At 43.4% G+C, this 121,896-nt stretch overlaps 1 protein-coding gene and 1 long non-coding RNA gene across 2 annotated transcripts; both read left to right on the forward strand.

The window, feature by feature from the left end:
- The first annotated feature begins 19,340 nt into the window (after positions 1 to 19,340).
- On the forward strand, positions 19,341 to 41,114 carry LOC144586257 (uncharacterized). The gene is made up of 2 exons (XR_013540979.1): positions 19,341 to 20,522; positions 24,724 to 41,114. It is a non-coding gene; the product is annotated as an uncharacterized LOC144586257 (long non-coding RNA).
- Positions 41,115 to 47,111: 5,997 nt separating this feature from the next.
- SMAD7 (SMAD family member 7) lies at positions 47,112 to 105,171 on the forward strand. The gene is made up of 4 exons (XM_020804870.3): positions 47,112 to 47,914; positions 49,661 to 49,714; positions 58,348 to 58,422; positions 102,647 to 105,171. Exons 1-4 carry the CDS (start codon positions 47,119 to 47,121, stop codon positions 103,183 to 103,185), a joined length of 1,464 nt encoding a protein of 487 aa, XP_020660529.3. The 5' UTR covers positions 47,112 to 47,118; the 3' UTR covers positions 103,186 to 105,171.
- Positions 105,172 to 121,896: the final 16,725 nt, after the last annotated feature.

Below are 121,896 nucleotides of genomic sequence, written 5' to 3' on the forward strand. Positions count from 1 at the left end.
AGAGCTTTGGATCTGGTCTGAGGTAATTCAGCTCCTGTCCACCCCCTCTCTCTTTTTTGAAATTCTTCCGCCAACTGATCTCAACCAGCAAAGCGGGTTTTGTGAGAAATATAATATATTCAGAACTCACAAATGATAAAAAAACAAGTACTAAGTATGTGTAAGTTATGTATACTCATGGGCATGCACATATTTATGTATATTCCAGCAGATCTTGTGTGGTACATCCGAGATCAGCTAAGAAACGGGGTTGCCCCAGCGTAAGGGCAGAGATGCTGGCACAAGAAACCTTTTGGCACAAAAGGCAGGGAAAAAACCATACAGAAAACTGAGGGGAGATATGATAGCACTTTTAAAACATTTTAAAGGTTGTTATACATAGGAGAGGCAGAATCTGTTCTCAAGAGTGCAGGACACTCAAGCTACAGGAATCCAGATTTAGGCTGAATATCAGGAAAAACTTAACCGTTGGAGCAGTACGACAACCGAACCCATGACCTCAGGAGGTGGTGAGCTTTCGAACGTTGGAGGCATTCAAGAGAAAATTGGACAACCCTCTGTCAGATCTGCTTTGATTTGGATTCTTGCCTTGAGCAGGGGGGTCAGACTCAATGGCTTTAATGATTCAACTCAATGATTCCATTATCTTTTCCTGTCTGTAACATTACAAACATAAAAATAACAGAGCAAATCACTGGGAATGTGCTGCCCTTTCACAACATCCCCCAAATACCCTGAAGAAAGTAACTTTCTCACTGTGCCTGATGGTAGGGCCAGGCCTATGTATTTTTTTCCCCTCTTGCAGGCTGTTATAATCCCAAGAGAATAAGATGCTTGAAATGCCACAAAATCCATTCAGGAATTAGTTTCTTAAGCCAGGCCTAGTGGAAATTGCTGGGTTTCTGTATTTTTATCTTGAAATGATAGGAGGAGACATTGATGTATGTCCTTCTGAATGCCATTTCCCACAAGGACTTTCGAAAAAGAAAAAAGAAAAAAAAGCAACATACTTTATTTTATGATCAAGGGGTCATTCAGCCAGATCTGCTTTAAGGCCACAGTAGACATTTTGCCAATCACTAATAGAAACTAAATAAACACAGCCAAAACAGTGTCATCTATCTGTGGGTGAGTAATTATGAAGGATTCCTCTTTAAATAGATGTTTAAGTAAATATAGAAATATCATTTTACAAATGCTGGCTCAAGAGGAGAGGCTTGCTACACTGCAAGAACAAGCTCACCGAGATGTGTGTGTGTGTGTAGTAATGGACAGGAGGACTAATGAAACCCATCTCTCTCACACATACACACTGACACTCACTCACTCATACACACACACACATACACAGAGAGAGAGAGAGAGAGAGAGAGAGAGAGAGAGAGAGAGAGAGAGAGCAAAATCCTTATAGTCAGATTCTGCATCATGTCGGTAATGTTTACAGCCTCTGCTCTTAAGTCTAGTTTCATGGGGTCTTTAGGCAAGCTGGGGGCAGGAGAAAGTAACTTTTTTGGATCAGAACTTCAGCCTGGCCAAAGGGAATTTTAGGAACCGTAATCCAAAGGTGTTGCATTTCCAAGATCTGCTCAGAAAGAGTGCCTGACCATCATCCCCAGATGAAGTGACAGCAAAACCTAAGGAGCCCATTGCTCTTCTTTCAAAGTCAAATCATAAGCATAAACACCTTTGGTAAAACTATGAATCGGCTGCATATCAAGAACTGGTTGACAACGAAGATGAAGGTTTTTTTGATTACTTGGACTACAAATCCCATAATTTCCAGTTCTGGGAGTTCCACCTGACTTGTCCACACCTTGTAGACAGCTGAATATAGCTCGCCTGGGAGAAAAGACCTAAACTGGAAGGCTTGGAGGCTTAGCTAGGCCTCGCTCTGCGTAGCTTCCTCTCCATAAAGAAAAGTCCCAGCTAGTCCTGGGGCAGGAACAGGAAACTTGAGTGGAGCTAGGCCTAGCCCAGCCTCCACCTTCCAGTTTAGGCCTTTTCTCCCAGGTGAGCCACATTTCAATGTCTTGTCTGTCACGATTAACTCCCAGAATGGAGAAGTATTTGCTGCAGGAAGTGAAGATACCACCTTGTTGTTTTAAATGTGGCAACAGATTACTGCCCTGATTTAACCTTCTTCTTCTTCTTCTTCTTCTTCTTCTTCTTCTTCTTCTTCTTCTTCTTCTTCTTCTTCTTCTTCTTTTAATTAATCTGTTTGTATTCATTGCCTCAGTTGTACTGTATACTGTTGTCTTTTTCTTTTCTTTTTTTCCGAGGGTTCGCTTTTGGAATTCCCATCAAAAGACAAGACAAAAGCACTAGAGTATGTAAATCCACCACTCCAGGTATTTCAATATTGCAGAGAGAATTTATGGACTCAACAGGTAACATGACGTTCCTTCCATTGGCTTCAGGCCAGAAACGATGACTTGGTTAACACCCTTACGCTTGCAAAAAGAAGTTATTGGATCATTAAGCATAAGCAGACAGGATGTAAGCACACCAAAGGCACATTATGCCCTTCCTTCACATTGCACAAGGTCCCAAAGAGTTTCCCTTCACATTCCAACCTTACCTGAAAAATAAGAACTTCCATACAATGAGAAAACCTCCATTAAAAAAAAAAATCATATAAATAAAAAGCATCCATTGTATCAGTCATTGATGGTGCAGGTATAAAACAAGAGTGCAAAATAAGAGGAATGTTAAAATGCACCTCTGCTGTGTGCTAATTCTTTCAGATGATTAAGACCCACTTTGATGGTTGTTTCGACAGAATGGATTTCATACAGGATGACTCTCCTGACACACACCTGCCGTTACAAGAAACAGGTAGTCATTGAAAAGCCTCCCACTATCAAAACTGTTCCACTTGCGTTTCCAGCGATGGAAATGGAAGCATAAAGCTCTAGTACAGCTGACCACTACCATGATTTGCCCCATTATTGTTTTATAATTTTCCAGACTACTCCTTTACCGGAGTACTCCTTTACCAGACTACTCCTTTATGTGGTCTCCGGGCTCAAACATTTAAAAAAAAAGATACTGTAATGCCACAACATAAAAATTAAGGAAGATGCTACATGATGTTACTCTCGCATTTGTCGTTATTGCTACGTGCCATCAATTTGTTTCTGACTTACAGGGGCCCTGTGAATTAGTGACCTGTCAAAAGATTCTTCATTAATAGCCCTATTCAGGCCTTGCAAAATCAAAGCAGTGTCTTCCTTCACTAAATCAATCCATCTCGTCCCCGGTGTTCCTCTTCTCCTGCTGCATTCCATCTTCCCCAGCATTATTGTCTTTTCCAGTGAGTTGTGGCTTCTCCTTATGATGTGCTCAAAGTAGGTCATCCACAGTTTAGTCATGTTTTGCTTCTAGAGTTTATGATTGATTTGATCTTCCGCACACTTGTTTGTTCTGGTGGCCCATGGTATCTATAAGGTTTTCCTCCAATCTAGTATTTTAGATTAGTTTTTTTTTAACCTGTCAGCTTTCCCTGTTGTACAGCTTTCACATCCATAAATAACAACTAGGAACACCACAGTGTAGACTTCCAGTAACCCATCCTTACGCCTAAGAATCTTTCCCAGTTCCTTCACAACCTTCCAAGTCTCTATCATCTTCACATTTCTTGGCTACGGCCTCCTGATGCTTGAATGAAGGCACAGAAAATCTTCAACAATTTCTTAGTTCTTTAGCATTAAAGTTGTATCACAGATTTGACCTTCTTAATATTCAACTGTAATCATGCTTCTGCACTTATTTCACACTTCTTGGTAGTCATTTCAAGTCATTGCTATTTTGTGCCAGTAATACGGAATCCTCTGCATATCTTAAATCTAGGTAAACTCAAGGCAAACCATCACATTCTCTCTTTATTCATGTTCAAGCATTTTAAAAATGCTCTTAGAAACACAGCAGTTTTCTTTTTCAGTTCTGAAATGGACATACCCCAGAGCTCATTTGCTACGGGACTATAAAGACAGGATAAGAAAGCGTGCAGTGTTGTTATGTACCTAACAGACACCTGAACTATTATTGATCTGCTGAGGTCACCTGATTCTAGGGATATATAGAATCTGGGGGGGGGGGGATATGCTCGCTGTTCTTGAAGTGATGCTGGAAAAATTAATCCAGAAATAAACATTTTAAAGCGCTGCTCCTGATGAAGCCCTCTGATCCGTGTCAAATATCTTCACGCAATTTCCAGTACTGTCACACATCTCTGCCTGAAAAAAAAGAAGCTTCCAGGATCCTGTCTTGCAGCCATTCTGTGGAACTATAGTGAGATCTTATCTCAGTAGCTAGACTCCTAAACATGCATAATGCATTTTTATCCTGCTGTTCTCCTAAGCTCAGGGCAGTGTACGGTACCCTCCAACCAACTTAAGACCCACACAACCCTGTGAGAATATATAGGTTTTCCATTACCTAGAGCTTTACCCAATGACCCTAAATATACTTGTGCACAAGAGTTCAGGAAAAGAGGGATTCCAGCAGGACTTTCTAGGGTTTAAATATCAGGTCTTGTGGCTGGCTCTATGGCCCACTGGGAAGGTGTGATTTTTCTCTTAAGTGTCCACGTTCTTCCCCCCAGCGTAAACGTCTACATTGGCTTGGGCATGTTGTCAGAATGGCTGATGGTCTGATTCCAAAAGATCTCCTGTATGGAGAATTAGTGCAGGGAAATCGACCCAGAGGGACACCACAGCTGCGATACAAGGACATCTGCAAGCGGAATTTGAAGGCCTTAGGAATGGACCTCAACAGATGGGAAACCGTGACCTCTGAGCGTTCAGCCTGGAGGCACACGGTTCATCATGGCCTCTCCCAATTTGAAGAGACTCTTGTCCAGCAGGCAGAGGCCAAGAGGCAGTCCTGAAAAGCAGCAAAACCAGGGAGCTGGACAGGGGACAGATTGTATTTGTCTTCAGTGTGGAAGGGATTATCACTCTCGAATTGGCCTTCTCAGCCACACTAGACTCTGTTCCAAGTCCTCCACACAGAGCACGTTACCATAATCCCTTGAGACTGAAGGATGCCTAATCTAAAATCTTCCCCACAGATTCAAAAGTCTCTTAACAAGGTAACTGAAAGAAATGGGCAAAAGTCTTTCTCATATATCTCAAGGGTAAATATATTTTATTTTCTTTAAGCGAGAAGAACTCAAAGCACTGTGTTAGCCCTGCCCTTACCTGACTAATCATGTTGCATTATACCAAACCTTCCTATTTACATAGCCTTACTAAGTATGCAAAGCACAGTCTCGCATTACACTAGACAAGGCTTACAACATCCCTATGAAGTAGATGGGTCAATACGATGATCAATTCATTTAGTTGGTTCTCATTTTACTAATCTGGCACTGAAACCAAGTTGGTGATACGAGACAGGGGTGGCGCAACCGAGGTGATGAAGGCTGCCACAGCTTCAAGCTCTTGCCCCATCTGCTTTTTAACCGACTATGGGACCATTTCTTCATTAATGGAAAAGAACAGAATTATTTATTCCTCCCTCCTTTTGCAATGTCTGGTTTCGGATTTTGTTTTATTCATCCGTCTTACCCCAGCCATAAAAGGTCTCACATGCTGTCAGATCTGCTTTGACTTGGATTCCTGCACTGGGGTGGGTGGGGTGGACTCAATTGCCTTAGAGGCCCCTTCCAACTCAAAGATTCTGATTCATGATGCAGAATAAGCATACCGTGAAAACAGAAGTACAGTATATAGAGGAGTATGAAATAGCAGCAAGTTTAAAACAAAAGGAAGTAATAGATGGAAGTTTTTTAGATTTTTCAAAAGCTGCTTCATTCATCAAAAGCCTTGGGGAATCCAAACAACTTAACTTTCTATTGTGCTTAACACCAGGCTACCTTTTCTGGACCAAGAAATTCAGAGCTGGTCAGCACTCACTGATTCTGTAAATTTGTAGTTCCCTACAAAGTTTTGTAGGGAAGGGGACGACAGAGGACGAGATGGTTGGACAGTGTCACTGAAACTACCAACATGAATTTGACTAAACTCCGGGAGGCAGTGGAAGACAGGAGGGCCTGGCGTTCTCTGGTCCATGGGGCCACGAAGAGTCGGACACGACTTAACGACTAAACAACAACATCAAAGTTTTTAACTGGCTGGATAGCTCAGTGGTTTAGGTATCTGGCTACAGAGCCAGAGTCTGGGTTTTCGATTCCTCGCTCCGCCTCTTATGAGAATAGCCAGCCTGTGTGGCCTTGGGCAAGCTGCACCCCAAAAGGGGGGAATAGTTAAACCAAATTTCTGTGGAGAAAAAAAAACTGACAAGGGTCACTATAAATCAGAATTGACTTGACAGCACACACACATTTTTAAATAACCCTAAAATCTCACTCTAATGGGATGAGACTCCCAAGAACCTCTGTTGAGAATACCTGTTGAGTCTGGACAGGTCAAGAAAGAAGATTATGCCAATAAATGCAGTTTGGCGATCCCTTTAAGGTCAAAACCAGCACCTTGAACTGGTTTTGGAAATCATCAGGAACCAGCACCACTTTTTAAAGCATGGCTGAGAGGTAATCCGTAGAAAGGTCTCCAGACTACCATAGAATGCTGTTTTCTGGGCAGTTCTTGAGGACAACCTAACCATGTCTTACATCTTCATTCCTAAACCATCTTCAGGTACAACCCCACGAAAGGCATATCATGATAATCTAACCTTAACCGATTAGGTTAGTATTAATTATCTTTGTTTTGGGTTTCCAGAGCAAAACTGCTCAAGGGAGAGGTGGAATCGTGATATTCCGCTCCAGCCAGACACAACCAACATTTCTTCCAACCCACATAACTAATTTTCTCTTTGATCATTCTAATAAATACCGTAGGTGTCCCTGTCTCATCTGCAGAGAGGACAGAGTCCCATGTGATGGTTATGTCTGTCTAGGCCACTGCGTAGATGCACATGACAATCAACGTGTACCTAACAATGTCATGGATTTTTTGTTTTGAAAATGCATTTTTTAAAAGCAACTGTGAGAAAGAACTTTGGAGCCTGTCTAAACTCAACAATGCCCATTTTCTTTGAACTTTAAGTATGAACATTCACTATGACAAATGCAAAAGAGGAATTTTCCTATTTTCAAGGCTTAATTTGAGCCAGGCCTAGTCTCAACAGCTCCTTTTTATTGATGCAGTTCAGTTCTTGCACACAGGTGATGTAAAAAAAAAAAAAAAGGACTAAATCCCATTTTAGCCTCAACCAGAGGAGACACACTGATATGAATTAGGTTCATTGGTCAACACTAACATGAGACCCCCTGATGTTAATGGGTCTCCTTGAGCTAAGACTAACATTGGATTCAAAATCACAAATGTATGTTTTGGCACAATACAGACCCAGAAATCAAAGCAAAATGTGCTGCTTCTCTAATGGCCCATAGTGCTTACAGCACTCTCTGAGCAGTTTACAATTTAATAATGCAGGCTAAACATTGCTCCCCTCAGCCTTCTCTCCTTCCAAGGTCTGTAAATTGGGTACTCAATTGGAAGGATAGAAGGCTGAGTCGACCTCAAGCCGGCTGCCTGAGCCCATCCTGATCCAACAGGTTGTGAGCAGAGTCTTGACTGCAGTACTGCAGTTTAACCATTGCGCCACGAGGCTCTTCTCTCCAGTTTGAAAGTGTGAGTTCTAGGAGGTATATGTAGAGTAACTACTTCTGTACTCTGATCTCCTTTAACATCTTTTAACCACTTCAGTGCTGCCTCGCATAGCAATCACTCCGTATAGCGATGAGATCGCTTTGCGATGGACTTTTTGCCATCGCAAGAGCCATCGCTTTGCGATGGTCCCTATGGGGAAATTTTGCTTTGAGATGATCACAGGGAAGTGATCAGCGCAAAGCCCCCATTTTCGGCCAGCTGATCGGCAGTTTCAAAATGGCCGCTGGGTAAACAAAATGGCCACCCGCTGTTTTGCCTCGCTTTAGAGGCACCGAAAATGGCCACCCCTATGGAGGATCTTTGCTTTAAGGTTAGTTTTTAGCCCATAGGAACGCATTAATCAGGTTTTAAGGCGTTTCTATGGGCTTTTTAATATCGCTTAGCGATGAAATCGCTTAGCAGTGATTTTTGCTGCACGGATTAACATCACTAAGCGAGGCACCACTGTATATGGAACGAGGATGTTGGAAGGGTTCAGAGAGGTGATCTATTCCAACCTCACAGTTCTGTGCAAGATCTCTAATGAAATGCATGATTATAGCATCCCTGGCAGAAAGCTATCCAGCCTTTGCTTAAATACTTCCAGCAAAGTCATTTCCAAGAAAAACTGATTTCCAGTCAAACAGCTTGTACTATAATAGACCTCCCCATAATATTGAACCAAAATCTGGTTACCTCTGGTTTTTTTCCCCTACTCACTGTAAGAAACCTTATCCTCTGAAGCAACAGAAAAAAAACCCTGCTCTATCTTCCCTGTGGCAATCCTTCAGATATGTGAAGACTGCTATCATGCCAACCCTTCCTTTTTTCCTCCTCAGGCAAATGCACCTAACTTTTTCAGTCTTCCCTCATAGGACTTGGGTTCCCAGACCCTTCATCATCCTGCCTTTCCTTTCCTTTCCTTCCTATTGCCAAACATGGTTAGTTCATCCATTTTCACAAAATGTGGCCCCTAGAACTGAATCCGTTCTGCATATACTTGCTAAGGTTTTGTAACCATGCTTTTGTCGACAGAGACAGGGCAAGAACCCCAACCAGCCGTTGTACACACGTAACAAGAGACTATCCTGGCACTTCTTATAATTGTACAACTATGGAGCTGGGAGGGACTCAACGAATCACCAAATCTGGCCTCCGTCAAGAAGGCACAGCAATCCAGGAGTTCACAAATCAGTGAGAGGTGTCTGACGTGTCCATTCTGCAGGGCACCAAATGGACTGAAGTCTCTGGATACTAAGTTAAGGCTTAGTTAGACCAAGGGTCATTTGTCCAAAACCTTGCTAATGCAGGAATCCACAATTAAAGCATGCCCCAGCCAGACAGCCATCCCATGTCTGTTCAAATTCTCCGTCCATCACTCAGTGCAAGTGATCCATTATTATAACGCATATATCTGCGGTCTAATTCCCATTTTGCTCTCAAGTAAAGTAGGCTGATGAGTCTTTTCTTCTTCCTCCGCTGAAAATCTGGCCCCTGTTTATTATTATTATTATGTTTGGCTTGTGGGCCAAAAAACGGCTCCTCCCCTGTCCTCAGGTGGGAAAGGCTGACCAAAGAAGGCCAAGCTCACCCGCCTGTTTCGTGGTTCCAGGTGAGATCTGAACCTGGGGCCTCTTCAAACCTTTCCTGAAAGGCCTGAAGGCGCCGCGCTTTTGCGCACCACGCTGAGTCTCTCGCGTTTGGGAAGCTGGCGGAGCGCCACCCTTTCCTCTCCCCCGAAGAAGCAGAGGGCCAGGCCGAGCCGTCCTCCTGCGCTTCCCCCGGCCTGCCATTTCAGGGCCCGCCCGCCCGTTCGCCCTCCCGCTCGCCGTCCTAGCCAGGCTCAGAAGGGCTCCCTGCTCCCGGTGCCCGCTGACTCGCGACTAGCCGCCGTCTCCCGCTGGGCCGGAGGGCCCGTCCCGGCGCCAAGGCAGCCCCAGCTGCCAACCATCCGGGAAGGAGGCGGCCCGAGCGGGCAGGGGGCGCCTGCCGGCTTCATCATCATCATCCTCATCCCTCCCTCCCCCCGGAGGGCCCGCCGGCGCGCACCGTTCCTGCGCTCTCCCGTGCGCCCTTGGCCTGGCGTGGCCCCCGCGGGGAAGGCGGGCTTGCCAGCCGGCGGCGTCAACAGCCGGCCTGGCAGAGACGAGCCGCCGCCTGAGTCATCATCATCACCACCATCATCATCATCACAGGGGCCGGCGATAGAGCAACGAGGGGCGGGGGGGGGGGGAGAGAGAGGGCGACCCAAGGACAGGGCGAGGGCGTCGGGGCGGGTGCCTCTCCGCTGGGGTTGCCGCCGCCTCTTCTCGTTGTTGGTGCCGCTGCTGCCAAGGCGGCCGGGCCCGGCCCTCCCCCGCCCGGCTGGGGAAATCCTTCCCCCGGCACCCTTGCCAGCCGGGTCACCGAGGGCGCCCAGCGCCGGAGTGCCCGCCCAAGGCGAGGCCGCCGCCGCCAAGCAGGCGGGCGGTTGGCGCAAGAGCGCGCACGCGGGGCCCGGGCGAGCCGGCGGGGCGCTTCGCAGCGCGTCCCAAGGACTCCCCGATCGCACCCGCGCGGAGCCCGGGCCAGGCGATTTAGCTGTGTGTATGTGGGGGGGGGGGAAGGATGTTGGGGGACGTGGTTGGCGGTAGCCGGGAGGGCGCTGCTCCCGTTAGAGATGAAGGGGTGCCGGGGTCCCCGAAAACAGTGTGGCTCCCAAGCGCCCTTTCCAAAGCAGGCCTCTTCCTTCCTCGTCTGGCAGTTGCAGTCGCGGGCAGGACAGGGCTATTTCTGGCCACTTGCAGGGCCCAGCATCCCTAGGCTGCGAGGGGATTGTGGGGATTGTAGTCCCAGAAGGGACTGTTGGCCAAGTCTTTGTCAAGGTGGCTGCTCGCTCAGCTTCTTGAAGCGGAGGTGGTTCCTTGGTGGTGGTGGTGGTGGTGGAAGTTCCCGGAGGTTTCCTGGGTCATCCCCACTTTTCTTTGTGCCTATTTGGGAGTGTCCAGTTGGACACCGACTATGATCTTACTATGGTTTATACTTCACACTTGGAATTCCTGGGTTTTTTTTCTGCCCACGCCCATTTTCATATTTGCAACAACAGGGTATGCAGATTCTGAGAGATGACAGGGTATCTGGAACCACCCCACAAGCTTCAGGCTGAGGGCAGGATTTGAACGCAGGTCTAGCCAGGAGTAATCCAAAGGGCACAGCGGAGCAATACCTTCAATAAGACCAACCTAAAAGGGCAAACGCTGGAGAAACCTGCAAATAGCATCTCACGAACTAGTTTAGAAATACATATTTTTAGGAAGGGTGTTGCTAAGGAAAAATGTGGTCCTGGCTGCTGGGAATTGCCATCCAAAAAAGCACAAGAGCCAAGCTCTGGAAAGAAGAGTGTGCATCTTAGAAATAAGGTAATATTTTTCAGATGGTGCCACACACTCTTGAGGTGCAGAAATGATGAGGAAAGTAGATGATGTTTCTCAAGACACCATCCTGATGATGAAAGAGCATGAGGGAATGCTATCATAGGTGTGCCTTTCCTCAGCCACCTGTCCTGCTTACAGGGGGCCGATGGATGTCAAGGGTGCGTGAATGGATGGGCTTCTCGGTTTTAAGTCTCCAGGGAGATAACCCTAAGAGGTTCACACTTGATTGGCAGAGATGCATATGTGTACTTCAAGCCTGGATCCGTAAACCCATGCAGTAAAGGAGGTGGACGTGCTTTCTCACATATGTTGCATTCCATTCACAATAAACCCAATGTGTACATTGGATAAAAGGAAGTTAATGTGCCTCCCACCTCCCTCCCCACCCCGAGAAAGAGTCCCATTAGGTAGCTTGCTATACTGTATTCCCAAACCACAGCCAGACACCCAAGTTAGTAATACTGTACTTGAGCAACAGAAAGAAGGGTTCAGTATCACCAGTCTATGGGTGGCGCTGAACTCTGTGCTTCTCATGCGCCTGCCAGACAAGCATCAGTCCCTGCACATGCATCTTCGTAATCAGAAGTTCAGATAAGCAGTAATGTGCATTCGATCAGGGAGAAAGGCGGGGGGGGGGAGCCATATGCACTTCATAGACTTTCAGTGAGAACCGAGTGCTCTTGGGCAACCGGCTTGAAGAAATGCACTGACTTCCACACAGAGACATGGATGCACGCCAAGGAAAAAGCAACCCCATGTGTAAATCTGTGAGAAAATATGTTCTCGCTCCCTGTTCTTCCAGGGAGCCATCATGAACACTGCAAAAGAAAGTCACTCCCCTGTCTAGATACACAAGCGATTCATTTGAGCCACTGAGGTAATTTGAGAGACAGTGTGTAGAGAGTGTCCCACCCCTCCTCGGAAACTCTGCGCTCCCCCATTTTTCTCAGGGAGAAAAAAAGTGAATTGCTGCTTCTGGAAGCCTTGTTTTCATTGTGGTCTTGTTGGCATTTGGGGTGGTTTCAGCCCCTCCCCCCGTGGTTCCCAGGGACAGAGAAGTGGTCCCTGGACCCCAAAAAGTTGATCACCCCTAATTTAGGGAGTGGAATGTGCACGTCCCTGACACAGGATGGAGGCTGCAGATTCGCAAAAATGATAGCTAATAGGATATGACTGCATAACAGCTCTGCAGGGGTGGGGACGAGAACACCAGAATGACCTGCACCTAGGTTCCCTTAGCTAGCTGGAGAGTTCAGTGGGTTAGGTTTTGGCTGCAGAGCCAGGGTTGGGAGTTCGATTCCCCACTGTGCCTTCCAAGAGAAGAGCCAGCCTGTGTGGCCTTGGGCAAGCTGCACAGTCCCAGGGCACCCCCCCACCCCAGAAGAAGGGAATGATAAACCACCTCTGAGTACTCTCTACCTAGAAAACCCTGAAAAGGGTCAACATAAATCAGAATGGACTGGACTGATGATGATGATGATCCCTCAGTGCTCCTAAGAGATAAAGTGGAATTTTGTTTTCCTGCCGCACAATGTTGTCTGTCCATGTGGGGTGGGTTTAAGGCTGAGCATTGTTCCCCGGCAATGGTTTCCTACAGAGTGGCAAGATTTTAAGCCAGACACATGGTGGCCTCTCACTCAGCCTTTCGGGCACCGTGTTATTGTGGTTTAGTTGTTAAGTCATGTCCAACTCTTCGTGCCCCTATGGACCAGAGCACGCCAGGCCCTCCTGTCTTCCACGGCCTCTCGGAGTTGGGTCAAATTCATGTTGGTCATTTCGGTGACACTGTCCAACCACCTTGTCCTCTGTTGTTTTGGGCACAGTACTGCTGGTTTTCCACAAGATCTGTGTGTGCGCGCGCACACACACCCAGCTGTGGACTGAATTCAGAGGTGTTCTCACACAGGTCACACACCCGTCCATTCACAGCGCCAAACTCTATCCTTATGAAGTAACACAGTTCAGTCAAGAGGGGTGTACAGGAAGGTTCACCGCAGCACAGTAGCAGCTGCCGCCGAGAAGTATTTAGTCATGCACACCCACACATCAGCTTGGAAGTGGAGCCACATCTTGTCCCGTAAACACAGATATAAATACTACCACTGTCCGTATGTGTTCTTAGAAATAGTTCTCTTCTAGTTTCCTTTCTAAACGGGCCAAACAATGAGAGAGGTTTCTCAGAAAAATCTGAATTCAGTGCTGGATTTAGCTGAAATTGCAGCCTATGTAGTGCCCTTCTGCATTCAGTGGTTCCCTATTCGGATGACACCCTGGTTAAATCAATCCTCAGGCCAACCCGTTAAAAAAACAAAGAGTTTGGGAAATACCTTTTTCTTTCTTTCTTTCTTTCTTTCTTTCTTTCTTTCTTTCTTTCTTTCTTTCTTTCTTTCTTTCTTTCTTTCTTTCTTTCTTTCTTTCTTTCTTTCTTTCTTTCTTTCTTTCTTTCTTTCTTTCTTTCTTTCTTTCTTTCTTTCTTTCTTTCTTTCTTTCTTTCTTTCTTTCTGAACTACAATTCCCAAGAATTGGGAGCAGCATGTGAGCAGCATGCTGGGGGATTTAAGGTTGTAATCTAAATGAATATATTTCCCCAGCTCTGTTGAAAACATTTTAATAGGTGGAAGAGACACCACAGGTCATCGGCAACTCTTTTGGTTTAAAGCAAATGTGAACTGATGTAATACAGGTCTGTACAGAAACTGAAGCTATCCTCGTTTTTAGGAGGCAGCCTCTACTTTACGTTTCCAAAGGAACATGCTTTTTTTTGCTGCAGTAATACAGATGTTTATGCAGGTTAAACCACAGTTGATTGTTTGTTTAGAATTTCTTTAACTGGGTGGGAGGCTTTTGTTGTTGTTGTTTAGTTGTGTCCGACTCTTTGTGACCCCATGGACCAGAGCACACCAGGCCCTCCTGTCTCCCACTGCCTCCCAGAGTTGGGTCAAATTCATGTTGGTCGCTTCAATGACACTGTCCAACCATCTCGTCCTCTGTCATCCCCTTCTCTTTCCTTGACACTTTCCTAACATAAGGGGCTTTTCCAGGAAGTCTTCTCATAAGATGGCCAAAGTATTGGAGCCTCAGCTTCAGGATCTGTCCTTCCTGTGAACACTCAGGGTTGATTTCCTTCAGAATGGAAAGGTTGGTTCTCTTTGCAGTCCAGGGGACTCTCAAGAGCCTCCTCCAGCACCACAATTCAAAAGCATCAATTCTTCGACGGTCAGCCTTCGACATCCAGCTCTCACTTCCATACATCGCTACTTGAAAAACCATAGCTTTGACTATGCGGACCTTTGTTGGCAAGGTGATGTCTCTGCTTTTTAAGATGCTGTCGAGGTTTGTCATCACTTACCTCTCAAGAAGTGAAGGTGTTCCTCTCTAGAACAGCGGTCTCCAACCTTGGGCCTCCAGATGTTCTTGAACTTCGACTTCCAAAGTTGTAGTCCAAGAACATTTGGAGGCCCAAGTTTGGGGACGACTGCTCTAGAGCATGATTTTTATTGCCGAGTGTGACCCTTCCTCTGATGTTATAAGCATCAGTTTGCCTGCATGCCAGTTAGCGCATCGTGGAAGCCATTGATGCATGTCTCCACCAAAAGTGTTATGCCCAAATTGTTGCTTTGCTGATAAAGTTCTGTCAATGGTGATGGTGATTAATGACTCATTCACACACTGGCACATGCTGACTACGGGATTGAGGGTACCCCGTATCTTAACTGCAAAGGCCAACATTTGACCAGCTAACATCTAATGTTTCTGAACTTCTCTGAATAATTCCCATGTGCAGCATGGCACGGAAGACCAGTAATATTGCCTTGAGATTTATCCAGCTATTTATCCATGGAAACCTAAGCCAGTCTCAGCAAAATCCTTGTGGGAAGTTGCTAGCAGGATTCTGTGCTCACAGCTACTACTTATACTTAAAATAGGCTTGATGTATGGAAAACACTACTGTCCATACCAGTTTGCAAGGCTCCAACATGGGCGTTCTACCAGGCTAGTCTAGACTGACAGTCAAAAACATTTGCAGACATACTTATTAAGGATAAAGCTGCTGCTTTGTTTCTTATAATGCTAGTTTGCTGAAGGCTTTTAAAATAATTTCCCCCCTCCTGTTATTTAAAAACAATTCTTAAAATGACTGTCACTTAAAACAAAAAAATCAACATTGATTTTCAAACATAAGCCGTTTAAAATAAAAAATATATTAAATTTGTGTTCTTTGATTTGGCTGGTCCATTTGACAACTAAGCCATGGTGTAGGCTTTGAAATTTCCCCCCCTACCTATCCCATAAAAATATATTTGACATAAATGTCCAGTATTTATAGCTGTAGGTATACATTCATTTGGTGTGTGTGTGTTTTTTTTAAAAAAACTTTCATCTGGGAAGAAAATTTACACAGGGTCAGTTTTTTTTAAGTGGTGTCCAAAGGCTTGCTAGGTGTTCCCCATTACCTGGCTTGTAAATGCTGAAATTCTGCACAAATCTGTTTTAAGAAGGCAAATAAAAAGGACGTCTTGCCAACGGCTCTGTAAGAAATGCCAGTGAAATCTTGCAGACAAATGTTTGTGAAGAAGCGCTGCTCATCATCATTCATGGGTGAGCATTTCTCCAAATGGAACCACTCCTCTGTCTGGCCTCTTTGTCTTCATTCCCAGAGGAAATCTTGACAGCACCTTTAATGCAGCGAACCTGGGAATCAGGATTCATAACCTGCTTGGCTCACGAAACAATGGACTCACTTATTCACGTCTGCTCAGGCCTGAATATTTAGGGATGTGCTGTCTGCAGGACGAGTGATAAAACTTAAATTTAAATGCCCATTCTTTTGGGAGTGGACGCATCTTCATGAAACGTGGCATGTAGATTACTTCATGGAACACTATTTCCTAAATAGTGTGTGTTTAACTTTCCTTGTAAAAACATGTTTCCTTTACTTCATTGGGATTCTGCATTATAGCGTCTCATATATATATATATTCTGAAATTCTGCACAAATCTGTTTTAAGAAGGCAAATAAAAATTTTATGTATATATATTTTATATTTTTGAATTTTATATATACAAACTCATTAACTCTTTATATATAATTATAATTATATATATATATAACTACAAATATACCCAGTGTACTGTATGTAGTACTGAGACCGACAGATTTGGAATCAAGAGACCTGAGACATGAATCCTGCCCAGACACAGAAACTCACTGTGAGGTGGAGGTAGCCCTGGTAAAAATACACCATAAATATCTTTGAAAACCCCTGTTAGATTTGCTGTAAGATGGACCCGACTTCAAAGTATATAATGCACACACACACACATAACCACATCATGAGATAAAATATAATCTTCAGTAATCCGTACTAAATTTAATCCCCATTTTTTCAGATATAGGGGTTGTTAACTATGTGTTGCTACTCTCAGTCAAAAGCAGGAGCTGTGTATGTTGAGAAGGAGCGAGCCTCCACCAGAAAGAAGGAGAATGAGCTGTCCCTTCAAATTCTCACCATGGAGGGTTACAAAACTATTTATAGTCTATTACCAGTGGTGGCTCAATTGGGGATACAAGAGAAAAAGCGTGGGAAAGGAGAGGAGTAAAAAAGGCGGGATAACAATGGTTAGGGATGAAACACCAATAAGAGAGGGGTATCTGCTGATGGAGGTGGAGGAAGAGATAAAAAGGGAGGTAGACTGGGAAACGAGGGTAGAACAGGAGGAAGAGAGGAAAAGGAAGAGAGGAAAGAAGATGATATACCTTTAAGATGGGGTTGGTTAGACATGGAAGATCCATGGACCAAAGAGAGAGTCTGGATGCAATTACCCCTTGAGGAGATAGAGAGAAGGCAGCAGTATTATACCTCAACCCCGACCCCAACCGAGGCTAAGAGAGGGGTGAGAGAGAGGATATTCAGAAGAAGGGAAGAGAGGGAATAGCAATCGGGAGAAATAGAGCCGGTAGAATGGACGGTATATTTGTACCCGAAAGGGGACAATCCTTGGGAGAGGAGAGACAAACCAGTGCTGAATTCCCAACCCAAGACGCCAACTGAAGGAGAATGGAACCGTTGTTGTGGAACTATTTGCCCCAGCCTAAGGAACCCGACCCAGAAACCGACAGATCGGGAATGCTTTGGGGTGAACCCCCGTTGGTGAAGTCATTCTTTATGCCCAAGTTTAAGGACAGTTGGACAGAAAGAAACATGTTAAACGGACTCATTGGTCCTACCGAAGTGGTTATTCATGGTTCTCCATTAATAGTTAATATAAAGTTTCTGCACCTTGAAGAGCCATCGCCACTTTTAGGGGGAAAGAAAGGGAAGATGGAAGGAACACAAGGTTGAACCTGCTCACAGTGTATGCTTCAATATAGGGCTGTGATAAATTTGCTGAGCGCTGGACATTCTTTTATCTGTAACAAGGGAGAAAGACAGTTAACTTCCCCTGACATGAAATCTGGTATAACTAGCGCAACTCAAATTGATCATTCAAATTTGAAAGCTATTTCTGGGGACTTGAGAATAACTGCATGTTGAAGCTTCAGGATGATTTGGGAATTTTGTCTATTTCTTCCCCCATAAACTCCAAGCTCATGAACCCTGACAAACCTACGCTCAGAGTGGGCATGACACCCCTTGCTGGGGGGGGGGGGACATTTTAGAAGGAATACACCTTGGGAGCTAAGCAAAAGCAAATCAAAGTGGAAATTCACTTCGGAGATTTTGAAACCTGGGTGGCTCCTATAGGGAGATACGAACCAAAGCCCTATAGGGCTTTTATAGGGCAAGGGGCCTGCCGGAGGGGGGGGCCTTCCTGTGTTTTCTACAAACTCATTAAGGAAACCTGTCACACGAAGAATCCTTCGAAGGCCTCACAGTCCCATTCTCTTGAGCAATCCAAGCTGCGGAGGCTTGCAACAGAGCAGAAGACAAATCGTAGCGGTCAACTTCATAATAACATTTAATCAGAACTTGGGAATGTTACTCTTTGGACTAAACTCTTGGCCTGCATATCCAGACCGAAAGAGTAATGTTTCAGATCTTTGCACTTAATGATGGTGGTGGTGAGTCATTCCTTCTTTGATGATGGGCTGCAGAGATTACTAACATTTGTTATTGTCCCTCTGACTTCTTAGTATCTTTAGGAAGTAGTGGCCAGAATCCTATCTATGTTTGCATAAAATTTGCTTAACTTGTGGCTGCTAATTGCAGATAATTAAGGAAACGTCAGGGCAAATCTCATTTGTACCCAACTGCACAACCTAGATGTGCACAATACCTCATAAATTAGCTGCAATTAGCCACAACAACTTACACAAACCTTACATGGACACTCATAGGATTCTCACTAGTGCTTCTAGCTTTCCCTTTAAAAATGTTACTAAGTGCTTTTAAATGTGTTTTTAGTATTGATTTTATTAACAGCTTTAATATAATACTTGTTTTCTTTTTAAATATTATGTACTTACTGTTTTTAGTGTTTAAATATTGTCTTTTTATGGTTACAGTGGGGTCTCTACTTAAGAACGTCTCTACTTAAGAACAATCCAACTTAAGAACAGCTCCATTTGCTAAATTTTGCTTCTACTTGAGAACAGAAATCCAAGATAAGAACAGGAAAAAAAAAACCTTTCCTGCTCTTTTTTTAACCTTAGGTCATTTTAGGTTAAAAAAAATTCTCCCCCTAGTGGTAGAGTACGTATTAACCAGCTTTGCATTAGTTCCTATGGGAACTAATGCTTCAATGTACGAACGCACCTCTACATAACAAAAAAAACAAAACAGCCAGAACGGATTAATTGGTTTTCAGTCCATTCCTATGGGAAATTTTGCTTCAACTTAAGAACGTTTCAACTTAAGAACACCATTCCAAAACGGATTAAGTTCTTAAGTAGAGGTTCCACTGTAGTTTCTATGGACGGAAAAGAGCAGATACAGATTAAATGGTTTTCAATGCATTCCTATGGCAAATGCAGATTCAACATAAGAACTTTTCAACTTGAGAACCACCTTCTAATACGGATTAAGTTCTTAAGTAGAGACCCCACTGTATAAGCTGCCCTAGGTCCTTTTAGGAGAACGGCGGGATGTTGATGATGATGATGGTGGTGGTGGTGGTGACGACGACGACGACGACGACGACGACGATAATAATAATAATAATAATAATAATAATAATAATAATAATAATAATAATAATAATAATAATAATAATAATAATAATAATAATAATAATAATAGATCTAAGGAATTAGTGCTAACAGCCAATGTCAACTCTGCCAAGAAAAAGATGAAATAGTGCCACACTTCATCTGTGAATGTTCAAAGATTGCACAAACAGATCACAAAGTTAGACATGATAGAGTGGCAAAGTTAGTGCACTGGTCATTATACAAAAAATAGAACTTGCTGGCTTCCAAGAACCCGTGGGAACATCTGGTAGAGAAGATGTCGGAAAATAAGGAAGTCAAGATCTTGTGGGGTTTCTGGATCCAAACGGATAGACACCTTGAACATAACACACCAGACATGGTAGTAATAGAATGAAGAAATGTCTGGATCATTGACATGGCAATTCCAGGGGATGCCAGAGTTGAAAATAAAGAATTGGAGAAACTAACGAAGTACAGAGGTCTGGTAAATGAAACATCTCTCCTCTGGAAGAAACACACTTCAGTGGTCCCCGTAAGTCATTGGGGCTTTGGGAACAATATCAAGAAATTTCACGCAGTAGTATAAGCAGATGCAGATCTCCAAAATCACACCATCAGAGTTACAAAAATGGCAATATTAGGAACAGCATACATACTGTGCCAATATTTAACAGATATTTAGGTTTTTGGTTGAAACCTGTATCTGTTATGTTTTTATAATTTTGACTATGCCTGGTGTATTTGAATAATGATGATGATGATTTCCTTTCTTTCCCCCATTCTGCATTTTTTAATTTTAATTGTTTTGTCTTTAATGTTTTAATATTCTCTTTTGTGTTCATAGCTAAAGAATCTTTTTAGAATATTTGAAGTAATTTTCTTTCTCTTTTTTGCCACTTGTTCAGTTTTTAATAACTACAACATCACCACAGTTACCATTCCGTTTCCTTTTAACCTTTCCTTTGAATTTCATTTATTCCTTTCCTTTAAACAAGAGCCTGGAGGGTATTCAGAATAAATGTATCTCTCGTTTAATTAAGCATGCCTCTAGAAAACTAGCAAGAAGAACGCAAGAATTGGTGGTACCCGACAGAAAGGAAAAATATTAATGTTGACAAGGGAGGGTTTCTGTTTATCTCTCCATACAGACAAAAGAAAAGGGATAATGTGTTGGACTATAACTTCCAGAGCATCGTAGCCAGCATTGATGGTGGCCATTCTAGTTGCCTCAAACATAATTTTGGCAAACTCAGCTATCACAGGTCTTTCAATTTTTCACAGGTATATGCTATTCTTCCATCTCTTTCACAACTTGGCATAGCATATTTGTGGTTTCTTCCCATTTTTGTCTCTTTTAACACAATCCCGGGAGGACGGTTAGGCTTAGACAGACTGACTTGCCACAGACCACCCAGAGAGGTTTTCTCCCCAAGGGGTGACTTGAATTCAAGACTTGATGTAAGAATAAAATGAGGTGACCCCATAGTCTCCTGTTCAACCGCCCTGTAAACTCCCCAGAGGAGGAACAGATTTTTTTAAAAAGCAGTGATAAAGTATAATTAAAGTTCACTGAGGAGTTCAGCTTTGTGGTATGAATTTCCCACTCAAAAAGCCTCACACTTTTTCAACCCAATATAGGGATTTCTTTGGAGACAAAGCAGCTTCTGCAATGGCTCGTATAGCCCTTGCGGTGGAACCAGATTCTTCCAGCAGATGCTGATATTTGAGCTTCTCTTGTACTTCATTCCAGGTCAATTAATCTAAAATGTCCCCAATGACTGGACTCTATGGGTGGAGCATCCTAGGGACCAAATCCAGCCTTCCTCTGGTCTGAATCCGGGTTTCTGCCAAATAAGAATTTAGCCTTCTCGGGCTTTCCCAAACGGGTATGTGGCTTTTCCTTGTGACATCACTGTTTGGTAGTGTCTTTGCTCTCATAGCCTCTGCCCTCTCTCGTTCTAAAATGTTGTCTTAGTGGCAGCAAGAGTTTAAAGATAAAATATACTGTTTTGGGGGGTTCCAGACAGTTGATTCTGGCCTCTGTCACCACTAACTTTCCAGAGCCTCTCTGAAATAGAATGCAACCCTCCCTCTCCTCTTGCGTGGGTCAGATTAGAAACTTCACAAATAAAGATGGGAACTTCATATTTGTATCTGCGAGATGGCGGTACCACGGGTGTTGTGAAGGCTCAGTTCCGTCCCTCACAACTAGCCGGCCCATTCTCCATGCGGCACTGTGGTCATCCTCCTTTGGCGGTGGTACACCAATCCTGACAGGAGCCCGGCCGGCCCTTCCCCTTCCCCCCGGCACAGCCAACCGCTCATCAGCTGAAGAAGGAAAAAGTGGTCGGCTGCATGAGGGGGCAGGGAAGGGTGGACCAGGCTACCAGGATTGGTGGGTTGTTGCTGGAGGAGGACTGTAGAGCTGCATGGAGCCTGGTGAGTGGGCCGGATGGTTCTGGGGGAAGGAATCGGCCCCTGTAGCAATAGTGGTTCCATGGTTCATATTTGTGTCCCCCAGATACAAATACGAAGTGCCCATCTCTATTTACAAACCTGTACTTGCCATGGCTGGTAGTCCTGTTTGCATACAGGTACTGTGTATGTATATGTTTAGAGGATTCCCAGTGTGGCATCGTGGACAGAGTGATGGACTAGGAACTCTAGAGAATAGAGTTCGAATCCTCACTTGGCCATGGAAGCTCACTGGGGGTATGGAAATAGTAAAACCACCCTTTAAATATCTCGCTTACCTTGAAAGTTTTATTAGGGTTGCTCCAAGTTGGTGGAGACACTGAACTGGGGAAGAGGCACTTATACTTGTCACCCACTGCTCATGGTAGTGGCATTTCAGGACTTGAGCCTGGAATGGAACCTACAAGAGCCTCTTACCATGGTCAGTGCTCAGAGGCAATGGAAGTTGTGCAAAACAGCTGAAGAAAAGTTCATGCTTATTCATCAGCAGAGACCTCCAGATTTTGGTCTAAAATTATGTGCCCTGGGCCAAAGCGCCAGTTGCTCTACCTTAGTTATGGCTCTGCTGGGAGGTGCCCCAGTTAGGGAAGACAATGGCAATAAGGCTGGTCATAATGAGACATCTTATACCAAAAGCCCAAAGTGTACATGATGATGTAAAAAGAGCCTCTGCAGGCTGAGCTCCTGTTTTCCAGAATAGCTAACTGGATGCCTCAGGGAAATAGATAAACAGAACATGATTGCAATAGCACTGTGTTTTTATTGATAGCATTGAGCCATTGTATGTTGATGTTTTTACAACCTCACATGCTGCCTTTAGTTGGTTCAGCTGGAAGGAACCTTTCTGTACTGTCAATCTATCCAGCACGAACCAATTGTTTCCTCGCGCCACTGAACTCAAAGAGAGCCCTGCCTCTCTGCTCTGTGTCTCTTTCCCTTTCTTGAGTCTTTTGATGATTGTTGTTAAAATGAGTCATGTCTGTCAGTTTCATGTTTAATCTGTTCATAATTGTAAGTAAAGACAATGGTTTTTATTCCTTCTCCTACTAATGTCTCAGAGTGAGTTATTGAGAGCCAGTTGATGCATTTCTGCTGCATAGCTAGAGGAATCTCACCAAAAATTAAAATATCTGCAACACTGTCCACTTCTTAGCATGTGGTATTTTAAACCTAGAGGTTCCACAGAGTGATCGTGGTTTGAAGCTACTGATGCTCCCTGACTACCCACCACAGAAGCATGTGGATTAGTTTGTTTTACAACTAGGAGACTGAACTTTTACCTACAATTTGCCTTCTACCTCCCTTTTGTGTTTTCCTGTGTTTGATGAACATTGGCCCAATATTCAACATTTTTGCTTTTTTTGGGACTGCAACTTGTAAAACTGCATTCCCAGTCAAGACCTTAATTTCTCTTCAACCATGATTTATGCCCTGGAGAATCTCAGAGGAAAATAATCTTTTTCTATAACCTATCTAACTGTGCCCTTCTCGTAAACAGGTTGTGTTTTTTTAAAGCACAATGTAAAAAAAGGTTGTGACCTACAGTGTTAAAAGGAAGGAACTCTGAAGTTATAAGCCTATACCTGCCAACAACAAGTATAGTAAAAGGGAAATGAAAAAAGAATAAAAAGCATGATGTTTCCTATTTGATGTGCAGCTGCTTGACTTTTCTGCTGGTCCTCTGCCACATGCCACCCTCCACCCAGAAAAGACAGAGATACCAAAAGCTCAAAGCACAGCGCCACTAAACCTATGCGAATGACCTTGAATCAAACAACTTCAGCAGAAAAAAACTCTGTGTAACGAAAAGCATTTCATTATTATTAATTTTCCCCCATATCTGTTCAAAGCTGGACTCTATGCATATGAGTTTCAAAGTAAATCCCTTTGTATTGAAGGGCTTTTACTGACAAATAATGATACATAGGAGTGCAGGGTTACTACAGTGTGCTTCCGAGTCTTGCCCTTTTTTCTCACAAATTAATTCACTAATCAGAGATTGTTAACCCAGGTTTTTTTATCCTGTGATATCTGGCAGTCATTTACATTACTGGTCTTCAAGGTACCTTCCCAAGGCCCTGGAGATTCTGTTAAAGGTTATAAGGAATCTCTTAATGAGAATAAAAAGCAAAAGCAGCTGTACCGATGCATGAGGGGAAAAAATCCAACATCTAAAACAGCAACCAACCAGAATTTCACAAAATAATTAAGTAAGCTTAAGGGACGTGGTGGTGCTGCTGGTTAAACCGCAGAAGCCTGTGTGCTGCAAGGTCAGAAGACCTGCAGTCGTAAGATTGAATCCAAGCAACGGAGCGGGCTCCCGTTGCTTGTCCCAGCTCCCGCCAACCTAGCGGTTCGAAAGCATGTAAAATTGCGAGTAGATAAATAGGTACCACCTTGGTGGTCACGGCGTTCCGTGTCTAGTCGTGCTGGCCACGTGACCACGGAAACTGTCTTTGGACAAACGCTGGTTCTATGGCTTGGAGACAGGGATGAGCTCTAGAGTTGGACACGACTGGACTAAGTGTCAAGGGGAAACTTTTCCTTTACCTAAGCTTGCAAATTCTCCAAAATTCTTCATCAGGGTGGATGGAACGAAAAAAAAGTCTGTTAGGAAAAGCACAGATGTTTGTTAAATAAATCATGACACATATTCAGAGGGTGTACCTTTTTTCCCCAAATGACTGTAAATAACGCTTGTAGAAATTAGACAAGCTGATGTTTCCTGAAATTATTGCAGCAGTGAGAAGACTTATACTTTGATAAAAGCTTTTGATATGATTGTCTGTGATTGGTTTCATTCTGGAATTCAACCTTTTTGGGGGATAAATTCCAGCTATGATGAGCACAGGTTTCTGATTTTTTTTTTCCCCTGGAGGACTATTACAATTTGTGGGGCTCTGGAGGGGTGGTGGTTCAGGCAACAGCTGAGCTAACCTGACAACAAGAGGGGGTAAGGAGGGCAAAACATTTTTGAAACATATATTTTCTCTGACTTTTCTTACAGGTCAGGTCAAGAATCTGCCCACAGCCAAATCTACCACCAAGTACTGGCCACTTCATGGAGCAGAGGGAAGAAGCAAAAATACTGTTTTAACTATTTTAATGTTGTCTTCAAACATGCTTAAATAATTCCAAAATGCAAGCAATAAAATTCAAAGGGAAAGTTTGATAGGATAATTTTAGACCATTTGTTATTCAGTTTCCTTATTTATGGATTTGTTTATTTAGACAACAAAAGACACAGAATAGCTGACATCTTTCTTGTTCTTTTCTGGGCAGTCCGTCCAAACTCTTCCCTTTCACACCTTCCTTATTTTATTTTTAAAATTTATACCTCACCCATCTAGATCGAAGTCTACTCTGGGCGGTTAACAATAATAGATAAAATAATAACAATACAATACAATAAAAAAACAACAGTAATAATATAGTTCAAGATGGGAAAAATAATCAGTTGATGACAGGAGGGAAAGCCTGCCTAAAGAGCCAGGTCTTGAGTTGGCTCTTAAAAACACCCAGCGAGGGAGCCAGGCAGATCTCTGGGGGCAGACTGTTCCAAAGGCGAGGGGCCACTGCCGAGAAGGCCCGCTTTCTTGTTCGTTCTCTCCAGGCATCCCTCGGTGTTAGGCCCCTCAGCCGCCCTTCCTGGCTAGAACGAGTGATTCGAGTAGATCCAGGTGGGAGGAGGCATTCCACTAGATATCGAGGTCCTAAACCGTTTTGGGCTTTATATGTCATCATTAACACTTCGAAATCAGTGCAGAAACAAATGGGCAGCCAATGCAAGGCAGCCAGAGTGGGGGAAATATGCTGATATTTTCTCACCCCAATGAGAAGTCTTCCGCATCAATCTCAAAGGTAGCCCCACATAGAGTGTGTTACAGTAGCGTTACCTTGTTCTTTACACCATAGTTGCTGGAGAATTATGGAAGCCATGTCAATGGTGCCATTTGGAAGCTCCTGTGATTGTGGAGTCACTCCTGGAGAATGGAAGGGATCCCCTCCTGTTGGCAAGACCTGAGATTAATGCTGCCGAGAAAGCCTGAGATTAACCCAGATATTATTCTGATCTGTGTGCTCTTCTTAACTCAAGAGCTGCCCTGCCTTTCCTTTATTCCTTCGGGCATAGGCGTTCCAGCGGGTGCCTCTCTCACCTTGGTTCTGGTTATTCCACCAGAGAGCGTTAAATACTGGGGCTTGGCTCTCTACCACCACCACCACCTAGATTAAACTGTGTTCCCAAGTCATGTTTGAAGGATAAAGGCGTTCCATTCAGACAAAGTTACTTGGAAGTGAAAAACGTTGCATGCATCCTTTTTTCTTTGGCAGGCATCAAAAGACTGGTGAGAAATCTGTCACATGATTCACCTAATAGCCATGGCTTTTCAGATATACAGTACATCTAAGATACATCCAGGGACTGGGCCAACGTTCTCCTAGATCAGCGGTCCCCAATCTTGGGCCTCCAGATGTTCTTGAACTACAACTCCCAGAAGCCTTCACCACCACCTCTGCTGGCCAGGATTTCTGGGAGTTGAAGTCCAAGAACATCTGGAGGCCCAAGGTTGAAGACCACTGTCCTAGATGACTAGCTTGAAAATGTTCTCTATTAGGAAGTAGAAGGCATGGCACGACAAATGGTTTTGAGCTCAATTGCTCTATGTACAACCCCCAAAATGGGAGGCTTCTGTTGTCCCATAGAGCGTAATAAATCTGCCACTAAATTCTTTGAGTTTATACCTAAAGGGGAAATATAATTATAATTTGGATGAAGCAGAATTTAATAAATGCATTTTACACAACTAGCATCTGAAAAATAAATGAGAATTCTGTTCAGGACAGAAATTCGGCGTACCTGGTAAGGGTTGTAGACCCGCATATTTAATATTGTGTTCTTTAAACAAAACAGCAGCAACAACAAACCTTAAAACCTTGTGAGGTGGGTGCTAGAAGTAAGGGATGACTGTGATAAAAGAGCAGGTTTAAGATGGACGTTTAAAACGTCATAATGGTAACAACTGGTCAACAGCAGAGGTGATAGACCTGGTGCCAAGCTTCCTCAACTAAACACGGGGGGGGGGGGGAATGACCTCCAAAAATCATTCCAGTTCTATGGATTAAATCCGAAATTAGTTCTTCCTAGAGTCTACTCTAGGTGTGACTAATCTTGGATTTTAATTCTACAGTTCTGTGTAAGAGTTTGGTACCTGAAATTGCAAGTCATTTGCTGATCTGCAGAAAAACACTCTTGATTCTAAAAGCAGGGAAGGGTTAACTCCAGAACTGCACAGCTGATGATAAAGCCACAAGACACCCCTAACCCATTTATGTGCAAGAGCTCCCCTAAGCCTTCTGCTTTTTGCTTGTTACCTTGCTTTGAAAAAGACACGCAGGCAGGTAGGGACAAGCACCTATCATTTAGAAGTAACTAATTACAAGTAATTACCTTTTGCAATTTATTATTTTCTGTGTTTAAAAAGTTCCAATTATGGCTATCACTGGAGATTAAGACTCCCAAAGTATAACTTGTAAAGTTACATTTATACTTACAAGTAACTACATGGTAGAAGAGGAACATAGCATGGTTCAAGGGTTGATTCTTAATATGCCTCATGCTGATGTCAGGAAGAGGACATGATTTGTATTGTTGATCAACGGGTTGTAAAGTTCAGATGATTTAAGTAACTAATCTAACTAGACTAAATTTATGAAACAAATACCTATTTTTACTTTTTTTGAGAAATGGAAAAAATAGGCTGTAACTAGAACAGCAACTAGCTACTTGCGGTGTGTAAATGTAACAAATTATTTTTTAAATAATCCAAATCTGGATTTGTGGCTCATATATTGAGCAGCCCTGAACTATACACAGGTGCTACACAAATGGCATTCACAGAAACCAAGATTAAGAACCGAAGGCAGAACCAGTTCATGGCTGGCTCAATCAAAAGCTTCCCAAAAGGGTATTGTGAGTCCATGGAGCTGCTGAGGTAGCTGCTTACCTCTGTAGATAATGTGACTGGTAAGAGGATGAAAGCAGAGTGAATAAAAAGCAATGATTATTTTTTTTTAAAAAAATCAAATTGATTTAAATCACAACTTAATTTTTCTTAAAAATTTAAAATCAAATGGTTTTTTAGAAAATCCTTTTTTTAAACCTGGAAATCATGTCTTAAATCGCAATATAAAATTTTAAAATATTTTCTTTAAAAAATTGAAAATCCTTTTTTAAACATTTAAATCATGACTTAAAATTTAAATCAATTTGATTCAAATCCAAACCACCCTGTAAGGGAGGTCCTAAAAACAAGTGGAGGCTATAATATGAGCGGCTGTATAACCTGCCATTTCTTGAGGCCCAGCGTTAGCACTTGGAATATTTAGGACGCTGCCCGAGCGCCGGGGCCTGTCGTAGCTTGCTAGCTAGATTTCTGAGCCCCTCTTTCAGTTGCCACAAGACCTCAGAGCAACATTCTCCTGTGACATGGGAGTTAGCTGGCCGGATAGCTCCATGAGTTAGGGATCTCCCTGCAGTGCCAGAGGTTGGGCGTCCATTTCCCCACCGTGCATCCCCATAAGAGCCAGCCTGTGTAGCCCTGGGCACGCTACACGGTCCCAGGGTGCTGCAGAAGAAGGGAATGGTAAACCACATCTGAGTACTTTGCACCTAGGAAAACCTGGAAAAGCACCAACACAAGGCAAAGCCAGAAGAGGAGAACGACTGTGTGCTTTACAGTGGGGCACATCCCTCTCAAATCAATAGCTAGCCGGAGTGTGCTAAGACAGCATTACCTCCATTGGCTTGCTGCTGCAGGTTTCTTGAACAGGGCACCCAATGTTTTGTGTTGGATTATGTTTCCCTCTGATAAATCCATAGAGGTATTTGGATAGCTCGGTGATTTAGGTCTCTGGCTGCAGAGCCAGAGGTTAGTTCAATTCCCCCACGGTGTCTCTTCAGGACTCATAATCCATAGGGTCCCTCCCAGCTTTGCAGTTTAAAAATTATTGTTATTAATATTATTATCTCCTTTACCTCCGGAGCCTGACCTCTGACCGGAGACCCTGCTGCCTGCCCCTGTGGAACCACCTACCACAAGGATCAGGTCTGTTTGCACCACTCCCTGCTGAAAAATCTCTCCCAAGAATCGCTCATTTTCCGAAAAACTGGGGGCCATACAACCCTCTGGGAGAGCTGGCTTGCTTGCAAAGTCTGTATGGCAGGCCTTTCTATTCATATGTAATCTTTTCACTCCATCTTCAGACAATCTCCCTGGCTCCTGGTTCATTACACAATGACAGCCAAATTGTTCTCTTTGCTGTTTACTAAATCTCCAGGGACTTGCCCCAAGGTTGGGCAGGTGCTTGGTTTTCTGCGTTCTCCCCTTCTGTCTCTTTCCTCTCTCTCTCTCTCTCTCTCTTTGCACCACCGGCAAACTTCCTGTACTTTGCCTCTTGTTGTAAGATGCTTGGAAGATGATAAAAGTGTGAGAAAATGAAACGGTGGCGCGGCGGGATTCTCATCTGTTCCCATTCTCCCGTCATTATGCGAGTGGTGGTTGCCTTCTGTCTATTTTACTAGATGGGTGTCATTTATTTATTTAATTAGAGAATTTATAAGCTTCACCCTAAGCTCCCGGTGCAGCGTATAATTAAGAGAACAAAAGCGTACAGTAAAAAAATGAAACAATAAAACAGCCTAAAACACAGGAACAATGTCAGCTAACAATAAAACCAGGCCAGACCATAAAACAGCAATTAAAATAACTACTTTACAGGTTGAAATGCCCAAGCAAATAAACAAACCCTTGCATGGCGCCAAAAAATATGTCCAAGGAGGCGTCGGGTGAGTTTCTCTGGGGTGACCATCTCAGTACAGTCACCTAATCTCATATGCATTTGGAGGAAAAATGGTTCCTGATTAAGATACCAAGTTTTAAGCATGATGATGGCCATAAGATGAATGAAGGATAGGCAAAGTGCCCCTTCATGATGTTGATAGATAAAATCTCTTCTCAGCCCTCACCAAAATAGCCAATAGGGAAGGATGATGGGAACAACCATTAATCAATCAGAAGGGCACAGTTTGTCCACTCCGGTGCTAAACAAATATTTTTCCAGGTAACCCATCACTGTACCAGGTTGTACTGTACTGTATAGGTATCGGCTGAGGCTGAATTGCACCTGGTAATGGATTTTTAGCCAATGTCTCTGCTTCTGGTTCCCTTTAGCAAGTGCTTTTTAAGCAAACAGGTTTCTGAGAAGGATTCCCAGGCAGTTGTACACACTGTCCATTGCAGAAGTTCGATCTCGATGTTACAAGGACATGAGCAAGTGTGATCAGGGCTGTCTCCATCATGGAGAACTTGGAGATGGTACATGGGTCTTAGTTGGTAAAAGGTGCGGCATCACACTGATGCTATTTGGGCCTCAGAGTGCTGGAATGACTAGGACTTCCAAAATGTGGGACTGGACTCCCGGGAAGGCACAAGCCCACCTAAAACAGGTTGACCTCCCTGGTCATCTTCTCAACAATGTCTTCATCTCAAACACCGTACTTTTCTGTGTATAAGGTGTCCCCATGTATAAGACGCCCCCAGTTTTCTAATCCAACATTAAGAAATCTAAGTGGGGTTTAACAAGTGTAGGGGGGAAGGGAACAAAGCGCTGCAGGATTGCTTTGATCCCTGCTTTCCCCTCCACTTGTTTTTGTTCTGTCCTCGGCTTACTTCTGTGTATAAGACGACCCTCAATTTTGAGTCTAAAGATTTGAGACAAAAGTATAGTCTTATGCAGGGAAAAATATGGTAGTTTCTTAGCTCGTTAGTGCTCATCTAGTCCATAGTTGGTGATAAACACGGATTAAAGATTTTGCTTTTGTGTGCATCTTGTACTGTGCACTTTTTAACATTTATATCTGGAAAGCGAGGGACTTATCAGAGCAATGCCAGTGTTGTGATTTGCTGACTGCCATGAAGGATGAATAAATGGCAGCCGTTGTCACCGAAAGTATCCTTAAAGCTACTAAGACCTATTATGTGTGGCCAAAGCCAACACAGTTGTCATTTTTGCAAACAAGTCCATAAACATGAGTAGACTATCTGATCATGCCTATATTAATGATTTGTAGCCTGAATAACATTTGTAAAAGTTCCCTGAAGGTCATAGTTAGTCGCTCTTAATGGCTGTTTATTTTTATCTGTTGAGTCCTGTGTGGCAGGTGATGCTGATGCAGGAGGTCTGGCTTCGCATCACACCCCACTTCATGTCTTTGAACCTACGTCTTGGACATCCTATAAAGGCTTGCCAGGACGAGCGTATCTTGCTCCCAGGGCCAAAATTGTGTGGCCCGGGAGTGGATTCTTGTGGTGTTGTAGAAATAGGAAAGGACAGAGACTGGAAGTGGGACCAATTCAGTGTGGATAGAGGGAAAAGGGAAATTAAGATCAGTGTGGAAAGAGGTATGAGGCGAATTAAGGCAAATGGGAGCCATATCTAACTGAACGTGGTTAATGAGGAAATATGGGAACAGAGCAGAGCAGAGGCAGGCGGGAGTCATCAAGTTCTGATGTCCGAGGAAGAAGCAAAATGCACCAGGTGGATGCAGTGGGTGCTACTGTTCCCACATGCTTTGTATTCTATGTGGCTTTATTAACAGCACAGCTAAGATACAAGCGGTTTACAGGGATGGGACCCGAATCATAACACTCACGGTCAAGTTGGACTTAAGCTGCACCAGCGACACCCAGACTCGAACCACCCACCCACCTCCTTTTTTCTGAGAAAAGTGCTTGTTTTTAATAGGGACCCAACTTGGGCCTTGGGATATGGAACCAAGAGTGGTTGTAAGACCAGATGGGCGGGATATTAAACAAACAAACAAACAAACAAACAAACAAACCAAAGACTCGGAGCTGGGACTCAGAGACTTGCCAAGATCCCTGGGAGTTGATGACCACCCTCCATTGCAGCCAGAGTTTACCTTGAGGGCTCACCACGTACACCTCAGGGGAGCTCCCATGACAAGACATGCCTTGCAACAGGTAGGACTGGCAAAAGAAAAAAGAAAATAAAAAGCTAAGCTCTACTTTGACCCAGATGGCGTAAGGCATGCATTCACAATGCTCTCTTTCTTTCTCCCTCTCCCTCTCTCTCTCTTTCTCAACTTGCTTCTAGCGTTCTGGTGTGCAGAACAACACACACACCCCAATTCCCCAATGGAGTGCCGGGAATGGTGGCAGAATCGCCTTAAGAATCAACCCAATTGGTGCATGAACTGGTTGCTGCCATTGCCCGTCTCTTCCTCCAAGCTGCCCTCTGCGTGTTTGCAAAACTGCAATCATCAAGCAGTTCCTTCTTAGCTGTCTGTCTGAATAATGCCAGGTAGTTTTTCTTCGATAACCATCCCCCTGTAGCCAGAGAAGAAGAAACATGATGGAGGTGCAGCAGCTAGGGGAAAATACGATGTCACCATGACTACCTTTCTCTTCTTCTTCTCCCTGAGCGGTGGGGCAGGGATGGTGCTTTTCTTCTCAATTTGGACAGGTAGGCATCCTTCAGTCTCAAGAGACTAGGGTAACGTGCTCTGAATAGAGGACATGGAACAGCATCTAGTGTGGCTGAGGCGGCCAATTCAAGAGTGACAATCCCTTCCACACTGAAGACAAATCCAATCTGTCCCCTGTCCAGCTCCCTGGTTTTGCTGGTTTCGGGACTGCCGCTTTGCCTCGGCCTGCTGGACAAGGGTCTCTTCAAATTGGGAGAGGCCATGATGCACCGCCTGCCTCCAGGCTGAACGCTCAGAGGTCAAAGTTTCCCATCTGTTGAGGTCCATTCCTAAGGCCTTCAGACCCTGCTTGCAGAGATCCTTGTATCACAGCTGTGGTCTCCCTCTGGGGCGATTTCCCTCCACTAATTCTCCATAACAGGAGAGCTTTTGGAATCTGACCATTGGACAGCAAGAGGGCGTATGCCATAATTCTTGGTAATTCACTATTGTATAAACGTAACACAGTTAACAACATTTTTGCGTTGAGTCTGGGGGCCCTGCCACCATCTGGGAATGGGAAATAAAAATGAAACTTTTATCCTCTTTGAATTTGCCTTGCCATGAGATCAGTCTCCTCACTTGAAGATTCAAGGAAGCCTAGCAATCGCTTGCCACGTCAGCCCATGCCTTGAGACCTAGCATCTGTACTAGTCATAATAGATGTGCTTATAAAAACATTGAGGGTCAAGCATATTTTGAAAGAGGCATGCTCCATTTTCCACCAAAGGCAAGGCAATGCTTCTGGGGAAATGATGCCTAAATTCACACATGGTGCAAAAAACCAGGGTTTAGCGTTACACGCATAATCCTTGGGTTCTCGCTTTCTGCTCTCTCTTCCTCTTGAATGGCTGTGGGTGTGGAATAAACGACTGTCCATTTTCACTGCTCTCAACTCCTGGTTGGGTATTTTAAAAGCAGATTTTTTCCCAAGTACTGTACACATAGGCTCTCCCAGGTCCTGCCATTGTCACGAAGAAGAAACCACAAATCTTCAGGCTGAGTGGCTGCTTTAGCATCTGTTACCTTGCACTCAATAAGGCCTGCAGGCTTTCAATACTGATAAAAGCGAAGAAGGGAGGTGGTTCTGGCCAAAAAGAAAACGTTGCTTTAATATGGTTTGGGCAGTTTGATTTCAGAATGGAAGCCAGAAACTTCCTAAGCCTTATATAAACTGGGTTACATGACACTGGTGGTTGTTTAAGCTGTTGATAAAGAGATAGAATCATAGAATAATGAAGTCGGAAGGGGCTTATAAGGCCATCAAGTCCAATCCCCTGCTCAATGCTGGAATACAGATCAAAGGATATCTGCCAGGTGGGTTGTCCAATTGTCTCTTGAATGCCTCCAGTGTTGGAGTGCTCCCCACCTCTGAAGGTAGTTGGTTCCATTGTCTTACTGCTCTAACAGTTAGGAAATTTTTCCTGATATTCAATCTGTCTTCCTGTAATTTGAGCCCATTATTATGTGTCCTGCACTCTGGAATGATCAAGAACAGATCCTGCCCCTCCTCTGTATGACTACCTTTCAACTATTTTAAAAGTGCTATCATGTCTACCCCCAGTCTACTCTTCTGCAGGCTAAACATGCCCAGTTCTTTCAGTTCTTCCTTATAAGGCTTGGTTTCCAGCCACTGGATCATCCTTGTTGCCCTCTTCTGAACATGTTCTAATTTCTCAGCATCCTTCTTGAAGTGTGGCGTTCAGAAATGGACACAGATTAGGCCCAACCAGTGCTGAATAGAGGGGAACCTTGTACCTCACAGGATTTGGAGACTATACTTCTGTTAATGGAACCTAGAATAGCATTTGCCTTTTTTGTAGCCATATCACACTGCTGGCTCACGTTCAGCTTGTGATCTGCAGTACAACGAAACGGTCATACTTTCCTCTCTCTTTCTTCTTCTGTTCTGCACAGCTATTAATTTCCAACCGCACTCCCCCCCCCCCAGCTGTACATGTTGTGTCCAACTACCTACCGTACTTTAAAAAAAATCCTGGCACAGTTCTAGCTACAAATCACAAACTGAGAGAAACTGCTACTTAAAAGCGAAACAATTCAACAACAACAAAACTGGCCTGTTTAGCAAATTTGAATTTGTGTTAATTCTTAGTTCATGGTAGCCAGGAAGTAAGTGGAAGTGAAATCAAACTTTGCTGGATACTATTGCCAGCGCTACTGAAGGAGGCCAGCAGATGGGCAAACATATCAATTTGAGGACTTGTTCTCTCTCACAGAGGCCTCTGGAGGTAATTTTAACTCCTGGTTTGTTGTTGCCAGACACACACACAGTCCAGACACATGTATCCCTTGTGTAAAACCAAAACAAATAGCAGGATAGAAGGTGGGTGGGTGTGTTTTGCTTCAAAATCATCATCCATATTCAGTCAATTAATTTGTCACTTGATAGCTCCTCATCTGAGCAACAGTAAGTATGCATATTTGGGTTACATCAAGGGCTCTTCAGAGACACTTGACAGTGAATTGATAAGATCCTGCATCTCTAGACCGAAAGGCCAATAACAGGACATGCACTGGAGGAAGAGATTGCTTGCTATTTTATATATTAAGCACCATTAAAGGAGAAATGGGCAATCTTAAACGGCATAATGGACTGCACCCACCAGTTTTCTCCTTTCCCTTGTCTCCTTGCGCCTCACTGCCTGGTGTTTCAGCATGGGCTCCACTGGGCCATCTGGAACAAGGCAGGAAGTGGAGCACCCGCATCATGACTCACGAGTTTTCCTTGTTGTGCCAGCCCCAACTGCTGTCGTAGCAGCATAAGCCTTGTGTGTGTCGGACAACAACTCTGCCTGCCAACCCTTCTATATTCCAACTCTGTGACCTCACAAGGGCTTGCTCAAGTTTTGTCTCTGAAATCTCAACGAATGGGCTTCTGCATTCATTGGGACCGGGCAACTCTAATGATGCATTCTGTATCCATATACCGATATTTACTGCTCTATATTTACATACTTCCTTAGAACAATGAGAGGTTTGGGGGAATAGGTTTGGATTTCCTTGAAGGATAGGTCAGCACTGTAGATGTGTTGTATTTCTGCAATTATTTGATTTATTGAGATGTAGAAGTACACCTGGAGATAGGAAGCACACACAATCTCATGGTGCTGGAGTCTGGACTTCCCCAACGTGGTCCAACTAATCATTCACAATGGCTAATTATCTCCTCCAGACGAAGATGATTTACAGATATAATTTCCTCACTTTTAGGCCATAAATTACTAAGACAAACATAGATGGTCAGATAGCTGGATTAGTAACTCCTGTTTGAATTTTGTTTACATCTACAAGCTGCAGCAAAGTTATTCTGTCACTCATTAGAAGAAGATTTCTTATGACTGGGCCTGTCGCCTATTTAATTGCCCCGTGTGATTGCCCCATCATGAGGCTCTAGTCTAGCCCCTTTGAAACACTATTTTACAAGGTCCCTAAGGTGGCACAGTAGTATTAAGGGGGGAATCCATTATTTGACATAACTGCAGTTTGTGAGAGAAGGTGCTTCCAATAAAAGCACTGAACATGCACAACTTCTAAGCTGAATTTGGAAATAACTAATAACAAATTAGTCGTTGTCGTCGTTGTTAGTTGTGTCCGACTATTCGTGACCCCATGGACCAGAGCACGCCAGGCCCTCCTATCTTCCACTGCCTCCCGGAGTTGTGTCAAATTCATGTTGGTTGCTTCGATGACACTGTCCAACCCTCTCATCTTCTGTCGTCCCCTTCTCTTGCCTTCACACTTTCCCAACATCAAGGTGTTTTCCAAGGAGTCTTCTCATGAGACGGCCAAAGTACTGGAGCCTCAGCTTTAGGATCTGTCCTTCCAGTGAGCACTCAGGGTTGATTTCCTTTAGAATTGATAGGTTTGTTCTCCTTGCAGTCCAGGGGACTCTCAAGAGCCTCATCCAGCACTACAATTCAAAGGCATCAATTCTTCAGCGGTCAGCTTTCTTTATGGTCCAGCTCTCACTTCCATACATCACTACAGGAAAAACCATAGCTTTGACTATTCGGACTTTTGTTGGCAAGGTGATGTCTCTGCTTTTTAAGATGCTGTCAAGGTTTGTCATCGCTTTCCTCCCAAGAACCAGGCGTCTTTTAATTTCGTGGCTGCTGTCTCCATCTGCAGTGATCATGGAGCCCAAGAAAGTAAAACCTGTCACTGCCTCCATATCTTCCCCTTCTATTTCCCAGGAGGTGATGGGACCAGTGGCCATGATCTTAGTTTTTTTGATGTTGAGTTTCAGACCGTTTTTTTTTTTTTTTTTTTTGCACTCTCCTCTTTCACCCTCATTACAAGGTTCTTTAGTTCCTCCTCACTTTCTGCCATCAGAGTGGTATCATCTGCATATCGGAGGTTGTTGATATTTCTTCCGGCAATCTTAATTCCAGTTTGGGATTCTTCCAGTCCATCCTTCCACATGATGTATTCTGCATATAAGTTAAATAAGCCAGGGGACAATATACAGCCTTGTCGTACTCCTTTCCCAATTTTGAACCAATCAGTTGTTCCAAATTAGTAGTTACTTGTAAATTAGTTCTCTCCCACAATGAGGAAGATATAACCACATACCATTACAATTGTGTCTTAACAAGAGGTAACCTCACTCCTTTTGCAGTGTAACATGTCGTTATGCACAGAGCCTTTGAGTAATTAATTGCAAATGACAAAGAAACAGAATGAAGTTTCTTTGTTCTGTAAGTGGCTATTGACAGCTCTGTCTTCCACAGAGACCTCTATTCTGACTGGAAGATAAATTTATATTTTCCAGAGATGAATCAATTCTCCAGTAGGAGCCCAAAGCAATAAAGCTTTTTCTTCTTCCCTTTTTTTCAGTCCTTTCCAATGCATAAAAAAACAGGATATCCCTATTTAAATGGTAAGGCCAGGCAGGGCTAAGACCATTAACATTCTAAGTATCATATTTAACTTTCCAATTTAACACCAAACAAGGATAGCTGTCTCTCCTTCCTGCTCACTGATAGAGTGTCTCCTCTTGGCTAAGTGTGGCAGACGGTACACCATTGTTTAGTATAGTCATAAGGTCTAGCAACCTAATGGGCTATTTAATATTTAAATGAGAGCTGCAGAAAATGGATGTGTATACTCAGGAAAGAAAAGGAGGAAGGAGAATTAAAAGGAGACATGGGGGGGTTGATGGAGGAACTGTTTTTTAAAATCACTAATTTTGCAGACTTCAAAACCTGTTTTTAGGACTTAAAAAATAATATTCATAACAAGATTCTTATCACATACCTTCCAGCTTTTATAACATGTGAAGGCCAGTGATATATAGCAAGGGTGTAATCTAGCCAGGGGTTAAATTTGATTTCTTGGATAAACCTTCAACCTGTGAATGGCACATAATGATGGTAAGTTTCCTGGGGTGAGGGTGGGGGAATAGAAGCTGGCAGTGCCCTGGCATAGGAGAATCTAGCGTAACTGCATATGTGCTTACAATTCACAATGCAGAAGCATTACAGTTTGCAAAATGAGATGTAAAAGCTTTTCCAAATTAAAACATGTGTTGATGTACCTTCCACATGCATGCTTGAACCATTTCTTTCTTTCTTTCTTTCTTCTTTCTTTCTTTCTTTGTAATTGTTGGCTTACTGTATAATTTGGTGGCTGCCCTCTAACATAGAACTCTCTCGGCAGCTTTTGGTAAATAAACCCAAGCACAAATTCAGATACAAAAATTGAACATGAAAGCATCAAATTTAAAGTGACATGCAATACAGCCATAAACAAAACGCATAACCATCCCAACATGGACAAAACATGTTTTTAAAATGAAAAGGCCCCGCAGGCCCAGTCAATCGGTGGAGATTTGGTGGGTCAACTCCTCCATAAATTCCATGGACTCAATGGGCCTGCTCTAGTCATGACTTGCTACTAGAGTTCAGCCCATGTGTGCCTGCTTGCCCCTAACGTCCCAGTCTTTGGGAATGTTGGACAACTGCACTGTGTCTCTGGTTCTCCAAGAAAGGGGGACAAATCTCAGGCAGAATGATACTGGAAAAGGAAAATATTTTGTGATGTAGTTTCTGTTGCCGTTTTGAATTTTGGTTAAACTAATGTATGGCCACCATACATTAAAGGTTAAAAACCAGCATGTCAAAGTGAGCATGGAACCAGCCGCCCCAAGCAGACATGGTCTAGAGGGGTGGGGTAAAAATAAAATAAAATAAAATAAAATAAAATAAAAAAATAAATAAATAAAAAACACATGTATAAGAGGTCAGACAAATGTAACCCAGTTTCCCAATTAGTAATGAGGAAATTACCCCCAAAATAGGTGTCAAATCTCCCACCAACAGCGTATTGGTCAGGTTACAAAACCGAGCCTTAATTTGTGTCCTGGTTCATTTGTCTGAATACATACTGGGACTGCGCTCTAGTTATCAAAACTGTCTTTGCCTACCCTTCATCCGATCCCAAGACTAGGAGGGCTTCAGGACCAAGGCTGAGAACCATCTCTGTCAGCTCAGGAGGAGATACTGACAGACAACAAGGTAGCTACTGCATTAGCAGTGTTCATATTGTCCCAAGCGCCCAACACAAGAGCCAGAAGACGGAAGGTGGAAGTCTTATTTTGTAGTTTAGTCGTTAAGTCATGTCCGATTCTTCATGACCCCATGGACCAGAGCACGCCAGGTCCTCCTGTCTTCCACTGCCTCCCGAAGTTGGGTCAAAATCATGTTGGTCGCTTCGATGACACTGTCCAACCACCTCATCCTTTGTCGTCCCCTTCTCCTCTTGCCTTCACTCTTTCCCAACACCAGAGTCTTTTCCAGGGAGTCTTCTCATGAGATGGCCAAAGTATTGGAGCCTCAGCTTCAGTAAGTCTTATAGATAAGGGCAAATCCATCTGCCTGGACATCCCACTGGTTCTGCCTGAAATGCCTTTTAGATTACAGTTCACAGAACATTCCAGACAGTATGATTATAGGTGATGTCATCCAGAAAAGGAGCTTCCACGGAAGCTTTTATTCCAGGTAAATTACTTAAGAGCTGTACATTTAGGCACATTGGGACATAGCAAGCTGCCTTGAGTCAGACTGTTGGTCCATCTGACCCAGTAGTGCCAGCTCTGAATGGCCGCATTTATCTCTAAGATTTCAAGCACAATTTCTTCCTCGCCCTACATGGAGATTGTCAGCATTAGGTAAAAAAGCGAGAAGTCTTGAGGCACCTATGAGACTATTTGACACAAGCTTTTATCAGCTGTTGTCCGCTTCTTCTGATGCCTGGTGTTAACTTGTGGGCCGTCACCCAAGCCATAAGCAGGCTCAACTCTGCTTGGCTTCTGAAATCAAAGGAAAATGGATGCATTCAGAGCAATATATGCTTGGACACAACTGTGCTGTGAGTCTTGTTTCCAGATCTACTTTGATTCGGATTCCTGCACTGAGCAGGGGGGTGGACAGGATGGCCTTATAAGCCTCTTCCAACTCAATTATTCTATGATTCCATACATTCTGCTTTTATGTCATAAGTTTCTGAGAGGCATCAAATTTATTTTGTGTTGTTTAGTTGTTTAGTCGTGTCCGACTCTTCGTGACCCCATGGACTAGAGCATGCCAGGCCCTCCTGTCTTCCACTGCCTCCTGGAGGTGGGTTAAATTCATGTTGGTGGTTTCGGTGACACTGTCCAGCCATCTCATCCTCTGTCGTCCCCTTCTCCTCTTGCCTTCACACTTTCCCAACATCAGGGTCTTTTCCAGGGAGCCTTCTCATGAGATGGCCAAAGTATTGAAGCCTCAGCTTCAGGATCTGTCCTTCCAGTGATCACTCAGGGTTGATTTCCTTTAGAACGGATAGATTTGTTCTCCTTGTAGTCCAGGGGACTCTCAAGAGTCTCCTCCAGCACCACAATTCAAAAGCATTAATTCTTCAGCGGACAGCCTTCCTTATGGTCCAGCTCTCACTTCCATACATCCCTAGTAGGTGTCATTATGATCTGTTAATTAGGTAGGCAGGTAGGTAATTGTTGTTATGTACCATCAAGTATTTTCCAAGTTATGGAGATCCCCAATAAGTTTTTTTTTAAAAAAGGTATACATGATATTCAACCTGTGTTCCAGCCTCATGGGTTTTCATGGTCAAACAGGTACAGTATGTGAATCCAGCTCTCCTGAGCTGTAATTTGGCCACCTCTTTGCTACACCACACTAGCTCTCCCAGATAGCCAGCTACTTAACACATGTAGAAAGGAAAGGGTGTTGTACCCTGCAACCCTGTGGCTACTTTTCAGATGGAAATCTCATTGATTTAATGGGGATTACTCTACAGTAAGTGTGCTGAAGATTGCAGGCTTAATACCTACCTCAAACAGGAGAGAAGTGATGTGAGGACAGGAGAGAGTTTTGGATTATATCTTTGGCATGTGTGTGTTGGTGTGCTTTTCCTCTGTCACACCCTGGTGCCGTTAGTAAGACAATTAGTTTAACAGTTCCCTGGCTCCAACTGTCTGCCAAAGGTTGAATTGCATTGCAAATTAACCTGAGTTTATCACTTGCCATTAACTCTTCAAAGGCAGCTGGGGAACAAGATCTCCAGCATAGCCGCCCCTTGGGAAGAACAGTCTGGAAATACAGGTTTGTACAAACCAGAGTCTTATATTATTTCTTGTGGACAACATACAGGGGACCAAGTAGTGTCTGGCTCTGCATTAATTGCCATAATTTTTTAAAATTTAATAGTAAATAAGAATGCTGCTGTAATGTATATAAGAGTGGAATGATTTTCTTCCAAATTTCAGGATTGTTTTAATCTGTAATACCTTGGAAAGTTTTTAGCATTAAAAATAAATGCAATGCATGTGGAAACAGGTGTCTCTTAGCTAAGCATGATGTCTACCTCAGATTAAAGAGAGGGTAACTAACACTCCTGCTCCATAATCTAGGTTATTGAACCATCATACTGACACAGAGTTTAGTGCATTTCGGTATCAGAATGAGGAAGTGGGTTGGAAGAGTACTGCTCACCTTTAAGGTTTGTCAGAATAATGCACACAACCATGCAAAATTTATTTTATGTTCTATTTTCAGTGTGGTGGTCCCAGAAACAAGCACATACAGTATTTAAACATATCGCTGACCCCAAATCTCCTGTTGGCTTGCCAAGTCTTTTAAAGATAGATATGGACAGAGCTTGGAAGCTTTACTTTTTAGATGAAAAGTCACAGAATTGGCTTCTAAAATCAAAAGAAGTTGGGTGAGTTCATGATGATATACGACTGGATATATTTCCCACCTTTATGTCATAATTGTTTTGAGAAGGAAGTAGCTGGGAGATTCTGGGAGTTGTAGTCTGAAAAGGCAACATTGTCAAGTTCTGCATGGATGGTATTTCTGTGTAAGGAAGCAGAGGACTAGAACCCAAGCCCTATAAGAAAAGACTGAAAGAACTGGGAATGTTTTACCTGGAAAAAAGAAGACAGAAGCAAGATATGATGTCACTTTTCAAATACCTGAAAGGTAGTCATATACAGGAGAGGCAGGATCTGTTTCCAATCATCCCAGGACACATAAGAATGGGCTCAAATTATAGGAAGCCAGATTTTGGTTAAATATCTGCAAAAAACTTCCTAACTGTTAAGAGCAGTGCAACAATGGAACCCATTACCTTGGGAGGTGGTGAGCGTCAAATGTTGGAGGCATGCAAGGGAAAACCAGAAACCAACAGGCTTCTTCCAACTTGACTATTCTATGAGGAATAAAGTAGAGTCAGACACTGCCAAACTGCTTTGCTACCTGAGTCAAAGAAAAAGATGCTCTTGTATTTCAGGTACCAAAAGTAACTGGGCTGGCAGTCAAATCTGCTTTGAATCAAAGATGGGGTAAGTTACATTTTTAGCTTCCACCTCTCAGAATCCCACAGCCTGGCCACCAATTCAGATTGGCCAAAACAAAGCATAATGCCACGTGTCTACATGAGTATTCAGTAGCAGAGACAATAATTATTAAATCACTTATTATGCTTCCTTTACACCATGCTAGCCTGCCTCAGGTTGTACCCGATGGATGACTCCTAGTGTTAAAAAATATCAGATCTCCATTGATGAGGGGTGAAAAAAACAAAAGAAATGGTGGGAAAACATGGGAGAGTTACAAGATGCTGTTGTCTGTCTCCCCTGCAAATCTTTTGTAAAAGAGGCTGCTTGATCAATAAAAACGTCACCTGGAAGCATTACATGAAGAGGTGACGGTGCTGCATGAAGAGAAGATAAGGCTGCCCACAGGGAAAATGTTACCTTTATCTTTAGCAGGTATTAAAATATATTTAATACCATCCAGTGATCCCACTTGTTATGCCTGGGTGGGTCTCCTTTTCTGCCCACCCACCCACCACCTTAAAACTAAAAATTTATGCTGTGGAAACCGACCTGGGAGGGTCGCTGGAGCACGGCGCCATCACAGGCTCTAACTCCTTCCCACTCCTGCCTGCCTCCCTACCAGAGAGAGAAGGCAGCTTAGAAATGGTTTGTAGAAATATGCTGAGCCATTTGCAGAAATTGGGAGAGTCTGGGTCTTGCATGCCCCCACAGGAAAGGGATTTCAGAGGCGTGATGAACCAGTACCGTGTCTGGCCCAGAAGGCAAACGGAACTGGGCCTCATCTGAAGGTCTTGATGCATGGAGAAGGTACTAATTCAGAAGGCTCTCTCACTAGTCTGTGGGTCTTAAGACACATTGCAGCGCATGCCTAACACATTCTCTAATCAGCAATAAGCCTGGCTAGTTCAATGCATCCTATGAATGGATTCAGGGCCTCAAAGCTGATTCCAGGCCTTGTTCAAATGTAAGCTTCTGGTGCCGTGCAGAAAACATTGTGTGAGGAGCAAAATACAGTACTTGAAGACAAATAGTGCGCAGAAACGAAAGGACACTCTGAAAGAGAAAGCATGTCCACAGGATCAGAATACCGCATGTCCAAAAGTAATTTATTCAACACCATTTGTGTCTATATGTATATATTTATATAAAACTAGATCTTAATGATTCAGAATTTATTTAAGCCTATATGTGGATACCCAGTGTGGTGTAGTGGCAGGCTAGGACTGAAACGGCCCGGAAACCCAGTGGGAGTGTAGAACTGTTTCTTACCTTGAAATCCCTTTTAGGGTTGCTGTAAGTCGGTACTACTATAACCATAACAACAACAAAGCCTATCTGGAGAACATCTAAGATTACCATAACAACTAGATTAAATGGTTGAAATTCCAGTTGATTTCACCAGAAGAGGTCTGAGCACACGCTTCACTACACACCCTTATCAAAATAAAATAGGCTGGAAAGTTTCTGAAAGATATTCCAGAAACCTGCAAGGGCATTAGTAAATATTTATTGTGGCTTTATTTCCTCTCCCCTCCTCTTCTCTCTTCCAGTCTCTAGCTATAAATATTTATTATTTATTTAATTTATATCCCGCCTATCTGGTCGGGTCAGGACCACATTTAGCACTTCACACACGTTATCCTAATGCAGATGAGAATGTATTTATTTTATAGATGGAGGAACTGAGGTCCAGAGTAGCTGATTCCTCGACAGAATCTGTCCCGCACGGAGGGTTCATCACTTACATCTTGCTGCTGAAGCCACAGCCCTGCACATTCAGGACAAAAGCCCTGGGGTTGTAACACCCACACCAAGGAAGAAGGGGAACCCAGTAACTTACACACCTGTATCCAGTTTAATACGTCTAACCTTCACGGAGAAGGACCAATACTTTTGACTTAGGGCAGCTGACAAAGGATTATATAGCTGGCAACAAATATAGAAATAACCATGAATGAGTTAGCGATTGAATGAATAAGATAATAACTGATGACTTGGTTTGGTGGGGTTTATCACCTCACTTAACTTTTTCCAAGCAGGACTACATGTTTTAGTTTGCTCCCCAGTGGAGGGTAGACCTTATCAGGGCTCTTCTGACATAGTCGCTTCAAACTACTGCACAATGTTGTTTTCAGCCGAGGATACTGTACCTTTCCCATTTATTTTCAGCTTGCATGATCAGCTGTAACAATCCGTATTTCTCCCCCCCCTTCTCATCAGCTGATGGGAGCGTTCTAGTTTCTGCCTTTCACACATTTTTTTATGATTTCTTGCTCTTTATTCATTGGCCTTCGTCCCTCTTCACTGGCCAGCCGCTCCCTCCCCATCCGAGCCAGCTAGCAACGGTCATCTCAGCGAGGGCATCCCACTGATCATTCTTGCCCTCCAAACTGTACCGTCCTTAGAACCGGGCCCCTGTTCGAAGGATCTCTCACCCAGGACTGGGAGGAATTTGCCATCCTGCGGGGTGGTTGCTATTTTCCCCCAAACTTCCTAGAACCTGTTCAGAGGTATCCTTCCTTCCTTCCTTCCTTCCTTGGAGCTTCCCTTCCTCCCCCGCTCGCCCGCCCGCCCGCCTCCACTGCCTCCCCAGGCTCGAAAGGAATTACAGGAGGAAAAAATAGCTTTCGGAAACTCGATGCCGCCTTTGCGCAATACAATCACTGTGTTTTTTTTTTTTAAATAAAAAAGCGACAGGGTGTCTAGACGCCCACGTGATAAGGGAGAGGCGGAGAGGGGGGGTTGCCTGCCTGGGCAGGGCAGCGACGCTGCGCCGGCTGGAAGCCACGGAGGCCGGCCGGCAGGCGAGGCGAGGGAACGGGAAGGAGGGGAAAGACAGCCAGCGGAGGCAGGGAGGGAGAGAGGGAGGAGCGGAGACGGAGGTTGAGTCGGGCTGGCCCGCGGGCCGGAGGAGAGGGAAGGCGCCCGGGCCAGAGCAGCAGCAGCCTCCCCCCCCCCCATTAAGCCCCGCGGCATCCCAGCGCCAGCCGATCGGAGAAGGGGAGCGCAGGCGAGGGCGCACGTAGGCACTCCCGGCTGCCCGGCGCGATCGCCTTCCTTCCTTCGCCTCTCCTTCTGCGCCTTCCGTCCCCTTGGAAAGGGGGTTTTAAGAAGGGGGCCGACAGGAGACGTTTAAACCACCACCCCCCAAAAGAAAAGGAGGGGGGAGATCGGCATCACAACGCTGCGAAGGGAGCTCCTCCTCCGCTGCGCAAGAGGAGCCGAAGCAGCAGCAGCAGCAGCAGCAGAAGAAGGTGGCCGGAGGGAGCCCTCGCCGCGCGCTCTCGCCTCCTGCGCCGGGAAAGGAAGACGGGGAGCGGAGAGAGGAAAGGGAGGGAAGACCAGCCGAGGAGGAAGGAGCAAGGGGGGGACAGACACACACACACACACACGAAACAACAACAAGGCGAAAGGAGCCGGCTGGATTTCTCCTTCTCCTCCGCGCCCCCCCTTCTTGCTCTTGGCGGCGGTGCGCGCCTCTGGGTGCGCGCGAGCGAGCGAGCGAGGCGATGCGCGGAGTGGGAAGCGGGCGAGCGGCCCCGACAGCCGCCGTCAGAGGAAGGTGCTGAGAAGAGAGAGGCTCCTCGCGCAGGAGAGAGAGAGAGGCTCGCACACGCACTCACACGCACGCACGCACACACACACACGGGGAGGAGCCGCGCCACACTTGGAGCTCCTGGCATTCAAAGAGGCGCCTCCGCCTCGGCTGCTGCTGCTGCTTCGCCTGTCTCCCCCCCCCCCCCCCGGTGCGAGTCTTCGGAGCCAGGCCGTCGTCCTTCTTGCTTGCTTGCTTTCTTCCTGCCTCCTTTCTTCCCAAGGAAGAGCCGAGCGAGCAAGAGAGAGAGAGAGAGAGAGAGGCAGGAGGGGGGGGGGGGGAAGCCAGAGAGAAGGGAAGGCGGCGCTGGGTGGTTTCGAAGGAAAGAACTCCCACCCACCCCCCTTCCTCCTCCTCCTTTTTTCCCCCCCCTTCGCGTCGAGAAACTTGCCGTCTTGGAAAAAAAAAAGGAAACAAACCAAACAAGCCTCGGAGGCGCGACGTCCCGCGAGGGAGGCAGGCAGGCGGGCCGGAGGAGATCAAAAGCGCCGGCCGGGGCCGAAGAGCCGGGACGAGAGGGCGCCTCCCGGGACGCGACCCCGAGAGCAAGGTGCCGCGGACCGGTGGACCGGGCAGGGCGCGAGAGAGAGCGCGCCAGGGAGGCGCGGGCAAGGCATTCGCAGGAACCGGCCAGCCAAGCCAGCCATCGAAAAAAAAAAGGGGGGGGCGAGAGAACGAGAAACACCTGACCAGGACCAGCAAGGAACGGGGAGAACCTAATTTTTGTGTGTTTTTTTTAAATTTGGATACACTTCTGTGGATTTTGCTTTTTATTTTCCTCCTCCGGTTGGCCTCGATCGCAGATATTTTTTTCCCTCCCCTCCCTGTATTCTTCCTCGATCGCCCCTCCGTTCTGTGCTTAAAGACCGGATTCCCCCTACCACCACCACCACCCAGTTCTGCAGCCTCCCCCTTTTTTTAATTCTTTCTTGGGGAGGCGGCTCTTGGATTTGAGGATCGGCTCCAGAATTCTGGGCTTTCTGCAAGATCTTTGGAGGGGGGGCGGGCGAAAGGGGGGGTGTCTCAACCCCCTCGCCGGCATCTGATCGCCTGGACGCCCCCCTTTCCCCCTCCCTATTCACAATCTACACCTGGTAAGGTTTTTTGGGGGGGGTGGAAGGGGGCAGGCTGGCTCTTCCCATTCATGCGGATGATACCCCCCCTCTTTTTTTCTTCTCGCCCTCTTTGGCTTCCCGAGGGAGGCAAAGGAAATGAGTCTTTGAACGACTCTGAAAGCACAAACTACCGGGGACCCCCACCCTTGGCGGATTGAGGAGGATTCTTTTTATTCTCTTTTTTTTTCCCTTCCCCCCCCTTTTTTTTTTTCTTTTGGAAGCGGAGGCGCGGCGACGGCCAGGGGGGGAACCGAACCCAAGCAGCCCCTCGGGGAGGCTGGCGTATGCTTCACCTTGCTTTGGCGGCGGCTCCACCGTCGGCCCCGCCGCCTCCCCCGCCGCCGCCTCCTCCTCCTGCCCGGCCGCCCTCGGGATCCCCGGCCCTCTGCTCCCACTTCATCCCGGTCCTTGCAGGCTGCTTCTCCTGGCTGCCTGGACTCGGATCCCGGATCCTTCATGAGTTGCGGACGGCATGCCCGTTTTTTAGCCGGGGCACCTTCTTTGCATCCCGCATGTTTAGGACCAAACGCTCGGTGCTTGTCCGGAGACTCTGGCGGAGCCGGGCGCCCGGGGGTGGCGGCATTGGCGGCGGCATTGGCGGCATCGGCGGCGGGGAGGAGGAAAGCGGCGGCGGCGGCGATCCTCATCTTGGCGAAGGCACCGCGGACAGCCGGGCGCATGGGACTGGCGGCGGCGGCGGCGGCGGGGGCAGCCGGGGTTGCTGCCTGGGCAAGTCGGGGAAACTGGCCAAGGCGCACTTCGGCTCGGAGGCGGAACTGAAAGCGCTGACCCACTCGGTGCTGAAGCGGCTGAAGGAGAAGCACCTGGAAGGCCTCCTCCAAGCCGTGGAGTCCCGGGGAGGCACCCGCACCGGCTGCGTCCTGCTGCCCAGCAAACTGGACTCCAAGCTGGGCCAGCACTGGTACTCCCTCCCGTTGCTGCTCGGCAAAGTCTTTCGGTGGCCCGATCTCAGGCATTGCTCGGAAGTCAAGAGGTTATGTTGCTGTGAATCCTATGGGAAAACCCTCCCGGACGTGGTCTGTTGCAACCCTTACCACCTCAGCAGGCTCTGCGAACTAGGTAGGCGCAAAAAACGGGGCGGACGGAGGGGAGGGATGCGCCTCGCCGGGCGATCGATGGGGGAGTTTGCCTTGGGCGTTTGGATCGTGATGGTTCGTTGTAGTATTGGGGGGGGGGGAACAGCGGCTTGCATCGGGGGATTTCCATTGTGTGTCCCATAAGGTTGTCTCATGTTGCATTACGGAAGTAAAGTGCAGTATCTCTCAGGTCAGAGACCTGATATATGCAGCCTTCAAAGTTTGCACCTGTCCCTTGCATTTTTCCCAGGTTTCAAAACTTCAGGTTTTGAAATGCCACCAAAGAAGAATTCTCGTGGTGATGCATGCAGTACAGGTTGCTTGTGTCTCTTTGGTGAGAGCAGTAACTGGAAGTGCAAATGGAGAGGGAGAGAGAAGCCTAGAGAATGTTTTAATTCCAGCTTTTTGCAGGAGAACCCGGGTGGGTTTTGCCTTGAACTTTGCAGGCAGGCTCACCTCTGTGTTTTGTGTGGCCAGTTGGGGAAGGGGACCAGAGGTGGAGAGGTGTGAATGAAGCATGCAGTTGCATGGGGTGATGCTTTCCTGCAAACTTAAGACATCTTTCAGAAATCTCAGATCCAGGGGGAGCGTTTTAAAGTTGCTGTACAGTAGTTTGATTGGGGACACTTTGGCATGAATCTATGCCCTGCGATTAAGATTAAGCATTATGCAAAGAAAAGTGGAGTGTGCCTAGATAAAAGGAGAGCTGATTGGTTTTGCAAACTCCATCCTGGGAATCTTCTGTTTTAATAGACAAATCTCCAGTCAGCTTGAAGTTTGCAAAAACAATCCAATATTTGGCTTGCTTGGTTGTCCTCAGTATTCCCCCTCCCTCCTCCACCAGCCCTTGCTTTGCCTCTGGAACGAGAACACATAATTTCCAGGCACCAGTTTGCTTCGTTTCCTCCTCCAGGCAGGCTGCCTTTGGTTTTACTTTTTTTTTTTTTAAATTGGGATGTGGGGGGGGAGAGAGAAAGACGCTTACACAACATGGCTTTAAATTGTCAGTGGCAAACTTTGGTTGGTGTAAAGTTCTCAGTCTTTATTAAGTCAAAGTTGTCAGTATGGAGGGGGGTGGGACCCGTTTGATGTGATTAAAGTCACACCACTGACACACACGTAAAGAGAAGAAAACCCCACCAATCTTGTGCTTCCCCTGCATCATTTTGTTCTTACAACATTGCAATGGTTTGCAAACTTTTGACAGAGCTGGTGTGGTATGCACAAAAGAGTCCGCCCAGCCTGCAGTCTTGCTTTATAGGAACTGGGAGGAGGGAGGAAGAGGGGGTGCTTAAGTGGGAGGAAAATGTGAGTCTGAATTGTGCCCCCCCTTCTCCCACCCCCCCATCATCCTCTGGCTTTCTGTGAAATGTTAAATGTGCATGCAGTGAGTTAGCTGGGATTATCAGGGAGCCAGGATCAGCTGGTGATTTCCAGAGCTGCAGTGTTCAGACCAGCCAAGGAGGCCCCGGTCGGTCGAGACAGCCAGAAGAGCAGATAGCACAAGAGACTGGCGCCAGCGGGCCCCTTTTGTTTATCTGACAGTTAAATATCAAGGCAATCGCCGCCTGGCTTGCCCTGCCTCCAACCCCCAGAGCTAAGACAAACAGTTTTGCTACAAGAATGCCACTGTTATCATAAGTTCCTATCTTCCGCCGCCTGCCCCCCCCTTTTCTTGCTCTCAACTTCTCATGGGTCTTTTATTTAATCTGCACTTTTCTAATTTCAGAGTCTCCCCCTCCTCCTTACTCCAGATATCCGATGGAGTTTCTCAAACCAACTGGTAAGTAACACTGTTCTTGAGCAAAGCGAAATTTGCGGATGATGGGGAAACAGACAGATAGTGGACGTTTTCTGGGAAATAATTATTGGGCACCACATGGTGTTTATCCTGTACTTTTCTTGTATCGTTTCACATTATGATGATACTTGGATTCACTTGGTTTTATTTGGATTCCCTCGGTTTTATTCCTCCCCCCCCCCCCCCCCCTGCTCCTACTTGGTACCATCTTCTGTAGCATCCTTAATGACCTGCAATCCCCATTAAGATCACTGAGATTACTCCTAAATACAAGTGGACTGCAGGGTTTAGTCTTTGTTCTCAAGGGCCCCTCAAACTTTATAAGGTTCTGCTGTACTAGAGAGCTGGCTTTCCTTAGTCCCCATTTCTTTATTTGAAAATAGGTTCCTTCAAAGGAAAGCTAAGGGTTTTGTTTGGACCTAAAAATGGGTTACATGCTGGTTTGTGCAAGTTTACTCGGAAGTAAGTTTACATTAATACAGTGACCCACACTTCCAGTTGATGAGGTTGCAGCTTCCTTTCAGAACAAAATAAAGTTATTTTCTCTAAATGGCGATGGAAAAGTAAAACAGTCACCTAACATTTCACCTGTAGCATTCGTATAACCAGCAAAAAGCAGATTGGAAAGCTGTTTGTTTTTTAATGAACAGGATGAGCTGGTTTTCAAGTAAGGTGGGATTCCTGAAATGTCCTGTTTGTTACTGTATTTTATTTTATTTCAATTTCCTATCATTTGGCATAAGTTAAGAGTATTGTAGAAATTATGAAGAGGCACACAGATGTTTTAGCAGAGCCTCCTCTGCATGCTTGTTGCTTGTAATGGAGTGGCAGGGTGCCAGGGCAGAAGCCCCATTTGAGTCTGGCACCAAGTGCTGTTGCGGTTGTCTGCATAAACTTTTGGCTGGCAGCAGGCTCACCCTCTGCTAGATAAATAGGCTGGCATTGTGGAAGAGAGGGAAATTAACGAATATCGGAAATGTGGACGAAATGGGGTAAGGGGGGGCAGGAAATAAAATTCCACAAAGCCACTACATCTCTCCTGAAGATTAATGGAGAAAACTACAAATAATAAATAGAAGAGTTGTTTTACTGATTACACCCTGATGTCATACAAGGAATTAAGTTACCATGGCTTAAAAATAGATTTTAATTTTTTTTAGTTTTTGGAGGAAGCCTTATTTCAGACAGTAACAAGTCTTTCTTACCTCAGTTTCATTAAGGGAAAGCCTATTTGTCTTGTTTAGTTCCCTGGGTCTGCTTAGTTTGCCAAGTTTAAATATTAACTTTGAAGGGTGATGGTTTCTCTTTTCAGAGGTTTGGCCACTTCTTTGACGCCACATTTGAACTGGGAACTCCTTGCAGACAGAGACCTTTTGTATGAGAGAGCTGGTAGAACGTAGACTGAGATATAAATTTGGAAGTCCTTGATTCGAATCTTTCCATTAGAAGGTCTCTCTCAGCCTCACTGTGCCTCTCTTTGCAGTTTGGAGATAGGGATGATAATTTATTTTACACGGTTAAAACAGAAACAATTTTTTGGGGGGGGGGTTGTCCTTGTACCTGGGGTGGGCAGCGTAGTGCTTTACCTATTCTTGAGACTATAATTCACAGAATGAATTATAGTCTCAAGCATGACTGTTAGTTCAGAGGACACAGCTTGCCAGTTCCTGCATTATACAAGTCTTACGTTTTACTACAAATGATTAAAATGACAGATGCTTTAAGCCAGTGGTCTCCAACTTTGGGCCTCCAGATGTTCTTGGACTTCAACTCCCAGAAATCCTGGCCAGCAGAGGTGATGGTGAAGGCTTCTGGGAGTTGTAGTTCAAGAACATCTGGAGGCCCAAGGTTGGGGATCCCTGCTTTAAGCAACCAAAGGACAGCAGCCCTCTTCCCCCATGGCTGTTTGTCTCTCCATTTCTTTGCAATCCATAAACATCCCTGAACTATAAGCAGTTCTGAGTAAAACATCTGGACCACTGCAGAACACCTGATACGTGGTATCTTGCTGGCATTTGTATTTAGAAGGAAATCCCCCCCTTTCCCCTTGTTTTTGTGAATTGTTTTTGGTAGATGTCTGTTTCTCTGGTGGGATATTTGGTAAATATCTGTTTCTCTGGGTGGCCAAAAAACAAGGATCTGACATTCTGTCACATTGTGATGTGAGCAAAAAAAAATAGCTCTCAGGACAGGATCAACAAGATAAGGAAATGGCTTTTTGTTTCCCTTGATGGCTGAGTAGGAAGTGGGTTCTGCCCCAACTCCAAAAGCATCTTCAATAGGACTCCTTGGTTTTCTCTTAGGGATGTGACTTGGTGGGAGAAATTCCTGTGGGAAAGCGCACGGTTTGGGGTCTCCGTTGCCCACCTTCATGCCTTGATAATGATTGGTTTGGCATCTCCTTTTAGGGATTTCGCCAGCTCCTGCCACATGGGGCTAACTATGGGCTAGTTAGCAACAGACTGCTTCGGTGGTCTTTCAGATGGCGCAATGGGTATGAAGCTGAGGGACCTGGAAGCTAAGAATTGATCCATTGGGCAAATCCAGGCCACCCCTCCTCAGTTTCCCTCTTGATCAAAATGAGTGTGCCATTCATTTGCTTAACTCGTTCACCTTGCTTTTCATATAAATATTGTCTCTGGCATTCAGCCTTTGGCTTAGATCAGTAAAATAATGTGAGATGATCTCAGTGCTACCAGTTCAGTTAAAAAAACCTCCTGCTTTAGTTAAAAACGCACACACGTACGAAAGAAAAAGCAAGCAGGGGAAGAGTTAGATTTGTTTGGCAGTGCTGGGCAAAGTTATGAACTTTAAGGCGATACTTGGGCCCAAACTGGTCTTCTTTTCTTGCTGGCGTTCGCCCAAAGAGAGGGAGGGGCATAATTCCCAGAATTCGTAGCTGGCTGTGGGATTCTTGATGCTGTAGCCAAAGGAGGAGTTCTATGTGATCTAGAAGATGATGAGCTTTCAGGAATCATCTGACTTTGTTTCTTGATTCTGTGCCTGGTAGTACGTTCCATCTGTATCCAGACAGTCTTTCTCCGGAGTGTGCATACGCTTTAGGTCTGGACGGACCAATGTAGAAGAAAGGTCTAGTAAATCTGTGGAGATACTGTATTATGTCCAAGTAATGGTGATTAGGCTCGGTGTATTAGTTTTTTTTTTTTTTAAAATGTTTATTTATTACAAAGGGATGTCTCTTGTCATACGGAGAGGTTGGAAAGAGTGGTGAATACCTGGCAAGTTCAGGGCCGGTTGGAAAGGATGGTTAAGGGGCTGCTGTTTGGTTTTCCTGCAAAGATGCTAGGATAAATCTCTTAGCCGGAGTTTAAACATCCACCCTGCTGTTGCCAAGGACTCAGTCTCCGTTGGTGGAGTGATATATATATTCATTAGCAAGTGTTGACATAAGGTAGCAAAACTGTGTGTAAATAGAAAAAGCCACAGAACGTGAATGTGGATTTCTGAAAGGAAAAGTTCTCTGTATTGGTCAATGGGAAGTGATTAATGGAGCCAGTCGGAAATGTTAAAAAAAAATGCAGAGAGAAGGGGGGGAATAAAAGAGTTAGGTTACTTACCCAGAGCCTCTCCCCCCCCCCAAGTCCATTTGGCAGTTGAACTCTGAATATTGCAGCACGTGGCGTGTAGAGACAAAAATACCTCATAAGTCTGTCGTTGCAGGTGGTTATTACAACCTCTGACTCTTCACTTAGCTTCCTGTTCAATCAAGGCCATTGTAAGGAGAGAGAGAGAGAGGGAGTGAGAGAAAGGGAATTCACTGTTTCTGTATCCTTTGTTCTTGCTGCTATAATTTCTCCATGTTTCCAAATCTCGGTGTCCTGGATCCTGTTGGATTTTCCTACAGTTGCAAAGGGCCGTTTGGGTGTTTTGCAGGCTGTGGGTTACACCATTGGTTAGTGCAGCCGCGGCATGACTTGAGTACACAACAGACAGCCTACAACATACCCCATGTGTACCTGGTGATCCCAATGGGAAACTGGTTTAAGTTGGTTGGAATATATTGTTTGCTTGCAAGTCAGTGGAGAGCAGAATCCTCGCAAATAAATTGGGGCGGGCAGAAGGTTAAAAAAATTTCTTCTGCTGAGCAAATTCTGATTGGTGTAAAAGAGTTAGCCATGTTTTGAAGTTATGCAGCACAATGCATCTAGGAAAACAGGAGGGTAACAGACTTTTTCTACTGTTAGCTTTATTGAAGGATATGTGTCTTCCCAGATTAGTAAAGTAGCAATACTGTATACCTCATTTTGCTGCCTATGTTTGACTGTGGGCAACAGTGTTGAGTGATGTACCCACCTATGTAATCTTACTATGTTGCATGAGGAAAAATAGTGAATTAGCAATGATACAGATAAATCTTGAGAGAGTATAAGTGTTATGACTGGGTCTGCATAGTATCCCCTAGCAAAAAACATCATGTTTGTGGCGATAGGAAAGTTCTGTTTGAGTTGTTAGGACTTGTGACAGGCCACTCACACTTGTAAGCCATCACTTGATATTTCACCTGAAAATTAGAGAAAGGTTTTTCAAATTCAGGGCTACTTAACTGCATTTTTAAAGTGCATGTGTGTTGATGTGTACAATCTGTAGCATCTGCATGCCAGAGATACGTGATTGCAAAACTATATACCTGTGGTCAAATACTGTATGTGTGCCAAAGAGAAATAAAATAAATGTCTTACGGGGAGTTGCTGAAGACATGAGAATGGTGTTTTGATCATGGATTCAACTTAAAAGAAAAAAGATTTCACCTAAACATTAGGAAGAACTTTTCAGTGTTAAGAGATGTCTGACAGTGGAATAAACTGCCTTTGAAGAGTGGTAGCTTCTCTTTAACTGGAGATTTTTAAATGGGATGGATGGATTTTCTGCTTCAATAGGAGGGTTAGTCTGGATGACCCTTCCATCTCTGTAATTTAACGATTCTGCAGTGCTGTGGAGAATAAGGAGTCTTCATAATAATGTCTCTGGTAGGCTTCTAAAAATAATTACAATTCTGATATAAAGGTATCCAACCCCTAGTTATTGGGAAGTTACAATTAATTAGTTTTTTATAACTAGCTGTTTCCAGAGTTCTGGTTCATTGGTAGGAAGAAAATTGGTGAAGCCTTCCAAGCAGAGCAGCAAGATATGGAGCCGAAAAGTCGTACAAAAATGTTTTAATTAAGAAAAAAGCTGTTTCCTTAGAAGACAGAGAACACTGTAGAAAGTGTATCGTATACAGTATTTTCACAAGTAACTCAATTTCCTGTCTGCCCCATTGTTTTCAGTTTGATTAAGTATATCCTGTTAAACTGTATATTCCTGTTCAGAGTTATACTTGACTCTGATAAAATGAGATTACACAGTCTTATACGCACATACGCGTGTCCTCTTCTTGCTCTGTTCAACACTGAGTTCTTGGAAAAAAACAATTTTTAAGGTTGGGTGGAGGGCAGATGGCTGTAAAGTATGTGTCCCTCTTACGAGGCATGTGTTATTGATGCTGCAGGCCCTAACTTTGCCTGGTGGGAGGCTGTGTTGATAATTTGCCAGTAAACTGAAGCCACCTACGATCTTCTTTCTATATCCACTTGATTAGGAATGGTTAGAATAATGCTTAGGGCTGTGGCTTTTATTTAACTTGGGAGCTGAGAACCGAGATGCCGGTTGGCAGAGTGGAACGGCGGGGTGTCTCTACCTTTGTGAGTCTGGTAGCTTTGTGTTTTACTACTCTCCTTTTTTTCCAGAGCAGATAAAACCATGTGCCTTAAAAACAAAAAATCTGACTTACGAGTTTTGGTTGCCAAGAACCTTGAGCCCTGCCCGTGTCTAAAGCTTGTTATACTTTAATACTTTTAAAAGAAATCTGGCCCGAGTTCACAATTCTGGGTCGCTCTCTTTGCTTAGCTCAGAAATGTTGCATCAATCAATGTTATTGTTAATAGGGAACAGGAAGTGTCATTCTTAATTGTTTCCAAAATATGAGAGTGATAATAAAAGCTGAAGAGAAATCAAATCAGAGAAGTCAAATAGCTGTAGCTGTGGCCAAGCAGCCTCGGGGGGGGGGGAGGTGTTTGGGAGTTGTAGAACTGGCAGGATAGCTCGGTGGTTTGTTCAGATGTCTGTCAAAGGTTGGGATCCCTGCATTAATTTAATTTTACAAACAATAATAGCAATTTTTGGAGAGCATAACAGTTTACATAGTTTGGAAGTAGTTTTTATGTTAACTCAAAAGTACTGGTGCAATAATAATAATAATAATAAATTTCATTTTATTTATATGCTACTTTTCACAAGCGCAGGGCCCAAGTTAGCATGCACCCATGAAATGATCAATCTAACCCATTCTCCACACTAGTAGGCAGTGTCTCTTCTCCCTATTAAGTGCAGCTTGAAATTGTGTAGCTGGAGATGCGAGCAATATAATCTAGGTCAGGGGTGTCCAACCTTTCACCTTCCCTGGGCCACATTAGAAGATGAAAATTTGTTTTGGGGCGCACATACATTTGGTTTGGGCCGCATGGGGGGGCCAGCCCTAGCCATCCTTCGCAACCCTGCTCCAAGCGCGCTTACCGGCAGCTGCGATCTCAGACAGCAGAGGCTGCCAACTTTGACTCCGGTGGCTTTATGGGGCCAGGAGGGGGTCCACCTATTGACAGGGACGGCACAATGCAGTCACGCATCTCCCCTCCCGCTCCTTCCTTCCCCCCCCCCCACCATTTTGACTTATTCCGGCCACATGCGCCAGCAGTGTAACTTGAAACTTTGGAATTTCTTTAAAAATAAAAATTTGCACTGGGCTGCATTACTAGCCGACCTGGGCCGCATGCGGCCCACGGGCCGCAGGTTGGACAAGCCTGATCTAGGTTATTCTATATGTAAGTCATGCTTTCTATTGCTGATTATGCTGTACCTTCCCAAAGGCTGCCTGGCTTCAAATTCAGCCAGACCGTCATTTGGATATTGATACTGGTAGCAGATAGCACTTTACCCCTGTAGGCAGCCATACCCCATGCTTAGAGATTTTGGGTTCCCATTAGGAAGTGCCATTTGTTTTTTATTTATTTCTTCCTCTCTTTTCACTTCAAGTCCCAGAATTCTCTCAAGAATTCTGCTCGCGGAATTTTGGGGGTTCCTTGACCACAAAGACACAATTACATCCCTCTCACCTGGAACGGAGCTAATCTTCCAGGCTGTCTCAGACCTCCTTCCTGTACAGAAAGGGAAGTGCTCCACTGTTTCCTCAGATATTTAGATCTTTATGGGAGGTGTAGGGTTTTTTTTGGCAGGTGCCCTATTGTGCAACAAAACTACACTTCTCACAAAGACCTAGGTCTCCCTGGAACCACTGGACCAGTTTCTTGTGTTTACAGGAAGTAGACTTGACACAGTCTGGAAGATAGGTTCTGTTCCAGGTGAGTGAAAAGTAGGTGTGTGTCAGTAAGCAGGCACCTCCAGAAGTTTATTTCTGGAATTCTTGGAGAATTCTGGGAGTTGGAGCTCCTCCCCCCTCCCCCGTCCCCAATGAATGTCATACTCCTCTTTTGTGTTCTTTCAACATTAGGAATGATCTGTAGATGCATGCTGTGGCCCTTTCTCATGTTCATTCCCTGTTTTGTGTCTTGATTCACAGTGACTATAGCTTGGCTGTGACCTCCATATTCTGTGAATCAGAATCAGAAACCCACATTAAGCTCGTTTCTGGTTCCAATTAGAAATTAGTGGTTGGCCATAGGTTGCTCAGTTCAGATTTCACAAGAAAAAATATAAACAAAACCGTTTACACATAACAGTTGAAGATAAGGTGCGCTACCTGTGAGGTGCTTGTGATGATGGAGTGGAATCATGATGTCAGTAATCTTTGCAGCAATCCCATAAAAGTTAGGCCCTCATTACCCAGGTGTGTTGACATTAGAGGGGAATTTCCTTGTCCAAACTGCTGAGGACAGCTATTACATTTCCAATTTTCACACATTTCCTTCCAGTTGTACGAAGAGAGAGTGCAAGAATACCCAAAAGGCTAGGACAGTTGTCAGTAGTAATGAAAAAAATATGAATAGGTTCCTATTGAAATATTCAGGAAATCAAAGTATGTTTTAAAAACTGAAAATATCTAAGCATTTTTGGCAAAGAGTCCCCTAATCCTTTCACCTTCAGTTTGGTATTGTTGCTGACTGGCTCGATTCAGATCAATGGTGAAGCAAAGAAAACTCATTCTTGACTTCCATCTAGACCTTAGGCATGACAAGCTGGATTTCAGTAACTAGTGGCTAGTAAAACAAAGGCAACTTTACTGGGGGTGAGGTGGGGGGGGGGGGGGCGGAATGATTCCTGCCACTCTATAATCTTGTTCTCATTGACTAATATAATTAAGTGGCAGAGTGGAGCCTAGACATGGGTGATGCATTAGGGTGGAAATCTCATGGAGAATTGCAGTGTCTCTGTGCAGACCATTAGTAATAACTTCCTACTAAACGCTGTGGAATGTGCTTCATTTGGCTGGGACATCATTTGCAGTGAGCTTGTTTTTTTTTTTTTTTTTTTTTTTTTTTTTTTTTTTTTTGGTAGCGATTTGTCATGTTCATTTCTTAATTCGTTTCCCTTTTCTGTTGCAGCAAGTTGTCCAGATTCTGTGCCTTCCTCTACCGAGACAGGGGGAACAAATTTTCTGGCCCCTGCGGGGCTCTCGGGTAAGAAAAAGACTTTATTTGTAACCCCGTTGCTGTACATTTTAAAGAAACTGGTGAAAAGTTCTCTCATTGCTTTCAGAGAGTGTCTGCTGCAAGAGCATGGTTGGTGTAGTTATATCTTAAGTGGCGCCCCAGCAAGGGAAGTTAACTTAGTCTGTTACCTGGTGGGACAGATCCAGACCATAGCCAGTTCTGTCTCCTATTCTTAAGAGTGTGAATCTTTATGTTAACAAATGGTGGGAGAATGAAGAACTGAATTGCTTGAACCCAGGTGTGTTGATGTCCAAAATTAGGTCCATTACCTGTCGACAGGTAATGGACCTCATTTTGTGTTCAGGCAGCAGACAAGGATGAAATAAATCCACAAGCTACCTGAAACTTTCATTCAGTTTAGTTTTTGCTGCTTGACAAACACTAGTGAACCATTTGTTAGTCTTGGGCGTTGTTCCATAGAAAGTTTTGACCGGGCCTGGTCATAATTATTGTAGACATCTACAAGTTGACACAAGATTTTAGGAAGGAAAACTGGAAAACTGATTCGTTATTGTTGGTGTTCGTATCCTGTTCCTAAACTGTCTGTGATCTGGTTGGGTAGCTCAATGCCTTGGGTGTCCGGCTGCAGCGCTGAGAGTTTGGGAGTTCAATTCCCCGCTGTGCCTCGTGGGAAAAGAGTCAGCCTTTGTAGCCTTGGGCAAACTTCATAGCCCAAGAGCACACCCCTAAGAAAAAAGGAACCACTTCTGAGTAGTTTCCAGAAGACCCTGGAAAAGGGTCACTGTAAAGTCGAAATCCAGACTCCCAGGTCTGGTGCTGGCTGGTAATTTAGTGGGAAAGTCCCTCTAGGGAAGATACATAAGTGACTTACCTACGCCATGTTACAGTTCTGAATGATGCTGTAGAATTGAAGTTTCCTGGCTGTAATGATGGTACAAAGCATGGTGTCTTTCCCACATATTATCTTCTTTTCTCGTACAGCAGTCCTGTATCTTCCTCTTTTATTAAGATGTGGTTGTGATTCTAGGAAGAGAGCATTGGTAGACTACTGTTACCTACCTTGCAGCAGTTAGCTGAGGGCATTCTCAGCCGATGAGAGATTCACACACAGAAAGCTAAATTATATCTTGTCCACTGCCTGGGTGTGCCAGAGCAAGCTCTCGCTTTTTTTTCTGGTAGAGTTGCAAGTCCAGGCCTGGCTTTCAGTCATTAAGGTGGAGTGTAAGATGTTTTGGTGGCTTACAACTTTGTTGCATGCATGCGCCTGTGAATTGTTGGATCTTTGAGAGAATATGGGGGGGAAAAGAACGTAAGAATTGGTTTTGGAGGACTATTTCACATAGTCTTTTGGACTTTTTAAAACTTGCTTGCGACATTTATAGCTTAGACACAGTTAGGGTACTTAAAACCAAAACCTAGCGAGTTGGCTTTACACAGCCTGGCCATTTATTCTTTAGAGGAGGCTGACCCTTTTTAAAGCTCCCTTTTGTCATTTTCCTTTTATGCTTCCTCCTAAGAGTCTAGTGGATCTTGCCCTAAATGTTTTTCTTTTTCTTTCTTTTGCTAAAGCAAAAAATTTTTACCTGTCCAGGCTCGTGTACCTTTTGGAAGATAATTTTCTTTTGCCAAGGAGTTTGGGCGTGATTTATGGCTTGTTGGGACTGTTGTGCTTCATTGGGGAGCCTCCGACTGAAATGTGGTGGATGGCTCTTTTTCTCTAAGAGTGTGCATGTATGCGCATCCCTTTTTCTCTCCGGGGAATTGGCATTCAGCATGGCTACATTTAAGTGAGTCCTTGTTTGCTTTCCTTTTAGCGTAATCTATACCTTGCCTGAGTTATTGGAGAGGGGAGTACAGGTATTTTGTTTGTTCAAAGGGCCCTAATGAGAATGAATCAAACGAGCAGAGAGGGAGGGAGTACAAAACAGGACACATGAGTTTGTTCCACTGCCCCCCCTTCCCAGTAAAAGCAGATTGTAATGTTCAATCTGGCTTTCTTACTGAAAAACTGGCCTTTGCGCAGGGAGAGGGGCAGTGACAAAATAAGAAAAAGAATGAGAACAATACAATAACGATGTTGGTTGGTTTCAAGAAAACAAAATAGCCAAGTATGTGAGAGGGTGGGGTTGCGTTCCGCAGGATACCACATGAAATAAGCAAAGGAAGTACTCGCTTTTCTTTGAAAGATTTGTGTATTGATAGCATCTCAGTCTGTCTAGTCTGCTCCTGAGGGGAAGTGGGAGGCATGGAAGGGGCTTCTTCAGGCTTCAGGAAATAACATGACTTGTCTGGTGGCGGAATGCTTTCTGAAGGAGCTCTCTAGGTAACAGAAAGAATTGGGTAAAGGTGCTTTCTTGTGAGCGTTTCCTCAAAGCTTGAGTCCATTCTTCTGTGTTTCTGGTATGAGCTTTGCTTTTGGAGTAGATTGCATTAAAGCAGTTTTGGAGTTTTTGAACATCAGGGTGTAAAATCCTGGACTTAAAAAAAAGCTCTCCTTGCAAAAATCTTATTCTCACGGCATGTTACCTTCTAATAGATACTTTCTTTAGTGAAGAAGGGGAAAGGGGAGTGTTTTAAAGTCACAAAGCAAGGGGTGGACTAAATAATCTCTGAAACAGAAGCTGAATATGACCACATGGAGGACCAGGTAGTTAAGTGTTGTTGTTTTTTTAAAGTCCCAGTGATTTCAGAGGCGTAGATTTTAGAATCCACTTTGCTCTTTACCTGTTGGAAGTGTTTGGGCTTAGAAGTATTGGATGTTGTCTAAACACTGCCAAGGATTTGCAGCAATTTGTACCAAAGCTCACTTTCTCTGCTCCTGACATACTTGAGATATAGGCTGCTGGAGAGTGTGTTTGAACAGGACTTTTAATCAGCTGTTATCAGGGCGTTTAGGGTGCTTTGCTTCTGTCTGCAAGGAAAAGTTGCAGCAGCCTACTTAAGCTTAAATAGGAGCTGGCTCACAGAAAAGTACACAGTCATTTCCTTCATCCCTTCCCTTTCATGAACTTTTTTTTAAAAAAAAAGATAGGTGAGTTGCTGTCTAACTTTGTCCCAGGAAAGAATGAGATAGGAGCTGGCTGGATAGCTCAACTGGTTTAGGTCTCTGGCTTCAGAGCCGGAGGTTGGGAGTTCAGTTCCTCACTGTGCTCCTTGCGAGTAGAGCCAGCCTGTGTCGCCTTGGGCCAGCTGCAGAGTCCCAAGGTGCTCTCAGAAGAAGAAAATAGTAAACCACATTTGAGAAGTCTCTACCTAGAAAACCCTGGTTAAAAAAAAAGTTACCATAAGTCAGAATTGACTTGACAGCATATGCTTATAAGCTGGCTCCTGTAATAAGAGCCAGCCTGTGTGGTTTAGGGCAAGCTGCTGCCCCTGAAAGAAGGGAATGCTAAGCCACTTCTGAGTACAGTATTCTCTCCCAGCCTTGAAAACTCTGAAAAGGGTTGTCGTAAGTCAGAATTGATTGACTTGACTGTCCTTTATTATTATTATTGTTGTTGTTTTGTTTTGTTTTGTTGTTATTGTCATTATCGTTATCATTATTATTATTATTATTATTATTATTATTATTATTATTATTATTATTATTATTATTATTATTATTATTATTATTATTATTATTATTATTATTATTATTATTATTATTATTATTATTATTATTATTAAGATAGATTTTAAAAGGTGTCCCTGTGGTACCTTGATATAGGAGGGCTGAATTGCAAAGTCTTTCATGGATAATGTGGTCATTTCTAGAGGGTCCTCCTTGAGTTGGCACTACTATCCAACAAGGGTCAAGTGACCCATTTACTCTCTTTAAAAGATTTGAAGAGTGAACTACATGTTATAGCAGACATTGGAGAGATAGAGCAGACAGAAGCAAAGCATCTTTTTTTTTCCCAGATAGAGAAGAAACAGAATTTGTTGTAAAAATTTCCAAGAATTTTCTGGCCTCCCATGTAGTGCATTCTAGAGAGGCATTTGAGAAAATAATAGCCAGCAAATCTCGTCTGTGGCTATAGCTGTATCAACTCAACTGTTCAGAAGCAATATTACCTTAAATGTGAAAGGAACATGTGAGGTGAGGGATCAGGAGACTGAGATGACCTTTGGAATATGCTTTTACTATGACTTTGGAATATATTTATTTGGTGTACAGTGTGTGGAAAAGAGATCCGTTTGGTAGGTGTGCATGGGTGTGTAATGTGTACCTGTTGAACTCATAAGGGCTTAGAGCCCCAGACCAAAGACTTATCCAGATGGAGCATTTGCTCTGTTTTGTTCACTGCTGTTGTTAGCAGGTTCTTTTCCCTGCTATCCACGTGACACAAGGTTCTTCTTCATTCAATCAGCAACAAAATCTGTGACTTTCAATTTTTTTTTTAAAAAAGAAACCCTTCTGCAGGCACCAGAGGTGGCAGATTATGCATATCTCAGTCACAACTCTCAGCAGGAAGCCGCCTGTTATTTTCTCATGACCCAGGAAAAGAGACTGCTCCAGAAAACAAGCTACAGCAGGAATGTTGGGATTCCCCCCCCCCCATATTTTAAAAAGAATGCTGCTTTTTAAAGAAAGCATTCTGTGTTCCTGCATTTGGCTAGAGTGTCACTGCCTTATCCACTTAAAATTGGATATGATTACAACCTTCCTAGCTTCTTTCCATACATTTTCCCCCCTACTACTATTTTTCCCCCCACACTTGCTACATGGGTCACATCCTGGAAGTACTACTGTATTTATTTTAAGTAGAAATGGCAGCTTTTAATAATGCAGTATAGATGCTGAACCTGGTATGTGTGCGGGTTTCCTTCACTTTCAATTACAACTCGTGTTGACCAGTTAGGGCCTGATTTTCACCCTATCTGGAAGATCCCTGAAATATGGGTTAGCACAAACTTACTAAAAGCAGTGGGCCTTACAAGTCAGCGGGCCTACTCGGTTGAAAGGTAGGGAAACAAAATGGCTTTGTAGACAGAAGCGGTTAAGGGGGTTAAATAGGAGGGCCATCAGGTAATCATTTTCTGAGTTTTGAGGCCTGAGGGATTACTTTTAGTTGCTACCGAAAAGTTGTTCAGTACTTAGCTGCCAAGAGGGTATTTTTAAAAAACGGTGGAAAAGAAAATGGTGCTCTGTGTTTGTCTCTCTCTTTGTGTGTGTGTGTTATGTGTGTGCATAATTTGCCTGAAGAATGCAGAGGGCCCTGGTGTTTTCTTTCAGGGATGTATTTTAGAGCTGCAAAAAAAAAAAATGGTTTCGTTCTGCTTCATGTGGCTGAAAACTATTCTCCCTGGTGAATGACGAAGGTGTGGGGAGAGCTTTGCCCAGAGGATGTGGGAGGGCGGGCTAGCATGGAATGATGAGAGAAATTGGGGGGGGGGGGAGAGAGACTTGCTGCCCAAGTGTCTCCCCGTCCCTCCCTCCCTCCCTCTCCCCCCCTCCCCGCGCGCACGGAAAAATAACCAATCTCTTTTGCTTGCTCTGTTTGCTGTTTTTCTTCCTGGCTTCGCCGGAGCGGCAGTGGTTCCAGCTCATGAATGAGGCTCAGTTCAGGGTGGGAGGAAGGCTGGGAGCCTGGAGCCAACGTCTTGATTCTTTTGGCAAAGGAAGAAAAAGAGAGAGAGAGAGTGGGAAGAAGAAGAAGAAAACTCTCTCACACAATACGCGCACACACACACACACTTAATCCTGTGGGGGGTCCTTTACAAGGAACTACTTCCACCAGGGGTGACCTTTAATTCATTTCGGGTGCTGCCCATTCAGGTCCTGTGTTGCATTCTCGGTGGGATGGGGGGTGAGAAGAGAGAGAGAGGGGAAAGGATGTTGTGTGTGTGGGGGGGGGTTTAAGATGATGGGTTTGCAGCGGAAGAGGCCGGGGGGGGGGGACCCTGGGCTGACTAGCCAAAGAACATTTCTTGACCTAGTTTAACTATGTTGTCTTAAAGGAGGCTCTTTCTAAAGGTTAAGACCTCAGCAGGGAAATGTAGCGGCGTAAATGTGGGGCTTGGATCTATTTTTTCCTCCTGACCTCTCAGTTAATCCTCTTCTCCTGCACGTACCCTAAATGGGCCACCGTCTTCATCTATCACCTTTTGCACCTAGGCCTCCCACCTCATTAATGTGTTGCCTGCTTTTTGTCTTTAGGGAAGAAGGTTGATTAATATTATGCTGGACTTTGGGGCACAGCATTAGTTTGGATGGGTTCCTGGGGCAAAATGATCTTTGCTCTTTTTTTAAAAAGTTAAATGCCAGAGTGACTTTTCTTTCTGCATAAAGATAAGAGTTAAGCCTAAGGTTTGTAGTAAATTCCGGTAACCAAATATATAAAGAACACTGTAGGTACCACTGTGAACATGAAAATTATTCTCCGGCATAGCATTTAGGTTAAGGTTGTTTATCTCAGATGTGGAATTTGGACCACACCAGTCTTCTGCAAAATAACCTTCGACCCAAAATTCATACCATTGAAAGATGCAATAAGGTGGCTTGTGCTCTGAATGCTATTCTGTTTGTGATTTTTTTAAAAAGACAATAGCCTGCAAAATTCTGTTTAAAGTGCCAGGTTTTGAACTGAGTTCATTCACCTTCATATTGGAACAGACTGGAGTCTTGTCTTGATGTCTTGTCAGTTGAGAGATGGCACGCTGTGGTATTCTCTGAGTGCAGCGGTTCTTATACGTTGGTGGCAAAATCCATGTCATGTTTTGTCTAGTTAGCCGATCATAATGCTAAAAACAAAGTGGAAGGCAGGTTAATGGGAAAGAGGTGGTAACGAAGTCACCTTGAGGGCAAAGAGAGAGAACAGGTAGCCATAGCTTGCACCCTGTATCTTATTCTTGATGTAATTTTCAGAGTTTGACAGGGGCATCCCAGTAATATATTCTCCTCCCCACCCCTTTGAAAAATTAATGAAATGTGTGTACAGGCAATTTATCAAGTGCCTTCTGTGTGGCTCAGAGAATAGTGGATTTTTTTTTAATGGTATATTTGGATGTTGACAGTTCACCTATTGTGTTTCAAGTCTCAGTGCATAGTGGAGATTTAATTTTTAACAATAGTATCTTTCAGTATTGACATTTCAAAACCTGTTTCAAAGTATGGTTCCTTGTAGAGCTGAGTTGAATGTTCTCCTATTTTTGAGTAGAAGCAACTCATTTTGTCGTGGCAAGATTTCCCCTGCCATCTTGGGATCTAAAAATATTCGCACCCATTAAAAAAATTTATCCTGGCTGTTTCTTCTTTGGTGGCATTGTTCTGCTTTATCTTTCTGTTGAGATTAGTCATGGAATGCTCCTAGCTAAACTAAAGGTGCAATGAACAGGATGCTGTCACATAGCCAGTCAGACCTGAGTGTGTGATGATGTCATCAGAAGCAAATGAGGGCAATGGAGAGTAAGGCTAAGTGAGGTCAGCAGAGAAGAATAAGTCATTTTCAAAAAAAGAGTACTGCCACAAAAAAAAAAATCACTGAAACAGAGAATAGTTTTCTGGGAGTCCCGAAAACGATTTGTGTAAAACTCTAGTTTTTACTCAGTTTTAGTTCTGTGTTACTTGAAAGACAGCACTGCCTATTTGCCTGAACAAGAAGACTCGCATCCTTTCTGTATTTTGACTCCTTACCTATTTTGTTTTCAGGTGTGCAGATTGCTACCTGTAATTAGCAATCTTTTTAAGCTGAGGTTCTTTTATTGAAAATAGGCTTTATTTAATGCATACATTAAATTCTCTTCAACTCCCTATTTTACTACAAAAACTATGAAGGGTAGATGACAGCCATTTAATGAGGAAATACCAGACACAACTGGAATGTTTCACTATGCCTTTTGATCCTTGATAGTATCTGTATTGACCGTGGAGAGGTGAATTTTTAGAGTGTAGAACCTCTGCCCAAAAGGAGCATAGTGTTTCACTATGTTAGTTGGCCCAGTTTCCTTATACCCTCCATTTCCTGACCTAACCTGTTTGAGAGTTGATTTCATTGGCTATCCTGCCCTAGGCTGAGAAACTAGATTTCTGTCCACAAAAAAATTCAGTTACTTTCTAGACCCTTCATCTCTGATGGAGGAGTGCATTTTTTTCTAAACTCCACCGTTGTGTTTATAATCTCAAATTTAGGATGCTGCAGACTCAGATGAGATAACCCTGGATGCCTCCTAGCTCCAAGAATAAAATATACACATTATTCAAAGTTTTGTTTGGAAAAAGAATTTGATAGCAGATATCAAAAGGACACTACAGTGGTGCCTCGCATAGCGAGGTTAATCCGTTCCGGATTAACCTTCGCTATGCTGAAGCATCGTTGAACGGGGCAGGGATTTCCATTGGAACACATTAAACATGGTTTAATGCGTTCCAAATGGGCCAAATACTCACCGTTCGCGAAGCTTCGTAATGGCCGGTAGCCATTTTTGCGCCCTCGCCTCACTTAATGAGGGCGCGAAAACGCTGCGCGCGGCCATTTTGGGCCATTTCCGGGCTTCCGGCGGCCATTTTGGCCGCCGAACAGCTGATCATTGGGCTTCGTTTTGCGAAGATCGGTAAGCGAAACGTTTACCGGTCTTCACAAAGCGAATTTAGCCCTATTTAAAAAATGTTAAGCGATCGCATTAACGATCCGAAAAAACGGATCGCTATGCGATTTCGTCGTTATGCGGTGCGCTTGTTAAGCGAGGCACCACTGTATTTGGTTGTCTGCACCAGTCCAGTCTTGGTGCAACATAAGGAGCAGATTGCTCCATCGGATGACTTATCTGTCATCAGATGCCTCCCATCCCAGCACTTTGCTGGGTAACCATGGGAAGTGGGTAGGAAACACCCTCCCCGGATGCAAATCCACTAGAGTGAGGAGAGATCTCCTGGCTCTAATTGTGGGGAACTAATATGGCTCTCCTGAGCCAGGTATGCTCCTACTAATTCCCCAGATTAGCTTGTAGAGAGAATTCCTTTCCTGGGATAAGGCCCGACTGCTCCTCTCCCTCACCAGAGATCTGCTCCTATGCATGAGACTGGTTTTCCTCCTGCTACCAACAGAGCAGTGACATGCACAATTAATAAACTTTAGAAATGGTCGCTCCCCCAAAATTACAAATAAAATTACCGTACAGACACAAGGTGGGCAAATTCCACTTGACGACTGCCAGAGAGGAGCCTGGATTTCTCTTTATATCCCAGCCAGGTGGACCAGACTGGATATACTGTTAGATCCAGCAGATCGGAAATCTCCCTTTCAAGCATTGCTTGGCTGACCAGCAGAACACACTATACAGCCCCTCTCCCATTGGGTTGGCATGCCCGGGAAGAGGACCCAAAATGGCAGGTGGCTCCTCCTTAGCATTCTGGACTTGCTGAGCTGCAAATTAGACCCCATGTTGGTGTTTTTACTAGGTGACCTAAGTGTGATAATGTTTCACCCATCCCTAAGCTTAGGGTGGGGGTGGGGTTCTTTTGCATCACAACTCCCAGAATGGAAGTGGCTCTGTATCTGGAGTCCGGAAGGAATTATGCGTGTTGAAATCCCCGAAAGTAAGTTCCCAAGTTCTAGTCCCTCCTTGGTCTTTTCCTTAGCATGATTTCCATTTATATACCAAGTACTGTACAGTGGTGCCTCACAAGATGGGCACCCTGTTTAACGATGAAACTGCATTACGACGAACTTTTTGCGATTGCAAAAGCGATTGCTTTATGGTGGTTTCAATGGGGGAATTTCGCTTTGCGATGATCAGTTCCCTGCTTCGGGAACCGATTCTCACAAAACGATGATTTTAAAACAGCTGATCGGAGGTTTCGAAATGGCCGCCAGGTTAAAAAAAATGGCTCTCCGCTCTTTTCTGGGACGGATTCCTCGCTGCACAGGCAGCGAAAATGGCCACCCTATGGGGGATCTTCGCTGGACGGTGAGTTTCAAGCCCCTAGGAATGCATTAATCGGGTTTTAATGCGTTTCTATGGGCTTTTTAATTTCGCAATACGACGTTTTCATTCTACAGCAATTTCGCTGGAACGAATTAACGTCGTAATGCAAGGCACCACTGTACAAAGAACAGCTTTCTCTGCATATGTATGGGTTTAAAACCTTTCCCTCTATGGTACGTTGTCTTGTTGCTGGAATTAAGAGAGGCCAGTTATACAGGGCATTAGCTTGTACTTAGGCCTTATTAAATGGCTTACCTAAAAACTCAGGTCTGTTCGCAAAAGGACAAGGTTATCAGGGGTTAACGCTGAGATGACAGCAGTGAAGTCTTTGAAGTAAAACAGGCTGCCTGCCAGACTAGCAGAAGCATTGCAGCGCCACTCACACATCATCTGACCATCGCAGTATGTAGCCAAGCCAGCAAAGTGAAGAGAGACTGGCTCTTGGCAAGCGGTCCCATGTAGTTTTTGGCCTCTGACACTTCATTCTAGCATCTCTGTCTGCCTGTCTCTCTCCCTCCCTCTCTGGCTTTGGAGAGCAAAATTACTGAACTTTACAGAATGGGACGGCTCTATTTTGTAGACAGCCCTTCAGTTCTGAATAAATTTATGAAGAGTCCTTGGAAAAAGCTTACTCCAAAGTAGTCCTGTCGGTTCCACTGCCAGGGAAACAGCAACTGAAGACCTGTAGTCTAATTGAGCAGACGGTGGTAGGAAAACTTTAAAGTTTTTTTTAAAAAATCTTTGATGGCTTAGAGAAGTCTTTGTGTCTATCCTATCTGTGTTTTTCAATCAAATACTGTAATAGAAAACCAAGTTCTCATTTTCCGTGATGGTTAGCAGACCTGTTTGTTTTGTTGTTCGTTCTGGCAATGAGTGACAAGGTATCTTCTTAGTTTCTTCCCCATTAAAATATAAGGGACTATTTCAGATATGTTTGGGAATAAATGCATGCTATATACATCCCAATCTATCTAAACTGAATTGCAATTAACAGCACAGTTCTATCTGTCTGTTCAGCCAGAACATATTCCTGTACAGAGATGGGTATAATCAATAATTTTTTAAAAAGTCAAATTGATTTAAATTACAATTTATTTTTAAACAATGTTTTTATTTAAATAAAAGTGGGTTTTTTAAAATTTAAATCAAATCTACCCTGTTCCCATGTTAAGCACGCAGAAGATTGCAGCCTAAGACCCATTGAAACGAATAGAAGCTATTCACATAGAATATATAGGCCTTAGTACTTTCCATGGAATGTAGTCACAACTTACTGTAACTGGATCACAGCCATTAATAATAAAAGGCTGCATTTTGTGGGACTTTCCATGCTCTTTATCAGACACAGCTCTTACTATAAAGAACCATGTAATTTTTGTGAGTTGTTTTTCTAATACATTTTTTTCTTTCTTGCCTGCCACATTTTGCTGACAGTCTAATTTTTTTTAAAGGGTGTTTGTATGGTTTTCAGGCCTCTTTTTAATTTTTAAGTAAAAAAAACACGCTGTCGCAAGAAATGTACAGAAGTGTGCTTTAAAAGTCTAGTCTGTCCCTAATGGGCGTGAGTATGCCTTTATTTATGTATCTGCCTGCTAAATAAAATCTGCCCAAAGGAAGTGGTGAGGATTTTCATCACGTGAGACAGCATGTAAGGGGGTTGGCAAGTGAGCAAAAATGGATAACTTTAAATAGGTGCGGTTGGAGAGAACAGCTAGTGAGTTTTGCATTAGGAAGCTAAGAGAAGCTTACATATGAGGAAGTCCTGCCATCCCAACACAGCACCTCAGATACCACACTATAGAGATTTTGTTTTTCCAGTTTTCTGTTCCCCAAGAATACAGTGATAGTCACAAAGCCTGGTTCAGACACTGACTGGGTCATCGATTTCCCTTTGAGTACTAGGTAAAGGTAAAGGTTCCCCTTGACAATTTTTGTCCAGTCGTGTCCGACTTTAGGGGGCGGCGCTCATCCCGCTCTTCAAGCCATAGAGCCAGCGTTTGTCCGAAGACAATCTTTCTGTGGTCACATGGCCAGTGTGATTTAGACACGGAACGCTGTTTACCTTCCCACCGAGATGGTACCTATTTATCTACTCGCATTGCATGCTTTCGAACGGCTAGGTTGGCGGGAGCTGGGACAAGCAACGGGCGCTCACTCCGTCGCGTGGATTCGATCTTACGACTGCTTGGTCTTCTGACCCTGCAGCACAGGCTTCTGCGGTTTAGCCCACAGCGCCACCACGTCCCTTGAGTACTAGAACAGTGGGAAAATGTAAGACGCGGGCCACAGAACTGGGCCTTAGCTACTGTTATCTTGAGGAAAGATGCTTTGACAAACAGAGACACCTCCAAGATGTTGCATGTTCTGCAGTTCTGCATTATCGTACAGGCTGAAATCGTGTGGCTTCATGTAGAGTAGGCCCATTGGACCTATAATTTCCAATGAGTCCGTGTACCTATTGTAGATGTAACTTACTACTCCAAAGCAATAGGATTTCAGCCACACTAACCTGAATTTTGGAAATAGTTGTTACTTACCTTGTTACTTACAGTATCTCTAGCCTTCCACCAATGCTGGTAAGGGGCCTACACAGTGATGGTTGAATATGTAAAAGGCTTAAACTTGATGCGGTCCTGACCCCTAACACACTCGGGCAAAAGTCATAATTTTAGCACATTCTCTATGAATCATCTTCCAGTATTTCTTCAGCATTTTTCCTAGGATGGTTCATAAATTCACTAGGGCCTGGTTGATGTTTCTTTCAGGAACACTGAGTGCCCCCCGTTGTTTTAGAATCAGAGCTATGGCTTCTGCTCCCATTAGGCTTTATTTAGGTTATTTTAGATTACAACGAGTAAGCTTGATTATTTCTTTCATTAAAAGTGTAAATAGTCGAGCATATGGGGTTAATTTGTGCCGGGTTTTATTTTCGACCCGTTCCCTTAAAACTTTATGACAATTTTCCATTGCACTATTTCAAACGTTTCACAGTAGAATCGTAAGCTATGTTACAACAGAGAGTTTAAAAGGGATATTTAATAATGATCTCCTTGCCTGCTTGTCCGTGTAAACTGAATGCTTTTCAAGGGTAGCAGTTTCAGGGTGTTATAATTAACCATACACTGTGTTTCATGCAGTCACTGAAACTATGGGAAGTACTGTGTTTCGTGAACATGGCAGAGGAGCCTTCTATCATGCAAGTGCTAACCCATGGCATGCAAAACTGGTGGGGATTTTGGGTGTGGGTGTGGGGGCTGTGTGAATTTCCTGTCAGGGATCAAAAATACAACCTTAGGTAGACACTGTTCCCCGGAGTATATATTTCCTGTTTGCTGTGTTTGTTCTCTTAGGGGTGGCGACATGCTGCTTGATTGCCCACCATTTATTAACTAAGGTTAATCCAAGTTTATCAGTTTTGCTCCGCCAGTGGCTCATCTCTACAGCTACAGTGGCTTCTTTTGGGGTGGTTTTGGAACGATGCAGGTAGCTGGCCTGCTGTGTGAACCCCGGATCTTTGGGCCTCAGCCACAGCAGTCTGATCAGACGGTGCAGGTTTCCAAAAAAGCTGAAACTGGAATTCCTTCTGGTGCCATCTTGGAGTGACCTCGGCATGAGCTATGTAAAAGAAGATGACAACAGCCTAGTCAGAGGTGACTGCCAACAAGTACCATCTTTCTGAGCAGGATTGAATGACCCATGGAAGCCAAATAACCTGGCGGTCTGCCTAGTGTCACAGAGTAGCTTCCTTTCCAGTTTATTTTCAGCTCAATGGTATTATTAAATGCCGTTAAACATGGCCTTAGTTCCATTTGTATCACACAAAGAAAGTAAAGTTCATGTTTACTGCCTTAACTTTTTACCTACATAGCTTGGCATTCTGTTGACGGTCTATTATTTTCTGTGAAGTTTGTCACTGGAGTTCGTAACTCGGGGGCCCCAGTTTTCCGCTCGTTCAGGAACTGCGTAGTTATAAACAAGAATGTGAACTGATGCAGTTCTCAGGATGCTGACAAAATGGTGGGAACTAAAACTGCTTGGCAGCCTTCAAGGATCTTTGGCCTCTGGCTTTTAATTTGTTCTTTAGCCCAGGGGTCCCCAACCCCCAGTCCACGACCCGGCAGTGGTCCACAGCCTATGCAGAACCGGGCCGTGGACACAAATTTCTCCCCCCCCCCCCCGCAAGCACTTCTCAAGCATGCGAGCGTGCTCTGCCCCTGGTAGCGCACGCGCGTGAGCATGACACGCCCTCTCGGAGCACGCAACACCCTCCACGCATGCGCTCCAGCCCGCGGTTGGGGACCACTGCTTTAGCCAGCATTAAAATCTTGGGTGTATTCTTCAACATTTATTTGCTGTTGAGCTGCTAGAGGGAATGGCTGAGTTAATTGATCACACAGGGCCGGTGTGTCGTTCGAAAAACTGCAGCTATCTTCAGGGTTTTTGAAGTGGGATTTCCCCCTTCATTCCTTTTATTTCTGTATGTTGTGCTAGTGAGGATATTTTGTGTGCTGAAGTACTTCATAATGGTAGGGAAGGTTGGCTTTTTCTGTATGCCCTTGGCAATAAGAAATTCTTCCAAACCTACTCCTACATAAATCAAGTCAGTTAAAAACTTCTCATTTCACTGAATGCACATGTAAGCTTTTGTCACATAATTAGTTATTCTTTAACTCACTGCAACTGCATTGTTATTTTGGATCCTTTTGGGAAGAAAGGAGGGACAGAAATATTTTGGATGGATGGATGGATGGATAGATGGATAGATGGATAGATGGATAGAGTTATTTATTTTGTGTACCGCTGTAGAGCACTACTTTGACTGGTTTAGAGCAAAAACAACCCATCAACCCAACAACAGACCAGCCTTAACCCCCAAAAATAAAATAAGCAAAATAATTAGAAATCCGGTGATGATGGAATTGGGGAACACAAATATAAATTAACTTAAGACAGGATGTCCTTAAATGCTTCTTGGAAAAATATGATCTTCAATTACCTCTTACAGGTGAATTTACCTGGCCTCTTCATAGGCAGAATGGAGAAATGCTTCTCTTCTCCAGCAGTCATCACTGCATACATAATTACTGTATACAGAAATCTTTCTCATACTTGATCATTTCCTCCATTTTTGGGGTTCGGCAGTGAAAAAATGGGTAACCAAGGCTTGATCTTTGCTTATAGTGTCTAGTTTTAAACCAGTTACATTGTATGTTGAAATACAGGAGAATTTTTTTTCTCTTTTGCCATGCCTGCAGAAGATCTCGGAAATGTATAAACTAGGTTAAGATGGTGAAAGAATGGATGGTTCTCATCCATGTTTTGAATGTATGTTCGTTCCCTTGTGGATTGAACAGGGGTCAAAAGTAAAGGGATCAGAAGCAGCTGGGATATTGGCTCATTCACACACCTCAGTAATAATGTGAAAGTTGTTGCTGCAGAACTCACTACATTGTAATGTGTGTAAATCCTGAAGTCAAGTCCATGGGGCGTGAAAGAACTACATTATGGCCTCCACTTGCGCGTCTCTGACATTGACTAAAACCCAGTAGTAAGTCATGACTAGAGTAGGCTAATGGGATCCATAGGTCTTACAGAGGTGCTGACTCACTCTAGTTACAACTTACTACTGGTTTTCAGCTATTCCTTCACATACAAAATGATCAGTGATCACACACAATAGCTGAAGATGTATGTGAGTGAGCACTCCAAAATTGTGATGATACCAGACCAACGCACGCATGATTGTATCTGACCCACATCAGCCTGATTCGAGGGGAGTGCCTAGCCCTGCCTTTCCACCACCACTTCCTCCATTCGAACTGCCACCATTCTGCAGATGAAAGGTTAATGTGAGCAAGAAAAACTGCTAGATAGTGCAGTAGGTTAAATATTTGGCTGTGGAGCCAGAGGTTGGGAGTTGGATTCCTCAGTATGCCTCCTTGACAGGGCCTGGATGACCCATAAGGTCACTTCCAGCTCTGCATTTCCAAGATGGTGATGATGGTGATTAGAGATTTTCTAGGGTTCTTGGTTGCACATGCTGTAGTGTCTACATATAAGCAGGAATTTTTATTCTTCAAACTCTTTGCTGCTTACATAGAGAAAGTAACAAAGGAGGGATGATGGCTCTTAGCATTCCCTTCTAACTGTGTTGGCTTTGCTGACTACAGTCATGCTTGACCAGGACAAAATACAGTAATCATGCCTTTTGCGAGTTTTCGACGTGCAATACTTCATCTCAGTCAAGACTCCCTTAAATTGGCATGATCAAGGAGATATTTCTCTCTGTGTGTGAGAGAACATTTTATTCTTCACAGTGGTGAAACTTTAAAAAATATATATTGTTGTGCCTGACCAGGAATGGAGAGTGTTGGCGTTAAGTACCTAATGCTAACTTTCACCCTGTTCTTAGCAGGAAACATTGAAATGCTATAGGATATTGCAACTGATTATGAGAAAAGAAAAAGGAAAGGGACAAAGGAATGGAAGGAAAACATTGTTATTAGTGAAAAAGGAAAAAAAGGGGGGGAAAGGATGGCTCAGAAAGTTGTCCCGCCCACCCCACTTTTCTCAAGTTCTTGTGGACTAGATTTCTAGGAAGAGAGGGAGGTATGTGTTTGCGTGAGTAAGAGAGAGAGAGAGAGAGAGAGAGAGACTGTTTAAGGGCCTGACTTTATTTTTGTTATTTCAAAAAATATTTAGTAGCAGGCTCACCTTTACTTAAAAGTTACTTCCCACCTCCTGTCTCAGTTTACTGAGGAATCCTTTCATGTTTTTTTTCCTCTTAGCTTACTTTCCCAAAACACGAACTTTCTGGCTGGGAAGCTAATTTTGGTTTGGCTTCTTAGGCAGAAAACTTGGTCCCCACCCAGTGTCATTATCTGGGCTTTTTGACTTGGGGGTGGTGGAGCAGAGCTGGGAAGAAAACACGTCTTCATGAAAAAATTTTGCTCAGTACTTTCTTACCCTTTTAACCTTAACATTGCAGAGGAAAAACTATTGAACACTACTTAGTAGTTTCATGTGCCTTTGAAAACATTAAACAACACCCCCCCCTTTTTTTTTTCAGGAATTCTTTGAAAGCTTCTTCAGCATCTCCTCCTGCATTAGCAAGAGCCAAAAAAAAAAAAAAAAGGAAGCAATTTCTATAGCTATCTTGGTGGATCTGGTTTAGCGATTATATATCTGTAAAGCAGTGGTGCAATTAAACTTTTTCTTTCAAGTTGGGGAGGAGAAGGAATCACAGATTTTTGTGTAATCATGTTCCAGAATATCTGACCAATGCTGTAGCTTCAATTCTAGAAGACTTGAACTTGATCCTAAGTCTCCTTTTTGGTTAGTGAGGTTTTAAAAGCCTTTAAAATCCTCTTCTGTTAATTGCATACGTATGAGCAAATAATAGCCAGACAGCACCTTATGGGAATCCTTGTGTTTTTGTTAGATTTCCAGGTAGTCTTAAGATTCTGTGCCTGCTCTCAACCCCAAACTCTGGGAAATGTTCGTTCTGGTTGCAGGGAGTGAGAAAGGTGGGCCCAGTAGCTAATCATCTCTTCACAGCCCAATGTCATATGCCAAAGAACTGAAAGCAGTAAGGGGAAAAGAATCCAGTTTTTAAAATGTGATGAACATAAGAAATTGAAATGCCTTTCTTGTCCAGATGGACTAGGGATGTGTCTACCCCAGTTCTCTGCCTCCAGCAAGGGCCAGCCAGAGGAGTGTACGTATTGTGGTTAACATTATAGAGATCTGAAGCCATTCCTACCTGCACCTGGTAAATCAGGCAGTGACTGACCCTCAATAGATTTCATGATCCCGGAGTCTAAGTATAAACATTGTCTAGGCGCTAAAACCCATTTTGAGGTGAAATACTTGAGGACAAGAATCCTGGTAAATAAATGCAAAATTCCCTTCCGCTCCAGGCTTTGCCATATGCCATGTTTGCAAAAATGATATGCAGATTGCAGTATAATTGTGTGCATTTACTGCCTGCAGATTAGTTTAGGCTATTTGGCTAATGATGCAATTCCTATGCGGCCTATATTGCTAGACAAATTTCTCACTTACCAAATGGGATTGTGTTGCTTATGGGGAAAAAGACCCATAGGCAAAGAAACAAACCTGGCAAAAGAGTCGTGGGGCGGCGGGGGGGGGGGGGAGGAAATCATGTACTAAAACCTTTTCTAGCCATCGTTTTTTGCTGATGCTGCTGGCAGAGCAAACCAGAGCACAGGGCAGCCTTACTGACTGTGTTTTGATGTTGCGCTCTGTGACTTATTTAGAGATCCTGCTGTCTGCATTTAGTTTCTTGTTGATTGCATATGCAACAGGGCCGAGACAGCGGTGAAAGTACATTTGTCAAGATTATACATTTGCTGGGTGTGTTTGCATCTGATTTGAATAGCCTCCCCATTTCATAGGCACCGTAGAGTGAATGCTGTCTTGACTGCATTGATAGAATTTCTCTTTATTGACTGATCCCAAAGCAGAAATTTAGCTAGCTCTTTTGCTAGTTAAGTAATGCCATCTCTACTCTGATGGAGGTTGTTAAAGATGTGCAAGTGCAGACTTTCTTCTTTCTCTACCCCCCCCCCCCCCTTTTGGCTTTGGTTTGTTTTCATAACAACACTGAAAGCCTGGGGTTGTAGTTGTCAGTATGTAAAGGTTTGCTGATCCTTCAGTGAGTGTGACCTGTCAAAACAGAGCAAGACATTCAGTGGGGGAAAAGTACCCAATGTAGGCAATTTCAGCAGACGGAGGTGGCTTGGCTTGTTTCTTCCCTTCTCTGTTGTTCCCTCCACCCCTCCCACTGGCAAAGTCTGGAGACATCCTTAATTTAAAAACAAGCCTATTAGCAATGCACAGTGGCTGTGCAGCCAGTGTGTATATGTGTGTCTGCAGTTCCCTTATGTATAATTTTACTGAAGGAAGCCTCCTATTCAAAGCAGCACATTCCACGTGGAAGCCTGGTGTCGTCAGATGATTGATTATTCAGGTTATGTCCTGGAAGCTTTTTTTTTGTCCCTCCTGTGGACTGATAAATAATGAGTCCCTGGAAAATGAATGTTGATTTTCTTTTATTGATGAAATCTACATAGGAGGGAGACGAGTTTTCATTTTAGAAATGAATCTTTTAAGCATGCATGAATGTAGACACAGCCTTTGAAAATCTCGTGTGCTGCACAGAAGTCATCGAAAGGATTTAAACATGGGCTGGTGCTTTTTCCCTATGGCAGTTTAACCCAGATGCAAAGAGAGACCATTGCTAATGCCAAATCTGTATCTTCTAAAAATCCTTGTTCCGCCAGGGAAGTAGCAGAGGGGTGGGGGGAGACCTTGTTTGTTCACTGTCAAAATCCGTCCTCTCTGTTTCAAGTAGTGAGGAATGAGTCTTACTGTTTATGGAGCCAGAATACTGGCACGCATGTATAAGTGAGAGGGATCAGAAGAAGCTGCAGACCCGGAGTTTTGCAAAAGTGTATTGAAAACCCCTGCTTCCTGCCTCGAATCAGCCATGAAGACTGAGCATGCTCGGTGACTAAAAGATACAGATCCCAGTGGAGCTAAAAACAACAGAAGACTGGGCAAACAAGGGACTGGAGCAGAGCAGAGATGAGCAAATTTGTGTTTTTGGACTACGGCCCTGGGAATTCCCCAGGCAGTTTGGAATTCTGGGAGCTGTAGTCCGAGAACACAAGCCTGCTCACCACGAGAAGAGCTCATTGGAGAGGCATAGCTAGTGAGGATATTTAAATTGTTCTGCAGAAGGCACCCTTTCCAGAATTAAAGATTCCTCATTTCCTTGGTCTCGTTTATCCGAATGCTTGCGGGTTGTTTGCTTCCTGTTCTGAAACTGCTCATTATGACTTATGGCTTTTCCTGTCATCCTCGGTTAATGTTCCTTTCTTCCACTGAGAGAATTCCAAGAGCACCAGTTGTAAGTTTCTTTTCGTTAAGATTGTACAGAATGTGGAGTTGTTTATATAACATCCAAGGAAAAATATATGCACCTTTCCCCCAGTACTGCTGAACCCAATAGTCTTGGCTTTGCCTTGGGTAAGAGTCTTCCCATGAGGTTCACTGGGGTCAAAACCCATGTCTCCTTTGTATTTATTTTTTATTGATTGAGGTTTCTTCTCTATTGTTAAATCATCAATAGAGAGCTAGGAGTGCTGCTTTTACTTTCGTATAGAGTGTTTGCAGGTAAGAGAACAGAGCACATGTTGTAGGTGGCTCAGCCAGGAGGGCCTCACTCAGTTTTAGTGAAAAGGTAGACTTGCACCTATAAACAAGCAGCGTGTGTACGGTGTTTGTGTGTTTTTATTCCCACTTTTCTGAAAACAACTGCTTCCTGGTGTGGGAATACGTCTCACTGCAAGAGAGAGACAGGCCCTGCCGTGAATTAAAACTAAAGAAACAAGGCCCACAAGCGAAGGAAGAGGAGAGAGCCTTGTTCTTCAAGACCAGGTCAAGATGATGGGGAGTTTGGACCAGCTGATCTTCTCTTGTTGCTGTTCTTGCTTAAGTGACAGCCCTAGTATCTCTCGTTCCTTTGGCCGATGGGTGAAGCCAACACACTTTCACCCACGTTTGCTCTCCCAATGCTACAGGCACTTGTAGCCAGAGGTTGCTATTGGCAGAAGAGGAGACCCATTCCTCCTGCAGCTTGTCTCTCTATCTCTCTGTGTGCTCAATGGAAGGGGACGGCCACGATTATATGGCAGACACTCCCTTAACTCATGGCAGAAAGCCAAGTGCTTCTATCTACTCCCCAGTCCCAGTCCATTATGTATATAATGTACATGCATATGACGTATGCATCTGATAAGCGACCTTAGGATTATTACTCATGGTAACTTTTCTTTGTCTGGAGATACTGTTTACAGTACTATGTTCCTGCAAGGCTAAGTTAAATATTTTTTCCCCCTAAAGGGAGTGTGATGTCAGCTTCCCATAGAGGTTCTTGTGCTAGAGGTTAATATCCACCCTGCTGAAGAAATGCAGATTCATTTTTATGGTAACGTGTGTTGCTGTAATTGCACAGACGTTCATTAGCTTATGAAGTACAGCTTATTTATGCCCAGCAAACCAGAGCTGAGGATATCGAATGAGTTTTCACGTCATTGCCTCTGAAGTTAGCCCCAGGCTGTATCACAACCTGGGCGGACTTAATTTATAGATACTAGAAGCTGCAAAACATCCAAGGATAGTTGTACGGGACAAGTACTTGCTCAGGAGTAAGACTTAGGGGTAGTGATTTCCAGACTGTGATTGGGAGAACCACAAGCCCTGGACTTTTCAAAAAACATACTAGACTTGTTCTTTGTCCATGGGATAATCCGGCGAACCAGACACTGCTAGAAGCCCGTGGAGGCACTTCTGATGTTTTTCCCTTACAAGGAACTGATAGGATAAAGCATTTACTACACGGAGTGGGTGGGAGAGGCATTCTTAGTTATTCGGAGCCAGCATATGCCTGATAAGAGCTGAAAATTGCACACGGAAATAATTTCCTTCTTTTCCCCCCCTTTATTATTGTAGCAATTTATTGCTTCAACCATCATGTATTGTTTTGACCATAGGTCGCCAGACAGAACATCGTGTATGGATGAAAAGGATCTACCGACAAATGAATTGTACTCATAGCGTCAATTTTTTTTAAAAGTAATTAAAAATCATATTCATCTCATGTTATCCATATGCCAATCGGTGGCATGGGATTTTAGATAAGACTGATGCTGTATTGCAAGAAAAAATAAATAAAGCCACTTATCTTCCTGTTCTGGGGACCTATTGTGCTGGCATGCAGAAGCTCATTGTTTTTGTTAATTAGACTCACGGACTAGTTTTAATCATTGATAGTATTTATGGATTCGATCTGGAGTAAAGTTGCTATGCTTTGTCTCAAAAGACATAAGTGGGGCAAGTTAGTCGTGACTAATTTAATATCCAGTGCTTCTAAGAGGACTAAACTCAGGCCGGGTGGATGAATTTACTTCATTTAGCTTCAGCCTTATGGCCAAAATCTTTTTGCATAGCTACATAAATGGTGTAATCTTGAGGGCAGATTGCCCCAAGTTAAGAAATCAGCATAAACATCACCAGAGGCACACAGTCATACAACTCAATATGAAACAGATATTGTCCATAGTGGTTTCTTAATTTGCCTCCAAACCTTATAGCACTTGTGCTGCACCAGCATAACAAGGTAAAAACATATGGGCCAGTAACTTCAATGTGCAAGTGTAGAAACAGTAATAATAATAATAATAATAATAATAATAATAATAATAATAATAATAATAATAATAATAATAATAATAATAATAATAATAATAATAATAATAATAATAATAATAATAATAATAATATACAAAATCCATATAAAAACCTCATAACATGATCAACACAGTTCTGTCATTAAGATAAGCACTGTGTTTATGTATACCTAACTCACAAGAGATGGCTAGATACTTCTATGAGTTAAGTGTCTGGCTGCAGAGCCAAAGGTTGGGAGTTTGATTCCCCACTATGCCTCCTATGAGTAGAGTCAGCCTGTGTGGCCTTGGGCCAACTGCACAGTCCCAGAGTGCCCCTAGAAGAAGGGTACCACTTCTGAGTACTGTACTCTCTACCTAGGAAACCCTGAAAAGGGTCACCATGAGTCAGAATTGATTGACGGTACACAATGTATGCATGTATGTATGCATGCATGCATGAAACCACTGGGAGAGGATGGCCAGATCTTTGGGGTTCAATGCCATCAGTATGCTGATGACACTCGTCTCTAACCCCCTTTTCCTATCCGATTCCAAGGAAGCCATTCTGCACTTGGACCAGTATTTGTTAATATTGAAGGATTGGATGAGGGCTAACAAATTGAAACTTAATCCAGACAAGACAGAGGTGCATCTGATCAGTCAAACAGCAAATCAGGAGATAGGGATTCAGCCTGTATTTGTTAATCTGTTGATTGATTTATAGCTTTAGTTATTGTGAAATGCTTTGAGTCCCCTATAGGCACAAAGGCAGAATATAAATATATATAAATTATGCTTCTGATTTTGTGATGCTAAGAATGTGGAATGGATATTGCCATCATGTTGTCTGCTTATGAATTTCTGCAGTGTTTGGCTGTCAGAAGGCAGAATATTGAAGTCAAATGGTCGTTGGTCAAACTCCATGTTGTCATTCCTAGAAAATCCTTTAATATATTAGATTTGCTTGTGTGGTATCAGCAAAAGAAGATGTCTTTTGTCTTGTGTGTCTTCAGAATAATAACAGTAGTACCAAATACATTTCAGCTAAGAGGAAGGTGAATGGTTGATACCGTTAAGCATCATTATGGTCAAAGTAGATATATCTAGTCAATGTGTTTCCAAACACAAAACATCAAATTAAGTAAAGCTTGGCTTGTGCATTATGGAGAAAGTACGTTTGTTGCCTAGACCTGGATAGTAGTGACTTTAAAGGCCGTGTTAAGTGCAAAAGGGAGTTTATATGTTTGTACACTCATGGACATACGCTGGACATTCTCATTCGCACTTTGCAGATTCTACCATATGGAGAACAGATGTGCTTGATATCTGAAGTGTGAATTACCCCTCTGTGTTAATTGCTTTGGGAAAGTAGTGGGGAACTCTGTGCCTAAGAGCATTAGATCAGAGCTGGTCACCGACATTTCTCTGGAAATCACTCTGAAGCTTTTTAGTTCCTTTTAATGTGGAAGGTAAGGTTAAGTTCTGAAGCATGGTGGCCTGCCATTTTTCTTGTTTATTCCTTGGTTTTTTTGTATTGAGCAGATGCAGAGGTATAACTCAGTTTTAAGTGTCAACGGACTTTCTTATGGAAAATCTTGCATGTTTGCCTGCTATCAATTTGATGGCGATGGAGCAGAACCAACGAGACACTAGTAGAGTGAACTAGTAGAGTAGCATAGGCAGGGTTTCCAGGGTGAAAACCACAAGACTTTGTTTAGCGGGGATTATGATGTCATTCATCCGCCTGCCCTCCCTTGGCTTTTCTGTGCCTTCTGACCCTGATTTGCCTTCCTCACAGTAGCTGCGGTGAAATGGATTTTCCTAGAACAATAAATGCCATGAGCTGTTCCTGTTGGAGTACAAAGTATTTGAAGCTGGATTGTCTTGAGCGGGCAACTAAGAGCCATTAACTTGAGAAAAGATCTGCTCCTCATTTGCTGTCATAGACTTATCAAACTCTCTTGTGTTTTTGGATTCTGCTTACAGGAGGTCTTGATGGGCCCTTCCAATTCCAGATTTACTAGTAAACCACTACATATTACTTACACAGGTTGTTAGAAGGAGCCTGTTTGTTAGAGTTCAGATGGTCACTTGAGAAGGCAAAGGACATTGACATCACAGATGTAGTATTTTGAACCGCATGTTGTGCCTTAATGGTATCCTATACTACCGGTTGACCTGGGCATCTGGTAGTTTGAAGTGTTAAGTTTTCCCATATCAGTAGACCTCCCTCCCTCCTGAAGATACCATATCATTCTTAAAGGCTTTTAAGCGGGTTCCTGTTGTGAAGGGTCCCGTAGCAATGAATTCTGCAGTTAATTATCTGTTGTTTGAGGAGGTACTTTGTCTTAAACCAGGAGCCTATCTATTGTTGTAATGATTCCCATTGCATGCTCATCAAAGCCTCGTGATTTCAGTGTCAGATACTGTTCTTTTCTCACTTTATGCTGGGGAAAAGTTAATCCTTACGCCTCCTTTTTTATCTGTCTTCAGAACAATCATTGTAAACCCTATTCAAGGGTTACTAAAAAGAGCGTGAGACCACACTTAATAGGACCTACCTAGACCTTGCAACCCACCACACTAGCAATTAGAGTCTGAAGACTATATAGGGTCTACACGTAAGTAAGAATCCAGAGCTTTCAGTGTAGACCCTCCATACAAACAGGAACCCCCACTTTACTATATATGTGATTGGGTTTTTTTTAATGGTCATACAGATTTTGTACTGTCGAATAAACCACCCTGGGCATCTCTGTATGGAAAAGTTTAATAAACACACCTCTCCTTTGAATTGTACAGATCTAAGCAGCATGTTTTAGGTTATAACACAGATTGATCTTCAGTCCATCAATGTTTATTTCAATATATATTCGGTAAATACTGTGCTGCTCTTCCCAGGAAGTGGCCTGAGAAAGGTGGGTCTTGAATTTACCCTGTTGTTAGCAGGACGGTGACACCCCCCCCAGACAGTCCCATTTTCTGCCATGACTGCTCCATGTAGTGGCCAGGGAGGGCGCTGGGGTGCATCTGGAGGATGATGAAGGTGAGAGGAGGCATGTTTGTGTGTGCTGTTCAACTGTTTATTCTTTGTAATTATGTTTTGGGGTATGTGAGAGTTATACATGGATTTTTAAGCAAAGCAAAAAAGCGTGCTGCTTATATACCGCCCCATAGCGCTTCAAGCACTCTCTGGGCGGTTTACAAGTTAATTACGCAGGCTACATGTTGCCCCCCCCCCAGCAAGCTGGGTACTCATTTTAGGGACCTCGGAAGGACAGAAGGCTGAGTGAACCTTTTTTAAAAACTACATGGGGGTCTGGTGCCCTTAACCTCAGGGTTGTTGAAGGGAGAAATGTGGGGCAGAGGGAGAGCTGTGTTCTTATCAGTCTCAACGTTCTGTTAAAAAAACGCTTCTCTTCCTTTGGGCTGCCGTTCTTCTACCTCAGCACGCTCATCCTGTGCGTGTGGAGGTGCGTACCCTCGAAGAACGCAACCAGCAAAGAGGCCTAGTGGCAACTTGACCTGAATGTAGCGCAAATATTGCCGTCTAGACAAGGAGACCTCACTCGATCCTCGGCACTCCGGCGGCTTGTGGGGGGTTTAACCCACTTTGTGGCGATGCCGTTTTTTTCCCCTGTCGTCTAGACCGCTGTGTGAAAAAGTAGGTCAGGAGGAAACGGACCAGAAACCTGGGTGCTTTAAACGGCGCTATGTATGAGAATGGAACGATGGGAGATGCTGCAGAGTTTCACCCACATGTTCCATGGGCTTTTAACTGACAGTAGAAATGGGTTTTTGCTGCTGCTTCTTCTGCTCTGCCAGTCCCCCATCTTTAAAATAGCTCCAAAAGCAATTTTCTCCTCCTCTCCCTCCTCTCTCTCTCTCTCTCTCTCCCCCCTCCTCTCTTTTTCTGCTGCCTGCTTCCAAGGAATGTTGGGAGGATTAATTAGCTTCATGAATGTAATGCACTGCCTTAATTGTTAAGTGTTATTAATCCACTGAGTAAGGTAGGAGACAGCAGCGGAGGGGTGTGTGGGAGAAGGGTGGGGTTATTTATTATTAAGTGGTTTTTTTGTCCGATAAGCCGCATGTGGGGCTACAGTATCCTAAATACCCTCCTCTGTTGATTTTGGCTATTAGCTTTCATTCTTGACAAGGGAGGGGGGGTCACCTGAGCTTGCATCTAGAGAGTTGGGGGGGGCAGGGGAGAAAGGGAGGGAGGGACTTTTAAGTTGCTGGGAATGGTTTTGGAGAGTTTTTTGCTCTCTCTCTCTCTCTCTCTCTCTCTCTCTCTCTCTCTGTGCGTTAGAGAGAGGGAGAGAGAGATTTTGCTGCATGCGCTTAGGCACAGAAGTGATTAGATTATGAAGGCAGACAGACGTAATGATTAACTTTTTCAGTCTGCATGCTGTCTCCAGTCTGGCGCTGTGTGTTGTTTTTCCCCCTACGTAGGCCCTGGCCCGGAGTCGACAGGGTATTAGGTTGTAAAGAAAGACAGGAGGAAGGAAGGGGGGGGGAGAAGGGGAAGGGTGAGGGGAGGGATGTGGGTGGGGAGTGGAAATTGAGGGAGGAACGCTTGCCTTCCATTGGATTTCGGGGGGGGGGGGAATGGAATTTATTGGCTGGAATGCAGTAAAATGTTCAAAATTCCATCCCATCCAAACAGTTTTCATAATTGTTATTAGTGGGAAGAATCTGGGCTGGATGAGAACACTGGCGCGGCCGGGAGAGAAGAATGGAAATTGCTTGCTTCTAAGCCTATTATTTTTTTGCTGCCTTATATCTGTGCTTTTAAGGACCATTTCCTTCGCCCTCTAGGAAAATGTTGTTTTAATCAAGACTGCTTTTGACTAAAATGGCTAGCTTTGCATCTTGCAAGTTGAGAACCTCTGATCCGTGTAACTGCTGCTGAAGAGGATTTCCTTCTCTGTGCCTTCCCGGGGTCCTCCCCTCCCCTCGTCTCCAATTATTAAAATTAGACTTTCGGAAAGCATCATGGATCGGTTGTGGAATGTAGTTAGACATGCTGGGGAGGGGGAATGGTTCGGTATGCAGCACCCCTTTGGAATACTAGATTTTGGTATACAGTACTACACTTTATTGGTAGAAACAGATTTTTTCAAGATTCCCCCCCCCCCCACGTTGACATGTTGGCAGCTGAGCAAAACAAAGTTTAACAGGCTCTATCTGTCAGAAGCAAAGATTAAACGAGGGCTAGTTTTCCACCGTTCCTTTTGTTTCATGGTAAACCAATTTTCCAGAAAGCAGACCAAAATTCAAAGCTGAAAAGCAAGCAAACAAAAAAAAAACCCCACAGCTTTAGAAAATGCAAAAATGAAACAGAAAAGGGCCATTTTCTTGGTTCAGTAACTTCAAGATTTTGTTTCATTTGCTATGGCTGGCCATGGAGAGATTAGTTAGGAGCATCTGATAAGCGAACACCCATGTTTCAGGTATTCTCACTTCTTTTTAAAGAACTGTATTCACCTTTATTTCTGTGTGCTTCTTTTCTATTAGTAGAGTACGTTTTTCCCTTCAACAATGCTGGGGGCATCAGCCACTTGAGAATTTATAATCCTTGTATAACACTTATGCCCCCCCCCCAAAAAAAACACATTAACTACAAAGCATAAGCAGTTGGTTCAAGAAGTTTGACCCTTCAGTTCTAGCCAAATCCAGACCCGGTTAGCTTCAGAAAAAGAAATTGGATATCTTTAAGACTATATGAACCTACTCAAGTAAGGTCCCACCACCCTCACAGGTGTATTCGGTGGGAACACAGGAGAGGGCCTTCTCTATGGCTGCTCCTTTAGACTCTGGAACTCCCTCCCACAAGAGGCCAGCCTGGCCCTATCTTTGCTACCCTTCCACAAGCAGGCAAAGACCTTTCTCGTCAGGCAAACTTTCAATAAGTGATTGGTTGCTTGAGTGGGTTTTTTTTTTAAAATGTTGTACCTTATGATTTGAATGTGTTTTGATGTTCCTTATGTTTTTTAGTATGGTAGTCACCTGATGCTTTTTAGTACTTGCACACCTAGCGTCGTTAGTGTTAAAGACTGTCTTTTAATGATGTAATCTGCCTCAAGTCCTTTTTTATGGAGAAAGGCGAGGCAAAAATATTTTAAATAAATAAATAATGGGCTGGTTTTAGAGGAATGTCTAAATGTTCAGGTCAGGGGACGATGTACTGTCACATCTTGGAGTTAATTGTATTTTTTTCCCCTAGGAGTTTTTTAAGGAACTGTGTCTCTAAAAAACCCAAAGTACCACACTTTTCTGAGAGGCTGAGTGGGTCCCCTTTAAATCATAGTCAATATAATAAACTAACTTACAATTAGGTTCAGCACTAATTGTAAGCCAGTTTGTGCACAAGAAAGACGGTGTTTGAAATGCCATGTAGCCATAATAATTTTAGGGAGGGAAAGGAGTAATCCCATCATCTTGGGGTATCATCTTGTCACCCTCTCTAGCAAAGGGTGCACCTTGCAAGGTCGCTGTGTTGATACACAAAAGGCTTTTCTTACCCCCTGTAGAAATTATGAACAACAGACACTTCTTTTGGAGTAAGAAAGCTTTTGAAAGAAGGTATTTAAAGAGGAGGAAGAAGACAGACACGCAGAAGGAAAGAACGTTCTGGAAATTAAAACTGAAAAATAATAATAATTAGGCTGGGCTGCATACCAAACAACAGCAAAGAGGGCCATTTACTGTAAATATTATGAATGGATTTGGCTGGGTTTCTTCACTCCCTGCCCTTCTTCTAAGGCCCTATTTTTTCCTGAGCTAAGTAGAAATTCGGCCTTCAGACACCGCAGTACTCTATAATTTGCATGGCTGATGAGGCCCATTGCCTGGGACAGAGAAAGCTGGAGTCAACTGGCTTTAGTCTAACCACTAGAGACAGCCAGGCCAGGCTTTCTTGTTTTGTGTGCGTGGATTTGTGTGTGTGTGTGTGTTTTTTCCAGCTATAAAGCATACTCATTGGAGGACTTCATGGCTCCTGCCTGCTGGCTTTTAAAGAAAATACAATTAAGCTTTAAAGAGGGCTTTTTCCTCCTCTCTTCCACCTTCTTCCTCCTCCTCTTTGAATCCTTCTTTCGCAGCAGTACCGTGTTTTCCCGAAAATAAGACCGGGTCTTATATTAATTTTTGCTCCAAAAATGCATTATGGCTTATTTTCAGGGGATGTTTTATTTTTGCATGTACAACAGTCTACATTTATGCAAATACAGTCATGTCATCTTCTGGTTGCTGCACAAGGGTGGAGGGCGGGGTTTCACTTAACTGGGGCTTATTTTGGGGATAGGGCTTATATTACGAGCATCCTGAAAAATCATAGTAGGGCTTATTTTCAGGTTAGTGCTTATTTCCAGGGAAACAGGGTAGTAATTGATTATTTGTCATAATTAGACAGCACCAGTGACTAATGAAGCATTTATGAATCCATTTTTGTTTGCCTTTGCAAAGACTCTTTTTAACCTGCTGTGGGATGCGAGTCTGTCTATTTGACGTCCTTCAGTAACTACACATTGCATGCATGTGATTCGGAGTATAAATTAGAATCATTGTTTGTCCCTAAACATGTAGTGATGGTGTGGGAGGAGAATCGTCTGCCCTTCTTGATTGCTTTAATTGCAAATACAGTTAAAATGTGTTAAAAGGTTTGCCATTTTGGGTTTGCAGTCTTAAAAATAGAAAAACACCATTCTTAAATGAGTGAACCTATCTGTGTTAGGAAGTCCAGTTGCCATGACTCAACTTCCAGATAACCTCACCTGGATGACTGAGAATCTTCATAGATGTATCATGCATTAGATCAGTGGTTCTTAACCTTTGTTACTCGGATGCTTTTGAACTGGAACTCCCAGAAACCCCAGTCAGGACAGCTGGTGGTGAAGGCTTCTGGGAGTTGCAGTCCAAAACTCCTGAGTAACCCAAGGTTAAGAACCAGTGCATTAGATGATACAGTATCTAAAGAAACAGCAAGGAATAGTTGAAATGTTCTTAATTTTCTCAATATGTTCAGTTGCCTGCTCTCCCAGTGCATGACTAGGCATTTCTTTCACACACCCGAGTTTTATGCGTTACGGGAAATTTGGAAGAATTCAACCCTTGTAATCAAGAGGGAACTATTCTACGCTTTTGTTTCTGTAATTGTGTATCTGAGCATGAGCTGGGGAAGAGAAAGGCTTTGGTGTCACAAAAGCAAAGAGTTCACAGATAAATTTCCTGAAGAAAGAGAAAAAAACCAAAGTGTTTAGAATTTTCCTTTTGAGAATCGCTGTGTTCCGTCAATAGGAATCCTTTTTTTTTTTTTAAAGCATGTACTTTAGCTTGTAGGGTTGCTTGGTTACAACTACTTAATTAGACACAGGCATAAAAGTTTGATCTGGTTGGTGACTGGAGATTAAAGGCTCCATAAGCACCATTGACATTGACACAGTAGCCCATAATAGTTCCTAAAGAGATACTATGGTATGTCATTAATCCCTAGATTAATAACTCCTTAAGTGAGTATGACACCATATCCTAGTTGCTTATTTGGAGTCTGTGGTTTCAGCCATTTCATAAAATCTTGGTGGAAAGCCGTGGGAAATGTTTACATCTCCTTCAGGTGCAGAGCTGAACATCTAATAAATTAAATGTTTGGATACCGGATGCAAAATATGAAGCTGGTGACCCATGTTTTTTTCTAGCTTTGGCCCTGTACATTGGAATTAGGTTGACCTAGTCTAGTGGAGTCTGCTTTATTTTAATTAATTATTAGAACTCCCATTGTCCACCATACGGTGTGGAGCCAAGGTTATCATGTGGTCTGATTTTTTAGTGCATTTATTGCTTTAAAGCAAGAGTATTCTGGACCATTTCTGCAGTATGGCTTAGAACATAAGAAAATAAGCACCTTCCTTTATTAGGTCAAGTCCATTTAAGACAGTGTACAAAATCCGTTTATGTAATAATATGCCAGTGTAAAAAATATGGCATCTTCTGTAGAGGTAGATTGCTGCTAATTAGAGTTCTGTGCTTTGATTCCTCATTGCTTAAACATAATCTCATTGGACATCAGCTTTGTCTGCAATCCAACATTGATTCTTTAATCAGTAGTCTTAATTCATGCAAAAATCTGAAAAGGTTCCTGCCTTTCGAATTTTTGCATGAAGTAGATTGCCCGCAATTAAAGAGTCCCCACTTTGATTCCAGTTTATGCGCAAAGCTACCCAGCTCACAAATGGTGAGGTTAAACTTAAGAAAGGAGGAATCGAAGTGAAGAGATCTTTAATTAACAGCAATCGGCTACTGCAAGTGATGTCATTTTCCTCATGCTGTTGTGTGCAAGCACGTGAGAAGATGCATGCAAGAGGATTAGGGCCAGAGTGTGTTTTTCACAAGGTCAAGTGTAAAATGAACAGTCCACTGGTGGATCCCATAATACCTTCTTTTCACTAGTTGCTCTACATGGTTCTAAATAGTGACACTATTTCCGGCCAGAAGAAGGAATGAGGCTGATTAAAGATGAGGAAAGGATATGAGTTTGTCACTGACAATGCAGGGCCTCTTCTAAACTGAAGAAACTTCTCTCCTGACATTCTCTAGGGATATGTGCCTTCTGTTTTGGTGATTTCAGCAGGACAATAAACAGACAGATAAATAGAGGTGTGATTATATGTGGCCAGGAGGCTGTGCAGGCATGGTACCAACATAATGGAACACCTTGTCCCAAAGTTTGAAATTATGCACCTACCTTGCTCAGACCATAGGCTTGCTATATAATTGACTTCAGAGGAAAAGTAGAGGTTCTCTTCTTGTGTGAATAAATGATGGTAGTTGGTGATGGCATGGAGTGAAGCTTAGAGGGGGCTATTCCTATGGATGGAGGTTGGAGCTACCTATGCCCTTCTTTGACAGGCAGCATTAGAGTCAGCTGAAGACGGCTGAATTATCATATCATGTAATGGTTTGACAAACCGGGATGTGGTGGCGCTGCGGGCTAAACTGCAGAAGCCTGTGCTGCAGGGTCAGAAGACCAAGCAGTTGTAAGATCGAATCCACGCGACAGAGTGAGTGCCCGTCGCTTGTCCCAGCTCCCGCCAACCTAGCGGTTCGAAAGCATGCAAATGCAAGTAGATAAATAGGGACCACCTCGGTGGGAAGGTAACAGCATTCCGTGTCTAGTTGTGCTGGCCATGTGACCACGGAAGATTGTCTTCGGACAAAACGCTGGCTCTATGGCTTGGAAACGGGGATGAGCACCACCCCCTAGAGTCGAACACGACTGGATAAAAATTGTCAAGGGGAACCTTTACCTTTACCTAATGGTTTCACAGACTTTTGAATGATGGATGGACCACATCCAAGATGATAAGGATGAGGATGACAGTAATTTGTGTGTCTGTTGCTGGAATGTGTAACCCTGTGGTCCAGGATCCTGTATTTCTGAGCCTGTGTGAATAACTTTTCTACACTTACAATAAGGCTGCCTTTGGCCACATGTCAACTGCAGAAGGGGATTGTGGTTAGGGATTTTTAGCAAAGGAAAAGTGGTGTGGAAGTTACATTGGACAGATCATTCCTTCGGTTAGCTTGGCTGCATTGAACGACTGATAACATAAGCCTTGCACTTGTTACATTACCTAGGTGTTGTAAGATTCTGTTTACAAAGAGATTTCTAGGCATTGCCTTTACAGATTAAGATTGCTTCCGCTTTTTTCCCTCGGGAACACATTGCCTGCCCGTAGACTCTTCCTACTTCCTGTTTCTTGAATATCTTTGTTTACTAAGACATCCATCTTCTCCCATGTCTTGATCAGCAAGCGGGATCCAGGACTGCTACATTTAGTACTACTCACACCTAGAAAACTTTGATGTGGCCATATGAAAATTTCTTGAAGGAAACTCGTCATTTTGATACTTCACAAGCTGGATGCAAGCCTAGTGCAGGAAATGGAATGGCATGGATCACAATGGAGAATAAACTTTGCTGTGAGTTAAATGGGACCAGTATGTCTTACTGGTTTTGGTCGACCTCTCGGTGGCTTCCATTACCATTGACCCATGGTATCCTTGCTCACGTGGGGGCTAACCAGAAGATGGATGTGAGACATCCTGTGGTTCATTGGATTTTGTGGTACCAAAGATTTCTGTTATTTCTCCCATCACAGAGATTATATAGCTGGGAGTAGTTACCTTGGAATTTTGGAGTCAAGTGTCAGCAAAAAGGTGCATTTGATTTAAATCAAATAGTTGTAAATCACAATTTAAATCATGATTTAAGTCACTAGACTATAAGTATTTCATTTTTAAAAAGCAATTTAAGTTTAAAAAACACCAAATAAATCTGATTTAAACAAAAAAATCAATTTTTAAAATTTAAATCAGATTTTTTTAAAAAAAATTGAATGCTTACTGTGATTTAAATCATATCCACCCTGGTCGGCAATAAGCTTGCCAATATTATCTTTCCACCCCACTCCATTAAAGCCCAGGAGACTTTGGAAGACCAGAATCGGTGCCAGGGTGTGGCTGCAGCAATACATTGGATATGAGCTAACAAGCCAGACTTGATCCATAGAGGACAGACATACTGACCAACTTAGATGGAAGTACAAGCTGTTCTGGATAGGCTTGTCATGGAGAAAACAGTTGGATATGCCTCATCTCTATCTAGACTATATTCCTGTAACATGCTGCCCTTGAGATACATGTTGCTGTTTAGTCATTTAGTCTTGTCCGACTCTTCGTAACCCCACGGACCAAAGCACACCAGGCCCTCCTGTCTTCCACTGCCTCCCGGAGTTGAGTCAGATTCATGCTGGTCGCTTCGATGACACTGTCCAGCCATCTCGTCCTCCATCGTCCCCTTCTCCTCTCCTTCTCCCCTTCACACTTTTCCCAACATCAGGGTCTTTTCCAGGGAGTCTTCTCTTCTCATGAGATGGCCAAAGGATTGGAGCCTCAACTTCAGGATCTGTCCTTCCAGTGAGCACTCAGGGTTGATTTCCTTTAGAATGGATACATTTGTTCACCTTGCAGTCCAAGGGGACTCTCAAGAGAGATGTATACAAATGGCATTTTGAAAAACTTCAGTAGCCAGAATGCTTTCTGGTCTCTTAACACTTTGCATCCCCATTCTGTAGTCCTTGCAGTAAACAAACAAGTATGAAGAATGTGGATCTAGTTTTACAGTATGGAAGTCCGTACCGGGGAGAGAGTGCAGTGTGTGGACTGAGCTGCATTTACCTGTCATAGGCACTTAACAGTGTCTCACTTTAAAGAATGCTTACGAACGTGTTGTTTGAGTCTCTATGGAAATATAGAATTCCTTAACTAAGAGTGGGTTCAGAGGTGGTGGGGGTGTAATAATTATGTCAGTTTGCAGCGGAAGAAGGCTGTGCGCAGCTCTGATTAGCTGGTGTGTGTGTGCACCCCCATGTTTACAGTGATTTGCAGCTATTTAAAAAGTAGGTTTAAGATAGGGTTTTGTTTGAAGAAGGAGACAAATAATCATTTACATTAATAAACATTCATTCACTGGGGTTATTGAATTTTTTTATAAATTTTTGCAAAGGTTTTCAGATTTATTTTCCCATCCTTGAAGTTAGCAACCCATTTCAGAACTGAGTCTGAAGTGAGAACAAAACAGATTGAATGCCACGCAAAACAGCCGGCAGCCGGCATCCGTCACCTGCCTTATTCATGGAAATGATAAGCAAATTATGTTAATTGCATGCAGCTGAAAATGCAAATAAGCCATGATTCTCCTTCGCTTGCGATATATTACTAATTTGGCCTTTGGTTCTGAATGAGTTGCCCAGCCGTGGCATTGAATAATGGGACCATCTGTGCGGTTGGTTCTCCTGAGGCACCTGGAAGGGCCGCTGACTCTCCCGGCATTAAGTAAGTCCCAGTTTATAACGAATTGCCACTGTTGGAAACAAGACCTTTGCAGCAGGAAAGACTTATTCGGTGGTAACAAGCAGAAAGGAATGGTAGGTTTTCTGCTTGGTTCCACACTGAGACACTGGTGTGCATCCAGAGAACGGGAGCCCATGGCAGGAGAACTAACCGACTGTAGGATTCCTTTAGTCTCTTGTGGAGTAGCCGGTGGTAAACCAAAGCTAAGAGCATTTCCAGACAGAGGGCTGCTTATGCTAGCAATTAGCAAGCACTGTTCAGCTGTTCCATCTTTTTCTCCTTAATGAATTATCTGCAGAGGAAGAAAAATAAATAAATAAAAGGAATAAACTGTGGATGCAAAAAAACAAACAAACAAGAGGGAGGTGCAAACAGAGGACAGCTATGTCTAAAGCCCTGTAAAACTTAGTGAATGAAGCATGACAGGGGTGATAAATGCCTGGACCTGATCTGAGAAAAATCAGTAATGTAAATAGCACTCTGCGTTCAGCCCCTGAAGGTTAGTGGAGTATTTGTTCTTGTTATTACATGCCGTCAAGTTGTCTCTGGCTTACGGTGAGCCCATGAATGAGTGATCTCCAAAAGATTTCTGTCCTCAACAGCCCTGCTTAGCTTTTGGAAACGCAAGCCTATGGCTTCCTGTAGGGATTCAGTTCATCTCATAGTTGGTCTTCCTCTTTTCCTGCTGCTCTTAACTTTTTGCAGCGTTATTGTTGTTTCCAGAGAATTCTGTCTTCCCATGATGTAGCCAAAGTAGGAGAGCCTCAGTTACAACATTTTTTTTCTCCAGCAGTAGTTCAGGCTTGATTTCATCTAGAACCCACTTGTTTGTCTTTCTGGCAGTATCTGCAAATCTCTCCATACTTGAGTCAGACTCTTAGTTCATCTAGCCCAGTGGTGTCGAACTGTGGCCCTCCAGATGTTCTTGCCCTTCAACTCCCAGAAATCCTGGCCAGCAGAGGTGGTGGTGAAGGCTTCTGGGAGTTGAAGTCCAAGAACATCTGGAGGGCCACAGTTCGACACCACTGATCTAGCCCTATGTTGCCATCTCTGAGTGGCAGCCGCTGTCTAGGCTTTTAAGCAGGATTCTTCCTGAGTCCTGTCTAGAGTGATGCACCCCTAGTGTTCCTTGCTGGTCTTCCATTCAATACTAACCAAGTTTCACCCTGTGTAAACACTGATGTCTACATTAGCTTGGGCATGTTGTCAGAATGGCTGATGGTTGGATTCCAAAAGATCTCCTGTATGGAGAATGAGTGCAGGGAAAGCGCCCGAGAGAGAGACCACAGCTGCGATACAAGGATATCTGCAAGCGGGATCTGAAGGTCTTAGGAATGGATTTCAACAGATGGGAAACCTTGACATCTGTGCGTTCAGCCTGGAGGCAGGTGGTGCAGCATGGCCTCTCCCAATTTGAAGAGACCCTTGTCCAGCAGGCCGAGGCAAAGAGACAGTCCCGAAACCAGCCAAACCAGGACAGGGGAAAGATTGGATTTGTCTTCAGTGTGGAAGGGATGGTCACTCTCGAATTGGCCTCCTCAGCCACACTAGATGCAGTTCCAAGACCTTTGTTCAGCTTGTGTGGTGTAAAGGTAGATGGAATATTTGTAGGAGTTTAGAGGTAGGCTAAAGGAAATATAATTGTTATAGAAACTGAGAAGTTATCAGCACTCTTTATGTTTTGTTCAAGCCAGGGAAATGATGTTCACCTATTTTTGTTTTTTAAACGCTACCTGCGCTGGATGCCTGCCATGGATTGGCAGAGCATAGAAAACACACAACTCCATACATTGGTGGAATTTTCTCTTATTTCCTTTGGGGGGAGCCCAGGGGTGGTTTCTGGAGAAGAGTCATAAATCGGGGAGTAGGAGCCTCAGGCAAATGAAAAGCTGCAGCCAGTAGAACCTGTGATCAATCCCTGCATAATTTCCAAAATGGATCAGGAATAATGGCAGTTTACATCAGCTGTCAGCTGGGGTGGTGGTGGAAGGATTTCCTTAAAATCTGAAATCTTTGGAACCGATGAGGATCAAATGATAAGATTCCTCTCAGCAATTAAGGGGGCAGTACAGGCTGCTGAGTGGCTACTTGCACATTAAGTTATCACTTACAGTGGTACCTCGCTAGACAACGACTGCGCTGTACGACGAATCCGTAGGACGGTATCTTTTTGCGATCGCTATAGCGATTCGCAAAACGGTAGTTCCTATGGGGAAATTCAGGTCCGTACTTCACGAACCGTTTGTTCGCAAGACGACAATTTTTCCGGCTCCACAGAATGGCTGCCCTGTATTTTCCGGACCCATGCTTCGCAGGGCAGCCATTTTAACAGCTGATCAGTTCTCTGAAAATGGGTTCCCCTATGGGCGATCTTCACTGGTTGACGAGGTGATTTCCCCATTGGGAACGCATTAAACGATTTTCAATGCATTCCTATGGGGAAAGGCTTTTCGCATGATGATGATTTCGCTTAACAGCGATTTTCCCGGAACAGATTATCATTGTCATGCGGGGCACCACTGTACTAAATAACCATATGTATTCATATGCACCCAGAAACGATTATAATACATTCGCATGCACCCAGAAACATTTTTTGCTTGTTTCTTCCTTTGTTATAAGATCTCAAGAGGTCATTGCACTCTGGTTGTGAAGTAAGACTGTAGTTGTGAGAGACATATAATGGAGAACCTACTGCACTTTCTGTCTCCTCTCTCTTTTCTCTCTCTCTCTCTCTCTGTGGCACACACACATAACACACCAGAGAGAGACGAGCCGGCAATCTATCTAGGCTCCGCAATTAACCGTAATCTGAAAACTTGTCTTTAACTGACGTCTGTCTGAAAATTGCTGGGTGGACTGACGGGGGGGGGGAGTTCGGGAAGATGAAAGAGGAAAGAATGCGAGTCTGAGGGATTTTCTTTCATACTGTAGGGTGGCTTCAGAAAGTTTTTTTTCTATTCAGATAGAATAGATAGCACTCGTTGTACTTGCAGAAACACAAAAATAAAAGCCTTTCCTTTGTGTAGTAACAGCACCTCTCCCCAGCAGCTACCTTGAAATAGTTTTGGAGAGTTAGGTTAAAAGTAATTTGATACGAGAATTTGCCTCTTCATCATCTCCCCCCTCCCCACCTCCCACCCTTTGCAACCTCCTCTCTTCCTCCCCTTATTCAGATCTTGCCCCCTCTCTCCCTTATTGCGTGCCAGGTTTCAGTGGGAGAGTTACATGAAACAAAGTATTGTGAGGCGCGGGGAGGGGGGGCTCGAAAAGACAAAATCAAGGCCTTCCTCAAAGTAGAAACAGCCCATCCCACAGGCTTTAACTAATTTATGGGGGAATGGGGGGAGCGTAAGCTTTTTCTTCCTTTGTTTCTTTTTCTTTTAATGGATTGATCATAAACTTTAATATTTTCTGATTTCCAAACACTGGCCCATTTTTAGAAGTTGCCTCAAGCTGTTAAGGAAATATATTTTGAGCTGGCACTGAAACAAGGAGACTACGGGAGCCCTCTCTCCCCCCCCCCCCAAAGTTTCAAAGAGTGTAGCATGATCATTGGGAGTTGAACCTTCTTGCAGTCAAATCAGAGAATGCTTGGAGTGAAGAAACCGTGTAGAAAAAGGCTGGTGTTGAGTGTGTATTAGTTTGAGAAAGGTGGTTACTGCCTTAGAAGTACACCCTTGTGTTATCTTCCAAGCTATTCTACGCGAAGTTTCTCTCGTGTAGATCTTCCTTCCTGCTGAAAGCACCCCATAGGTATACATGGATATACCATGTATATACTTACAGTGACTATAAATTACAGTGGTGCCTCGCTGAACGACGATAATCCGTTCCAGGAAGATCGCCATTAAGCGAAAACATCGTAAAGCGAAATTAAAAACCCCATTGAAACGCATTGAAACCCGTTCAATGCGTTCCAGTGGGGTAAAAACTCACTGTCCAGAGAAGATCCTCCATAAGGCGGCCATTTTCGCTGCCTGTATAGCGAGGAATCCGTCCCTAAGCACAGCTGGGAGTCATTTTAAGTACCCGGTGGCCATTTTGAAAACCGAACGATCAGCTGTTTTTGATTGTCGTAAAGCAAAAATCGGTTCCCGAAGCAGGGAACCGATCATCGCTAAGCGAAATTCCCCCATTTAGACCATCATTTTGCGATTGCAAAAAGATCATCTCATCGTAATGCGGGGCAGTCGTTAAGCGAGGCACCACTGTATAAGTTATTATTATTAGGTGGGGTCACCAGTGGTTCGAGGAGAAGACCTCAGTGGATTGAGTCGGCCCTTTGAGGAAAAGAGTTTCATGCTATTATTGGCATGATGGGATCCGTAAGGGAAGAGATAACATAGTACTGCCGATACGACATTTGGTCTAGACCCCCAGTTGGTTGCAAGGACTTCTCCTATTTGTTCATTTGAATGTCCGTAGCCTTGAAGGGGAACCCCCCCCCCAAATCTGATGTTAACATGAATTATGCTAATCTTGTTCCTTAGTCTCCTTGTTTCAGTGCCATCTTGTCCACGTGGCTTCATAGGTGCATTGCACTGTAATGGGTAGCCCAAGTAGAATTTGTGAGCATGGATCCGTGTGGCTGCAGTTGATCCTCCCTGCCGAAGGTGGTCTCCCATCATTGGCTTTTTCACCCAATGAAGAAGCTGCAAGTCAACTAGTACAGCTCCTGTTTCACATGCAGAAGATCCAGATTCTGTCTTTGACATCTTTAGTCAATGCTAGGAACGAGCCTTCTTTGAAACACTGGGTTGCTGTTGCTGGCCTACATAGGCAGTAGCGGGCAAAATGTATCAATAATCTGACTTTGGTGTGTCATCTTCCTGTGTTCTACTTCCTATTCTTTTATTTCGGTTCGCTTTCCTGATGAACACATGGAACCCCTTGTGTTTCCAAGGGCCAAGCCATTCCCTTCAGCATCAGTTTTCTGTGGCCAGAATCGTATTGGTGTGCAATGAGGGATACTAGTGGTGACTCATTAATCAGTACCAATGTACCAGTGCAATTTATGCCTTTGCAGTTAATGCCAGTGTAAAACAAGCCATAGGATTCTGGCCAATATATTAATTCCAGGTGTATATTTGTAGATAGATAGACTGTTTCTTTTTCAATGAATTCAGCTACTGGTGTACACAGAATCTCTGTGATAAGGGCTTTGGGCATGCCAGTCAGTTGAGTCCAGAGTTAGGTGTGTGCAGCTGGGCTGGTAAAAGTAGGTCCTTGTTCCACCATCTCATGATTCACCACCAGAACCCTAAAAATGCTACATAGTGGATCAGGGTACAGTGGTGCCTCGCTTAACGATTACTTCGTTAAACTATGAATCCGCTTGACGATTAGGTTTTTTCGATCGCAAAACGATGTTCTAATTGGAAAAACGTTTTACGATGATCGGTTCTCTGCTTCGGGAACTGATTTTTTTTGCTTTACGATGATCAAAACAGCTGATTGTCGGGTTTTCAAAATGGCCGTCCGCTGTGCAAACTGTTTCCCCGCTGTTTTTAGGACGGATGTTTCGCTATACAGGGAGCAGAAAATGGCCGCCCTATGGAGGATCTTCGCTGGACGAGCAGATATTTCGCCCATTAGAACGCATTAACCAGTTTCTAATGCATTCTAATGGGCTTTTTACTTTCACTTGATGATGATTTCGCTCTACAGCGATTTCGCTGGAATGGATTAACATCGTCAAGCGAGGCACCACTGTACTTGAAGAATGGGATAAGCTGAGTTAAAATAAGCAGAGCCTTTTGCCCACTCTGGGTTGTTGTTTTGTGAGGCAGACAAAGTGCGCTTGGCCAGTGACAGTTCTCAAGGATGTTTTGAAATGTTGTGTTGCCGTACTCTTGTGTTGCTATTTAATAGGAGGGATATGTGGAAGCTAGTGAGTAGAGAAGCCTTGGAGGAGGTGGGTGGAAGTGGAAATGGGCTGATTCTCAGCCCTCCACTTACAACCATCTTTCCTTCTTTTGTTCCTTGATTAGCAAAAATATTTGCAGAGTTGTAGGAAGTTCCCAGGACTTAGCAGCACATCAGTAAAAATCCTTGCAGAATTACAGGCTAATCAGCCAACATGGATATGTTATACAGGCTGTTTTCAAAGAGAGACACCCTTCCTCTATTTAGCAATAGAGACACAATTGAGAACTTTGATAGGGAATGCTTCCCCCCTTTTTTCCCCTCCTCCTCTTTTTTTCTTCTTCTAAAAAATGCAAGATTTCCGGTCTCCACCCTGCTACCACAAACCGCCGGTCTAACTGCAGTTCAATCAGATTTATAGCTCCTCTGACGTCTACATCCTTTAGCATTTATGACTAGAGATCTGGCTATAGGCGTAAATAAGGCCTTTAAATTATAGCAGATGATTTTACCGTACCTCTCCAGTCTGAACTGAGCTAGAGTTAACTCTCCTTTTATGACTCTTTTCTCTCTCTCCCTCCCCCTCTCCCCTCCTGTATGCCGTGTCTCTCTCTTTTTTCTTTTAAATGAGGAGATGAAAATTTATTACATGAAACAAAGCTAGGGATTGGCTTTTAAGAACAGGATGATATACGCAGCGGGTTAGGCGGTGCAATACCTAGCTGTCAGCCCTGCTTACCCACATTTGACATCACGAAAGATGTCTGCGGCTGATTAGCAGGTCTTTGGTATTATGTTATCTGCCATTGATTTACTGTACGCTTAAACTGAATGGCTGCATCCAGCATTTGAAGTGTGTCTGTGTATGTTTGTGTGTGATGGTGGGAGAAATCTATTATGGGATATAGAAGACGGCATGGGTATGCAGCAGTTTCGCCTCCTTGCCCATCTCCTTGACCACAACAAGATGGTTTGACCCTATTCATGAATAATATAAACAGTTGATCATCGGATGATGCTGATGGGGAGACAGAGATCCTTACAAGCAAGTGTTTTCGGATAGTGAACTCCAGGATTGCCCAGTTCGTGGTGGGTTTCAGGGTCACGGGGAAGTCTGTGAACTTCTTGTCCACACGGACCACAGTAACATGGCAGGGATGTGATAGAACTTCGATGTGAGGTTGTTGTTTAGTCGTTAAGCCGTGTCCGACTCTTCGTGACCCCATGGACCAGAGCACGCCAGGCCCTCCTGTCTTCCACTGCCTCCCAGAGCTGGGTCAGATTCATGTTCTTTTTTAGCCTTTTGTTTCTGGTCCATGGAGTTTTCTTGGCAAAGATACTGAAGTGGCTTGCCAGTTCCTGCTCCAGGTGGATCTCGTTTAGTCAGAACTCTCCACTATGACCTGTCCGTCTTGGGTGTCCCTGCGTGGCATAGCCCATAGCTTCTCTGAATGACTCAAGCCCCTTCGCCATGACAAGGCAGCAATCCGTGAAGGGGTCTATGTGATAGGAACAGCCTAAAGTCCAGGAACTTGTTTCTAGCGGTGGGAGGGGGGCTGCAGATGGCTATAGGAATGAATGATGGGATGAAAGCAACCGCGATATGTTCCCAGTATGAATGGGAACTGGCCATGCTGGTGATGAGTTGTACTCAAAAAATGCAACTTGTTTCAAGTTTTTAGCATCTTTTACTCAGAAGTATTCTTTCTGAACAGAGATATTCTACGTTGCTATCATAACTATATTGTGGCATGCTTTGTGAATGCACCAACAGAAGCAGAGACAGTGGCCTGCCATCCCTTTGTCTCGAAAGGTTTTCCAGGATATGACAACAGAATATTTCCATGAGTGTATATTGTACATTGTTCAGTCCCTCATTATGAATTCTCAAAGCATATTCTTCTTCAGATGCAATTCTTGCACCTTTCCTTATGAAGAATTATTCTTTGGAGTCCAAAGCATGTTAGGAATCTTCAGCTCAATGAGTTTTAAAGGTCTCCAAAAATCTTCTGCAATTTTGTGAATTCCAGGGTTGCCGGATGTGGTATACAATATATTTCAAAAACAGCATTAGAAATAATCAACTAGTAGTGACACAGAATGAGACATCTGTTATATTGTCCCATTTTTTTGTTCATCTGTATTTTGGAAGGTTATGCAGTACATAACATACATATTGGTCATAAGCAATATTTATTTGTGTTTCCACAAGATCTAGTGGAATCTGCAGGTTCTTGGCATGTGGTTGATCAGTCAATCAATATATTATCTTTGGTTCTTCTCACTTCATTATCCATACGTCTATTTCTTGAGTGTTTTGCTGTAGAAACAAACAAAAACACACACACATGTATTTAGAGTTGTAAATTTCATGATGAGAATATTTAGAATGACAAAATATTTGCTTGGTCTCATTTAGATTCATGAAGATGACATGTGTGTATGTTTTATACAGAAAAGCATAAAACATTAGCTAGCGTATAATCGCTCCTGAGTCTCCCAAGCATGTCCATTTTAATCTGTTTGTTATATAAAAAGTGCAGATCTGATAGCAGGAGGGAAAGGACTTTCAAAAGAGCAATGAGGATGGTTAATGGATTTGATCCAGTTGTTGGGTCAGCCTAGTGGTGGATGACATATTTGCACATAGAAGGTTCCATCTTTCTCCAGGCAAAAGAATCTTAGGTAGAAGAAAGAATTGGGAGTCTTTAAGAAGCAACTCATAGAGTCATAGTAGATAGTGCCGCATTAGACACGTTAAGGGTCAGATCCAGTACAAGCCAGTTTTATGTGTTCATTAAGCCAGTAGTTCTCAGCAGGTGACATATTTACTACCCGTTGGACACAGAAATGGGCCAGGTGGGTTAAAGAGCTTTCAGAACAATGACTAAGCAGTCACTGAAATGATTTATTCCCAATAACAATATTGCAATTTAAATCATCGCCTTTTTCTAACAGGTGCCTAAGCAGCAACTTTTCTACTCAGCAAAATCAGCAATTTTCTACTACCGATAGAATTGCTATTTTTGTGTGTTTGTCTTCGCTCTCTGCAATGCTGCTGCAATTTTTAGGTCCTTAAAATAATAAAAAATAGTATAGATACTCTTTTTTTGGAGAATGTGTGCATTTTGTTCCTTAATCGGAACCCAGGTTCCTTCATTCAGTGCTTGGTGGGCAGGCAGAGGCCGAGAACCACCTTTAGATAATACAGATGTATCTGTTTTCAATAAGCTGTGTTACTGTTGTGAGACCTAAATGTGTATCTCCCTCATTTCTTTTTCCAGATTCTCAAGTTCTGCAAGAACCCGGGGATCCGTCACACTGGTGCGTGGTGGCATACTGGGAAGAAAAGACACGTGTGGGTCGGCTATATTCTGTCCAAGAGCCGTCCCTGGATATCTTTTATGATCTACCTCAAGGGAATGGCTTCTGCCTTGGACAGCTGAATTCGGACAATAAAAGCCAGCTGGTGCAGAAAGTCCGCAGCAAAATTGGCTACGGTATCCAGCTGACGAAGGAAGTTGATGGGGTCTGGGTTTATAACCGCAGCAGTTACCCGATTTTCATCAAGTCGGCCACACTGGACAACCCCGATTCCAGGACGTTATTGGTTCATAAAGTGTTCCCAGGCTTTTCCATCAAAGCATTTGACTATGAGAAAGCTTACAGCTTACAGAGGCCCAACGACCATGAATTCACGCAGCAGCCATGGACCGGATTCACCGTTCAGATCAGCTTTGTGAAGGGCTGGGGTCAGTGCTACACAAGACAGTTCATCAGCAGTTGCCCATGCTGGTTGGAGGTTATTTTTAATAACCGATGACTCACAACGTAGACCAGACTCAAACAATGACATTTTATAACTTTGCTGCTAAATATCTCCTCCGGAGTGCTTGCTTTTCCATGCAAACTTTGTTCTGTTTTGAGAAATAGCTTATGGAAAGATTTTTTTTGTTTCTTACCTTTCCCTCCTTCCCTCTTTCTTCTTACGGCTCTGGTATATATATAAAAATATTTTGTAAAAGTGTGAATGAGTTCCCTAGAAGTTACTTGGGAGAAGAGGATGGATCGTTTTGTGCCCTTAAATTATTATTCAAACCCAATGGGCAGCATTGAAACTTTTGCAAAGTTTATTCCAACAATTTCTATGACTTCCCTTCCCCAGAGACCTACTCTAGTGGATACACAGTGTGTATGTGTGTACACATGAGTTGCACTGACCTTTCTTTCTTTCTTTCTTTCTTTCTTTCTTTCTTTCTTTCTTTCTTTCTTTCTTTCTTTCTTTCTTTCTTTCTTTCTTTCTTTCTTTCTTTCTTTCTTTCTTTCTTTCTTTCTTTCTTTCTTTCTTTCTTTCTTTCTTTCTTTCTTTCTTTCTTTCTTTCTTTCTTTCTTTCTTTCTCAAAGATGGGAATTGATCTCCACACCAGTGCACTGAGAACTAATTTCTCCCTTAAAATGAGTGCAGAGGACACGGCAGCCAGGGGGTGGCAAACGTAACTTGGAAATACCATTTTGATAAGAAATTCCTGGACCACCCTTGTTTTTCAAAATCAAGCTTAATTGCATTGGCTTTAAGATGAGTTTTAAAAAAAAACCCTGTTCATTGGGTGTATCATCCATATTGACCAACCCAAGTGTCACAAGATGTTTATAAGCCTTTGAGATCTCTAGTTTTCTTAATCAGGCAAGATGTTCCAAAAAGTGGGGGGGGGAGGGGACTTGTTCTTAAATTCATTCAAACCATCCAGCACCAGGGGTTTCTTTGAACTTGGAGCTCAATCCATTCTTGTATTAGTTGACTGCTGTGAGTTGCCTTCTTCCTGATCACTGGCCTCTGCTAGTTCCGTTCTGCCTTGTGGCAGCTAATTCTGTCTCCCAGCATGTTACAAACACACCTACCCCTTTGCTGGTATGAAGGGAGATGATGCTTGATGTTGGTTTTTTTAAAAAATCTCATTACCTGCACAGACAAGAATGTACACAACACGTGTGCATACATAAGAGTAAGTTTGGTGAACAAATGCAGCAGTTGTGTTTTTTTATTGCCGATGCTTTTATTACTTTTCCTTTCCTCCCCTTTTCTTGCCCTGTCTGTTGCAGTCTGTTGCTGTTTCAACATTTTGTCTGTGTCCTTATGGAGGAAAAAGAAGCAGCATGGGTTTAAAAGGACATGACCACGGTTTCTGTTGTGCTTAGTGATCATTTGTGACGCCCAGGAAACAATAAGGCGCATGATGGCCTGTACTTTTACAGATCAGTCTGTGATGCAGACCTCTTGATAACCTTTTTCTTTTCTTTTTTTAAAAGGACGAAAAGAATTTTCAGTATTTATCCCCACGTAACCTGTCCTGAGCAGGTTTTCTGACAGTACTGTTTGCATCCAGAAATTGCAGTTGTTCATTTATGTCATCTTGAATTCATACACTTTGTATGATCATTTTACACTGTTCTTAGCTCAATGAGCACGTTTAGACCTTAACATAAGCTATTTTTCTAAATATAAAAGATTTAAGTGAACAAAAGAAGCATTCTCATTGGAATTTTAGCATTGAAGTGCTTTGGAAAATAACAACAACAAAAGAGAAGAGACTCCTTTAAGAAAAACCCTGAGATTTATTAAAGAAAAAAATGTATTTTATGTTATATATAAATATATTATTACTTGTAAATATAAAGACGTTTTATAAGCATCATTATTTATGTATTGTGCAATGTGTATAAACAAGAAAAAATAAGAAAAGATGCACTTTGCTTTAATATAAATGCAAATATCAAAATGCCAAATTAAAAAAATATATAAAAAAACCAAGATGGGCGTGTCTCTTCCTTCTTGTTCATGCTGTTAACAATCCAGATGAATATTTTTTCTAAGGGAGTATGTTCCATTAAACTTTTTTAAAAATGCATGCTTCAGGTGATCCTGTGCAGAACCTGTCTTCTCAGGATGAGCTGGTGTCAAGAGGGAAAAAAATAGCATTCAGCAATTACAGGTGTCTGCATACCAGAAACTGGTCACTCAGGCAAAACACTACAAGCGCAGCATAGCATGGGAGAAGCAATGAGCAGCACTTAGAAACGTCATTTTTGGGGAAGGGAAAAAAAAACCTTTCCAGAAATGTACCACCTCAAAAAAAACCACAAAGTAACATTTCCAGTTCCAGTGGCAGCTACCTTGAAATTTAGTATTGGTCCCTGTACAAGTTGAAGGATTCCATGATATCCCAAACAAGGAGTGTATCATGTCAAGTGATTGTGAGACGAGTGCCCTTCAGTTTCTGAATGGAGCAGGCAGCATCATCGGATGGACTACAATGGGGGACCTACAGGACCTACCGGCTTACACAAGAACAGCCATCATGGAATGGTTCCCAGGCCTATTGGGTTCAACATCCTTTTCCAACAATGGCCAACACTTGTTTGGTTTTTTTTGGAAGCCCACAAGACCTCTTCTATTCGTGCTTCTTATTGTTACTGCCTTAGATACTGTAGATTGCATACATGTACACATACTTAATGATAATATAATCTACAATATTTTATTTATTTATTTATTTAATTTATATGCCGCTCACTCTACCCAAAGGTCTCTGGGCGGCTTACAACAATTAAAATACAAAAGCAATTAAAATACAATGAAAATGTATACTCTAAAAGTTGCCATCAAGACCCACAGTTGATATTATTTAAAGTTTCAGAGGTAACGCTTGAGATACATATCTCACTGCTCCCTCCCAATGAACAGTAGAAGCAAGAATTGTGGTTCGGTAGCATTTTAATTGCTGTGGCTCCATCTTATGCACCTTATGATCTGTAGTATGGTGAAATATTTTGTCCTGTCTGCTAGAAATCTATACTGTTGTAAGTTCAGAGGCATGCATTAGATTAGCAAAGAATTGTACGATCCCACAAAACTACAAATCCTAGCGAATGGAGCCGAGGCAACTGAAGTAGAAGCAGACCCCAGGGGTGGTTTTCAGTCTTGGTTTGAACTCGCTTCAAGCGGACCTGGCGCAGATATTTGGCATTAATTTTGGAGACTTTCATTTGCAATTTTGTGCTCTATAAATATTGGTGCATAAGCCTAACGAAGTGGGATTGTATCCATGAAAACCTGCCGTTTTGGATTTTTTTTAGTTGTCTAATAAAGGTATTGCCTACTCTGGCATTTGTGGAATCTTGAGGATCCCACGGTCTTTTATTAATTTATTATTTATTTATTTATTTGATTTATACCCCACCCATCTGGTCTAAAAGACTACTCTAGGCGGCTTCCTTCTAGTAGTAAAGAGGTATGCATTTTTACATAGTTCATCATCAGAACCCTTTTTTATGGCTTCAGTATCTTAGGTTGCAGATGAAATAGCTTGAGAAAAGATGTTTAAGATCTAGTGGCTGAGGTGATTTAACTACTATAATAATCCCCCTGAATTATTTAAATTTCTGTATTACACTGAAAAACAGGTCTGTTTTCAGGACCTATGGGCAGGCAACCTTTTAGTTATATTCTCTATAAAAAAGTCTTAGCATCTTCAAGTTGTTGTTTAGTCGTTAAGTCGTGTCCGACTCTTCGTGACCCCCATGGACCAGAGCATGCCAGACCCTCCTGTCTTCCACTGCCTTCTGGAGTTGGGTCAAATTCATGTTGGTAGCTTCGATGTCCCTGTCCAACCATCTCATCCTCTGTCGTCTCCTTCTCCTCTTGCCTTCACACTTTCCCAACATCATGGTCTTTTCCAGGGAATCTTCTCATGAGATAGCCAAGGTATTGGAGTTTCAGCTTCAGGATCTGTCCTTCCAGTGTGCACTCAGTGAGCATCTTTAAGAGGTCAAAGTCACTTCAAGCGAGCATTTTCAAATGGTCAAAGTCATTTCAAGTGAGCATCTTCAAATGGTCAAAGTCAATGGAATAACTGATAATGTGTAACATATTCCTTGATTATCATTTACGTAGATGTATGTTTTTGCAGAGGAACTCGAGACCAAATTGCTAACTTGCGCTGGATCATGGAGAAAGCCAGAGAGTTCCAGAAAAATATCTACTTCTGCTTCATTGACTATGCGAAAGCCTTTGACTGTGTGGACCACAGCAAACTATGGCAAGTTCTTAAAGAAATGGGAGTGCCTGACCACTTTATCTGTCTCCTGAGAAACCTATATGTGGGACAGGAAGCAACAGTTAGAACTGGTCATGGAACAACTGAGTGGTTCAAAATTGGGAAAGGAGTACGGCAAGGCTGTATATTGTCCCCCAGCTTATTTAACTTATATGCAGAATACATCATGCGGAAGGCTGGACTGGAAGAAACCCAAGCCGGAATTAAGATTGCCGGAAGAAATATCAACAACCTCCGATATGCAGATGATACCACTCTGATGGCAGAAAGTGAGGAGGAATTAAAGAACCTTGTAATGAGAGTGAAAGAGGAGAGTGCAAAAAACGGTCTGAAACTCAACATCAAAAAAACTAAGATCATGGCCACTGGTCCCATCACCTCCTGGGAAATAGAAGGGGAAGATATGGAGGCAGTGTCAAATTTTATCTTCCTGGGCTCCATGATCACTGCAGATGGAGACAGCAGCCCTGAAATTAAAAGGCGCCTTCTTCTTGGGAGGAAAGCGATGACAAATCTTGACAGCATCTTGAAAAGCAGAGACATCACCTTGCCAACAAAAGTCCGAATAGTCAAAGCTATGGTTTTTCCTGTCGTGATGTATGGAAGTGAGAGCTGGACCATAAAGAAAGCAGACCGCCGAAGAATTGATGCCTTTGAATTGTGGTGCTGGAGGAGGCTCTTGAGAATCCCCTGGACTGCAAGGAGAACAAACCTATCAGTTCTAAAGGAAATCAACCCTGAGTGCTCACTGGAAGGACAGATCCTGAAGCTGAGGCTCCAGTACTTTGGCCATCTCATGAGAAGAAAAGAGTCCTTGGAAAAAACCTTGATGTTAGGAAGGTGTGATGGCAAGAGGAGAAGGGGACGACCGAGGATGAGATGGCTGGACAGTGTCTGCGAAGCAACCAACATGAACCTGACACAACTCCGGGAGGCAGTAGAAGACAGGAGGGCCTGGTGTGCTCTGGTCCATGGGGTCACGAAGAGTCGGACACGACTAAACGACTAAACAAACAAAATGTTTTTGCTGCTCCCACGGACTTACAATATCCCTTCTTCCCATCTAACATCCATGGCTGGTGTGAGACAAAAGCAACAGTAGAACTATGTTTCCAGAGGACCGCTTTTGTTAAATCATTTGTAAGTGCCTTAATTCCTTGTAACTGGGAGAAAGCCAGAGTTCAAATAAAATAAATTACAAAGAGGTACCTATGCTCCAACTCAAGGTGTGCCTAATGAATTTAGAAGTCTGGGAAAGAGATCTGGTTGGTATTCTCGAAGGTTTTCACGGCCTGGATCTGATGGTTGTTGTGGTTTTTTTGGGCTGTTTGGCTGTGTTCTGAAGGTTGTTCTTCCTGACGTTTCACCAGTCTCTGTGGACGGCATCTTCAGAGGACTGGAGTAGGAACTCAGTCCATGCTCTGTTGCTGTTTGTTGGATTGTGTTTTCCATCACTATGGACTGAGTTCCTACTCCAGTCCTTTGAAGATGCGGGCCACAGAGCCTGGTGAAACGTCAGGAAGAACAACCTTCAGAACAGCTCAAAAAACCCACAACAACCATCAGGTCTGGTTGGGTTTTGGAGTGAGAGGTTCCTGCATGAAAGGTTGAGCAACACTTCAAGCTTTGATGTCAGTCACTAAAGAGCACCTACAAGAGGTCAAGTGTCAGGAAAATGTTCATCTGAGGCTCAGGGTTGAGTTTGTTTTTCTGCCTCCTGGCACAACTTAAGCTATTCAGTTTTACATCACATCTTTCCTTTGGCACAATGGCTAGACGGAATGATGACAAGCCTTTTGTTGCAAGAGACTGAAGCAAACTCTCGCTTCCTCTCCCTGCCCAGCAAATTTGCACAATTAATACAACATCAAAGGCCCTCAAAGAGAAAAGGATGCTCTGAAAGATAACCAGTCAAATGCCAAGCTGTTTCCTTTTCTTAAGCCGAATGGGCATGGCATGCATGCACCAACCGGCACCTGGGCCAGGCAGAGAACACTGATGTTTAATGTATGCTTTTTCTTAGTGGTTCCCAGCACAAATCTGAATACCCTTTGGACTGGTGTCACCTAAGTGTTGGTTGGTAGCCAACCCACTTTAGGAGACCTCATTTGAAATAGTCATTTAAAAAGAGAATTCTAAAAAGGTCCCTGATTTGTGTAAAATTCCGTAAACCGAAAGAAACAAACAGAATTCAAAAAAATGTTTTCACTCATGTGGAGAAGACAATATCCAGGTGACTCGTGTGCCACTGACCTGGTGCTTCAAATGTGGAAAAGCAAATTCAAGGCCCTTGATTTTCCTCTTTAGGTAAAAGGTAAAGGTTCCCCTTGACATTTAGTCCAGTCGTGTCCAACTCTAGGGCGCGCTGCTCATCCCTTTTAGAACCAGCATTTATCTGTAGACAGTTTCCATGGTCACATCTCCAGCGTGACTAGACATGGAATGCTGTTACCTTCCCACCATGGTGGTACCTATTTATCTACTCGCATTTACATGCTTTCGAACTGCTAGGTTGGCAGGAGCTGGGACAAGCGATGGGTGCTCACTCCGTTGGGTGGATTTGATCTTACGACGGCTGGTCTTCCAACCTTGCAGCACAGAGACTTCTGCGGTTTAACCCGCAGAAGCCTCTGCGGGTTAAACTTTACGGTTCTTTAAATCTTCAAATCAGACTGGCCAGACCTTCAAAGGCTCTCTGGTAGCCCTTCTGGTAACGGGCTGTCCCTGCTAAAACAGAACATTTTACCATTTTACCAATACTTGGTGGAACGCCTTCTCCCACCAAGATCTACCCGTGTCACTCGTGCGAGTCAGGAGGTGAGGCTGAGGAGCCTAACGCCGAGAGATGCCCGGAAGGAAAAGATCAGAAATCGGGCCTTCTCGGCGGTGGCTCCTCGCCTCTGGAACAACTTACCTCCTGAGATTCGCGCGGCTCCCTCGCTGGGCATTTTTAAGAAACAACTAAAAACGCTGCTGTATAAGCAGGCCTTCCCAGCAGAAAACTCCTGACGATTTTTCTATATATATCTTTCTTCGATTTCTATCTCTATTAAGCTGTAACGTTTTTAAAATTATATTGTTGCTTTTTTATTGTAAGCCGCCTAGAGTGGTCTAGTATGACCAGATAGGCGGGATAGAAAATCAATCAATCAATCAATCAATCAATCAATCAATCAATCAATCAATCAATCAATCAATCAATCAATCAATCAATCAGCTTCATTCTGGCGCATGGCAACAGCGACAGGGTCCAAAGCTATCGTTACTTCTCAACCGAATGAAGGAACTGAAACAAGGAAGTTAAAACTAAGCTCAGGGATGTTTGAGCCAAAGTGGCTGTTCCTGCCTTCATTTTAGTAAACTACTATGGAGATTATGAGGAAGAGAATTTAGCATCACACCTTATTTAGCACAGCAGTCAAAACTGATTTATTCTGTTCTGTTCCTTTAAGAGCATTTCTGTACCTCTCTTCATGTAAAAATCCCAAAATAGTTTCTAAAAGTACTTCCGGGGGGGGGGGGGGCATAAAACAGAGGCCATTAATGATTCAAGAATGCCAGGCGTTCACCAAAATGGCTACCTCAGCCCTCACTTTAGTAACGAATGTATAAATATTTTTCTTAAATGCTTGGACTTCAAAGCACTGGCGGGAGAAAGATAAGAAGGAAGGCAAGGGTGAAGATTTCTCACCATACCTGTCAGGACTGTTGCAAGACTCACCTAGTGTAGAAGTGCAGAAAGGTATCCTATGCCATTGGATAGCTCAGTGGTTTATGTTGGGGCCTGATTCCCCATTGTGGCTCCTTGACAGGGGCTGAACTTGGTGATCCACAGAGCCCCTTCCAGCTCTCCAGCTACAAGATCTAAGGTAAGCAAGTTGTCCAGGTGGTTGGGCAATCAAGAAAAGCGGGGTTCGTGTTGTTTTTCCGTGAGTGCAGAGAAGAGAACTCAGGACTTCCAAATTAATACTGTGAGCAGAAGAAATAAATAGGGTTTTCTAAGTAGTCAATACTCAGAAGTGGTTTACCATTCCCTTCTTCTGGGGACATCATGGGACTGTGGGACTTCCCCAAGGCTACACAGGCTGGTTTTGCTGGAACTGATCTCCCAACCTCTCCCAACTCACTGAGCTTATCCAGCCAGCTAAAATGATCTTAAGATTTGGGAAATGTCCAAGTCAAGTTTGGGCTGCTCTTGAGTAAAGTACTCTTTTCAGCCTTAACCCTTCCATCTGTTAGATTGGATAATACTGGCAGAGGTTGTTGAAAGGATCACACAACACACCACTGGAAAGTGCAACATAAAAACAAAGTACAGTATAGAGCCAAAATGAAGAAAACGAAGGACCAAAAACTGCCAAAGCAATAGCAGTACAGACGTTAATAATGTTTCAAAAAAGCAAGTTTGAAGGCACAGAGGTGTGATTTACAGAGAAATAGAGTATCATAATGGAGTTTCCGATGTTCTTCAGACATGAGGCATCAAGGAAGTTAGGGACTTCCAAAGTCTACAGATGACAACCACCATTTTAGAAAAGTCGTTCCATGCTGTAGATAAGGGAAGCAAAATGCGGTGTTTCCTTATCCATTCAAATAAGGCAATTAATACAAATTTAACTGAAATCATGCAATAAACTGCATCATTATGTAACAGCATTTCAAGACAAAAGAAAAGGAGGAAAGCAGTAAGAGGGTGTTAACAGACAGCTTTTAAGATGTCATAATATTCTCTCCCTTTGAAAGGGAGGGTAATTATACAGTTGGGGTGGTACAAAAAAAGCATAAAACAAACACAAAACACAACAAACAAATGTATATGGTCATAACATTTCCCAAATGTATATGCTTGTAACATAATTTCTATTTAAATTATTAAAAGGGGAAGTTATTCACAAGTACCTATAAGGAAATACTCTTTTATTAGTTGGCAATAAAAAAGTACTGTATAGGCTTCTTGATCTTTGTGGAAACATCTAAGAAGAGACATACTAATCTATTTCTAAGTCATAATTTTCACATGTGTTCACTCGTACGTTTGTTCCATCCCATGACTGCTTTAATCTGAGATTTCTAAAATCTGGCTGAAAATCTGTACAGTATTATGTCTCTCTTAAACACCATTCATTAAAAAAATTCTAGACAAATAGGCTTTTCTAAATTTATGCTTTATTTCTCAAAATACATGTTTATAAATAGAATTTATGAGAAAACACACATTTTAGTGCCCTTTCTGGAGCTGTGGATTTTTCCATCAAAACATTTGGAGGAATGGAAAATAGAAAAGTTCTGGTTCAGGAATGCTAGTCTAGGAAACAGGGATGAGGCCAGAATATTATGAAAGTCAGATTCCTAAAAGCATTATATTTTAGGATACTGCTTTGGTTCCTATGTCTTGTTTTATTCCACCTTTTAATGTTTCTATTGTATATTATTCAAGACACACGGTATATGGAAGGTGCAATGTAAAGAGCAACCAACCAACCAACCAAATATGGAGGGGCACCCGTTTGTAGGCGTTAAACAGCCCAGAGACTCATGGTTGATTAATAGCTTCTTGAATGAGGCAAAGGTAAAGGTTCCCCTTGACAATTTTTGTTCAGTCGTGTTCGACTCTAGAGGTCGGTGCTCATCCCCGTTTCCAAGCCATAGAGCCAGCATTTTGTCCGAAGACAATCTTCCGTGGTCACATGGCCAGTGCGACTTAGACACGGAACGCTGTTACCTTCCCACCGAGGTGGTCCCTATTTATCTACTTGCATTTGCATGCTTTCAAACCGCTAGGTTGGCGGGAGCTGGGACAAGCGACGGGAGCTCACTCCGTCACATGGATTTGATCTTACGACTGCTTGGTTTTCTGACCCTACAGCACAGGCCTCTGTGGTTTAGCCCGCAGCGCCACCACGTCCCTCTTGAGTGAACCAGTGACTTAATAGAGAAAAAATTGGTTGGCCGGGAGATTGATTGAATTGCTGTCCAAACAAGTAACATCTTCTAGTTTAGCAACTATGCACAGAGTCGTTGCAGTATGTATTTGCGGATGGTCCACCTACTTTGGTAAAGTCACAGAGCTTCAAAGGTGATCATGATGCTATTCAGGCCTGGAAGTATAACATTATTGCACTGCATGCAACACACAAGCAGAAAGAATTGGGTTCACTCCAATAGGTCTGCTATTGAGCTCTATGAGTTGAGTGAAACATCAGATAGAACATACAGCATGTGCACATATGTTCCTAGACTCTGCACATGTTCTGCAGGGTTTCTGATCACCACCAGAAGAACACACAGCAGACTTTGCAGAGTTTCTGATCACACCAGAAGAACACACACACATGCAATTTGTGTACGGGTAACTTCTATTCAGATCTTCACCTGAAGGTGTGGAGGTTGAGGGATCAGGGTTATGGCTTTGTTCTTCCCTATTTACATGCTAATATCTATGGTTGTGTTCCCTGAAGGAATTGTGTGGAGGGGGAAAAAGCTGAATGTATCAAAGGTAACAGAGTTTTCTTTCTTGGTCTGTGTACCTTGTTGGGCCTATATAGCTCTCATGAAAAATAGATTTTCATTTCAACTTTGGGTGATCCGACATCAATCTCTCCCTGTTGGTGACAGTAATCTTTGCTTTGTACCAAGGCTCCAGTGTAATCAGTACTAAATCTTCTAATGATATACCACCAGTCAGTAAATTATAGCACAGCTGGGGCTTTCTCAGTGTAGCTCTGCTGAGCTGTAATTGCAGAGTGCAGTAAAATAGGTTCAAACCATGTAACGCTGGGCTGATAAATCACTCAAGAAAAATGCTTGAGCTGTCAAGTGCGGATAATAGAACAGGCTCTATAATGTTTCATGAAGGACAATGCTTGGATGGAGAGGGGAAGTGTTCTTGCAGTTTAATATGTCTATGTGGGGTGTACGTGTGCATGCGCGCGCATGCAGGCACATGTGCTCATAGGTGCATGGGTATTGTGATCTCTGCAGAAGCCAGAATTCTAGTCAATCCTGGATACAAGGAGGAGGTTTTTTATGTAAGAGGAACTGAGGACAGCTGTTCACTAGGTGGTTCTCTTTGAGCGGAATATGACAGTAGGTTAATGGTCGATCAAACGAGGCAATATAAACTCTCCTAGGAGGCAGGAGAAGACTCCCTGGAAAAGCCCCTGATGTTGGGAAAGTGTGAAGGCAAGAGGAGAAGGGGACGACTGAGGACGAAATGGTTGGACAGGGTCATAGAAGCAACCCAAACTCCAGGAGGCAGTGGAAGACAGGAGGGCTTGGCCTGCTCTGGTCCATGGGGTCACAAAGAGTTGGACACGACTTAACGACTAAACAACAACAAGGAGGCAATCAAGGATTTATTCACACATCTTTTCTGAAGTTAGGAAAGGACCTAACTTTCTTGGAATCCCCTAGGTGCTAAAGTCATCTGGTAGGAGCACCTCGCCATCCCACACTGATCCTGGAAAAGTTACTTCCTTTTGGCTTACAAGTCTCAGAATCCTCCATCTAGCTTTGGAGACTCTAGAAATTGTATTCCACCCTGGGGGGGGGGACTTTTCCCTTGTTATTATGTAGTGACAAGATACCATGTGCTGGATCGCTCGGTGGTTTAGAGGTTGGGACTTTGATTCCCCACTGTTTCTCTTTGACAGGGGCTGGAGTAAATGATCCAGAGGGTTCCTTCCAGCCCTGCAGTCCTAAGATTATAAAATTATGTTGTGACAAAGTTGGAAAGGCTGGCATTCAAATGTCACCTTATGTGTGTTGTGTGGTTCGAGATCCATGTAATGATTCGTCTCCCATTTATTTTCTTTCTTCCACTCCCACCCGCCATTATTTTCAGGTGTAGTATTTCTGAAAATATGGATCCCTCTAGATAACCCCATTTCCAAGGGCCATACAAAGTTTGTTGTGAGTAACAACAAGAGTGTTTTGATAGCTTAAGGACGCCAATATTGAATGTTAATAAGTAGTTTTACAGTCACTTAAGCTTTGGGATAAGCTTTCATGAAGTCCAGCCCACTTTATCAAAAGCAGGACAAACAAAACTCGTTAGTCTTTAAGATGCCAAAAGGTTTTTATGGTTCCATGGGGTGAAAGTGGGTGTTCTCATTACTGCTTTATTTATTTATTTAAATTATTTATATGCCACCTTTCTCTCTATAGGGGACCCAAGGTGGCACACAGCATGTAAAATAAGAAATTTTAAAACATGATATAAGTATCACATTTAAAAATAATTGAAAACACGTTAAGATTAAAACAATCAAGTATGAAAAACAATTTAAAAACATTTGAGACCTACAAGTTAACCAGCATTCCTGAAATAACTTACTGCTTAAAGGTCTTCCTGAAGAGGAAGGTCTTTACCTGACAAGACAAAGACAAGAGGGAGGGGGCCAACCTGGCTTCTGGGAGCCACCACTGAGAAGGCCCTCTTTCATGTCCTCACCAAGTGAGCTTAGGAAGGTGGTTTTTCCTGTAGTGATGTATGGAAGTGAGAGCTGGACCATAAAGAAAGCTGACCACCAAAGAATTGATGCTTTTGAATTGTGGTGCTGGAGGAGACTCTTGAGAGTCCCCAGGACTTCAAGGAGAACAAACCTATCCATTCTGAAGGAAATCAACCCTGAGTGCTCACTGGAAGGACAGATTCTGAAGCTGAGGCTCCAATACTTCGGCCATCTCATGAGAAGAGAAGACTCCCTGGAAAAGACCCTGATGTTGTGAAAGTGTGAAGGCAAGAGGATAAGGGGGTGACAGAGGACAAAATGGTTGGACAGTGTCACCAAAGCAACCAACATGAATTTGACCCAACTCCAGGAGGCAGTGGAAGACAGGAGGGCCTGGCGTGCTCTGGTCCATGGGGTCACGAAGAGTCGGACATGACCAAACGATTAAACAACAACAACAACAACAACAAAACAGACCCCTGGAGAAGAGACTTCTCAAGAGATCATAAAAGCTGAGAAGGCTGATATGGGGTGATACAATCCTTCAAACAAAGCATAGTGGTGAATGTTTCTTCTTTCTTTAAAAGCCTTCAATTACAATGGTGATCTACTTTTCCAGCGTTTGGAGTGGAGAGGAACTAGTTTTTTCAAGCATCTTTCCAAGTCTGACTTAGTCTTCAAGACAAAATTCTTTGTGGCTTATGTTGCCAACACTGTGTCTGAAATCCAGTCAGAAGTTGCAACTAGAGTAGGCCCACTGACTCAGTAGGGATTTAGTGAGTCAACTCTTCTGTAAATTCCATGGATTCAGGTGGCCTACTACAGTTATGGCTCCCAACTGGATTCCAGCCAATATAAGGTAGGCTTTAAGCTGTTTTGTAAATAAACCGAGGAGATGCCGATGACAAGGAGAGGACCGGTAAGCAGCCTTATACAAGCCCCTGGCTCTTTGCCTCACTTTTCTGACTGCGGTATGACCTATGTTGCCAATTTTCAGATATAATTGTAAGGCTTACTGAGATAAAGTGTGTGAAATACTTAGATCATAATAACATGTTACGTAAATGCTAAATATTGTTATCAGTCCCAGAAAAAGAAAGGAAGCACGAACTAACCAGCAATTTTAAAACTCCAGTGGCTACAGAATGAAAGAAGGAGAGGTATGTGTTTCTGGGTGTGCCACTAGGTTTTCCCAGTGACTAGCCCACTGGGCTACCCGTGAATGCAAATCAAAGGGAGAGAAGGATGGGTTTTTACTTATTTTTCAACAGCAGTTTCCAGAATATTCGGTCAGCAAGGCCATGGTCTGTGCTGTCCTAGCTGGCGTACTCTGGAAGTTGTAGTTGCCGCAGAACGTATGTTGAAACTGAACCTAATTTTAGAGGCATGCCATTCTTTCCCAACATTAAAAGGATATTTTAATGCAGCCGTTGATAATGGAGGAAATCTGAGACTGGTGGAAACCTGAAAGGAGACTGAGTATGTTCACAGTCACCATCATAGCAATTTTCAAATATCTTTTTTAAAAAAAACAATAACCTCAAGGCCCTAGCGAGGCCATCACAATTTTTTAATGAATCTGTTGATTTCTGTAATTTAAATACCTTGCTATATTACAAAATTATGAGGGCAAGAACAGAAGCAATGTTTAAGCTGCAGTGCAGGCATGAATCAGATACTAGGTGAAAATGTGACTGAGAAGCAGCTTGTCTTAAGACATTTGGAATTCCCCCTTCTAGAAAGTGTACGTGTACACACACACACACACACACACACACACACACACACACACACACACACACACACACACACACACACACACACACACACACACACACACACACACACCCCTCTTACTGGGAAAGGCTCTATGAGCAACACATGGACATCTATAAGGTGTCATAGTTTGCTTTATGATTCAGCTCGCCTTACACTGAACCCCTAATTGGGAAAGTTGTGTATGTGTGTGTGTTTAGCCATTCTCAAAATGGACATGTATTTCCCAGAATAACTTTTCCACTGTCTGGAAGACTGCAGAAAAGATTCGGCCATTCTTGCTGGTTCACCACAGACTGAATGGTCTGCACAACAAGAGAATTTATGTCAGAAGGAATTTTCATGTGCCTTCTCATTTTGTTACCAGTTATTTTATTCAAATATTTATTAACCTTCTGTTCAGTTCAGAACACACTTTCCATGGTGCCTATATATAGAAAGTAATCACGTTTGTTAAAAAGAGAGACCAAATTATGACTGAAATGGCAGAACAGTCTAAAAAAAGAACTTAAACTGTGGCAAACAGAAAAGATTTTGGTCTGTGTCTGCACCAAGGAATCCTCTATGAGGAGAAAATTCCATAAACAGTGGCGTACCAAAACCCTTTTCTCCTGTTGCTACTTGCCATACTTTTGGGGACAGAGGCACACACCACTTTTAAACAGACTTGATTTCAGTCTCCCATGTTAGTGATGAACTGTCAAGAATCTGTCAGGTAAGACTGAGAAGTCAGCTACAGAATAATTCAGTTTTTAATCTTATTTTGATATAACATTTTCCCACTCCACACAAGTGATTTCCAAGATGGTGAAGAACAGCAGAATTGAAAGGTGTGATGGAGAGGAAAAGATCCATAACATCCTTTCCAAACAGTTGGGATTGGGTCAAAATATTTTGTTGACCTGTCATGAAAGACAAAATGACTCCCATACTCTGTGCTCAGATGCTGCCTGGACAGGTAATTCACTCTTATTTGAATGTTCCTGATCCTCCTACACATGACACCTGAGGCAGCAAGTTAGTGGGCACAGAAGGGCTACAAGGCTTAAAAACATGTTAACAGAAGAACAGTTAGAGGCTGTGACCAATGCCTTTTCCCCAGGATCAGATGCACGGGACAATCTCCTCACTCTGTGTAATGGTGCAACTAATGGACTATGTTGAGAATTCAACTCTACCAGCCCAGCTTCTCCATACTTTTTATCAGTTAACTTCTCTCACTACGGATTGACTAATGCATCTTTTCTGCAGGCACACAATACTTACACCATCTCTCACTGAGAGGCTGACCAGAATCAGATTCATTTCACTTCAACAAGTGCTCTAGGTCATGATTGCTCAACTTCCACCACTACCACCATCGATGACTAAACAGCCCTCACCTTTGAGCTCTTTGTAACAAAGGCCTAAGGGGCATGCTGCTCACATCAATGGATTATTCCATTCTTAAGGTATAATTTCGGCTCTTTTCGGGTGACTCTTCTGTTAAAGTTTCTGACTCACAATGATGCGTCGTTTTTGTGATGTACTCCTTATAGTAAGTGTCTTGTGGAGTTGAGCTTTTTAAGAAAGATGCTTCCAAAATTCATCCTTTTGGCCATTTTTAGAGGATGTTCTGTTGTCCTCCATGTCCCGGCGGCTCGTACGTAGCACATGCCCAATCTGACTTCAGAATGTTCCCCTGAACTCTCGCAACATCCGTTCACTTTTGTTTGGCTTTCGAAAGAAAGCTTCAAGCTGAATCTTGCCTCTCATTGACCTATTCTCAGAGTAACCATGTAATGTGCACCATTGTTCCTCGACCACCGTTCCTTTCTGATTGAAAAAAGCTTTCAATATTATGACCTTGATTATTCCACAGTGGCAGCCACAGGATACTTGAGGTAAACCAAGGTTTCTGGTTAGATGCTATGTTTATGGAACAATGATTCTTCATTTTAAAAACATCCATAGGTTAGGACACTGTCAGGTAGTAGTCTCAGCTATAAACACTTTTAAATCTCCCCCCTCCTCTTTTCTCTCTGAAACAGCAATAACAGCAACAGCAGCCATTTACAATGCTCTTCGCCCCCCGCACCAACTGTCTCTATACTGTAATTTGCAAACCAGCTATCCACTCAATATAGCTATATTTTTCTTCTTAGCAAAAAGACCACCAAACAGACAAAAAGAGTAGTTAACTAGGATGGGGAGACTGCATGAAGTCTCGGGGAAATTGCTCTACTTTGGTAGCAGCTGGCTCAATAGCTCGGTGGTTTAGGTATCTGGCTGCACAGTCAGAGTCTAGGAGTTTGATTCCCCACGGAGCCTCCCAAGAGAAAAGCCAGCCTGTGTGGCCTTGGGCGAGCTGCACAGTCCCTGGATATCCTCAGAAAAAGGGGACGGTAAACTGTTTCGGAGTATCATCTATCTGGAAAAACCCTGAAAAGTCAGAATTGACTTGACAGCATTTGATGGTGTTGATAATGTTGGATAAGGTTGAAGGTAGGAGGAAAAGAGGAAGATCAAATGACTCCTTAAAGGAAGCCACAGGCATCAGCTTGCCATAAGCTGAGGGCAACTTAATGGCACATCACAACAACGACGGGCAAATCTCAGGGTGAGCAATGCTAGATAAGGAGGAAGTTTGGTTTGATTGTTATGTTCTAGCTTTGCTACCTGGCTGTTAAAATGGTCATCCTGTCCAAACAGGCATCAGGGATCCATGGCTTAGCACAGAGATGCCTCCGTATGTTGTGTACACAGGATTTGTTGAGGAAATGGTGTAGGAAATCCACAATATCTGTCTCACACACAATTCTGTAATCATTACACAAAACAGCTCTCCCCTGTGCCTGAATTCTCAGGTAATGTACTGGGAAACGGCTGCTGGAAAGACCACTGCGCAGCAGTAGCCCCTAGGCTTTGTTCACTTGTATATCCCTTAGCAGCCCATTTCCATAAATTGGACACTTCACGTTGGCCTTTCTCAATACATGGCTGAGCCTCAAAAGGCAAGCCTGAAGGAGTGTAAGCAGGCGCGCATGGTGCCTAATGGAGAGAGAAAGAAGGTGGCAGCACCACCAGTAGAGTCCCTCGGGGGCTAGCTCACTCAGAGGCATGTGTGGCCCAGCCAACTGTTTGCCAGACTCCTTTAAGGACACGGAGTGCTGTGACCTTCCCACCGAGGTGGTACCTATTTATCGATTTGCATTTGCATGCTTTCAAATTGCCAGGTTGGCAGGAGCTGGGACAAGCGATGGGAGCTCACTCCGTCACGTGGATTTGATCTTACGACGGCTGGTCTTCTGACCTTGCAGCACGGAGGCTTCTGCGGTCCCCTATAGGTTACTCTTTAATAAGCAAGGTGTCTTTGACTAAAAGTTTGAAGAATGTTTTCTGGGGTGAGGCTACACAACTGACCAAAAGCTATGGGAGATCGGAGCAGTTTATCTGATTCTAACGGTCCAGATTTTTGCAAAAATGAATGCACAGAAGAGATTTATTAGCAGGAGTGTTCTGGGAATTGTGATTTTTAAAAAGTAACTTTTTCTATCTCTGAAAAAGCTTCACCTTGTTGAGGTTCTAATTGTTTTATGCCTAGGGAACTTTCTAAGCCAACATCTGAGAACTTTCACACTGTAGCATTAGAAGAGAAATTCACTCCCGAGATGAAAAGAACCACTAATATTTATTGGAAGAAACACCTTCATAATTACTGCTGTTATTATTGTTGCTGATGCACCTCACACACACACTCAATCATCTAACAGGCTAGGGAACCCTTTGATGATCAGGAAAGGCGAGGAGACGCAAAGTGCCTTCAAACCATCTGTGTATTAACATCTCAGACGGAGAGATTCTCATTATGTCATACCTACCCTGGCGAACTTGGCAACAACGCTAAGTTTGAGTTTTCCCACTGTACTGCTTACAGAAAACACCAAGTGAGGCAGGAGCATATGCTATTTTTGAACATATCTCCCCAAAACATCTTTGCCACTTAACAGCAATAGGTGTGTGTGCAAAGGGAGGATTTCCATGGGAGTAAGATGTTTAGTGAAGAGGTGAGAATCAACTCTGTCTCCTGAATCTCCCTTATAATCCTTCCTTAGAATCTCCCCTCCCTTCCTCCCACTTTCTCCTCCACTGCTGGGTTTAGTTCAGTTATCAGTATGCCAGTTTAGTGTTTCTGGACTACAACTCCCATAA

The sequence above is a fragment of the Pogona vitticeps genome, chromosome 2 (genome assembly GCF_051106095.1).
Source record: "Pogona vitticeps strain Pit_001003342236 chromosome 2, PviZW2.1, whole genome shotgun sequence".
Lineage (NCBI taxonomy): Eukaryota > Metazoa > Chordata > Lepidosauria > Squamata > Agamidae > Pogona > Pogona vitticeps.

What these genes read in the sequence shown, in the direction of transcription:
- SMAD7 (XM_020804870.3), top strand. Translation starts at nt 47,119, where the DNA reads ATGCTTCACCTTGCTTTGGCGGCGGCTCCACCGTCGGCCCCGCCGCCT. An exon ending in GGAGTTTCTCAAACCAACTG is followed by an intron (nt 49,715 to 58,347) that starts GTAAGTAACACT and finishes TTTCTGTTGCAG; the next exon opens with CAAGTTGTCCAGATTCTGTG. An exon ending in GGCCCCTGCGGGGCTCTCGG is followed by an intron (nt 58,423 to 102,646) that starts GTAAGAAAAAGA and finishes TTCTTTTTCCAG; the next exon opens with ATTCTCAAGTTCTGCAAGAA.